This window comes from Dendrobates tinctorius, unplaced genomic scaffold (assembly GCF_039654945.1).
Source record: "Dendrobates tinctorius isolate UK_male_01 unplaced genomic scaffold, ASM3965494v1 ptg000249l, whole genome shotgun sequence".
NCBI lineage: Eukaryota > Metazoa > Chordata > Amphibia > Anura > Dendrobatidae > Dendrobates > Dendrobates tinctorius.
Genome location: NW_027361916.1, coordinates 5,301,155 through 5,445,333, shown reverse-complemented (window position 1 = coordinate 5,445,333; position 144,179 = coordinate 5,301,155). Strand labels below are relative to the sequence as shown.

The 144,179-nt window shown below is 44.0% G+C and overlaps 3 protein-coding genes across 3 annotated transcripts; 2 read left to right on the top strand and 1 right to left on the bottom strand.

Moving 5' to 3' along the window:
- Nucleotides 1–6,949: 6,949 nt before the first annotated feature.
- Nucleotides 6,950–20,097, top strand: LOC141063299 (uncharacterized). The gene is made up of 6 exons (XM_073557356.1): nucleotides 6,950–7,099; nucleotides 7,229–7,408; nucleotides 7,482–7,605; nucleotides 7,689–7,786; nucleotides 7,985–8,075; nucleotides 18,030–20,097. The coding sequence occupies exons 1-6, from the start codon at nucleotides 7,022–7,024 to the stop codon at nucleotides 19,481–19,483; spliced, it is 2,025 nt and encodes a 674-aa protein (XP_073413457.1). The 5' UTR covers nucleotides 6,950–7,021; the 3' UTR covers nucleotides 19,484–20,097.
- A 54,661-nt stretch (nucleotides 20,098–74,758) lies between these two features.
- LOC141063350 (uncharacterized) lies at nucleotides 74,759–143,729 on the bottom strand. Its single transcript, XM_073557394.1, has 4 exons — nucleotides 143,641–143,729; nucleotides 135,317–136,224; nucleotides 132,648–133,376; nucleotides 74,759–76,424 (listed from the first exon to the last, which is right to left on the bottom strand). The coding sequence occupies exons 2-4, from the start codon at nucleotides 136,073–136,075 to the stop codon at nucleotides 75,078–75,080; spliced, it is 2,835 nt and encodes a 944-aa protein (XP_073413495.1). The 5' UTR covers nucleotides 136,076–136,224; nucleotides 143,641–143,729; the 3' UTR covers nucleotides 74,759–75,077.
- LOC141063298 (uncharacterized) lies at nucleotides 114,391–118,481 on the top strand. Its single transcript, XM_073557355.1, has one exon. The coding sequence runs from the start codon at nucleotides 114,674–114,676 to the stop codon at nucleotides 116,594–116,596; it is 1,923 nt and encodes a 640-aa protein (XP_073413456.1). The 5' UTR covers nucleotides 114,391–114,673; the 3' UTR covers nucleotides 116,597–118,481.
- Nucleotides 143,730–144,179: the final 450 nt, after the last annotated feature.

Below are 144,179 nucleotides of genomic sequence, written 5' to 3'. Positions count from 1 at the left end.
GCGAATGTGTGTTTCCCAGGTTTTGTGAGGTGTATCCCATCTCTTGCGAGACGTCCATCGTAGAGGTAATTCACACCATGGTCCAAGAATCCAAATCCTTGCTGCCTGCACCACCGTCGTAGCCAGTTGCTCACCTCTAGTATCCTATTCCATCTCCTGATGCCATGACCATGTAAAAAAGTCTATATACAGTCATATGTTAAAGTTTGGGCACCCCTATTAATGTTAAGCTTTTTTCTTTATAACAATTTTGGTTTTTGCAACAGCTATTTCAGTTTCATATATCTAATAACTGATGGACTCAGTTATATTTCTGGATTCAAATGAGATTTATTGTACTAACAGAAAATGTGCAATCTGCATTTAAACAAAATTTGACTGGTGCAAAAGTATGGGCACCCTTATCATTTTCTTGATTTGAACACTCCTAACTACTTTTTACTGACTTCCTGAAGCACTAAATTGGTTTTGTAACCTCATTGAGCTTTGAACTTCATAGCCAGGTGTATCAAATCATGAGGAAAGGTATTTAAGGTGGCCACTTGCAAGTAGTTCTCCTATTTGATTCTCCTGTGAAGAGTGGCATCATGGGCTCCTCAAAACAACTCTCAAGTGATCTGAAAACAAAGATTATTCAACATAGCTTTTCAGGGGAAGGATACAAAAAGTTGTCTCAGAGATTTAACCTGTCAGTTTCCACTGTGAGGAACATAGTAAGGAAATGGAAGAACACAGGTACAGTTCTTGTTAAGCCCAGAAGTGGCAGGCCAAGAAAAATATCAGAAAGGCAGAGAAGAAGAATGGTGAGAAGAGTCAAGGACAATCCACAGACCACCTCCAAAGACCGGCAGCATCATCTTGCTGCAGATGGTGTCACTGTGCATCGGTCAACAATACAGCGCACTTTGCACAAGGAGAAGCTGTATGGGAGAGTGATGCGAAAGAAGCCGTTTCTGGAAGCACGCCACAAACAGTCGCCTGAGGTATGCCACAGCACATTTGGACAAGCCAGTTACATTTTGGAAGAAGGTCCTGTGGACTGATGAAACAAAGATTGAGTTGTTTGGTCATACAAAAAGGCGTTATGCATGGAGGCTAAAAAACACAGCATTCCAAGAAAAACACTTGCTACCCACAGTAAAATTTGGTGGAGGTACCATCATGCTTTGGGGCTGTGTGGCCAATGCCGGCACCGGCAATCTTGTTAAAGTTGAGGGTCGCATGGATTCAACTCAGTATCAGCAGATTCTTGACAATAATGTGCAAGAATCAGTGACGAAGTTGAAGTTACGGAGGGGATGGATATTTCAGCAAGACAATGATCCAAAACACTGCTCCAAATCTACTCAGGCATTCATGCATAGGAACAATTACAATGTTCTGGAATGGCCATCCCAGTCCCCAGACCTGAATATCATTGAACATCTGTGGGATGATTTGAAGCGGGCTGTCCATGCTCGGCGACCATCAAACTTAACTGAACTGGAATTGTTTTGTAAACAGGAATGGTCACAAATACCTTCATCCAGGATCCAGGAACTCATTAATAGCTACAGAAAGCGACTAGAGGCTGTTATTTTTGCAAAAGGAGGATCTACGAAATATTAATGTCACTTTTATGTTGAGGTGCCCATACTTTTGCACCCGTCAAATTTTGTCTAAATGCAGATTGCACATTTTCTGTTAGTACAATAAACCTCATTTGAATCCAGAAATATAACTGAGTCCATTAGTTATTAGATATATGAAACTGAAATAGCTGTTGCAAAAACCAAAATTGTTATAAAGAAAAAAGGTTAACATTAATAGGGGTGCCCAAACTTTAACATATAACTGTATATATATATATTTTATTATTATTTTTGCCTAAAATACAAAGGCCATGTGTCATCTTAGAGGTTCGGCCTTTTAGAGATCATTTCATCTTCTTCTTACTACTGCTCACAATAACGGTCATTTTGACCAGGGGCGCCCACACTTTTACATGCCGCTGTCAATGCTTCGTCCCGCTGGTGCTCAATATTTAATAGGGTCTCGCTATTAAACTTAATGAAAAGTTCGGTGAATATCTTTGAGCTGTTATTACTAGAGATGAGCGAATATCGTCGGAGAAGTTGTTTTTGGCTAATATCGCTTACCGAATAGCTGCATCGGGACCCCGGATCCCTGGAGCGCTCCCGATAATCAGGTGCATGTGTCGCCCTCCATGCAGCTGCTGTGACTATCACACAGCGCGACACACGCAGCTGATTATCGGGAGAGCTCCAGCACACTGAGTCCTGCACACACTGAGGCCGCTGATCATGTGACCCCTGACTCCTCCCCTCCTGTGACCTCATCACAGGTCCTGTGCACACAGAGCAGTCATATATGTGGCGGACACTCCTGGATCTTCTGCTTTCTGGGCCGGTTCCTCCTGTGAGTCCCATTAACCCTTTCGCTCCCTGTATTCTGCTTTCTGACAGGACAATATCTGAATTCGGATAGTGTGACAGGAATTTAAGCAATGCGGAAGGAAAAAATGACAATTTTACTTTATTTCCTCACAAAAATGTGACTTTAACCCCAAAATCGGCAGCGTAACAAATACTTATTTTCCCCCACTGTAGTTTGTAGACTCCATATACAGATCCCTTAAGTGCAAAAAGAGCTGAATTCCCCACTTAAGTTATTGCATTTTGGAAATTGCCCCCACTGGGAATTTATCTCCAGGTAAAGGCACAATTGTGTCTCCATGGGGGTTGTGCTCACAGCCCAACATCGTGCGGCCTCCAAAGAAATGCCACCCCACACCATTACTGACCACTGCCAAACCGGTCATGCTGAAGGATGTTGCAGGCAGCAGATCGCTCTCCACGGCGTCTCCAGACTCTGTCACGGCTGTCACGTGCTCAGTGTGAACCTGCTTCCATCTGTGAAAAGCACAGGGCGCCAGTGGCAAATTTGCCAATCCCGGTGTTCTGTGGCAAATGCCAAACATCCTGTACGGTGTTGGGCTGTGAGCACAACCCCCATCTGTGGACGTTGGGACCTCAGACCATCCTCATGTAGTCAGTTTCTAACCGTTTGTGCAGAGACATGCACATTTGTGGCCTGCTAAAGATCATTTTGCAGGTCTCTGGCAGTACTCCTCCTGTTCTTCCTTGCATAAAGGTGGAGGTAGCGGTCCTGGTGCTGGGTTAATGCCTTCATACGACCCCCTTCACGTCTCCTTGTGTACTGGCCTGTCTCCTGGTAGCAACTCCAGCCTCTGGACACTACGCTGACAGACACAGTAAACCTTCTTGCTACAGCTCGCATTGATGTGCCATCCTGGATGAGCTGCACTACCTGAGCCACTTGTGTGGGTTTTAGAGGCCGTCTCATGTTACCACGAGTGTGAAAGCACAACCAACATTCGAAAGTGACCAAAACATCAGCCAGAAGCATTGGTACTGAGATGTGGTCTGTGGTCCCCACCTGCAGAACCACTCCTTTATTGAGGGTGTCTTGATAATTGCCAATAATTTCCATCTGTTGTCTATTCCATTTACACAATAGCATGTGAAATTGATTGTCAGTCAGTGTTGCTTCCTAAGTGGACAGTTTGATTTCACAGAAGTTTGATTTACTTGGAGTTATATTCTGTTGTTTAAGTGTTCCCTTTATTTTTTTGAACAGTGTATATAGATAGAGAGATTTTTTTTTTTCTTTACGTTGGAGGGTCCAATTCCAGCTATTGCTGTGGGATCTATGATTTCTATCTACTCCACTGTGTACAGGATAATAGAGTATAATAAAGTAGTTATGGACGTGACGTAACTAACATTGTGCAGTGACTCTGCTTTCCATATAGTGATGGATATTTCTTGTTGGTGAAACTGTGATTTTTTTTTCCACTTTAAACCTTTTTTAAACCCCTCTGATCAGTGCGATCATACAACATACAAGCCTCTGATGGCTCCAGTGATGCCCTGTACTACTGTAGTGCCGTGTATCATCACTGCCTGTCAGTGTAATACTAACGGCCCCATACACATGAGATCAGAGTTGGCTGATCGGTCATTTGGCAGACGGCGATCTCTCCCGACTCCCCCATACACACAAATATTCCAGCTTTCCTGTGGTCTGTATGAGAGAGTCGCCTCCAGACTCCTCTAGAGGAGGATTATCTACAGGAAGAACACACGGATTATCCTCTGAAATTCAGGATGCCAGATCCTTCTCTGCCCTGACATCATCTGTCGGGAGGCCCCCAAATACATTATATGGTCGGCCAATCCCCCGAAATCAGTGCTTTCATGGAACTTTAGTCTGCTGTATATGGGGGCGTTATAAGGTAACTTATTGGACGCTGCCTCTGGCCCGGCCTAATAGACCTTCATACATTGCAGCCCAGACCCCATTATTAGGCATGTAAGTATCAGAGTAACTAGGCCGCCCCATACTATCGAGTACTTGGGGGCGGGGGGCATTCAGCCAAACTCTGTCACACCTTCTTAGATGTCATGTTTGCTTTTCACAGCAGCAAGTGGTTTTGTTGAAGCCTCATCTGTGCCGTCCCTGCGGTGTACATCTATGTTCTGGGGCCCAAAAAGATTCATTTATTTTTAATAAATGTTCAACATATTAAAAATTATACAATTGTGGCCAAAAGTATTGACACCCCTGCAATTCTGTCAGATAATACTCAGTTTCTTCCTGAAAATGATTGAAAACACAAATACTTTGGTATTATTATCTTCATTTAATTTGTCTTAAATGATAAAACACAAAAGAGAATGAAGCAAAAAGCAAAACATTGATCATTTCACACAAAACTCCAAAAATGGGCCAGACAAAAGTATTGGCACCCTCAGACTAATACTTGGTTGCACAACCTTTAGCCAAAATAACTGCGACCAACCGCTTCCGGTAACCATCAATGAGTTTCTTACAATGCTCTGCTGGAATTTTAGACCATTCTTCTTTGGCAAACTGCTCCAGGTCCCTGATATTTGAAGGGTGCCTTCTCCAAACTGCCATTTTTAGATCTCTCCACAGGTGTTCTATGGGATTTAGGTCTGGACTCATTGCTGGCCACCTTAGAAGTCTCCAGTGCTTTCTCGCAAACCATTTTCTAGTGCTTTTTGAAGTGTGTTTTGGGTCATTGTCCTGCTGGAAGACCCATGATCTCTGAGGGAGACCCAGCTTTCTCACACTGGGCCCTACATTATGCTGCAAAATTTGTTGGTAATCTTCAGACTTCATTATGCCATGCACACGGTCAAGCAGTCCAGTGCCAGAGGCAGCAAAGCAACCCCAAAACATCAGGGAACCTCCGCCATGTTTGACTGTAGGGACCGTGTTTTTTTCTTTGAATGCCTCTTTTTTTCTCCTGTAAACTCTATTTTGATGCCTTTGCCCAAAAAGCTCTACTTTTGTCTCATCTGACCAGAGAACATTCTTCCAAAACGTTTTAGGCTTTTTCAGGTAAGTTTTGGCAAACTCCAGCCTGGCTTTTTTATCTCTCGGGGTAAGAAGTGGGGTCTTCCTAGGTCTCCTACCATACAGTCCCTTTTCATTCAGACGCCGACGGATAGTACGGGTTGACACTGTTGTACCCTCAGACTGCTGGGCAGCTTGAACTTGTTTGGATGTTAGTCGAGGTTCTTTATCCAACATCCGCACAATCTTGCGTTGAAATCTCTTGTCAATTTTTCTTTTCCGTCCACATCTAGGGAGGTTAGCCACAATGCCATGGGCTCTTGACACTGTGCACGGTAGACACAGGAACATTCAGGTCTTTGGAGATGGACTTGTAGCCTTGAGATTGCTCATGCTTCCTCACAATTTGGTTTCTCAAGTCCTCAGACAGTTCTTTGGTCTTCTTTCTTTTCTCCATGCTCATTGTGGTACACACAAGGACACAGGACAGAGGTTGAGTCAACTTTAATCCATGTCAACTGGCTGCAAGTGTGATTTAGTTATTGCCAACACCTGTTAGGTGCCACAGATAAGTTACAGGTGCTGTTAATTACACAAATTAGAGAAGCATCACATGATTTTTCGAACAGTGCCAATACTTTTGTCCACCCTCTTTTTTATGTTTGGTGTGGAATTATATCCAATTTGGCTTTAGGACAATTCTTTTTGTGTTTTTTCATTTAAGACAAATTAAATGAAGATAATAATTTGTGTTTGCAATCATTTTCAGGAAGAAACTGAGTATTATCTGACAGAATTGCAGGGGTGTCAATACTTTTGGCCACAACTGTAAAATGTGTCTTCTGCTTTTTACATATTTTTTTCTTCTTACAAGAATTGTTGGAGCCAATTTTCTTTAGAAACATTTTAATATCGGCTTTTTCTGGAGTTTTTCTTGTAATATAGGAAAGCCTAAGGCCAGAAGTAAACTCCATAAAACACTGTACATGGAGACTTTGGGATCAGATCATTTCTGTCCGTTGTGTTTGTGGAAACAAAAAATCTTTTCTAAAAGCCTCAAACTTCTGTGTGTGACTCAGAGCTGAGATCTAACGTGAGAGAAGATTCCAGTGCGGGAAGACGGGAAACCTTCATATAGACGGCCGGTGGGGATGGAGTCAGTGACCGACTCTGGCGAAATCTGTCTCTAGAGCCGCAGTAGAAGATGAAGATGTCGTCCTCATCATGAAGGAGTTATTTCTCATGTCGTGTGTAATGAATATCTCCTGCAGTATTGCTAATGCCGATTCCAGGGTCGGTAATGAGACGAGAATTAGCGTTATGGAAGATGAGTCTATGAGGAACGTGTTCAGCTGACGACTCCGAGGAGGAAACTGCTTGTTGTCTGTGGCCTAAATATATAGGTTTTATTAGTAGATGTCAGGGAAGAAAACTAAACCCTGTAAGATAATAAATCTCCTCATATGTTTCCCTCATTATCTCCAGTAATTGTATTATTACACAGGATTCTTATGATGTTACATCGGATCATCTTCTCATTCAGGTCTCTACAATATCGGATCCTCTCAGTGAAGATCTTCTACAGAAGAGAATTTTCCTGATTTACCCATCAAGGATGGATATGGACAGAGACAAGATGGCGGAGAGGATGTTACACCTCACCCTAGAGATCCTCTTCCGTCTCACTGGAGAGGTGAGAGATTCTGATGACCTCACATTACATCATTCTTATCTATGGGAATAACAGATGGACAGAACTGGAGAGGTGAGGACTCTGGAAATGTCTATAGTGAGATTTATGATTGTGTCTCTCCATAACCAGGATTACACAGTGGTGAAGAAGACCTCTAGTGATCGCTGTCAGGACCCTGTGTCTGAGAGATGGGGAAGATCCCTGAGCCCAATCACGGGGCCTCCACCTCACCCCCTGATCCATGAGGACATCAATGACCAGAAGATCCTAGAACTCATCTACAAGATGCTTGAGCTTCTGACTGGAGAGGTGACACTGCTGGGACATTATACAGTAACAATATGAAGGGATCGGGGGATGACGGTATCATTGTACGTGTCAGGTTCCTATAAGGTGCCAGGATGTTGCTGTCTATTTCTCCATGGAGGAGTGGGAGTATTTAGACGGACACAGAGATCTGTACACGAACGTCATAATGGAGGTTCCCCAGCCCCTCACATCACCAGGTAATAGACAGGACTAATTACACACGGCCTATAATTATCTGTATGTAGAGAATTAATTCAGTCCCTGTATGTGTTTCCTCCAGATCTATCCAGTAAGAGGACAACACCAGAGAGATGTCCCCGTCCTCTTCTTCCACAGGACTGTAACCAAGAAGATCCCAGTGCTCCTCAGGATCATCAGGTAGATGGAGAGAAGGTGTCAGGAGATCTCCCCTATGATGTGTAGACGGCTGTGAAGGTCTTGTGCTCAGTCTTGTTTTATCCACCAGTATTATATGTTTTATACTTGTGTGATGAGAACGGTGGAGATGGCAGGATTAGAGCTGATCATAGATGGGACTTCTCCATCTGTCGGTGACTTTTACAATATTTGTTTCAGGGTGAAGATCTGACTCCTATTAATCCTACAGAGACATATGTGAGGGATGATGAGCGGTGTAAAGAGGAGATTCCCACATATGACTACCCAGGTGAGTAGTAACCACTGAATGCAGAGAAGTCACAGATTCCTCTCAGTCACCGGCTGTGGCTGCTTTATCGGTGGTGTAGTCCGGCCGTATTACCATGATCACCATTTTGCCTCTAGACCACAACATTCTCCTCTACCCAAAACTGTTCAAATGACTTTGGGCATTGAAAGCCCTTTTCTATAGAACTTAACCCTTGGAGGATCCACCTAACCCCTGGGATTAATGTGAGGGTGATCCCTTAAGGCAAGATCTATATGATTGCTTGTACCTGACCCAATATAGGCCGAGTGCGCGCTTAAAGAGTCACACGGAACACAGAGTTAGATGTCTACTCCTTTCTCAGTAAAGGCTTGCACGCAACTGAAGTTTATTCTCAAGACAAAGAGACAGGAAATGGGTGTCACACAATCTTCTGAGTAGCCAGTGTCAGTCTATGATAGGTCCATTTCAGCTTCACTTCCATATATGGTATCCAGTATCTCAGCTTCTGCATTCCAAGGATTCCATCCAGGGTGCTGTCTGAAGACACAGACGCCATCTTGGTACACCATATCTGAACTGACTTATATAAGGTTGACCCAGCCTATTTTGACCTTAATGATCTGGCCATTTTTAGCAATTCTGACCAGTGTCCCTTTATGAGGTAATAACTCAGGAACGCTTCAACGGATCCTAGCGATTCTGAGAATTTTTTCATCACATATTGGGCTTCATGTTAGTGGTAAATTTAGGTCAATAATTTTTGCGTTTATTTGTGAAAAAATTGGAAATTTGGTGAAAATTTTGAATTTTTATTCTATTAAACCAGAGAGTTATGTGACACAAAATAGTTAATAAATAACATTTTCCAAATGTTTACTTTACATCAGCACAATTTTGGGAAAAAAAAATTTTTTTGTTAGGAAGTTATAAGGGTTAAAAGTTGACCAGCGATTTCTCATTTTTACAACACCATTTTTTTTTAGTGATGACCACCTCACAATTGAAGTCACTTTGAGGGATCAATATGACAGAAAACACCCAAAAGTGACACCATTCGAAAAACTGCACACCTCAAGGTGCTCAAAACCACATTCAAGAAGATTATTAACCCTTCAGGTGCTTCACAGGAACTAAAGCAATGTGGAAGGAAAAAATGGACATTTTAATTTTTCCAACAAAAATGTTCTTTTAGCCTCATTTTTTCATTTTCACATGGGCAACAGGATAAAATAGATCCTAAATTTGTTGGTCAATTTCTCCTGAGTACACAGATACCTCATATGTGGTCATAAACCACTGTTTGGGCGCACGGCAGGGCTCGGAAGGGAAGGAGCGCCATTTGACTTTTTGAAGGGAAAATTAGCTCCAATCGTTAGCGGACACCATGTCGTGTATGGAAAGTATGTAGTGTGTGTGGTGTTGTGTATGTCAGGTTGGTGTGTGGTGTAGTGTACATCAGGTCAGTGTGTGTGTGTGGTGCAGTGTACGTCTGGTTGTGGTGTAGTGTATGTCAGGTCGGTGTGTGTGTTGTAGTGTACGTCAGGTCGGTGTGTGTGGTGTAGTGTATGTCAGGTCGGTGTGTGTGTGGTGTAGTGTATGTCAAGTCGGTGTGTGTGGTGTAGTGTATGTCAGGTCGGTGTGTGTGGTGTAGTGTATGTCAGGTCGGTGTGTGGTGTAGTGTATGTCAGGTTGGTGTGTGGTGTAGTGTATGTCAGGTTGGTGTGTGTGGTGTAGTGTATGTCAGGTCGGTGTGTGTGGTGTAGTGTACATCAGGTCGGTGTGTGGTGTAGTGTATGTCAGGTTGGTGTGTGTGGTGTAGTGTATGTCAGGTCAGTGTGTGGTGTAGTGTACGTCAGGTCGGTGTGTGTGTGGTGTAGTGTACGTCAGGTTGTGGTGTGTGATGTAGTGCATGTCAGGTTGGGTGTGTTGTGTTGTGTATGTCAGCCTGGTGTGGGTGAGTTCTGTAGTGGAGTGTCAGGATGTGTTTAGTCCCTGGACGTGTGATGAATTCTGAAGCATTCATTCATACACAGTGCAGGTTTGTCGGGACACGTTTCACATTGGAAACGAGTTTCCCTTCTTATCCCCCTTTTATAGCACACCCGGCACCTTTATTTTTGCTCTCCCCTTAGTGGGAGCATGTTGTCCTGGTACCATACGGGAAACTTGAGTTCCAGGGGTGCTGGGACATGCTCCGTCCTCCTCTCCAAAATTCATGGCCTTTATCACCGCCTCCTGGAACTGAAGGAAGGTGCTGTTGGTCTGGCCTGCACATCGTGATAGCACGCATGCGTTATATAGTGCCATTTGTACGATGTGCACAGCCAGTTTTTTATACCACACTTTCGCCTTCCGCATGGCACGATAGGGCTGGGGGACTTTATCAGATAGATCAACTCCCCCCATGTTTTTGTTGTACCCCAGGGCACAGTCCGGTTTGTGGACCTGGTCTGGGGTACCTCGAACGGTGGTGGCCGTGGTGCCGGGACCATGGATTGTTGTCAAGAGAAAGACGTCTCTTTTGTCTTTGAACTTGACCACAACCATGTTGCCGCTACAATGGGCTCGGCTCTCACCCTTTGGGAGAGGCTGCTCAATTAGCGACAAAGGGAGACCCCTCTGGTTTCTGCGCACGGTACCGCAAGCGACAGTAGCTCTGGAAGAGAGGGATTGAAATAGTGCGATGCTTGTATAAAAGTTATCAACGTACAGATGGTCACCTTTATCAAGCAGAGGGTGGACCAAATCCCACACTGTTTTCCCACTCACCCCCAGAGCAGGTGGACATTCTGGGGGCTGGATCCTGGTGTCCTTCCCTTGGTAAACTCTAAAGCTGAGTGTGTACCCTGAGGTACTCTCACACAGCTTGTAGAGTTTTATCCCATACCTCGCCCTTTTGCTGGGCAGGTACTGACGGAACGGAAGCCTCGCTTTGAAGTGGATGAGGGATTCATCCACACAAATTTCCCTTTGGGGAATGTACACTTCAGAAAACTTGTTGCTGAAGTGTTCGATGACCGACCGAATTTTGAACAGTGTATCAAAATTGGGGTCATCGCGGGGAAGGCTGTCAGTGTTGTCCCTAAAATGGAGAAACTTATGAATCGCCTCAAAACGTCTGCGACTCATAACTATGCCAAATACTGGAGTTTGATATAAAATTACAGTACTCCAGTATTGACGAATTTCTGGTTTCTTCACAATCCCCATGTGAAGGACCAGTCCCCAATATTTCATCATTTCTACAGAGTCAATGGGGCTCCAAGTAGAGCATAATGAATTAGGGTTTTCAGCCAAAAATTGCTGGGCGTACAAGTTTGTTTGCTCCACCATAAGACTGACAATTGACTCCGAGAAATAGACTTTGAAAAAGTCTATTTCCCTGAAGTTGGCAGTCTCAAACTGGATTCCTGATTGGGGAACGAAATCAGGAATCCGTGGAGCAACATTCTCAGGGACAGGGGTCCAGGAGGGGGCACTAGTGCTAGGTTGGGGGTTACTCACATTTGGCTGTGGGTCTTCTTCCCCGGCTTCCGTCTCTTCCTCCCTGGGCTCCAGACTATTTCTCATCCTGCAACATCTTGGTGGTGGTAAGTCTGTGTCGCTGGAGGAGGAAGAGTGGGAGGAATAGAGAAAAGTGGGGTCCTCTCCCTCACTATCCGCTTCAGAGGCAGTAAAGGCATATGCCTCCTCAGCTGAGTACACCCTTTGAGACTGGGATGACTGTGACGAGTGGGACATTGTGTGTGTGGTGTGTATGTGTAAAAAAAGATAAACTTATAGTGTGCGTGTGTATGTGCGAGTGTTTGAAACTTTCTACTACAGGAGGGGGCTGTCAGGTGCCGTGGGTCAGGAGGTAGTAGCAGCAGGGTGGTGATCACTGGGGGCGATCACCGGGGCAGGGGGCGATCACAGGGCCAGGGGGGGCGGAATCAGGCAGCATAAGGGAGATCTGCGGCGGCAGCAGCAGGGCGTGATCACCGGGGCAGAGGGGCAATCACAGGGCCGGGGGGTGGAATCAGGCAGCAGAGGGGAGCGGAGGACCGCACAGAGGAGAGATCAGCGGCAGCAGCAGCAGGGGGCAGGGGGTGATTACAGGGCTGAGGGGTGATCATAGGGGCAGGGGGGTGATCACAGGGCCGGAGGGAGTGGAATTGGGCAGCAGAGGGGAGCGGAGGACAGCACAGAGGGGAGATCAGTGGCGACAGCAGCAGGGGGGTAATTACTGGGCGGGGGGTGCAATCACCTGGGCAGGGGGGCGATAACCTGGGCAGGAAGGGGCAATCACCTCTGCAGTGGGGGTGATCACAGGGGCAGGGGGTGTAATGAGGCAACAGAGGGGAGCGGAGCACAGTACCAGAGGGAAGATCGGCGGCAGTGGCAGCAGGCACGGTGATCGGCGACAGCAGCAGCAGGCAGAGACATGTCAGGTGTCAGGGCAGCAGGCAGCACCTCGCTCTTCACCTACCACGGACAGGATGAGGCTGAAGAGCGAGGGCAGCCATACCTGACACCTGCCCCACATCTGATTGGAGGGATAGCGTCACGTGTACGCTAGCTCCAATCAGATCTGGGGGATGACACAGAGGTCACCTAGCTACAGCCAATGGCTGATGCTATTGCAGCATCAGCCATTGCTGATTTGTAATAGTTCACCAAGTTTCATTAGTGAAATATTACAATCACTCTGTTTGGCTGTTTCACTTTCAAAAGCCAATCAGAGCGATCGTAACCATGAGGGGGGGGCAAAGCCACCCCCCTGGGGTTAACTACAGGTCCTGGTGCTCTGATTACACATTCATCTGTATTGGCCTATGACAGGTCGCTGACCCCTCACTGACCTGCCCCCATTATTACATAATGCATATAATAGCATTGATATTATTGGTGATAATGCCTATAATATTGTGGCTATTTTGAGGCTTAGAAAAAAAATTACATCCAGCAAAATGTCACCGGCGATGGCGGCGCCTGCGCAGCAGCATCTATATCAACTATATCAACTTTCCATCAGCACAATTTTGAAAACAAAATTTTTTTTAGTTAGGAAGTTATAAGGGTTAAAAGTTAAACAGCGATTTTTCATTTTTACAAAAAAATTTAGAAAACCATTTTTTAGGGACCACCTCACATTTGAAGTGAGTTTGGGGGGTCAATATGACAGAAAATACCCAAAAGTGACACCATTCTAAAAACTGCACCCCTCCAGGTGCTCAAAACCACATTCAAGAAGGTTATTAACCCTTCAGGTGCTTCACAGGAATGAATCAAATGTGGAAGGAAAAAATAAACATTTACTTTTCTTTCACAAAAATTTTCCTTTAGACCTAATTTTTTTACTTTCACAAGGGTATCGAGAAGGTGGACTATAAATTTTGTTTTGCAATTTCTCATGAGCGTGCCGATACCCCATATATGGGGAAATCTACTGTTTGGGCTCACGGCAGGGCTCAGAAGGGAAGGAGCGCCATTTGACTTTTTGAATGTAAAATATGCTGGAATAATTAGCGGTTGCCATGTCGCGTTTGGAGAGCCCCTGATCTGCCTTAACAGTGGAAACCCCCAACAAGTGTTACCATTTTGGAAACTAGACCCCTTAGGGAACTTATCCCGATGTGTATTGAGCACCTTGAACCCACAGGTGCTTCACAGAAGTTTATAGCGTAGAGCCGTGAAAATAAAAAAAAATAACATTTTTCACAAATCACTTTAGCTCCATATTTTGCATTTTTATAAGGGTAACAGGAGAAATTGCTCCATACAATTTGTTGTGCAATTTCTCCTGAGCTCGCCGATACCCCATATGTGGGAGAATACTACTGTTTGGGCGCATGGCAGCGCTTGGAAGGGAAGGAGCGCCATATTGGAGAGCAGATTTTGCTGGAAGTGTTTGTGGGTGACATGTCACATTGTCAGAGCCCCTGAGGTGCCAGAACAGCATAAGCCCCAAAAGTGACTGCATTTTACCAAATACTTCCCTGAATGAATTCTTCTAGTGGTGCAGTGAGCATATTGACCCCACAGCTGTTCCATAGAAAATTATACCATTGGGCAGTGAAGAGAAAAATTACTGTATTTTTCGGACTATAAAGTGCACCCCAAATTTTCAAAAGGAAAATAGTGGAAAAAATGTGCCAAATGGGGGTCCGTCTTACAGTCCGAATTCAGCTTACCGGGGGAAATCAGCACAGGTGCAAGAGTGGTCACAGATCTTCGGTGGTGCGGTGGCCTCCGGAAAATCCCATCCCAGGCTGTTGCGGTAGCGATGCTCTGTGCTGGGGCGGCAGGTCTCTGTGCTGGAGTGGCGGCAGCGCTCTGCCCTGGGGTGGCGGCAGCGCTCTGTGCTGAGGTGGTGGCAGCTCCCTGCCCTGGGGAGGTGGCAGCGCTCTGTGCTGGGGCGGCCGCTGTGCTCTCTGCTGAGGTGACGGCAGCGCTCTGTGCTGGGACGGTGGCGCTCTGTGTTGCGTAAGGGGCTCCGCCGCCATTTTGTCAAAGCCGGAGGCCCCTGCAGCTCCATTACTGCGATGCGGTGGCCTCTGGGAAAATGGCAGCTGGGGGCGGCGCATGCTCACATTCAGATCTCGGCAACGAGATCTCTGGATGAGATCTGAATCTGAGCATGCGCCGCCCACAGCGTCCATTTTTCCGGAGACCACCGCATCGCAGCAATGGAACTGTGGGGGTTCCCCGGGCTTTGACAAAATTCCGAAGGAGCCCTCCACACAGCACAGAGCACCGCTGCCCCAGCATTTGTAAGTATATATTCATCTATGGATATAGTGACCATTATCACTACATGGATGATTTCCAGAAACTCGTAGTAGAAGTTTCAGAGCAAACATTGCAAAAATGTCATTGTAGTGCCCAATATATTGTGCCCAGCTTGTGTCTCTGGAGACCTCCCCCCACCTACCCCCGGAAATTATTAAGTCAGCTCTACTCAAATGTGTCTGTCACTAAATAAACCAAATGCTTGAATGTCAAAACAGTTCAAAAACGTGGTTCTGTGTGGAAGATTGTAAAGCCGTCATGGAGGCATAAGGCTGGCAGTGATGGGCATTGTGGGTAATAATAGCGGGGATCATGCCTCATTCCTCTCTAGGAACATACACGACATCTTCTCTGGGGGTTCTTTCTTGTTTCAGTTACTGGGATGAGTGCAATAAAATGTCGCTCAGTGAGTCTTCTGACATCTTCACATTCTAAAGGATTGGCGGGGACAAAATTGTCAAAAACAAGATATTCAGTGACCTTTTCCTGATAATCAAGGAAAGTATCTGCATTTCCGGCTTTTTTGTATAACACAAAAGAATTATATGTGGCCACCTGAAACAAATACATGACTAACTTTTTATACCAGATCTATGATTCTCTTGATACCTGGTATGGCTGTAGAACCTGATCTGCAAGGTCCACACCCCATATATTTGTTGTAGTCAATGACAGACACAGGTTTTGGAGTAGTGGATCCCTGTTGGTCTGCAGTGGCCCTTGTGGCATCTGTGGGGATCGAGCTCAGGATAAAAATATCTTTTTATCCTTAATATTAAGGACAAGCAGCTCTCCATTGTGTAAAGCCCCTGACTGCCTCTTTCAGAACTTTTTGCTGACCAATGATTGTGGAAACCCCTGACGGTTTTTGCGAATGGTCCCACAAGCCCCTATGTTATGTTCAACCAGACTTTTAAATAGGGGTATGCTGGTGTAGTAGTTGTCAATATACAGATTGTAGCCTTATTGTAAAAATGGAGATATCAGCTCCCAAACCATTTTTCCAGATGTCCCCAGATAAGTAGGGCGTCCTGGTGGGTTTAGTTGGCTGTCTTTCCCCTCATAAATGTGAAAAGCTGATGTGTATCCGGTTGAACTCTCACACATTTTATAGAGCTTTATTCCGAACCTTGCCCTCTTAGTAATAAATTGCTTGAGGTGCAGTCTTCCTTTGAATTTTACAAGGGACTCATCAATGGAAATGTTTTCTGTTGGGGTGTAGAGCTTTAAGAACATTTCTGTGAAGTCTTCGATGATCGGTCTGATTTTGAATAATCTGTCATGTTCTGGGGCATTTCTGGGCAGGCATTGACTATTGTCATTAAAATGCCAAAATCTCATGAACATTTCATAACAGGTCCTAGGAAGAACAGCAGAAAACATAGGGGTGGCTTGAACAGGGCAGTTGGACCAATAGGACCGAATGCTCGTTTTTTTTAACAAGTCTCAAAGCAAATGTAAGTCCTAAAAATGTTTTCCATTCTAGGACATTACTTGATTCCATAAATTTGACCTAGCATAATAGGATCGTTGATTCTGGCTGATGAATTGGGACGCATATTATTATTATTTATTTATATAGCACCATTGATTCCATGGTGAGAAGGGGTTACATACAAATTACAGATATCACTTACAGTAAACAAACTAAGAATGACAGACTGATACAGAGGGGAGAGGACCCTGCCCTTTCAAGCTTACATACTACAGGATGGTGGGGAAGGAGACAGTAGGTTGGTGGGTTGCAGCAGTTCAGTTGTTGGTTGAGGCGATATCTCCGGTAGTGGTGAGGAGGTAGCGGGGTCATTGCAGGCTATAAGCTTTCTTGAAGAGGTGGGTTTTCAGGTTCCGTCTGAAGGATCCGAATGTGGTTGATAGTCGGACATGTTGGGGCAAAGAATTCCAGAGGATGGGGGATATTCGGGAGAAGTCTTGGAGGCGGTTGGGTGAGGAGCGACATAAATATATAAATTTGTAGGCTAATATGCTCTAGCAAGCTATCTGTCATAAACAAATTAAAAAAATTGGTCCAAAATTTTCCACCTCCACATTTATACCAGGAATGGCATTAAAATTAGGGATGAATGGAGTAGCCGAATCTGAAGCCTCCCATCTGGGAAATGCTACAGCAAAGCCCCTTGGACATTGGTGTGCGCCAATTCACGAGCACTAGGGACAGCGCTAGTACTGGGCATTGTTCCCTGAGTTGGAGACATTTCTCCAGAAGCGATATTTGTCCTTCTTGTTGTACTGGTCCTTGTGTGTGAGGATGGACCAGAATCACTGCTCATTTCTGAGCTATCACTGTCACTGCTACTAAAGCCCTCGAAATCCACATCGCCATCTGACACTGCACTTTCTTCACTGTCAGAACATAAAAGTGCATAAGCCTCCTCTGCACTATAATACTGACGGGCCATTTTATTTATTTATTTATTTTTTTCCCGGAAATAGAAAACTGACTTGACTGAACTCTGACATGACTGACATGACCAAATTATTGGGGAGACAATTGAGAAAAGCCTAATTCTTTAGCCTAACCCTGACTTTAGCCTAACAGTAACCCTAACTGTAACCCAAACTTTAGCCTAACACTAACCCTAACTATAACATTAACTGTAGCCTGGCTTATCTGGTTTTCTATTGACAGATGATGGACCTGAGTGGGGACTTGTTTTTGTGAGATGAGAATTGGTATTATTTTCGCCTACATAACATTGATTGGTTTCTTTTTATTCAATATTTGGGAGGCAGAATGAACAAACAGTTGAACACCGCACACTACTGGCTCATCCAACAAGGTTTTCTATTAGACTGTGAACTGTCATTGTCTTGGTAAATAATTATTCTATCAATGGGATGAAACTGAATGGGAGGAGACACAGATTAGATATTAGAAAAAACTTTTTGACAGTTAGAGTGATCAATGAGTGGAACAGGCTGCCACGAGAAGTGGTGAGTTCTCCTTCAATGGAAGTCTTCAGAGGCTGGACAGACATCTGACTGGGATGATTTAGCGAATCCTGCTTTGAGCAGGGGGTTGGACCAGATGGCCCAGGAGGTCCCTTCCAACTCTATGATTCTATGATTCTAAAGTTTTTTACATAGCTTGCCATTTTTATGGACAGTTTAAGTTGAAATATTCAAAAATATAAAACTCAAGAATATTTTATTTAAAAAAAATGTTTTTTATTTTAGCAGATGACTGTACCAGGAGATCAGAGGGACAGCTGACATCTTCAATTTTTAAATCTGATGATCTTGAGATCCTACAAGATACAACTGAAGTGATTGCTATTACTCCAGATATATCATCATCCATTCACAGCAAAGATCTGTCTGATCCTATGAAACAGGTCACATCTTCTGATTCATTACTTACTACTAAGGAAAATCAAAGTCACAAAAGAGGCATTAAAAAACAAACTGGTCCTAAAGCAAAGAAGTCATTTTCATGTTCAGAATGTAAGAAATGTTTTAACAAGAAATCTCATTTTGTTACACACCAGAGAACACACACAGGGGAGAAGCCTTTTTCCTGTTCAGAATGTGGGAAAAGTTTTATAAATACATCAAATCTTATTGCACATCAGAGAACTCACACAGGGGAGAAGCCTTTTTCATGTTCAGAATGTGGGAAATGTTTTAGCTGGAAAAAACTATTGGTTAATCACCATAGAATTCACACAGGGGAGAAGCCTTTTTCCTGTTCAGAATGTGGGAAATGTTTTACAGATACATCAAATCTTATTGCACATCAGAGAACTCACAGAGGGAAGAAGCCTTTTTCATGTTCAGAATGTGGTAAATGTTTTAACCGGAAATTAGATTTGGTTAATCACTATAGAACTCACACAGGGGAGAAGCCTTTTTCCTATTCAGAATGTGGGAAATGTTTTAACCAGAAAGGGAATCTTGATGAACACCAAAGAACTCACACAGGAGAGAAGCTTTTTTCATGTTCAGAATGTGGGAAATGTTTTACTCAGAATTCAAGTCTTGTTACACATAAGAAAATTCACACAGCAGAGAAGCCATATTCATGTTCAGAATGTGGGAAATGTTTTAAATGGAAATCACAATTGGTTAATCACCATAGAACTCACACAGGGGAGAAGCCTTTTTCCTGTTCAGAATGTGGGAAATGTTTTAACTGGAAATCACAGTTGATTAATCACCATAGAACTCACACAGGGAAGAAGCCTTTTTCCTGTTCAGAATGTGGGAAATGTTTTAACTGGAAATCACAATTGGTTAATCATCATAGAACTCACACAGGGGAGAAGCCATTTTCCTGTTCAGAATGTGTAAAATGTTTTAACCGGAAATCAGATTTGGTTAATCACCATAGAACTCACACAGGGGAGAAGCCTTTTTCATGTTCAGAATGTGGGAAATGTTTTAACTGGAAATCACAATTGGTTAATCACCATAGAACTCACACAGCAGAAAAGCAATATTCATGTTCAGAATGTGGGAAATGTTTTAACAATAAATCAGATTGTGTTAAGTACCAGAGAACTCACACAGCAGAAAAGCAATATTCATGTTCAGAATGTGGGAAATGTTTTAGCAAGAAATCAAATTGTGTTAAGCATCAGAGAACTCACACAGGGGAGAAACCCTTTTTCCTGTTAATGTGGGAAATATTTTAACCAGAAAGCGCTTCTTGATCACCATCAGAGCAGTCACACAGAGGAGAAGCCATTTTCATTTTCTTAATGTGGGAAATGTTTTACTTGGAAATCAACTGTTAATAAACATCAGAGACGTCACATAGGGGAGAAGCCTTTTTTATGTTCATAGTGTTGGAATAGTTTTAATCAAAATTGAATCTTCTTAAATGGATTGTCTCTTGTCATTCCTCATGTTTTCTGACAAAAGGATAAAACTAAACCTTATTAATTCCAAATGTAAAACTAAACCCATAATTCACCCCCTGAAGGTTAATCAATAGGTGACTAATAGAAAAAACATGTACCCCACATCTCAGTATATAGGGTGAGGTGATGTATTGACACTCTCCAAGCCTCTAATTTCTATGGATTTCCTCGTCCTCACTAAAGGCTTCATCAGGAGACTATTTAATATTGACCTATTTTGTTTTTTAAATTCGTTTATTGAACCATAAACAAGTGTACTGCATACATACTGGTATATAATGTTAAGCATAATATAATTACACATATATTTCACACTGCATTAAAATGTACAGCAAAATGTAAATACCAGTTGCATACAAATAAAGCAAAACATAATATGCATTAAATCACAGTGGCCTTGTGTTATTATTCCAGTGATGAGATCTACCTGACTACTAAATCATACCTACCTCTACGAGAACAAAAAAAAAAAACTATTCCGCAGCCTACTTCCACACACTTAGTTGTTTATTATGTGACATCTACACTCTGCAAAGTAAGGTGAGAGGAATTCCACCTCTCCCATATCTTGTCGAATTTACCTGGGCACCCTTTTTTCTGATATAACGTGCGCTCATATGGAATAATCGAGTTTACCAGGCTGATCCAGGACCCGAGAGAGGGAGATGAACTCCTCATCCACCGCAATGCCAATACCTTTCGTGCCATAAACAGCGTCTCTCTTAGGAATATCCCAACATATTGACCCCATGTCTCCTCATCCCATACTCCAAGTAGACAGACCAGTGGCTCAAGGGGAACAGGAATTTGTACCATAGACGTCCGTAGTGATGTCACTTCCCTCCAATATTGTGCAACAACCGGACAACCCCAGATCATATGAACAAAGTCTGCATCTATTGAGTGACATCTCAAACATTCCGACGATTGGTATCGGTCGAGTTGGAGTCAAATATGATTGATTTACAATATATAACTGTATCATCCTGTTGTTAACAGACGGAGATACCTTGATCGATGACTCTAGGATTTCTTCCCACTCCTCTCCCTGTGTATCTGGGATGAGCCTTTCCCACTTCTTCTTAACGGAGTCTATGGTGGATTCTGTCCCTATTGCCAACAGATATGTATATAGAGAGGAGATGAGACCCTGGGGGCCCTGTGATTTAAGGATCCCTATCAAGGGTAGAGATGAAATAGCATTATCTGTACCTATACATCTCATATGTGATTGAAACGCTGATCTTAGCTGTAAATAATGAAAGAACTGAGACCTCAGGACACTGCGATTAATTTGTAATTGTTCAAAAGAGATCAAAGTTCCACAGTCATACAGATCGCCTATCGTAGAGACACTATATTGAGCCCAAAACTCGGCAGATGGATGTTCAAGTAACGCCGGAAGGTAACCATTATTCCATAGGGGCATCTCAGCTACAATATCCTCAAATCCAACCACCCTCTTGATCTGTTTCCATATTGATCGTGCCAGACGAAGCAGGGGCAGCAGTCGTGAGACATTTGTTTTCCTCATTTCAAAAAATCCCAACGGGCAACTAGTTTGTGTGGCATGAAGTAAATGGTTTTCAGAATTAGGTAGGTGACCGCCGGGCATCCACGTGCTTATGGCTTTGGCCTGCCTAGACAAATAATACAGGAAGAAATCGGGTAACGCTGTCCCCCCTCCCTTCTTGGGCCTCTGCAAAGTGGCTAGCTTAAGTTTGGTCCTAGTTTTCCCCCATATAAAAGATGTGATTTGGGAATTCAAATTAGCGAAAAAGGATCTGGGCACCACTACAGCACTATGTTGAAGAAAGTAGCTAAGTTTGGGGAGTAATATCATTTTAATTAAATTAATACGTCCGGCCACAGACAGTGGAAGTTTACCCCAAATTTGACTTTAACCATCTCCTGTAGCGGATATATATTAAGGTGCAAATCAAGTTTACTGTCTTTAGAAATATGGACACCCAGGTATTTAAAACTGGTTACAATGGGTAGCAAAGAGAGAGTCTCAAGTCGTGGCATCGGAGCATGGGAAAGAGGCATCAGAGCAGATTTCCCCCAATTTATATATAGGCCAGAAAATTTACCAAATTTATTTATAATAGTGATCACTCTTGTCAGGGTTTCCTCCGCTTTGTCCATAAATATCACCATGTCATCAGCATATAGGACCATGGTGTCTGTCCGACCTGCTATTTCTATACCAGCAACATTAGGGGAAGATCTTATACGAATTGCCAGTGCCTCCATAGCAAGAGCAAAAAGGGCCGGGGAAAGGGGACACCCCTGACGAGTTCCCCTATGCAGTGAAAATGGCTCAGATATGGAATTATTTACAATGACCCGGGCCTTAGGCTTCATGTACAAAATACTGACCCATTTTTGAAATCTATCACCGAATCCATACCTCTGCAAACATGCATGGAGAAAAGGCCATTCAAGAGAGTCAAAGGCCTTGGCCGCTACCATCGATGCCAATGCACATTCATTGTCCTGCACCAGGGAGCTATATTGGACCACTGACTGGACTCGTCTAATATTAATGGAGGTGCTCTTACCAGGCATAAAGCCAGTTTGGTCAGAGTGTACAAGATCTAATATGACTAAATTCAACCTCTTGGCCAAAATTTTTGTAAAAATCTTATAATCCACATTTACCAATGATATGGGCCGATAAGATCCACAATCTAAAGGATCTTTCCCCTCCTTTTTAAGAACTATTATATTGGCCTCATAGAAGGATTCCGGCATGCATCCCCCCTCCCAAATCCCCTGAAACACCGTCAACAAAAGAGGCGCCAGTATCTCCTGGTATTTCCTATACAGTTCAACAGGAAAGCCATCCGGGCCAGGGGCCTTCCCAGAGGCCATATCCTTTATGGCATCCTCCACCTCCTCCAGAGTAAATTCAGCATCCATAAAGGCCCGCTGGGAAGGACTCAGCGTAGGAAACTCCATATCTGACAAGTAATTTAGACACTCCCGGCCGTCCATATCAGTTTTAGAATTATACAATGAACTATAAGGCTATGTGCCCACGTTGCGTGTTAAAACGCACACCAAAAACCGGACTCCTTCCCAGAAATTGCGCATTTTTTTCTGCGCGATTTCACCGCGATTATGATCTCGATTTTGCCGCGATTTTCGTGTGCGATATTCAAGCACTTTCCAAGCGATTTGAAACATCGCTTGGAAAGTGATTGACAGGTTGGTCACACTCGTCAAACATAGTGTTTGACAAGTGTGACCAGGTTTTTACTATTGAGGCCACCTATGCGGCATCAATAGTAAAAGATAGAATGTTAAAATGCTAAAAAAAATAAAAAAATCGGTGTATATTTACCTTCCGGCGTCCCGCGCTGCATTCCTGGGCCTCAGTGTTCCCAGCGATGCCTTGCGAGACCTGTGATGACGTAGTCTCGCGTTGCTATAGCGATCTCGCGAGACTGCTAGAGTCACGCGAGACTACGTCTCACAGGACCGTGCCGCAAGGAATTACTGGGAACGCTTAGGCCGGGAATGCAGCGCGGGACGCCGGAAGGTAAATATACCCAGATTTTTTATTTTTTATTCTTTTTTTTACAGGGGTATGGTACCCAGGGCCTGGAGGACAGTCTCCTCTCCTCCACACCGTGGGTACCAACCGCACATGAGACGCTTAACTTCCCGCATGGTGGGCATAGCCACATGCGGGAGGTAAGCGATTCTCATGCATTCCTATGGGTGCGGAATCGCGGCAATTCTTTGCGATTCCGCACAAAAGAATGAGCATGCTGCGATTTTTTTCCGCGATGCGATTCCGCCGCGGAAAAAAGCGCAGCATTAGCACAGCATGTGCAGAATGCCATAGGAATGCATGGGGGGCGTTCTGTACACGATTTTTAAACGTTTTCGTGCCGAAAATCGCGGCAAAAATGCTTAAAAACGCTACGTGGGCACACAGCCTTATAATCAGAAAAACATTTCAGAATTTCCTCCGTTGAAGAAACCAGAGTACCATCCATGTTGTGAATCTGTAGAATTGTGTTAGTTGTATTATGCTGTCGCACCAAATCAGCCAAGAATTTACTCGCCTGATTCCCCATTTCAAAATAAGATTGTCTAGTAAAAAATAGTTTACGTTTAGTTTTAGTATCAATGTATTGAGTATATAGCCTTTGAGCAGTCAACCACTCCACCCTATTGCTGTTAGTTTGATCAGATACAGTGGGGAAAAAAAGTATTTAGTCAGTCAGCAATAGTGCAAGTTCCACCACTTAAAAAGATGAGAGGCGTCTGTAATTTACATCATAGGTAGACCTCAACTATGGGAGACAAACTGAGAAAAAAAAATCCAGAAAATCACATTGTCTGTTTTTTTTTTCATTTTATTTGCATATTATGGTGGAAAATAAGTATTTGGTCAGAAACAAAATTTCATCTCAATACTTTGTGATATATCCTTTGTTGGCAATGACAGAGGTCAAACGTTTTCTGTAAGTCTTCACAAGGTTGCCACGCACTGTTGTTGGTATGTTGGCCCATTCCTCCATGCAGATCTCCTCTAGAGCAGTGATGTTTATGGCTTTTCGCTTGGCAACACGGACTTTCAACTCCCTCCAAAGGTTTTCTATAGGGTTGAGATCTGGAGACTGGCTAGGCCACTCCAGGACCTTGAAATGCTTCTTACGAAGCCACTCCTTCGTTGCCCTGGCGGTGTGCTTTGGATCATTGTCATGTTGAAAGACCCAGCCACGTTTCATCTTCAATGCCCTTGCTGATGGAAGGAGGTTTGCACTCAAAATCTCACGATACATGGCCCCATTCATTCTTTCATGTACCCGGATCAGTCGTCCTGGCCCCTTTGCAGAGTAACAGCCCCAAAGCATGATGTTTCCACCACCATGCTTTACAGTAGGTATGGTGTTTGATGGATGCAACTCAGTATTCTTTTTCCTCCAAACACGACAAGTTGTGTTTCTACCAAACAGTTCCAGTTTGGTTTCATCAGACCATAGGACATTCTCCCAAAACTCCTCTGGATCATCCAAATGCTCTCTAGCAAACTTCAGACGGGCCCGGACATGTACAGGCTTAAGCAGTGGGACACGTCTGGCACTGCAGGATCTGAGTCCATGGTGGCGTAGTGTGTTACTTATGGTAGGCCTTGTTACATTGGTCCCAGCTCTCTGCAGTTCATTCACTAGGTCCCCCCGCGTGGTTCTGGGATTTTTGCTCATTGTTCTTGTGATCATTCTGACCCCACGGGGTGGGATTTTGCGTGGAGCACCAGATCGAGGGAGATTATCAGTGGTCTTGTATGTCTTCCATTTTCTAATTATTGCTCTCACAGTTGATTTCTTCACTCCAAGCTGGTTGGCTATTGCAGATTCAGTCTTCCCAGCCTGGTGCAGGGCTACAATTTTGTTTCTGGTGTCCTTTGACAGCTCTTTGGTCTTCACCATAGTGGAGTTTGGAGTCAGACTGTTTGAGGGTGTGCACAGGTGTCTTTTTATACTGATATCAAGTTTAAACAGGTGCCATTACTACAGGTAATGAGTGGAGGAAAGAGGAGACTCTTAAAGAAGAAGTTACAGGTCTGTGAGAGCCAGAAATCTTGATTGCTTGTTTCTGACCAAATACTTATTTTCCACCATAATATGCAAATAAAATGAAAAAAAAACAGACAATGTGATTTTCTGGATTTTTTTTTCTCAGTTTGTCTCCCATAGTTGAGGTCTACCTATGATGTAAATTACAGATGCATCTCATCATTTTAAGTGGTGGAACTTGCACTATTGCTGACTGACTAAATACTTTTTTTCCCCACTGTATATAGGCTGCCTCCGAATTTTTCAGACGTTGCTCCATCTCGCCATCCTCCTCCGATGTCACCCGTTTAATATAAGAGATCGTAGAGTATAAACAACCCCTCAGATAAGCTTTAAGAGTGTCCCAAAATATATTAACATTTCGGGGTTCAGGGTGGGACGAGACGAAGCAACGTAACTGATCTATCGATCTATCAGGCGATTTTATCAACTTCAGCCAAAAGGGTTCAACTTCCATGTTATCCTGTTGGTCGATGGGCCAAATTTAAGCTTAAGAACAACCGGACAATGGTCTGAAATCCCCCTAGTGCCATGTTCAATATTGTCAACGCATATCGCTAGGCTGCTGGATCCAAAAATGTAGTCTATACGAGATAGGGAGCGTTTAATGGAGGAATGGCAAGTATACTCCCTTGTCTCAGGATGGCGCATTCTCCATAGATCTAGCCACCCGCTTCCCGCCATGAATTGTGACAGCTGGGATGTAACCGGGGGGGATGTCCCGTTCCGCACCCCATCATCCAGCCTCAGCTTATCTAGATGATTATGCATCACTAGTGTTGAGCGATACCATCCGATACCCTAAAATATCGGATCGGATGGTATCGGCCCGATACGAAAAAAGTATCGGGTATCTCCGATACCGGAAGTCCCATTCAAGTCTATGGGACTTCCGGTATCGGAATAAGAAAAACCCTTTTCTGTCCTTGTACAGCCTCTCGGGGGGGGTGTACGGACCTTCCGGGGGTCTGTGCCGACTGCCCGGGGGTCTGTGCGGACTGCCGGGGGTCTGTACCGGCCTGCCGGGGGGGGCTGTGCCGGCCTGCCGGTGGTCTGTACCGACTGTCCGGGGGTCTGTGCGGGCTGCGGGGGTCTGTACCGGCCTGCCGGGGGGCTGTGCCGGCCTGCCGGTGGTCTGTACCGACTGTCCGGGGGTCTGTGCGGGCTGCGGGGGTCTGTACCGGCCTGCCGGGGGGCTGTGCTGGCCTGCCGGTGGTCTGTACCGACTGTCCGGGGGTCTGTGCAGGCTGCGGGGGACTGTACCGGCCTGCCGGGGGGCTGTGCCGACTGTCCGGGGGTCTGTGCAGCCTGCGGAGGTCTGTGCAGGATTGTCCGATAGGACTACAAGTCCCCTCGGGCGATGCCTGCTACCATGACGGTGATTGACACATTAGCCAATGATGGGACAGTAGTAGTCCCATCATCCGGCTAATGTGCTGAATATACAAAAAAAAAAATACATACTACATACATACTACATACATACTACATATATACTACATGCATGCAACATACATACATATATACTACATATATACTACATGCAACATACATACTACATATATACTACATGCATGCAACATACATATATACTACATATATACTACATGCATGCAACATACATATATACTACATATATACTACATGCATGCAACATACTACATATATACTACATGCATGCAACATGCATACTACATATATACTACATGCATGCAACATACATACTACATATATACCACATATATACTGCATGCATGCAACATACATATATAATACATGCATGCAACATACATATATACTACATATATACTACATGCATGCAACATACATACTACATATATACCACATGCATACTACATATATACCACATACAGTGGGGGAAAAAAGTATTTAGTCAGTCAGCAATAGTGCAAGTTCCACCACTTAAAAAGATGAGAGGCGTCTGTAATTTACATCATAGGTAGACCTCAACTATGGGAGACAAACTGAGAAAAAAAAATCCAGAAAATCACATTGTCTGTTTTTTTTCATTTTATTTGCATATTATGGTGGAAAATAAGTATTTGGTCAGAAACAAAATTTCATCTCAATACTTTGTGATATATCCTTTGTTGGCAATGACAGAGGTCAAACGTTTTCTGTAAGTCTTCACAAGGTTGCCACACGCTGTTGTTGGTATGTTGGCCCATTCCTCCATGCAGATCTCCTCTAGAGCAGTGATGTTTTTGGCTTTTCGCTTGGCAACACGGACTTTCAACTCCCTCCAAAGGTTTTCTATAGGGTTGAGATCTGGAGACTGGCTAGGCCACTCCAGGACCTTGAAATGCTTCTTACGAAGCCACTCCTTCGTTGCCCTGGCGGTGTGCTTTGGATCATTGTCTTGTTGAAAGACCCAGCCACGTTTCATCTTCAATGCCCTTGCTGATGGGAGGTTTGCACTCAAAATCTCACGATACATGGCCCCATTCATTCTTTCATGTACCTGGATCAGTCGTCCTGGCCCCTTTGCAGAGTAACAGCCCCAAAGCATGATGTTTCCACCACCATGCTTTACAGTAGGTATGGTGTTTGATGGATGCAACTCAGTATTCTTTTTCCTCCAAACACGACAAGTTGTGTTTCTACCAAACAGTTCCAGTTTGGTTTCATCAGACCATAGGACATTCTCCCAAAACTCCTCTGGATCATCCAAATGCTCTCTAGCAAACTTCAGACGGGCCCGGACATGTACAGGCTTAAGCAGTGGGACACGTCTGGCACTGCAGGATCTGAGTCCATGGTGGCGTAGTGTGTTACTTATGGTAGGCCTTGTTACATTGGTCCCAGCTCTCTGCAGTTCATTCACTAGGTCCCCCCGCGTGGTTCTGGGATTTTTGCTCACCGTTCTTGTGATCATTCTGACCCCACGGGGTGGGATTTTGCGTGGAGCACCAGATCGAGGGAGATTATCAGTGGTCTTGTATGTCTTCCATTTTCTAATTATTGCTCCCACAGTTGATTTCTTCACTCCAAGCTGGTTGGCTATTGCAGATTCAGTCTTCCCAGCCTGGTGCAGGGCTACAATTTTGTTTCTGGTGTCCTTTGACAGCTCTTTGGTCTTCACCATAGTGGAGTTTGGAGTCAGACTGTTTGAGGGTGTGCACAGGTGTCTTTTTATACTGATATCAAGTTTAAACAGGTGCCATTACTACAGGTAATGAGTGGAGGAAAGAGGAGACTCTTAAAGAAGAAGTTACATGTCTGTGAGAGCCAGAAATCTTGATTGCTTGTTTCTGACCAAATACTTATTTTCCACCATAATATGCAAATAAAATGAAAAAAAAACAGACAATGTGATTTTCTGGATTTTTTTTTCTCAGTTTGTCTCCCATAGTTGAGGTCTACCTATGATGTAAATTACAGACGCCTCTCATCTTTTTAAGTGGTGGAACTTGCACTATTGCTGACTGACTAAATACTTTTCTTCCCCACTGTATATACTGCATGCATGCAACATACATATATGCAACATGCATACTACATATATACTACATGCAACATGCATACTACATATATACTACATGCATGCAACATGCATACTACATATATACCACATATATACTACATGCATGCAACATACATATATACTACATATATACTACATGCATGCAACATACATATATACTACATAAATACTACATACATATATACTACATATATACTACATGCATGCAACATACATACTACATAAATACTACATGCATGCAACATACATATATACTACATATATACTACATGCATGCAACATACATACTACATATATACTACATGCATGCAACATACATACTACATATATACCACATATATACTACATGCATGCAACATACATATATACTACATATATACTACATGCATGCAACATGCATACTACATATATACTACATGCATGCAACATACATACTACATATATACTACATATATACTACATGCATGCAACATACATATATACTACATATATACTACATGCATGCAACATGCATACTACATATATACTACATGCATGCAACATACATACTACATATATACCACATATATACTGCATGCATGCAACATACATATATAATACATGCATGCAACATACATATATACAACATATATACTACATGCATGCAACATACATACTACATACATACTACATATATACCACATGCATGCAACATGCATACTACATATATACCACATATATACTGCATGCATGCAACATACATATATGCAACATGCATACTACATATATACTACATGGAACATGCATACTACATATATACTACATGCATGCAACATGCATACTACATATATACCACATATATACTACATGCATGCAACATACATATATACTACATGCATGCAACATACATATATACTACATATATACTACATGCAACATGCATACTACATATATACTACATGCATACTACATATATACCACATGCATGCAACATACATACATACTACTAGTGTTGAGCATTCCGATACTGCAAATATCGGGTATCGGCCGATATTCGCTGTATCGGAATTCCGATACCGAGTACCGATATTTTTTCAATATTGGATATCGGAATCGGAAGTTCCCATAATGCAAAGAGCCACTGCTGTGGCTCTGATTGGCTGCTGAAATGACGTCATCATGATGCGCGGTCTGTGCGCATCATGATGCGCCGTTAGTTCGGGCCTTCCGGGGGGTCTATGCCGACTGCCCGGGGGTCTGTACCGGCCTGCCTGGGGGTCTGTACCGGCCTGCCGGGGGTCTGTGCCAGCCTGCCGGGGGTCTGTGCCGACTGCCCGGGGCTCTGTACCGGCCTGCCGGGAGTCTGTGCCGACTGCCTGGGGCTCTGTACCGGCCTGCCGGGGGTCTGTGCCAACTGCCCGGAGGTCTGTGCTGACTGCCCGGGGGTCTGTGCGGACTGCCAGGGGTCTGTGCCGGTCTGCCGGGGGTCTGTGCCGGCCTGCCGGTGGTCTGTACCGACTGTCCGGGGGTCTGTGCAGGCTGCGGGGGTCTGTACCGGCCTGCCGGGGGGCTGTGCCGGCCTGCCGGTGGTCTGTACCGACTGTCCGGGGGTCTGAGCAGACTGCCGGGGGTCTGTACCGGCCTGCCGGGGGGCTGTGCCGGCCTGCCGGGGGGGCTGTGCCGACTGTCTGGGGGTCTGTGCAGGCTGCGGGGGTCTGTACCGGCCTGCCGAGGGGCTGTGCCGGCCTGCCGGTGGTCTGTACCGACTGTCCGGGGGTCTGAGCGGACTGCCGGGGGTCTGTACCGGCCTGCCGGGGGGCTGTGCCGGCCTGCCGGTGGTCTATACCGACTGTCCGGGGGTCTGAGCAGGATCGTCCGATGGGACTACAAGTCCCATCGGGCGATGCCTGCTACCATGATGGTGATTGACACATTAGCCAATGATGGGACAGTAGTAGTCCCATCATCCGGCTAATGTGTTGAATGTACAAAAAAAAAAAAATACATATTACATACATACTACATGCTACATACATACTACATATATACTACATGCATGCAACATGCATACTACATGCAACATGCATACTACATATATACTACATGCATGCAATATACATACATACAACATATACACTCACTGGCCACTTTATTAGGTACACCTGTCCAACTGTGTGTTAAGACTTAATTTCTAATCAGCCAATCACATGGCGGCAACTCAGTGCATTTAGGCATGTAGACATGGTCAAGACAATCTCCTGCAGTTCAAACCGAGCATCAGTATGGGGAAGAAAGGTGATTTGAGTGCCTTTGAACGTGGCATGATTGTTGGTGCCAGAAGGGCTGGTCTGAGAATTTCAGAAACTGCTGATCTACTGGGATTTTCACGCACAACCATCTCTAGGGTTTACAGAGAATGGTCCGAAAAAGAAAAAAAATCCAGTGAGCGGCAGTTCTGTGGCCGGAAATGCCATGTTGATGCCAGAGGTCAGAGGAGAATGGGCAGACTGGTTCGAGCTGATAGAAAGGCAACAGTGACTCAAATTGCCACCCGTTACAACCAAGGTAGGCAGAAGAGCATCTCTGAACGCACAGTGCGTCGAACTTTGAGGCAGATGGGCTACAGCAGCAGAAGACCACACTGGGTACCACTCCTCTCAGCTAAGAACAGGAAACTGAGGCTACAATTTGCACAAGCTCATCGAAATTGGACAGTAGAAGATTGGAAAAACGTTGCCTGGTCTGATGAGTCTCGATTTCTGCTGCGACATTCGGATGGTAGGGTCAGAATTTGGCGTAAACAACATGAAAGCATGGATCCATCCTGCCTTGTATCAACGGTTCAGGCTGGTGGTGGTGGTGTCATGGTGTGGGGAATTTTTTCTGGGCACTCTTTGGGCCCCTTGGTACCAATTGAGCATCGTTGCAACGCCACAGCCTACCTGAGTATTGTTGCTGACCATGTCCATCCCTTTATGACCACAATGTACCCAACATCTGATGGCTACTTTCAGCAGGATAATGCGCCATGTCATAAAGCTCGAATCATCTCAGATTGGTTTCTTGAACATGACAATGAGTTTACTGTACTCAAATGGCCTCCTCAGTCACCAGATCTCAATCCAATAGAGCATCTTTGGGATGTGGTGGAACGGGAGATTCGCATCAGGGATGTGCAGCCGACAAATCTGCGCCAACTGTGTGATGCCATCATGTCAATATGGTCCAAAATCTCTGAGGAATGCTTCCAGCACCTTGTTGAATCTCTGCCACGAAGAATTGAGGCAGTTCTGAAGGCAAAAGGGGGTCCAACCCCTTACTAGCATGGTGTACCTAATAAAGTGGCCAGTGAGTGTATACTACATGCATGCAACATGCATACTACATATATACCACATATATACCACATGCATGCAACATACATATATACAATATATATACTACATGCAACATGCATACTACATATATACCACATGCATGCAACATACATACATACTACTAGTGTTGAGCATTCCGATACTGCAAATATCGGGTATTGGCCGATATTCGCTGTATCGGAATTCCGATACCGAGTACCGATATTTTTTCAATATCGGATATCGGAATCGGAAGTTCCCATAATGCAAAGAGCCACTGCTGTGGCTCTGATTGGCTGTCGAAATGACGTCATCATGATGCGCGGTCTGTGCGCATCATGATGCGCCGTCAGTTCGGGCCTTCCGGGGGGTCTATGCCGACTGCCCGGGGGTCTGTACCTGCCTGCCGGGGGTCTGTGCCGACTGCCCGGGGATCTGTACCGGCCTGCCGGGGGTCTGTGCCGACTGCCCGGGGGTCTGTGCCGACTGCCCGTGGGTCTGTGCGGACTGCCGGGGGTCTATACCGGCCTGCCGGGGGGCTGTGCCGGCCTGCCGGTGGTCTGTACCGACTGTCCGGGGGTCTGAGTGGACTGCCGGGGGTCTGTACCGGCCGGTACAGACCCCCGCAGCCTGCACAGACCCCCGGACAGTCGGTACAGACCACCGGCAGGCCGGCACAGCCCCCCGGCAGTCTGCTCAGACCCCCGGACAGTCGGTACAGACCACCGGCAGGCCGGCACAGCCCCCCAGCAGGTCGGTACAGACCCCCGCAGCCTGCACAGCCCCCCGGCAGGCCGGCACAGCCCCCCGGCAGGCCGGTACAGACCCCCGGCAGTCCGCACAGACACCTGGGCAGTCGGCACAGACCCCCGGGCAGTCGGCACAGACCACCGGCAGGCCGGCACAGCCCCCCGGGAGGCCAGTACGGACCCCCGGCAGTCAGCACAGACCCCGGGCAGTCGGCACAGACCCCCGGCAGGCCGGTACAGAACCTCGGACAGTCGGCATAGACCCCCCCGGAAGGCCCGAACTGACGGCGCATCATGATGCGCACAGACCGCGCATCATGATGACGTCATTTCGACAGCCAATCAGAGCCACAGCAGTGGCTCTTTGCATTATGGGAACTTCCGATTCCGATATCCGATATTGAAAAAATATTGGTACTCGGTATCGGAATTCCGATACAGCGAATATCGGCCGATACCCGATATTTGCAGTATCGAAATGCTCAACACTATTCATCACCAAATTAAAATCTCCCATACAAATAACATGAGCATCTGGGTAATTCAGGGCGAAACGCAATGCCTTCTGGATAATGGACATATTTGCTGGAGGAGGGTTGTAAATACACAGGATAACATATTTCTGAGTCAATTAGCGCATGTACAAACACAAATCGTCCCTCAGGGTCTTTCCAGGCCTCCCTGGTCTCCCACAGAACATCTTTATGTATTAATAGTGAAACTCCCCTGGAATAGCTGGTGTGAAAGGCATGTATAAACCACTGTACCCATGGTTTTTGCACCCACCGAACCATATCCCTGGTCAGGTGCGTCTCAACCAGAGCCACAATATGAGGGCGATATTGTCTAATCTGTGAGAATACCTTCATTTTCTTTCTGGGGGTTTTATGCTCCTTACATTCCAGGTCATACAAATTAGCTCAGAACCCATTCCCGCCTATCTGGGTATGTTGTGCAGTGGTACCCGAACAGAATGTAGAGACATTACCTAGAGAACAAAGTTGGCATCGGCTGCGGCATTTACCTAAATACCTATAAAAACTAAAACCTTGAAAAGAGAAAGCACAAAACAAGAACTTAGTGATGTAGGAGCACAGTCTCACGCCCCCATCAAAAAATAAGGAAGGGGATACCATCACTGAACACAGCGTCCGGTATTGTTGGTAACTGGATCCTTGCCGAAGAAGCTCCAATTAGACCTGTAACTGAAAGGATTCAAATTAACAGCCGTCACATTAGGATTCCTTCGCAGGGGATCCCCCATGGGACTGCAGCCACTCAGCCGCCTCCGCCGGATCTGTAAAAAACATGGAGGTACCTCCGTGATCAACCCGGAGCCGGGCCGGGTATATCATCGAGTACACAATGTTTCTGTCCCTGAGCCGTTTCTTGACCTCGATGAACTGTGCCCGCTGCTTCTGCAATTCCATGGAGAAGTCCGGAAAGATGGAGACGACAGCATTATTGAAATTGATGGGACTTTTTAGTTGTGCAGACGTAGAGTGGTGTCCCTGTCCTTACAATTGAGCAGGCGTGCCAGGAAAGGCTGAGGTGGGGCCCCCGGAGGCAGGAGTTTTGTAAGGACCCTGTGGGCTCTTTCAATAGCGAACATTGGGGAGAATTCATCCCCCAGGGAGGTCTTAAGCCAGTCCTCCTGAAACTGCTCAGGATGCTGACCTTCCGAGCGCTCAGGCAGGCCAATAATGCGGATATTATTCCGACGCATTCTATTTTCCAAGTCGTCCGCCTTTTGTTTCCAAGCATTCATGGAGCCCGCCACCTTCGTCAATTTGGCCTCCATAGGTGTAATGTTATGCTCCACCCTGGAAACCCTCGTCTCCACCTCCGTAATACGTCCCTTCATGGCCTGCATATCGTGACGAAGCCTCCCCACCTCCGTGTAGACATCCTCGATTTTCTCCATCAGGGATGTCCTGGTCAGCGAGATAGCCTGCATCAACTGCTCCTGCTCCGTCTCCTCCTCATCCGCAGAAGGGCTATTTTTGCGTTGAACTTGAGAGGAGGTATTCCTAAGGAGTCGGGCACTTTCGGAGGGGTTGGGTCTTGCATACTCTTTTAATTTTTCTGCCGCTCCTGGCCCTTTAAATCGACTCATGACTGATTGCAATACGATCTAGTGAGGCAGTCAGAAATATGTACCCCGGACAATTCCCACCGCAGAGGGCAATCACAGCAGGGTTAATAATAGATATTATAGTTTCAGCATAGGCCGCAGATAGGAGGCTATATATAATCGTGAGCACTATTCATAAGAGTCCCTTGCGGCCAGGGGAGGGAGAGGGATCCCCACCCAGACAGCAGTAGTGGGGGGAGGGTGCTCAAAGCCTCCCTCAGTAATGGCACCAGCCAGCGCAGTGAGGGGTTAACGGAGGGGAGAATAACACGCAGGGTCCAATTTTCCAGGGCACTCACCACGTGTCCCCTCTATCGGTCTGCCAGTATCTTCACTGCCTGCGGTGCAGCGGTGTGAATCAGCGCCGCAGCTCTCAGCAGCAGAGCCGCGTGCCCAAGATGGCCACCACCTCGTGGAGGAGCAGGATCAGCCGCCCGCCTGCAGCAACCACCTCACGCTCTCTTGCGGGGCACCAGGGGGTCCCAACGTCCAGGGGGTCCAGATCGCCACCAGTAAGTTATGTAGAAAGGGGTCTAGATGCCAGGATTTCTTCAGGATTCTAAGGAGCTCTTTCAGCAGCGTCCTCTCCTGCACGCTACATAGCCACGCCACCAATATTGACCGATTTTCAAGCGAGACTAAACAAAAAAAACTAAAATCATATTATCCGAAACAGTCAGAAAACTAGCCCCATATTGGCAGATCCCAGACCTCAGACTATATACTGTGTAAGTTTATAAGTCACTCCAGTGTCAGGAATAGATAGTATGTGATAATACAGTATCATTCTTGTGTTTTCTCCTATAGGGACTGCCCTAGTTTGGTAATGTAGCTGCTGATAATTAGTAGTGCAGACAAATTGTCCCAGACTAAACTCAGTCTTCAGTCGGCCCAATATGTACCACTCAGGGAAAACTTACCTGCTCCAAAGATCATTAGCAGCTTCTAACTAATGGCCATGCTGCGGTCTGTCAGGGAATGAGTGCAATATCGTTATACAGACTAGGGATATGTGCAATCATAATGTCTGGGAGATCTGTGCCATTATTTAGTATGAATATGGAAATTATCTCTGACAGGTAAGTGTTCCCTGAGTGGTATATACGGTATTATCACATACTATCTATTCCTGACACTGGAGGGGCTTATAAACTTACACAGTAAATAGTCTGAGGTCTGGGATCTGCCAATATGGGGCTAGTTTTCTGACTGTTTCGGATAACATGATACATGATTTTAGGGTTTTCTTCGTCTAGTCCTGCTTGAATATAGTTCAATATTAAATAGTCTCCTGATGAATGATTGATGAATCCAATGAATATTCATTTCTCTTAAGTAGCGGCACACGTGACCGCCGGCAGCAGCAGGAAGCTGGTGACTGACACTGCGCGCTACCGAAGAGGAATGAATACTCACTGCTCTCTGTGCACACAGTCCCGGTGAGTGCTCCGGCAGCTGTGCTCTGTATATGAGCAGTGCATGACGTCCCTGCCATGTGCTGCTTACAAGCATAAAGCAGTTGCTGGCATCGGAGCAGGATGCTGTGAGGGAGCGCCGGGTAGGTAAGTGTAATTTTTTTAATGTATTTTGATGGGGCCATGTATACCAGGACTGGGATGGGGGCCAATCATACCAGAATAGCGATTGGGCCCTGCATAACAGGACGACATGGGGGCCCTGCATACCAGGATAAGGATGCGGCCATGCATACCAGGACGAGATGGGGGCCCTGCATACCAGGGTAAGGATGGGGGCCATGCATACCAGGATAGGGATGAGGGCAATCATTCCTGCCAGGATAGGGATGAGGGATCCATGCATACCAGGATAGGGATGAGAGATCCATGCACACCAGGATAGGGATGAGGGAACCATATATACCAGGATGAGATGGGGACACTGCATACCAGGACAGGGATGGGGCCATGCATACCAGTATAGGAATGAGGGCCATGCATACCAGAATGGGGATCAGGGGGCCATGCATACCAGGGTAGGGAATATTAAGTACAGAATCGACCACATTTTTTGCTTTAATTTTTTTCCCTAATTTCCTGCTCTGAAACGGGTGCGTTTTATAGTTCACAAAATACAGCATATATATTTTTTTTTTCTCAGTGAACTCATTCCTCATGTTTGGCCTCATTAAAATAAAACCAGTCATACTCCACTGGCGTGCCGGCTCCACTTCAGCGGTGTTGAGACTCACTGTCCCGGGGCTTATGTGAGGTTCTCACATCACACGAGCCCTGCACCCAATCAGCGGCAGCTTCACTGTTCCTTCCTTCGGATGTATTGAACATCGAGAGGAAGCCAGGGCTGCGGCTGCTCTCTGACGGCCTCATGATGCTTGATTTGTCTGAAGGTGGGGACAGTGACGTCAGCGCTGATTGGGCACAGGGCTCACATGACGTAAAAACCTCAAAAGAGCCCCAAGAACACAAGTGCCGACACCACTGAAACGGAGCCAGCATGGGAGGTTTGTGGAGGAATGAGAAGGGGTTGTCCAACTAGTTGTTAACCTTTTCATCAAAAATCCCACACAGGGAAAAGTCATTATTATACCTAGAGGGCGAGAAATGAATGACAGGAAAATTTTGTTGACCTTCAAAATAACTCAGACGGGCAGAACCTATTGTGAGGTAGCACTGTCATTCAAGTAGGGGATACTCGCTCAGCAGCCACAAAATCAGATCCGGCACAGATTTTCCATAAACTCATAACAGTCCATGCGGTTTATTCAGCAGCATAAACCCATAGCAGTAACATAAACTTCATAACATCAGTACAGCGTCCATGGCAGAGTTCAGCTCTGTAATCCTTTAGCATACAGGTTAAGCAAATGTCCATTACACAGGCTCTTCAGCCTCAGTGTTATCTCACCCCGTCAGGGTCACTCATGGTTCCTTCACCATCATGCGGCAGACGTCCATTCCCTCCAGGGATTTACCAGGCACGTGCAGCCATTAACACAGGGTTCACTTACTGTCAGAAGGCAGCCCCATCTCACTCAGACGGGACCTTCCACACTGGACCAACCAGGTCCCACCATTCACCACATGTGACCTACCCTGGCCACGTTATATGGTCCATAGCCGCGCCCACCGGGTCACATGACTATGACCTCATCACAGGTCCTTCAACCACTCACACTCTTTACAACAGTGTTCTTTAAACACACCCCCTGGGTGGGTTTGTAGGTAGCCAGGTCCGCCCATCTCTCTAGTTACCTAGAGACTTCTCCCTGACACATTGAAGCAACACCTCAGCAATGTCCTTGCTGATCAACACACATACATAAGTCTCCATGTCAAGGCCACCCACCTTGAGATACATAACCATCCTTCAGGATTCTGACACTCATCCTCTCTCTTGGGACATCCACACAGCGCCCCCTAGCGGACACAGTGGTTACTACACCACACTATATATATTATTCACAAATTGTACAAAAACATGATGCACGCGGCGTGCGTTCAAGGATGGAATATGATATGGGAGTTTTATAGGATAAATTCAAGGTGAGAATATTATATGGGAGTTTTATAGGATAAATTCAAGGTGAGAATATTATATGGGAGATTTATAGGATAAATTCAAGGTGAGAATATTATATGGGAGTTTTATAGGATAAATTCAAGGTGAGAATATTATATGGGAGTTTTATAGAATAAATTCAAGGTGAGAATATTATATGGGAGTTTTATAGGATAAATTCAAGGTGAGAATATTATATGGGAGTTTTATAGGATAAATTCAAGGTGAGAATATTATATGGGAGATTTATAGGATAAATTCAAGGTGAGAATATTATATGGGAGTTTTATAGGATAAATTCTAGGTGAGAATATTATATGGGAGTTTTATAGGATAAATTCAAGGTGAGAATATTATATGGGAGTTTTATAGAATAAATTCAAGGTGAGAATATTATACGGGAGTTTTATAGGATAAATTCAAGGTGAGAATATTATATGGGAGTTTTATAGGATAAATTCAAGGTGAGAATATTATATGGGAGTTTTATAGAATAAATTCAAGGTGAGAATATTATATGGGAGTTTTATAGGATAAATTCAAGGTGAGAATATTATATGGGAGTTTTATAGGATAAATTCAAGGTGAGAATATTATATGGGAGATTTATAGGATAAATTCAAGGTGAGAATATTATATGGGAGATTTATAGGATAAATTCAAGGTGAGAATATTATATGGGAGTTTTATAGGATAAATTCAAGGTGAGAATATTATATGGGAGTTTTATAGGATAAATTCAAGGTGAGAATATTATATGGGAGTTTTATAGGATAACTTCAAGGTGAGAATATTATATGGGAGTTTTATAGGATAAATACAAGGTGAGAATATTATATGGAAGTTTTATAGGATAAATTCAAGGATGGAATATTATATGTGAGTTTTATAGGATAAATTCAAGGTGAGAATATTATATGGGAGTTTTATAGAATAAATTCAAGGTGAGAATATTATACGGGAGTTTTATAGGATAAATTCAAGGTGAGAATATTATATGGGAGTTTTATAGGATAAATTCAAGGTGAGAATATTATATGGGAGTTTTTTAGGATAAATTCAAGGTGAGAATATTATATGGGAGTTTATAGGATAAATTCAAGGTGAGAATATTATATGGGAGTTTTATAAGATAAATTCAAGGTGAGAATATTATATGGGAGTTTTATAGGATAAATTCAAGGTGAGAATATTATATGGGAGATTTATAGGATAAATTCAAGGTGAGAATATTATATAGGAGTTTTATAGAATAAATTCAAGGTGAGAATATTATATGGGAGTTTTATAGAATAAATTCAAGGTGAGAATATTATATGGGAGTTTTATAGAATAAATTCAAGGTGAGAATATTATATGGGAGTTTTATAGGATAAATTCAAGGTGAGAATATTATATGGGAGTTTTATAGGATAAATTCAAGGTGAGAATATTATATGGGAGTTTTTTAGGATAAATTCAAGGTGAGAATATTATATGGGAGTTTATAGGATAAATTCAAGGTGAGAATATTATATGGGAGTTTTATAAGATAAATTCAAGGTGAGAATATTATATGGGAGTTTTATAGGATAAATTCAAGGTGAGAATATTATATGGGAGATTTATAGGATAAATTCAAGGTGAGAATATTATATAGGAGTTTTATAGAATAAATTCAAGGTGAGAATATTATATGGGAGTTTTATAGGATAGATTCAAGGTGAGAATATTATATGGGAGATTTATAGGATAAATTCAAGGTGAGAATATTATATGGGAGATTTATAGGATAAATTCAAGGTGAGAATATTATATAGGAGTTTTATAGAATAAATTCAAGGTGAGAATATTATATGGGAGTTTTATAGGATAGATTCAAGGTGAGAATATTATACGGGAGATTTATAGGATAAATTCAAGGTGAGAATATTATATGGGAGATTTATAGGATAAATTCAAGGTGAGAATATTATATGGGAGTTTTATAGGATAACTTCAAGGTGAGAATATTATATGGGAGTTTTATAGGATAAATTCAAGGTGAGAATATTATATGGGAGTTTTACAGGATAAACCAAATACCAACAGAAAATAAACGACCAAAACAAACATTTATCAGTAAAAATAACTCCTCTTTATTAGGTAAAGTATGAAAGAATTGCACCATTTTCCGATACCCGTCGCGTGTCCATTTTTCATGATTTTGGGCTGGGTTTGGGATTATTTTTTGTGTGCCAAGCTGATGATTTTAATGGAGACCATTTTGGTGCAGATACGATCTTTTGATCGCCCGTTATTGCATTTTAATGCAATGTTGCGGCGACCAAAAAAACATAATTCTGGTGTTTTGGCTTTTTCTCGTTACGCCATTTAGCGATCGGTTTAAATGTTTTTTTTATATTGATAGATCGGGCGATTCTGAACGCGGTGACACCAAATATGTATATGTTTTAGTTTCTTTCTATTGTTTTATTTTGAATGGGGCGAAAGGGCAGTGATTTAAACTTTTATATATTTTTTATATATTTTTAAAAACTTTTTTTACTTTTGGCATTGTGAAGACATACAGCATTGTATCTTAATTAACCAGATGACTATTTTTTAGCAAACGAAGAATAATAGAATGTTATCTGTATGTTGGCTTTAAAGTTAAGTGTAGATTTCTAGTTGGTCAAGAAAACAGACTTTTGTTTGTGTAAGTCGGTAATACTGACTTTTATTGTGCGCTTATCCTTGATCACTGGTGATGTTTGCTGATATGCTAATTATACATTGTGTTATGGAGCCAGTTTGTTGACTTCTAAAGCAGAGAGAGAAAAACTATGCAAATAGTTTAAATAATCAAGTAATGCTATAATAATCTCATCTCCATTCTTAAGGCCCTTTTACATTTAGCGATGCACCAGCGATCCAACCAGCAATCCGACCCGGTCAGGATCGCTGGTGCATCGCTAAATGATCGCTAGTGAGCTTTCATACAGAAAGATCTCACAGCGATGCAGCAGCGACGCAGCGCACGATACTCACCTTTCACACATAGCGATCCTGCGTCCTCCCGCCCGCCTCCACGCGTCGCTGGACGTCACAGCAGGAAGTCTCAGCAGGAAGCAGGCAACGAGAAATGGAGCCGGACATTCTCGCGCGATCAGCGATGGACAGCGGGGGAGCCGGTCGCTGGTAAGTATCACACATAGCGATATCGCTAGCAATATCGCTATAACGTCACAAAACCAGTGACGATTTAGCGATATTGCTAGCGATATTGCTTAGTGTAAAACCCCCTTTAGGGTCCCGTTACACTAAACAATGCACCAGCGATCCTGACAACGATACGACCTGCTCAGGATCCCTGGTGAGCTGTCAAACAGGCAGATCTCACCAGCGGTCAGGACAAACGAGGACGCTGGTATCCAAGGTAAACAGCGGGTAACTAAGCGCCGCGACACTAATGTGCGCCATCTTGGGTGCTGTGCGGGGACTGTTCTATGTGTTATCTGCCTGTTCTGTGGTAGAATAAAGCATTGCCCACACTGTGTTACCCTCACCCTGTGTTGCCTGAGTAGCGTTTTGCCCATATTAAAAGGAGAGCGGGAGTTCGGCAGGACGATCCCTGGTCCATGCGTTTTCAGCTAGTGGGCAGCGCTCATAGCATTCCAGCAGTGACAACCATAGACTTCTGCTGGAGGCCTCTCGTTGTCATGCCAACCCATTGGTGACCCGCGATCATGTGACGGGGTCACTGATGGGCGGGATTTCCGGCGCACTTGCTGACATGTGCCAGAAAAGATGTGGCCTCAGTGCTGGAGCCGACATCAAATGGGACAGTCCGACATCGGCATACATTTACCCCTGATGTCAGAAAGGGGTTAAAGGGGATTGTTTTCACAGAGACAGAAGTGGTGATCAATCATGTATACATACAGATAATTACAGAAATACACAGCTTCTAATGGTAAATAGTATAGAGTTACCACAAGAAATATAATTTGTGTAAACCAGGTGTAGATATAAAAATTCAGGCAAATGTCAAATGTAGCGCCATCTAGTGGCCATGTGCAAAAGTGCCATCATAGAGTAAAATGTATCCTAAGAGAGCGTCACTATCAAGGTGGAGATGAGATTAAAGGGAAGGTGCCGTGATTTTTGATAATTTATTATAAAAATGAAAATTATGTAAAAAGATGTTTTCATCTAAGCTTGACGCTGTTATGTTTATTTTTTTACTCTTTTAGTGCAGCCACTGGGTGCTGCCATTTTACCTTGCAGGTCTGTAATGGCTGCTGAACGACACTTTCCGTCATCAAATACGGCAGTCCCTGGGCATAGGAGACAGCGGTCGGACACCGAACCTATCTCTCACTCAATTCACAGCTGTAGTTGTGGCCAGGCGCCATTTTATTAGACACCAGCGCTTATCCGCTGAGCTCCATTTACACTATCGCTAGCCCTATTATGCCGGATGCTGTACTGTTCACTTCCAGCATAACAGGTCTCGGATGGTCACACCACACCTACCGGAGGAGGTGCAGGAGATCAGGACAGGATACCGGAGAAGCTCCTGGAGACCTGATGAGCTGCTGCCTGATGGAGAACCGATGAACTGCTGCCTGATGGAGACCCAACGAACTGCTGCCTGCTGGAGACCCAACGAACTGCTGTCTGCTGTAGACTCGATGAGCTGCTGTCTGCTGTAGACCCGACGAACTGCTGTCTGCTGGAGACCCGACGCGCTGCTGCCTGCTGGAGACCCGACGAGCTGCTGTCTGCTGGAGACCCGACGCGCTGCTGCCTGATGGAGACCCGACGAGCTGCTGTCTTCTGGAAACCCAATGAACTGCTGTCTGCTGTAGACCCAATGAACTGCTGCCTGCTGGAGACCCGACGAACTGCTGCCTGCTGGAGACCCGACGCGCTGCTGCCTGCTGGAGACCCGACGCGCTGCTGCCTGCTGGAGACCCGACGAACTGCTGCCTGCTGGAGACCCGACGAGCTGCTGTCTGCTGGAGACCCAATGAACTGCTGTCTGCTGTAGACCCGATGAGCTGCTGTCTGCTGGAGACCCGACGCGCTGCTGCCTGCTGGAGACCCGACGAGCTGCTGTGTGCTGTAGACCCAATGAGCTGCTGAAGACAAGATGACCTGCCACATGCCATCCTGGATAACTTCACCTCTGGACACCTCTGATTGGATGGCGTCACCGAAATGACACTGGATGGACTCGTTGCCATGGAGACCGGATGGGTCCACACCACGCGAGCGTTCAGCATCCCAGTGAAGCAGGATGTTCAGGATGAAAACCTGTTGGTAAGACCAAGATGGATAATGCTGCATAGAGCCATCTGGTAGCGATCAATCAGGTAAAGTGATAGTGAGGGGGGTCCGGAAACAGAACAATGCAGGTGAAAAGAGCCAAATGTGACCCCACCAAGTGACCAGTGAGAGTGCAACTGTGCAACGGGTAAGAAAAGAGAATAAACAGTGATATGGTAAAGATATAAAGAGAAAAGCAGCTTAATAACAGTGATGATAATAAAATATATGGGAAAGTATTTGTGGTGAAGTGTATACACTCATAAAAATATTTTCTTTAACCCCTTAGTGACAGAGCCATTTTGCAGCTTAATGACCAGGCCAATTTTTACAATTCTGGATCGCTTTAACGGATCCTGGTGATTCGGACATTGTTTTTTCGTGACATATTGTACTTTATCTTAGTGGTAAAATTTCTTCGATATGACTTGCGTTTATTTATAAAAAGAATGAAAATATGGCAAAAATTTTGAAAATTTTGCAATTTTCAAAATTTAAATTTTTATGCCCTTAAATCAGAGAGATATGTCACACAAATTTCTTATTAAATTACATTTCCCACATGTCTACTTTACATCAGCACAATTTTGGAAACAATTTTTTTTTATTAGGAAGTTCTAAGGGTTAAAAGTTGACCAGCGATTTCTCATTTTTACAACAAAATTTGCAAAACCCTTTTTTTAAGGACCACCTCACATTTAAAGTCATTTTGAGGGGTGTATATGATAGAAAATACCCAAAAGTGACACCACTCTAAATACTGGACCCCTCAAGATGCTCAAAACCACATTCAAGAAGTTTATTAACCCTTTACGTGCTTCACAGGAACTGAAGCAATGTGGAAGGAAAAAAATAATTTAACTTTTTTTTACAAAAAATTTACTTCAGAACCAATTTTTTTTATTTTCACAAGTGTTAAAAGAGAAAATGAACCACAACGTTTGTTTTGTAATTTCTCATAAATGCGCCGATACCCCATATGTGGGGGTAAACCACTTTTTGGGCAGACGGCAGAGCTCGCAAGGGAATGAGCGCCGTTAGACTTTTTCAAAGCAGAATTTGCTGGAATTGAGATCGGACGCTATGTTGCGTTCGGAGAGCCCCTGATGTGCCTAAACAGTGGAAACCCCCAACAAGTGACCTCATTTTGGAAACTAGACCCCTTAAGGAACTTATCTAGATGTGTGATGAGCACTTTGAACCTCTAAGTGCTTCACAGAAGTTTATAACGTAGAGCCATGAAAATAAAAAATAATTTTTTTTCCACAAAAATTATATTTTCGCCCCCAAATTTTTATTTTTAAAAAGGTAACAGGAGAAATTAGACTCCCAAAGTTGTTGTCCAATTTGTTCTGAGTATGCCCATATCCCATATGTGGGGGTAAACCACTGTTTGGGCACACAGCAGAGCTCATAAGGGAAGGAGCATCGTTTGCCTTTTTCAGTGCAGAATTGGCTGGAATTGAGATTGGACGCTATGTCGCATTTGGAGAGCCTCTGATGTGCCTGAACAGTGGAAACCCCCCACAAGTGACACCATTTTGGAAACTAGACCCCTTAAGGAACTTATCCAGATGTGTGGTGAGCACTTTGAACCCGCATGTACCTCACAGAAGCTTATAACGCAGAGCAGTAAAAATAAAAAATCATTTTTTCCTCAAAAATGTTTTTTTAGCCCAATATTTTTTATTTTCCCAAGGGTAACAAGAGAAATTGGACCCCCAAAGTTTTTGTTCAATTTGTCCTGAGTACACCGATACCCCATATGTGAGGGGACCACTGTTTGGGCGCATGGGAGAGCACGGAAGGGAAGGAGCGCCATTTTGGAATGCAGACTTTGATGGAATGTTCTGCGAGCGTCATATTGCGTTGCAGAGCCCCTGATGTGCCTAAACAGTAGAAACCCCCACATGTGACCCCATTTTGGAAGCTAGATCCCCGAAGGAGCTTATCTAGATATGTGGTGAGCACTTTGAACCCCCAAGTGCTTCACAGAAGTTTATAATGTAGAGTGTTATGATGAGTCACCGAAGGAGGAAAAAACAAAATACCAGCTAAGTCCAGAAAAACCAGAGAGGTTGGCAGCTATCGGATAGCAGACCCCTGACCCTATCAACAACAACTAGCAGTAGCCGTGGGGGGTTCCTACGGTGCCCTAGACCCCTCGATCACAGCCGGAGAACTATATAGCCTAAAGAGAGAAAGGGGAAAAACTAAACTGCCCCAGAGCAGACCCCAAAGCAATAGGCAGCCCCCAACATATAATGACGGTGAAGCAAGATGAAAACACTAACACAGATAGAAAGATAGGTTGAGCAAATGATGGGGCCCAAGCTAACTACATAGGACAGGATAGGAAAGCTGCTGTCTGCTATCCGCAAAAACCCTATCAAAATGAGCCAACCGACTGATAGGAAAAACAGGACCTGAAGTCGCTAGGCTTCAAAAGACTATATCAGCACTCAGGTATATTCTGAAGACAGAGCAAAATATCAACAGATCAGAGACAAAAATGGAATTCAGCTCACCCCCGGCCAGGGATGGCAGAACTCCCAAAAAACAAGGCAAAACAAAAACAAAACTGAAGAGTACAAAGCAGAGCAGAAAAACTTAGCTTTGAGATGCAGGAATCAGACTGGTCTCCAAGAATCCAGCAGGAAAATCACCAGCCAGGAAGAAGGGCGTCGGCAGCCCTATATCCAGTCCTCAATTCCAGCCACCCAGTCATCATCTAGCTGCCCAGGTGTTTGGTAATCAGTCTTACTACCTTCCTTCACTAGAGGAGGGAGTTCATCAGACCTCAATGGTGAAGGGAAAAATGAACTCACAACAGTACCTCCCCCTTGAGGAGGGGTCACCGAACCCTCATCCATGCCACCAGGGCGATCCGGGTGAGCCCGATGAAAGGCACGCACCAATCTTTCGGCATGAATATCAGAGGCAGAGACCCAGGAATTATCCTCCTGACCATAACCCTTCCACTTAACCAAATACTGGAGTCTCCGTCTAGCCAGACGGGAATCCAGTATCTTCTCTACCTCATATTCCATGTTACCTTCAACCAATATAGGGTCAGGAGGTGCCACCACAGGAACTACTGGTTCAACAAATCTCTAAAACAAGGACTTATGAAACACATTATGAATTTTAAATGTGACAGGAAGAGCCAACCGAAAAGAGTCCGGATTAATAATCTCCAAAATCTTGTAAGGTCCAATAAATCTAGACTTAAACTTAGGAGAAGCCACCTTCATAGCGATAATTTTTGATGACAACCAAACCATATCACCCACCTTAAACCGGGGACCAACGGTCCTACGCCGGTTGGAAAACCGCTGGGCCTTTTCCTGGGAGAGAGACAACTTATCCACTACTTGGTCCCAGATCTGGTGCATTCTCTCCACTACAGTTTCAACACCTGGGCAGGCAGAAGGCTCCACCTGCCCTGAAGAAAATCGAGGGTGAAAACCAAAGTTACAAAAAAAAGGTGACATCAAAGTGGCAGAACTAGCTCTATTATTTAAAGCAAATTCGGCCAAGGGCAAAAATGAAACCCAATCATCCTGATCGGCAGAAATAAAACATCTCAAATACGACTCCAAAGTCTGGTTTGTTCTCTCCGTCTGCCCATTGGTCTGAGGGTGAAACGCAGAGGAGAAGGACAACTGAATTCCCAGCTTGGAACAGAAAGTCCTCCAAAATCTAGACACAAACTGAACTCCTCTGTCAGATACAATGTTCTCAGGAATCCCGTGCAAGCGAACCACCTGTTGCAAAAACAAGGGCACCAACTCAGAGGAAGATGGCAACTTAGGGAGTGGTACAAGATGGACCATCTTAGAGAATCTATCACAAATCACCCAAATAACAGTCATTCTCTGAGAGACAGGCATATCAGAGATAAAATCCATTGAAATATGGGTCCATGGCCTCCTGGGCACCGGCAAAGGCATCAACAAGCCACTAGAGCGAGAACAAGGTTTAGACTGGGAGCAAGTCCCACAGGACTGCACAAAATTCCTGACATCACGAGACAAGGCGGGCCACCAAAAAGATCGACTCACCAGATCTCTAGTACCAAAAATACCTGGATGACCAGCCAATGTAGAGCAATGAACTTCAGACATCACTCTCTTCCTCCACTGGTCAGGAACATACAACTTTCCACTGGGACAACGCTCAGGTTTTTCCTCCTGAAACTCTTCCAGAGCACGTCTCAAATCGGGCAAGATGGCAGAAAGAACTACCCCCTCGCCTAAGATGGTAGCAGGCTTAGTCACAACAGGAGAATCAGCAAGGAAACTCCTAGAGAGGGCGTCTGCCTTGACATTCTTAGTGCCCGGAAGAAAAGAGACCACAAAATCAAAACGTGTGAAAAACAAGGCCCACCTAGCCTGTCTAGGATTCAAGCGCTTGGCCGACTCCAGGTAAATCAAATTCTTGTGGTCAGTAAGGACCACGACTTGGTGTTTGGCTCCCTCCAACCAATGTCTCCACTCCTCAAATGCCTATTTCATGGCCAACAGTTCCCGATTCCCCACATCATAGTTACGTTCGGATGGGGAGAACTTTCGGGAAAAGAAAGCACAAGGATTCATTTTAGATGTCACAGGATCTTTTTGGGACAAAACAGCTCCTGCACCAATCTCAGAAGCGTCCACCTCCACCAGAAACAGGAGTGAGACATCAGGTTGCCGCAAAACCGGAGCAGAAGTGAATCTTCGCTTCAGCTCCTGAAAGGAAGAAACAGCCTCCAGAGACCAATTCAGCACATCAGCACCCTTCCTAGTCAAATCCGTCAATGGCTTGGCAATACCAGAAAAATTAGCTATAAATTTCCGATAAAAATTAGCAAAACCCAAAAACTTCTGGAGGGCCTTCAAAGAAGTGGGCTGAACCCAATCATAAATGGCCTGTACCTTGGCTGGGTCCATTTCAATAGTTGACGGAGACAAAATAAATCCCAAAAATGAAATCCTCCGTACCCCAAAAAGGCATTTCGATCCCTTGACATACAGGGAATTCTCCCTCAAAATCCGGAACACAGTCCGAACATGTTCCACATGAGAGTCCCAATTCTTGGAGAAGATCAAAATATCATCCAGTTAGATAATCAAAAATTTATCCAAAATGTCTCGGAATATATTGTTCATCAAGCACTGGAAGACAGAAGGGGCATTAGTGAGCCCAAAAGGCATCACCAGGTACTCAAAATGTCCCTCCGGAGTATTAAACGCCGTCTTCCATTCATCCCCATGCTTAATGCGAATAAGATTATATGCCCCCCTGAGGTCAAGCTTGGTAAACCAGCAAGCACCTTTAACTTTGGAGAATAGATCAGAAATCAGGGGCAACGGATACTGATATTTAACAGTAATTTTGTTGAGGGCACGATAGTCAATACAAGGCCTTAATGAACCATCCTTTTTAGCCACAAAAAAAAACCCCAGCACCTAAGGGTGAAGAGGATGGTCTAATATGACCCTTCTCCAATGCCTCCTTAATATAGGATCGCATAGCCTCGTGCTCGGGTACAGATAAATTGAAAAGTCGACCCTTGGGGAATTTACACCCCGGGTTCAGCTCAATAGCACAGTCATAACTCCTATGAGGAGGCAAAGACGCAGACTCACTCTCACTAAATACATCATAAAAGTCAGCCAAATAGTCAGGAACATCATGTGACTGGGGAGAGGTGGAGAAAACAGGAGCATCACTAAGGGCACACCGACAACCCCAACTCACCACAGACAAAGATTTCCAATCCAGAACTGGATTATGGATTTGCAACCAGGGAAACCCCAGAACAATGGTATCATGCAAATTATGCAACACCAAAAATCTGCAATTTTCTTGATGGTCTGGGGCGACCCGCATTACCACCTGGGTCCAAAACTGAGGTTTATTCTTCGCCAAAGGAGTAGCATCAATACCCCTCAAAGGGATAGGCGTCCGCAGAGGTGTCATAGGAAATCCACAACGTTTAGCAAAATCCAAGTCCATCAGGTTCAGAGCTGCTCTTGAATCCACAAAAGCCTTAGCGGAAAATGTGGATAAGGAGCAGATCAGAGTAATTGCCAGAAGAAACTTAGGTTGTACACCACCCACAGAAAACGTGTGTGCACGTTTCTCTCGTTTAGGGCAGACAGAAATAATATGCGAGGCATCTCCACAAAAAAAAACACAGCTTATTACACCTTCTGAACTCCTGACGTTGCGCCCTAGACAAAACTCTATCACATTGCATAGGTTCAGACATTTGTTCAACAGGGGGTAACATCTCTCGTGTAGTTTTGCGTTCACGTAAACGCCGATCCACCTGAATGGCTAATGACATAGAATCGTCAAGACCAGAGGGAACAGGAAATCCCACCATAGTATCTTTTACAGTTTCTGACAAACCCTTCCAAAAGAGGGCTGCCAAGGCACCATTATTCCAGGTAGTAAGGACCGCCCACTTTCGGAATTTTTGACAGTACAACTCTGCCGAATCCCGACCCTGGCTTAATGCCAACAGGGTCCTTTCAGCCTGATCAATAGCATTAGGTTCATCATACAACAACCCCAAGGCTTGAAAAAATGCGTTCACATTATTCAGAATAGGATCATCAGGTTTCAAAGAAAACGCCCAATCCTGGGGATCACCGCGCAGCAAACAGATGACAATTTTAACCTGCTGCGTGGAGTTCCCTGATGAGTTAGGCTTCAAGGCAAAAAATAATTTACAATTATTCTTGAAATTCAAGAATTTAGACCGATCCCCCAAAAATACATCAGGAGAAGGAATCTTTGGTTCAGCAGCATGTGAATGAGCAAGATAGGCGGAAATTCCCCGCACTTCAGCAGCGAGCTGCTCCACACGATCAGACAATTGCTTCATCTCCATTGAGAGAAAAATTCCCCCTATGGCCTCAGAGATATAGAGGAAAAAATATGCACACAAAAAAAATAAATTCTGACACTTTTTTTTTTTTTTTTTTACAATTCTCTCCTGCTATTGAGTACCCTAGGATCTGCGGTATGGCTGGTGATTCTGTTATGATGAGTCACCGAAGGAGGAAAAAACAAAATACCAGCTAAGTCCAGAAAAACCAGAGAGGTTGGCAGCTATCGGATAGCAGACCCCTGAACCTATCAACAACAACTAGCAGTAGCCGTGGGGGGTTCCTACGGTGCCCTAGACCCCTCGATCACAGCCGGAGAACTATATAGCCTAAAGACAGAATGGGGAAAAACTAAACTGCCCCAGAGCAGACCCCAAAGCAATAGGCAGCCCCCAACATATAATGACGGTGAAGCAAGATGAAAACACTAACACAGATAGAAAGATAGGTTGAGCAAATAATGGGGCCCAAGCTAACTACATAGGACAGGATAGGAAAGCTGCTGTCTGCCATCCGCAAAAACCCTATCAAAATGAGCCAACCGACTGATAGGAAAAACAGGACCTGAAGTCGCTAGGCTTCAAAAGACTATATCAGCACTCAGGTATATTCTGAAGACAGAGCAAAATATCAACAGATCAGAGACAAAAATGGAATTCAGCTCACCCCCGGCCAGGGATGGCAGAACTCCCAAAAAACAAGGCAAAACAAAAACAAAACTGAAGAGTACAAAGCAGAGCAGAAAAACTTAGCTTTGAGATGCAGGAATCAGACTGGTCTCCAAGAATCCAGCAGGAAAATCACCAGCCAGGAAGAAGGGCATCGGCAGCCTTATATCCAGTCCTCAATTCCAGCCACCCAGTCATCATCTAGCTGCCCAGGTGTTTGGTAATCAGTCTCACTACCTTCCTTCACTAGAGGAGGGAGTTCATCAGACCTCAATGGTGAAGGGAAAAATGAACTCACAACAGTAGAGCCATAAAAATAAAAAATCATATTTCTTTTCACAAAAATGATCTTTTCGCCCCCAATTTTTTATTTTCACAAGGGTAACAGGAGAAATTGGATGCCTGAAGTTGTTGTGCAGTTTGTCCTGAGTACACCGATACCCTATAGGTGGGGGTAAATCACTGTTTGGGCACACAGCAGAGCTCGGAAGTGAAGGAGCACTGTTTGACTTTTTAAATGCAGAATTGATTGGTATTGAGATCGGACGCCATGTCGCATTTGGAGAGCCCTGATGTGCTTAAACAGTGGAAACCCCCCCAATTCTAACTCCAACCCTAACCTCAACACACCCCTAACCCTAATCTCAATCCTAACCCTAACTTTAACCCTAATGGGAAAATGGAAATAAATAATTTTTTTTATTTTATTATTTTTCTCTAACTAAGGGGGTGATAACGGGGGGTTTGATTTACTATTTATACTGGGTTTTTATGTTTGGCAGCTGTCGCACGCTAAAAGACGATTTTAGTTTCAAAAGATAGTTTTTGCATCACCACATTGTGAGAGCGATAATTTTTCCATACTTTGGCCCACAGAGTCATGTGAGGTTTTGTTTTTTGCGGGACGAGTTGACGTTTTTATTGGTACCATTTTTGGGCAAATGACTTTTTTATCACTTTTTATTTCGATTTTTATGAGGCAGAATAAACAAAAACCAGCAATTCATGAATTTCTTTGGGGGGAGCGTTTATACCATTCCGCGTGCGGCAAAATTGATAACGCAGCTTTATTCTTCGGGTCAGTATGATTACAGCGATACCTCATTCATATTTTCTTTATGTTTTGGCACTTTCTACAATAAAAACAATTTTATATAAAAATTATTATTTTTGCATTGCTTTATTTTGAGAGCTGTTATGAATCGGTCTGAGGAGGAAATAAAAAACAACACAAGCTAAGTCTCAGAAAACCAAAGAGGTTGGTAACTATACAGACTGCAGACCCCTGATCCTAACACGCAACTAGCAGCAGTCGTGGAGCGTTCCTACGGTGGTCCTAGACGCCTCGTCACAACCGGAGAGCTAAATAAGCCTAAAGCAGGAAAAGAGGAAAACTAACTGCCCCAGAGCAGACCCCAAAGGAAAGACAGCCCCCCACGTGTATTGACGGTGAAACAAGATGAAAACACAAACAAAGGCAGGAAAATAGGCTGAGCAAACGATGGGGCCAAACTAACTAGAAAGGACAGGAAAGGAAAGCCACTGTCTGCAATCTGCCAAAAACCCTACCAAAAATAATGTCCAACACAACTGATAGCAAAATTAACCCTGAAGTCACTAGACTTCTCCCACTATATCAGCACTCAGAAATATTCTGAGACAGAGCAAAAAGAGGCCAATCTAATAAGGGACAAAAAAAAGGCAAATTGGCAAATACAGATAAATAAGAGTGGAAATTCAGCATAGCCCAGCCGGACTGGCTGACCACACAAAAAACTGAATTGACCAACAAGAGCAAGTGTGAACATTAGCAAAAACAAACTTAACTTGAGAAGACTGGAACAGAGCTGAGTCCAAGACCTGAGAAGCAGACTGAATCACCAGCACCAGGATAGGGCGTCGGCTGTCTTATATCCAGTCTGATACTCAAGAGATCCAATCGTTATCTTCCTCACCAGGTGGCAGATCACTACCAATTAAACCAACCTCACTACCTCCTGTCACCACCAGAGGGAGAACGGAAGGAGAACTCTCAACTGGTGGAGCAGAAAATGAGCTCATAGCAGAGAGCTATAACTTATATTTTTTCGCTGATGATGCTGTGTGGCGGCTCGTATTTTGGCGGGGAAAGATGATCTTTTCAGTGGTACTATGTTTATTTATATCCATCTTTTTGATCACGCGTTATTCCACCTTTTGTTCGGCGGTATGATAAAGCATTGTTTTTTTAGCCTTTTTTTAACTTTTTTATGGTGTTCACTAAAGGGGTTAACAAGTGGGATAGTGTTATAGGGCGGGTCGTTACGTACGCGGTGTACTTTTATTGTGTAGATTTTTTATTTAAATATTTATTGATTGATTGAATAAATATTGATTTTTTTATTATCTTTAATTATTTTTTAAAATATTTTTACAATTATTTAAAAAAAAATTTAAGTTAATTCTTACTTTTACACTTTTACGCACTATGGGACACTCATTTTGTGCAGGCTGATCACTTCTATAGCATGCAGATCTGCATATTCTAGAAGCGGTCAGCGCTACACAAAGTTGCACATTGACCTGAGAGACTTCTTGGTCATCACTGCGCATGACAGGAAGTCTCTCAATAGTGGAGACCCAGATGTCATTGTCACGACATCGGGTCTCCATGGCAGCGTTCGGGACCCAGCGTCATGCTGCCAGGTCTCCAATCCATAGGCAGAGGGGCTGTCACAGCTGACAGCTCTTCTGCCTGCTCCTGGAATGCTGTGATCATGTTTGATCGCAGTGTGCAGGGGGTTAAAGTGCCATGAGCGTCCATGACCGCTCCTGGCACTTAGTGCCGGGTGTTGGCTGTGATAATCAGCTGACACCCGGCCGCGATCAGCCCCCCCCGTGAGCGCGGCTGATCGCGTATGACGTACTATTCCGTCCATGGGAATTAAGTCCCAGGGCACATGGACAGAATAGTACGTCATATGGCAGAAAGGGGTTAAGATTAAATGTAATAGTTAGTGTTGAGCATTCCGATACCGCAAGTATCGGGTATCGGCCGATACTTGCTGTATCGGAATTCCGATACAGACTTCCGATATTTTTTCAATATCGGAAGTCGGCATCGGAATCGGAAGTTCAAAGTTGATTGACAGCCTGACGTCATCATGATGCGCGGTGTGTGCGCATCATGATGCGCCGTCATTTCGGGCCTTCCGGGGGTCTCTGCCAGCCTGCCGGGGGGCTGTGTGGACTGCCCGGGGTCTGTACCGGCCTGCCGGGGGGCTGTGCCGGCCTGACGGTGGTCTGTGCACCCTGTGGGGGTCTGTACCGGCCTGCCGGGGGGCTGTGCCGGCCTGCCGGGGGGCTGTGCTAATGTCCGGGGGTCTGTGCAAGCATCGTCCGATGGGACTATAAGTCCCATCTGGCGATGCCTGCTACCATGACAGTGATTGACACATTAGCCAATGATGGGACAGTAGTAGTCCCATCATCCGGCTAATGTGTTAAATGTTAAAAAAAAAAAAAAAAAAATACTACATACATACTACATACATACTACATGCATGCTACATACATACTACATGCTACATACATACTACATATATACTACATGCATGCTACATACATACTGCATGCTACATACATACTACATACATGCTACATACATACTACATACATACTACATATATACTACATGCTACATACATACTACATACATACTACATGCTACATACATACTACATATATACTACATACATACTACATGCATGCTACATACATACTACATGCATGCTACATACATACTACATGCATGCTACATACATACTACATACATACTACATATATACTACATGCATGCTACATACATACTGCATGCTACATACATACTACATACATACCACATATATACTACATACATACTACATGCATACTACATACATACTACATGCATGCTACATACATAACACATATACTACATGCATGCTACATACATACTACATGCTACATACATACCACATACATACTACATACATACTACATGCATGCTACATACATACTACATGCTACATACATACTACATATATACTACATACATACTACATACATACTACATGCATGCTACATACATACTACATGCATGCTACATACATACTACATACATACTACATACATACTACATGCATGCTACATACATACTACATGCTACATACATACTACATATATACTACATGCATGCTACATACATACTACATGCTACATATATACTACATGCTACATACATACTACATGCATGCTACATACATACTACATACATACTACATGCATGCTACATACATACTACATGCTACATACATACCACATACATACTACATATATACTACATGCATGCTACATACATACTGCATGCTACATGCATGCTACATACATACTACATACATACTACATGCTACATACATACCACATATATACTACATACATACTACATACAATACATTCATACAATACATACATAGACATACAGTACATATAACATAGAGTAACATACTTACCAATACTTGTCACATTGTTCCCCGAAGCCATTGTCTTTTAAAGGAATAAATATTAACATAACAAACCACAAAAATACTCACCCACGATCCGAAGCAGTCCACGAGTGTGTCCCACGATGATCTTGGGTAGAGAACTGCAGCATTAGCTGATGCCGCCGTTCTCTACGGGCTGCAGGAATCCAATGACGGAAGGTAGGTATCCTTCCGCACTGTATTCCTCCGCCACTTAAAAAAAAAAAGTCCCTAGTCTCACTTTATGCCATTGCTGTGTGGGAATTTCCCACGCAGCAATGGCATAAAGTGAGACTAGGGACTTTTTTTTTTTTTAAGTGGCGGAGGAATACAGTGCGGAAGGATACCTACCTTCCGTCATTGGATTCCTGCAGCCCGTAGAGAACGGCGGCATCAGCTGATGCTGCAGTTCTCTACCCAAGATCGTCGTGGGACACACTCGTGGACTGCTTCGGATCGTGGGTGAGTATTTTTGTGGTTTGTTATGTTAATATTTATTCCTTTAAAAGACAATGGCTTCGGGGAACAATGTGACAAGTATTGGTAAGTATGTTACTCTATGTTATATGTACTGTATGTCTATGTATGTATTGTATGAATGTATTGTATGTAGTATGTATGTAGTATATATGTGGTATGTATGTAGCATGTAGTATGTATGTAGTATGTATGTAGCATGCATGTAGCATGCAGTATGTATGTAGCATGCATGTAGTATATATGTAGTATGTATGTGGTATGTATGTAGCATGTAGTATGTATGTAGCATGCATGTAGTATATATGTAGTATGTATGTGGTATGTATGTAGCATGTAGTATGTATGTAGCATGCATGTAGTATATATGTAGTATGTATGTAGCATGTAGTATGTATGTAGCATGCAGTATGTATGTAGCATGCATGTAGTATATATGTAGCATATATGTAGTATGTATGTAGCATGTAGTATATATGTAGTATGCATGTTGCATGCATGTAGTATATATGTAGTATGCATGTTGCATGCATGTAGTATATATGTAGTATGTATGTTGCATGTAGTATATATGTAGTATGAATGTAGCATGTATGTAGTATGAATGTAGCATGTATGTAGCATGTAATTTTTTTTTTTTTTTTTTTTTTTACATTCAACACATTAGCCGGATGATGGGACTACTACTGTCCCATCATTGGCTAATGTGTCAATCACTGTCATGGTAGCAGGCATCGCCCGATGGGACTTGTAGTCCCATCGGACGATGCCTGCACAGACCCCCGAAGCCTGCACAGCCCCCCGGCAGGCCGGCACAGCCCCCCGGCAGGCCGGCACAGCCCACCGGAGCCTGCACAGACCACCGGCAGGCCGGCACAGCCCCCCGGCAGGCCGGCACAGCCCACCGGAGCCTGCACAGCCCCCCGGCAGGCCGGAACAGCCCACCGGAGCCTGCACAGCCCCCCCGGCAGGCCGGCACAGCCCCCCGAAAGGCCCGTACAGACCCCAGAGAGGCTGTACAAGGGAAAAACAGGGTTTTTCTTATTCCGATACCGGAAGTCCCATAGACTTGAATGGGACTTCCGGTATCGGAATCGGCGATACCGATACTTTTTTTTAAGATCGGCCGATCCATTCCGATCCGATACTTTGAAGTATCGGACGGTATCGCTCAACTCTAGTAATAGTTTACAATATACATTGATAATTAGGATTAGAGATGAGCGAATATTTCAATGTTCGGATTACTATCGCCTATTTATTCAGTCTATGGGAGGCAAAAGCAAACGCATGCACAACACCTTCTAATGGCCTCAAAATCTGCCAAACAGGAACAGATATCAGGAAAGTGGCCTCAATTCACCCACAGTACACACTGTAGCATGGCACTGCAGCAATCAGCCCTGCATGAGGTATCGTCGTCTGGGCCAGCATTTACAAAAGATTTCCGAGGTCACCAAGGTGTTTGGCTATTCGGTTGGAACATATCTGATTGTATCTGATGGCTTGGCTACAGGCAATAGTTTTTCTTTGTTTTTGAAAACTTGCTGAAATTAATAATCAGGCCTAATACCTTATCTTCTCCCCTTGTAGGCTGTAGAACGACCTCATAGAGTGCCGACATGTCCTCTTCCTCCTGGGATTCCACCAAGACCTGCGCTGGCTAAAATTTTACACTACTGGGACAGAGGTATGATACTGCGACAGGCAACAGATCACTCAGATCTAATGATTAAGGGATCCAAAGTCTCCATCTTTCCAGATTATTCTATAGAAGTTTAGAAATAAAGAGCCACATTCTTTGATATCAAAAACATCTGAGAGATGAAATATGATGTTGAGTTAAGGGTGGTAGCTGGAGCTACTGTGCACGTTTTTCAAGATTCAAAAGAAGCCCTTCACTGCATGGATATTAATGAGTGTTATGACTTGGGTTGGAGTAGTGGTATTGCAACCACTAGGGGCACCACTGGCAGGTTGCGTAGTCAGGAATCACCCAGAGGACGGTACACGGGAGCAGCAGTATAGTTTGGGTGAGGCTCAATAATCACGCAAGGAAGGAAGTGCAATGCCAGATTTAAGTAGGGAGTTCAATTTAAGGGATTACAAAGTGGAAACAATCAGGAACAACACAGGTTCTAGTACCTTGGTTAGCAAGGAACTGTCCAACGAGCTGAATAGCTCAAAAGGAAAAGCTGCCACGTAATGCACAAGAGCTGTTGGGTTCGGATTCTGACAGTAGTCCACCTCCTTCCAAGATGTAGCTGGCTTCTTCAGATGTCTCCAATGAAAGGCTTTTGTAAGCATGGGTGCATAAACATTGTATCCTGGCTCCCATGAATTATCTTATGGTCTGTAACCCCTCCAGTACACCAAATATTGTAATCTTTCTCTAAGTCTTCTAGAGCTCAGAATTGTATCCACAAAGTATTCTTCACCATAAACCTTTTTGTGGTGGAGGAGGTGGTTGAGTTCTTCCAGGAAACAGGTTCTCACTGAATGGTTTGAGCAAAGACACATGGCTAGGAAGTCTAGGAAGACCTCTGGTGGTCGCAAACTTCTTCCATGTAAGGATTATGGAGGCCACTGTGCTCTTAGGAACCTTGAGTACTGAAAAAATTATTTTGTAACCTTGGCCAGATCTGTGCCTTTCCACAATTCTGTCTCTGAGCTCCTTGGATAGTTCATATGACCTCATGATTCTCATTTGGTCTGACATGCACTGTAAGCTGTGAGGTCTTATATAGACAGGTGTGCGCCTGTACAAATCAAGTCCTATCAGTTTAATTACACACAGCTGGACTCTAATGAAGGAGTAGAAACATCTGAAGGAGGATCACAAGGAAATGGACAGCATGGGACTTACATATGAGTGTCTGAGCAAAGGGTCTGAATACTTATTACCATGTGATATTTTGTTTTTTCTTTTTTAATAAATTTGCAAAAATGTCTACTTTTTTTTCAGTCAAGATGGGGTGCAGAGTGCACATTAATGAGAAAAAAATGAACAGATCCACAATACACCATTTCCCTACCTGGCAGCGGAGTTTGGAACCCGAGGGGAAAGCGTTCTGGTGCCTCCGCTCAATGTCCACTGACCCTGTCTGACCCTATAAGGAAATCCCTCACCAAGCCATCACTGTCACCTAAAAAGTGCTTAAGTGCTTTATCCAAGTGTTGAACCTACTGTAGATGTAATGTATTGATAACAAATATGTCTCCAGTGCTTGGGTATAGTATTTTACTCAAATGACCATATATTAATATATATTGTGTATATATTGTATCTTCAATACCTCTAGGGTGAGCACAAAACTATATGTATAGACCACCTCCCAAGAAAATACACTCCAAATGAAATGTTAGAGTAGATCATGTCTCAATGACATAGAAGAGATTTGAATATATCCGGGGTATAATATCCCTTAATAAATCACCTCACAAGAGGATACACTCCCAATCACATGTTAAAGGTAGAGATGTCACAATGACACATAAGAAGTATTTTACATGTATAAGGTTCAGGATGTCTTAACCCTTAATAAATAATGTCTAAAAAAAGGTGCACCCCACATCCAATATTAGGGTGCTTTATGTCTCAATGACACATCAGAGATATTTCTTAGTTCTACCATTGAGTAGCTCTCACTGAGCCTTCAGGCAAGTTCAACAGCATGTATCAACATAGAGGTTATAACTTAGCTTCTAGATGCATGCATCCCATCCAGACGCGTTTCCTCCCTCTCTTGGATGGATACAGGGGTTCATCAGGGGATTTCAAAGGGTGATGGGCTCGAATCAGCTACCAATTACACTGACCTTTTAGAAGAATTTGTGCCAATGTGTGGACTCTATTATAATGGTGGCTCTCATTTTATAGACCCAAGTCTCCGCGAGACCGGATACCATGCACCGGTCACACCTTCTGGACCAGAAATACTGGTTCTTCCACGACCTGGAAGTAATGCACCAGTACATGCGTACTATGAGCCAGATGCGCTCGTACAATGAAACGCACTGAACTCCACTCGGGACCGGAAGGAGCCGCACACCAAATATAGACCCACATATACTTCAGCCTGGACCACTAGTGGTAATATGGTGGAGTGTATAATGCGTTCCACATCTAATGATATGGTGGAACGCATGTCACAAACTGGTCTCGGCCACACAGTATACTCAAATACCACAGCATTCTTGTATTATCACTTACACTACCGTTCAAAATTTTAGGATCACCCAGACAATTTTCTGTTTTCCATGAAAACTCATACTTTTATTAATTAAATGAATTGCCAAATGAATTTAAAATCTAGTCCAGACATTGACAAGGCACAAAAAAAAAGATTTTTATTTGAAATAATATTTTTCTCCTTCAAATTTTGCTTTCGTCAAAGAATGCCCCCTTTGCAGCAATTCCAGCATTGCAGACCTTTGGCATTCTAGCAGTTAATTTGCTGAGGTAATCTGGAGAAATTTCACCCCATGCTTCCAGAAGCCCCTCCCACAAGTTGGTTTGGCTTGATGGACACGTTTTGCGTACCATACGGTCAAGCTGCTCCCACAACAGCTCAATGGGGTTAAGATCTGGTGACTGCGCTGGCCACTCCATTACAGATAGAATACCAGCTGCCTGCTTCTTCCTTAAATAATTCTTGCATAATTTGGAGGTGTGCTTTGGGACATTGTCCTGTTGTAGGATGAAATTAGCTGTTGTGGGAGCAGCTTGACCGTATGGTACGCAAAACGTGCCCATCAAGCCAAACCAACTTGTGGGAGGGGCTTCTGGAAGCATGGGGTGAAATTTCTCCAGATTACCTCAGCAAATTAACTGCTAGAATGCCAAAGGTCTGCAATGCTGGAATTGCTGCAAAGGGAGCATTCTTTGACGAAAGCAAAATTTGAAAGAGAAAATTATTATTTCAAATAAAAATCTTTTTTTTTGTGCCTTGTCAATGTCTGGACTAGATTTTAAATTCATTTGGCAACTCATTTAATTAATAAAAGTATGAGTTTTCATGGAAAACAGAAAATTGTCTGGGTGACCCGAAAATTTTGGTGTGACATGCACTGTGAGCTGTGAGGTCTTATATAGACAGGTATGCGCCTTTACAAATCAAGTCCTATCAGTTTAATTACAAACCAGACGTTTGCAGCTAGAATAGTCAATTATCACATTAATAATGTATAGAGTGTATTTCTGAATCATTTAATGATGGCTTCATTGGAAAAAAACTGTGCTTTTCTTTCAAAAATTAGGACATTTCTACGTGATCCTAAACTTTTGAATAGTAGTATATGTGTTACCATTCTTTAGAGAGCTGAATTATATTGTGTTGTGTTCCTTTAGCATAATATTCTATATAACTTTTGTGATGTGTACTAATGTTCATGTACAGTTTAGGGAGAGGAAGGTCTGTTTCACACTTCCGTTTTTGGCCATCAGTCAAAATCCGCCGTTTTTGCAAAAAAATGGATCCGCCATTTTTTTGGGCGGATCCGTTTTTTTCCCCATTGACTTGCATTACTGGCAGATCTTGATGGATGGCCATCCGTTGGATCCGTTTTTTTGCAGATCCGTCAATTTTTTTGCATCCGCTGAGATGCCTGGACGGACCTTGCAATGTTTTTTTAACTGAAGGATCCGCATTTTTATACAGCGCATGCCTGGAGGAATGAAGTCAGGAGGAAATTTAACCCTGAGATCATTTCTCTCTCTCTCTCTTCTCTCCCCCCCCCCCCCCCCCCCCCGGGCAGCGGTTCCTTTACACTGTGTTCCAAATTATTATGCAAATTATATTTTTCTATGATTTTCTAAATAGTCGGTACAAATGACAGTCATTCTAATAAAAGTCATCACCGGTTAGAGTATACATCAAGTTTTATTGCAGAAACCTCCCAATGATAACAGTATAATCTCCAAAATGAATAAAAACTCAAATTGCACTGTTCCAAATTATTAGGCACAGTAGAATTTCTAAACATTTGATATGTTTTAAAGAACTGAAAATGTTCATTTGTGGAATTTGCAGCATTAGGAGGTCACATTCACTGAACAAAATGGATATTTAACTCCAAAACATCCTAACAGGCCAAGTTACATGGTAACAGAGGAACCCTTCTGTGACATCACCTTCACAATTCTCCATCCATTGAACTTGGGAGTTTTTGGAGAGTTTCTGCTTGTATTTCTTTGCATGAAGTCAGAATAGCCTCCCAGAGCTGCTGTCTTGATGTGACCGGCCTCCCACCCTCATAGATCTTTTGCTTGATGATACTCCAAAGGTTCTCTACAGGGTTGAGGTCAGGGGAAGATGGTGGCCACACCATGAGTTTATCTCCTTTTATGCCTATAGCAGCCAATGACTCAGAGGTCTTCTTTGCAGCATGACATGGTGCAGGGTCATGCATGAAGAGGATTTTGCTCCTGAAGGCACATTTCTGCTTCTTATACCATGGAAGACAGCTGTCAGTCAGAAACTCTATATACTTTGCAGAGGTCATTTTCACACCTTCAGGAACCTTAAAGAGCCCTACCAGCTGTTTCCCCATGATTCCGGCCCAAAACATGACTCCTCCTCCTCCTTGCAGAAGTCGCAGCCTTGTTGGGACATAGTGGCCATCCACCAACAATCCATCTGGACCATCCAGGGTTGCTCGACACTCATCAGTAAACAAGACTGTATGAAAAATAGTCTTCATGTATGTCTGGACCCACTGCTACAATATCTGCTTGTGAACACTTTTTAGGGGTGGCCGAATAGTAGGTTTATGCACCACAGCAAGCCTTTGAAGGATCCTACACCATGAGGATCGAGGGACTCCAGAGGCACCAGCAGCTTTAAATATCTGTTTGCTGGTTTGTAATGGCTTTTTAGCAGCTGCTCTCTTAATCCAATAAACTTGCCTGGCAGAAACCTTCCTCATTCTGCCTTTATCAGCACAAACATGTCTGTGCTCAGAATCAACCACAAATCTCTTAACAGTACGATGGTCACGTTTAAATTTTTGGGAAATATCTAATGTTTTCATCTCTTGACCAAGGCATTGCACTATTTGATGCTTTTCAGCAGCAGAGAGATCCTTTTTCTTTCCTAAATTCCTTGAAACCTGTGCCCTGCTTAATAATGTGGAACATCATTCTTAAGTAGTTTTCCTTTAATTGGGCTCACCTGGTAAACTAATTATCACAGGAATTTGAGATTGATTTCAGTGATCCAAAGAGCCCTGATACACAATACCATCTATGAGTTTATTTGAAAAACAAAAAATTACATCTTTATGACACTTAAATTCAATTTGCATAATAATTTGGAACGCAGTGCAAAATTGGTCATTCGACGGATCCGTCAAAAAAATGGATCCGGTAGCATACGTTCACATCAGTTAGGAACGGATCTGCTTTTCCGCCTTTTTGGCGGATTTTAACTGACACAGAAAACTGAAGTGTGAAACAGGCCTAAGGTGCTTTCTTTTGGGGACATTAGAGAGGACACCTTAGTATACAGTTCTTATATACAAGGGTAAACTAAGGGAAAGGGACAAAGAACCAGCTGAGATTGTAGCAAGGGGACCTCTTGTTTCATGTAGAAGCACCAGATTAAGGGACATCTTGGTAAAAAATCGCATTGGGATGCATAGTGTGAATTGGTTACACACCGGCATAACGAAAGGAAACCATAAGTGTGGCCATTGCCCTTATTGCAAATTCCATTTAACGGATCAAATTATTTGCATGGGAGCTGTAAGCCATTCTGTTGCAGAGTTTATCTCATGTAAAACGAATGATGTTGTTTATGTAGTGCTCTGCCCGTGCAAATACTTTTATATAGGGAAGACCACACGGTCACTATATGTCCGTTTTAGGGAACATTATAAATCTATCATGTCGAATAAGGGTGTACCGAGGTTGATTCATCATGTCAGAGAGGCACATGCAGGGGACCCGAATGTTCTGGCATTTGCGGGTTTGGAGAAAGTGGATTTGCCCCCACAGGGGGGAGACCTACACTAACTTCTACTAAGACGTGAGGCTAGGTGGATTATGCAGACTAATGCAATGGGCCCCACAGGATTTAATGATAGGGTGGACATGTCCATTTTTCTGTAGCAAATTTTCCCTGATAATAGTCACTTATCGTTTGCGGTATCCTTAGTAATATTTTGCTTGTATAGATGGTAGATAATATTATAATCATGTGAAGATTATTTACAGGGAAGATTAAATATAATAATTAATATTAGGGCATGTATCCATAACTAAGAACATATATGATATATCATTGAGTATATTTTAGTCATCACATGTCTGTTCTTTAATTATTATCGCTATATTTAGATCGCATAATTTTTGTATAATTAGGTTACATGTTATTAATGTTTAATTTAATATCTAATTTGATTATCCATTCAGTGTGCAAGACAGTGATAAAGATTTATAGTAAAATAGTTTTGCAGATAAATGTATATATATGGAATCTGATGAACTACATTATAGTGTAAAAGATTTTTCCCTACACATTTATGTGAATTTCTGTGTGTTTTCACGTTCGTGACTTGGTTTTAATTGTTTTTAAATGTCTATGTATTTCATGTCATTATGGCAGCAGCTGCAGAAGGAGGAGCAATAAGGTGGCAAGGTATAATTTCCCACGTCACATTCTTCTACTCACTGACCCGTTGAAGTGCTAGTAGGCACGTCGTCAGATTTTGCTCACTCCTCCCTCCAGCCTCCTGGCCATGAAGTTTTCATGTAGATTGCTAAATAAAGCAGACTTTTTCACCTGGATCGGTGAGTGCTATGGTCTTCTTTTATTCCATGTGGATTTATATACTGTGTCTTCTGTTCCAGCACCCGAGATCACGGGGTTCAGCCTCTATCAGCAATATGGATATAACAGCTTTATATCGGCAGTAGTTTTGGCAGTGTTGTCTGGCTTTTTCCTTACATGTTGATGATATACAAGGGCAAGTGTAGTTCATTTGTGGACCACTAGATGGAGGCATACTAGTGTGCTCTGTTAGGTATAGTTGATAGGATGGTTATAGAGGGTGAAGTGTAGGAGGGGCTGCCGGGTGGTAAGACAGGAGTTTCTAGAAAGTTAGGTCAGACCCGGCCAGGGTGCCCAAGTGTCCACATGGGCTATAGACCCGGACAGCTCAGCAGCCACGTAATGTTAAAGCGCTGCAACCCACGTTATCCACAGCCACTGTGCATCATAGCAGTGGGCCAAAACAGGGAAGAAAAGATGTGGCGACTCATCACCTGGGCAGATGCCTTTTAGGGCAGGAATCGGTGGGTGGAGATAAGGGGAGGGGGAAAAATAGTAAATTAGTGATAGGGGTTTGTTATAAGTCTCCAAAAATGATGGAAGCAACAGAGAATATCCTCATAAAGCAAATAGATGAAGCAGCGACTCAAGGAGAAGTCATTATTATGGGGGACTTCAACTACCCTGAAATACATTGGGGAACAGAAACCTGCAGTTCCAGCAAAGGTGATAGGTGTCTGACAACTATGAGAGACAATTACCTTTCACAACTGGTTCAGGACCCAACAAGAGGGGGGGCACTGCTAGACCTAATATTAACCAACAGGCCAGACCGCAGATCAAATGTAAGGGTTGGGGGTCACTGGGGTAATAGTGATCACAAAATAATAAGTTTTCATGTTTCCTTTAGGCTGTGGGCACACGTAGCGTTTTAAAACGCTCACTAAAAACCGGACTCCTTCCCAGAAATCGCGTTTTTTTCCGCGCGATTTCACCGCGATTATGATCGCGATTTTCGTGTGCGATATTCAAGCACTTTCCAAGCGATTTGAAGCATCGCTTGGAAAGTGATTGACAGGTTGGTCACACTCGTCAAACATAGTGTTTGACAAGTGTGACCAGGTTTTTACTATTGAGGCCGCCTATTCGGCATCAATAGTAAAAGATAGGATGTTAAAATGCTAAAAAAAAATAAAAAAATCGGGGTATATTTACTTTCCGGCGTCCCGCGCTGCATTCCCGGGCCTCAGCGTTCCCAGTAATGCCTTGCGAGACCTGTGATGACGTAGTCTCGCATTGCTATAGCGATCTCACGAGACCGCTAGAGTCACGCGAGACTACATCAGTACAGGGCCTTGCCGCAAGGCATTACTGGGAACGCTGAGGTCGGGAATGCAGCGCGGGACATCGGAAGGTAAATATACCCCGATTTTTTTATTCTTTTTTTTACAGGGGTATGGTACCCAGGGCCTGGAGGACAGTTTCCTCTCCTCCACACCATGGGTACCAACCGCACATGAGATGCTTAACTTCCCGCATGGTGGGCATAGCCACATGCGGGAAGTAAGCGGTTCTCATGCATACCTATGGGTGCGGAATCGTGGCAATTCTTTGCGCTTCCGCACAAAAGAATGAGCATGCTGCGATTTTTTCCGCGATGCGATTCCGCCGCGGAAAAAAGCGCAGCATTAGCACAGCATGTGCGGAATGCCATAGGAATGCATGGGGGGCGTTCTTTACACGATTTTTAAACGTTTTCGCGCCGAAAATCACGGCAAAAACGCTTAAAAATCGCTACGTGGGCACATAGCCTTAATAAGATGTGTAGTAGAGGGGTTACAAGGACACTAAACTTCAGGAAGGCAAATTTCCAACGTATGAGAGATGATCTAAGTGCAATTAACTGGGACGATATCCTGAGACATAAAAATACACAAAGAAAATGGGAGACATTTATTAGCATCCTGAATAGGACCTGTGCACAATATATACCATATTATTATTATTATGCATTTATTCCATGGTGCTTTACATGTAAAAAGAGGAAATATAGACAAGTATAGCAAACATGTGCAAGACAAGGGACACACAAGTACATAAGGAGAGGGGACCCGCGAGGGCTCACAGTCTACAGGGATGGATGAGGATACAGTAGGAGAGGGTAGAGCAGGTCGTGCTGTGGTTCAGTAGACCGAGGATCATTGCAGGCTGTAGGCTTGTTGGAACAGGTAGGTCTTCAGGTTCTTCTTGAAGGTTTCTGTTGATGGTCAGAGTCTGATGTGTTGCGGCAGGGAGTTCCAGAGTATGGGGGAAGCACGGGAGAAGTCTTGTATGCGGTTGTGGGAAGAAGAGATAAGGGGTTAGTAGAGAAGGAGATCTTGAGATGATCGAAGGTTGCGTGCGGGTAGGTACCTAGAGACCATGTCACAGATGTATGGAGGAGACAGGTTGTGGATGGCTTTGTATGTCACGGTTAGGGTTTTGAATTGGAGCCTCTGGGCGATAGGAAGCCAGTGAAGGGCCTGGCATAGGGGGGAGGCTGGGGAATAGCGGGGAGACAGGTGGATTAGTCAGGCAGCAGAGTGTAGGATGGACAGGAGCGGAGACAGAGTGCTAGAGGGGAGGCCAGAGAGTAGGAGGTTGCAGTAGTTGAGGCAGGAGATGATAAGAGCATGCACTAGTGTTTTTGTGGTTGAGGAATGAGCGGATCTGGGAAATATTTTTGAGTTTGAGGCGGCAGGAGGAGGCGAGGGCTGGGATATGTGGCTTGAAAGAGAGTGCAGAGTCGAGGATCACCCCAAGGCACCGAGCGTACGGGACTGGGGAAAGAGAGCAGTCTTTGACATTGATGGATAGGTCTGGTGGAGGGGTTGAGCGAGATGGGGGAAAGATGATGAATTCTGTTTTGTCCATGTTCAGTTTGAGAAAGCGAGCAGAGAAGGCTGAGAGAGCAGACAGACATTGTGGGATTTCATTCAATAAGGAGGCGACGTTGGGTCCAGATAGGTAGATCTGCGTGTCATCGGCATAGAGGTGATACTGCAAACCGTGGGATTCTATGATCTGTCCCAAGCCGAAGGTATACCATATGGGAATAAACATGCAAGAAATAGGAGGAGACCACTATGGCTAAATAGAGCTGTAGGGGGCGCAATAAGAGACAAAAATAAAGCATTTAGAGAATTAAAGCAAGTAGGTAATGATGAGGCATTAACTAAATACAGAAGATTAAATAAATTCTGTAATAAGCAAATCAAGACAGCAAAGATTGAGACAGAGCAACTCATTGCCAGAGAAAGTAAAAATAATCCCAAAATATTCCTTAACTACATAAATAGTAAGAAGCTAAAAAATGATAGTGTTGGTCCCCTTTAAAATAGTCTGGGTGAAATAGTGGATGAGGATGAGGAAAAAGTCAATATGCTAAATAACTTTTTCAACAGTATTTACTCAAGAAAATCCCATGACTGATAGCATGATCAAGGATAAAAATTCTCCATTAAATGTCACCTGCTTAACCCAGCAGGAAGTACGGCGGCGTCTAAAAATCAGTAAAATTGACAAATCCCCGTGCACGGATGGGATACACCCCCGAGTACTGCAGGAATTAAGCACAGTCATAGATAGACCATTATTTTTAATCTTTAAGGATTCCATAATAACAGGGTCTGTATCACAGGACTGGCGTATAGCAAATGTGGTGCCAATATTCAAAAAGGGGACAAAAACTGAACTTGGAAATTATAGGCCAGTGAGTTTAACCTCAACTGTGGGTAAAATCCTGGAGGGTTTTCTAAGAGATACTATACTGGAGTATCTGGAGAAGAATAACCTCATGACCCAATATCAACTTGGCTTTACAAGGGACCGTTCCTGTCAGACTAATCTGATAAGCTTTTATGAAGAGGTAAGTTCCGGACTGGACCAAGGGAATGCAGTGGACGTGGTGTACATGGACTTTTCAAAAGCTTTTGATACGGTGCCATACAAAAGGTTGATACATAAAATGAAAATATGTGTAGGTGGGTTAAGAGCTGGCTCAGGGATAGGAAACAAAGGGTGGTTATTAATGGAGCACACTCGGATTGGGTCACGGTTAGCAGTGGGGTACCACAGGGGTCAGTTTTGGGCCTGCTTCTTTTTAACTTATTTATTAATGACCTTGTAGGGGGCTTAGAGAGTAGAATTTCAATATTTGCAGATGACACTAAACTCTGCAGGGTAATCAATACAGAGGAGGATAATTTTATAGTACAGGAAGATTTATGTAAACTAGAAGCTTGGGCTGATAAATGGCAAATGAGCTTTAATGGGGATAAATGTAAGGTCATGCACTTGGGTAGAACGAATAAGATGTATAATTATGTGCTTAATTGTAAAACACTGGGCAAAACTGTCACTGAAAACGACCTGGGTGTATGGGTGGATGACAAACTCACATTTAGAGGCCAGTGTCAGGCAGCTACTGCAAAGGCTAATAAAATAATGGGATGCATTAAAAGAGGCATAGATGCTCATGAGGAGAACATAATTTTACCTCTATATAAGTCACTAGTGCGACCACACTTAGAATACTGTGTACAGCTCTGGTCTCCGGTGTATAAGAAAGACATAGCTGAACTGGAGCGGGTGCAGAGAAGAACGACCAAGGTTATTAGGGAACTAGGGGGTCTGCAATACCAAGACAGGTTATTACACTTGGGGTTATTTAGTTTGGAGAATCGAAGGCTTAGGGGTGATCTTACTACAATGTATAAATATATGCGGGGACAGTACAAAGACTTTTCTAATGATCTTTTTACTCTTAGACCTGTGACGGGGACAAGGGGGCATCCTGTGCGTCTGGAGGAAAGGTTTAAGCATACTCACAGACGCGGATTCTTTACTGTAAGAGCAGTGAGACTATGGAACTCTCTGCCATATGATGCTGTAATGAGTGATTCCCTACTAAAATTTAAGAAGGGACTGGATGCCTTTCTTGAAAAGTATAATATTACAGGGTATATACACTAATTTCCTTAATATTGTGTTGATCCAGGGATCTAGTCTGATTGCTGTATGTGGAGTCGGGAAGGAATTTTTTTCCCCAATGTGAAGCTTACTGTTTGCCACATGGGTTTTTTTTGCCTTCCTCTGGATCAACATGTTAGGGCAAGTTAGGATAGGATATGGGTTGAACTAGATGGACTTAAAGTCTTCCTTCAACCTTAATAACTATGTTACTATGTTACATGACTCGGTCGGTCAAAATATGGAAAAATTATAGCTCTCAAAATGTGGTGATGCAAAAACTATTTTTACAATAAAAAGCGTCTTTTAGCGTGCGACAGCTGCCAAACATAAAAACCCGGCATATATAGTAAATCAAACCCCCTTTTATCACCCCCTTAGTTAGGGAAAAATAATAAAATTAAAAATTTATTTATTTCTGTAATGTTATGTGAGATATTACTGTAAGATATGATGTTCTGGAACACTAGAATCTTCCCTTGCTCCACACAGATGAAAATCGGCCTGTCACAGCTAAGTGAAAGGAGTGTTAATTAAGCTGGAGTGGAGAGCATTTCTTTGTTTGAGACATGTGGCTGAATAAAATTATGAGAGATATTAAACTAAGCTAGCACGGGCTCCGGTCGCGGCAGAAAAATTATACAGACATTTCTGTGATCTGCGCAGACCCGGCTTCGCTACGGTGGATCTTGCAAAGTTCTAAAACCTCCCGAAACTGAGATATGGATTATTCCCAAATGGAGTATCCATATCATGGCATGCTTGGTGTTGTTTTACTGGATTCGATAAACTGAGAAAAATGAGACCATCAGTGAGTTTATACGAGCTTCCCTCATTAAGATATAGTTATTATAAGTTTTACAGCTGAATTGCAACTTGCAGAAAGGGGGGCTGAACTTCTCCAGACTGCCCCTTTTGTGATGTAACCGACCATAGGCTATAAGATATCCCTCCCTTAAAATTCTTCAGTTAAGCTGGAGTTTTCATGCTGCAAAGACCTGCAGATGTCTGGGGATGTGTGGCTGGCTGGCTGCCCCTCCCCCTAGCACATTGTTTGCCTAATACCAACTAAGCACATGTAAGTGTACTTTCTGCTATCATCCCTGTTATTTTATATTTGCCTTGTACATATTTAATGTCTCACCTTTGTAACAACTTTTTATCTATGTAATCACTGCCCTCTTTGGGGAATAAATCATAAAATTATCAGTCTGCCTTCATGCTTTAAGAAACGAACTATGTGCTTTTTTAGATCATCGCTACTAATTTGGGGTTTTGCTACAGACCCTCTTAATTAACTCTTTGATAATTCCCTTACTGCAGTAGTCTAATTGACTGTGCACACCAAGCAGCCCATCCGACGACTAATTATCCTAGGTGCAGTTCCCTGACTGACCTGAGGGTAAGGGGGCGCTGAAGAGCTGCGAGTTCCAAAGTGGAACTGAGAAAGTGGGATATCCATAAATCCCCACAGTTCTTGGAAGGTTGTTAGCGGTGGTGGGGCATCCAAAATAACCCCCCTGCGATAAATTGCTAGGGCAAGATTAGCTTGCTGTATATTTTTGTCACATGGTGCCAGTGGCGGGATAACTAAGATAAGCCCCCACTGTGCCTGTGATAGCCGTGTGCTGGTAGTGCGTCACATCCCTCCGCCTGCTGACATATTGGTGTCAGCGGTGGGATTGTCACATGTTGGTGGCAGCGGTGGGATCGTGACAATTTCCATTTTCCCGTTAGGGCTAAGGCTGAGATTAGGGTTAGGGGTGTGTTGGGGTTAGGGTTGGAGTTAGAATTGGGGGTTTCAACTGTTTAGGCACATCAGGTGCTCTCCAAACACAACATGGCGTCTGATCTCAATTCCAGCCAAAAAAGTCAAATGGCGCCGCTTACCCCCACATATGGGGTATCAGCGTACTCACGACAAATTGCACAATAACTTTTGGGGTCCTGTTACTTTTGGGAAAATAACAATTGGGGGTGAAAAGATCATTTTTGTGGAAAAAATATTATTTTTTAACTGCACGGCTGTACGTTATAAACTTATGTGAAGCCCTTGGGGGTTCAAAGTGCTCACCACATATCTAGATAAGTTCCTTGGGGGTGTCTAGTTTCCAAAATAGGGTCACTTGTGGGGAGTTTCCACTGTTTAGGCACATAAGGGGCTTTCCAAACTTGATATGGCATCCGATCTGAATTCCAGCCAATTTTGCAAAAAAAAAGTCAAACGGCGCTCCTTCCCTTCCGAGCTCTGCCATGAGCCAAAAGAGTGGTTCCCCCCACATATCAGGTATCGGCGTACTCAGGACAAATTTCAAAATAACTTTTCCAGTTGAATTTCTCCTGTTACCCTTGCTAAAATAAAAAAATTGAACCTGAAGTAATTTTTTTTGTGAAAAAAGTTAAATGTTCATTTTTTTTTAAATATTTAAAAAATTCCTGTGAAGCACCTGAAGGGTTAATAAATTTCTTGAATCTGGTTTTGAGCACCTTGAGGGGTGCAGTTTTTAGAATGGTGTCACTTTTAGGTATTTTCTATCATATAGACCCCTCAAAGTGACTTAAAATGTGATGTGGTCCGTAAAAATAAAATGGTGTTGCAAAAATGAGAAATCGCTGGTCATCTTTTAACCCTTATAACTTCCTAACAAAAAAAAATTTGGTTCCCAAATTGTGTTGATGTAAAGTAGACATGTGGGAAATATTACTTAAGTTTGTTGAGTGCTGTATCTCTGTGATTTAAGAGCATAAAAATTCAAAGTTGGAAAATTGCGAAATTTTCAAAATTTTCGCCAAATTTCTGTTTTTTTCACAAATAAACGCAAGTTATATGAATTAAATTTTACCACTAACATGAAGTACAATATGTCACGAGAAAACATTGTCAGAATCACTGGGATCAATGGAAGCTCCAGAATTATTACCTCATAAAGGGACAGTGGTCAGAATTGTAAAAATTGGCCCGGGCATTAACATGCAAACCACCCTTGGGAGTAAAGGGGTTAAAGCAAAAAATGTGGTCAATTCTGTACTTAGTATCCCTTATCCTGGTATATATGGTTGTCTCATCCCCATCCTGATACACAAGGCCCCCTCATCCCTATCCTGGTATGCATGGATCACTCATCCTTATCCTGGCAGGAATGATCGCCCTCATCCCTATATTAATATGCAGGGCCCCCATCTCGTCCTGGTATGCATGGCCCCATCCCATTTGCCCCCACCCCCATCCTGGTATGCATGGCACCATCAGAAAACTTTAAAAAAAAAAAAAATTAAACTTACCTACCCGGCGCTCACACGCTGCGTCCTGCTCCAGTGTCAGCAACTGCTTTATGCTTGTAAGCAGCACATGGCAGGGACGCCATGCGTTGCTCACAAGCAGAGCACAACTGCTGGAGTACTTACCGGGACTGTTCATTGGAGACCGGGGTGACTATTCATTGCTCTTCAGTAGCGCGCAGTGTCAGCCATTGGCTTCCTGCTGCTGCTGGCGGTCACGTGTGCCGCTACTTAAGAGAAATATATATTCATTGGATTCATCATTCATTCATTCATTCATCAGGAGACTATTTAATACTGAAGTATATTCAAGCGGGACTAGACGAAGAAAACCCTAAAATCATGTTAACCAAAACAGTCAGAAAACTAGCCACATATTGGGCGACCCCAAACCTCAAACTATATACTGTGTAAGTTTATAAGCCCCTCCAGTGTCAGGAATAGATAGTATATGAAAATACCGTATATACCGCTCAGGGAACACGTAACTTTCAGAGATAATTTCCATCTTCATACTAAATAATGGCACAGATCTCCCAGACATTATGACTGCACATATCCCTAGTCTTTATACTGATATTGCACTCATTCCCTGACAGACCGCAGCATGGCCATTAGTTAGAAGCTGCTAATGATCTTTGGAGCAGGTAAGTTTTCCCTGAGTGGTACATATTGGGCCGTCTGAAGACTGAGTTTAGTCTAGGACAATTTGTCTGCACTACTAATTATCAGCTGTTACATTACCAAACTAGGGCAGTCCCTATAGGAGAAAACCCAAGAATTATACTGTATTGTCACATACTATCTATTCCTGACACTGGAGGGGCTTATAAACTTACACAGTATATAGTTTGAGGTCTGGGATCTGCCAATATGTGGCTAGTTTTCTGACTGTTTCGGATAACATGATACATTATTTTAATTTTTTTGTCTAGTCTCGCTTGAATATACTGTAGGTCAATATTAAATAGTCTTCTGATGAGTCGCCTTTGGTGAGGACGATGAAACCAGTAGAAATGAGAGGCTTGGACAGTGAGTCACCTCACTCTATGTATTCAACTGTGGGGTGCATGTTTTTTCTATTAGTCCCCTATTAACTAATCTTCAGGGGGTGAATTATGGGTATAGTTTTACATTTGGAATTAATAAAGTTAAGTTTTATCCTTTTGTCAGCAAACATGAAAAATGACAAGAGACAACCCATTTAAGAAGATTCAATTTTGGTTAAAACTATTCCAACACTATGAACGTAAAAAAGGCTTCTCCCCTATGTGACGTCTCTGATGTTTATTAACAGCTGATTTCCAAGTAAAATATTTCCCACATTAAGAAAATGAAAATGGCTTCTCCTTTGTGTGACTGCTCTGATGTCTAACAAGAATCGCTTTCCGGTTAAAACATTTCTCACATTCTGAACAGGAAAAAAGGCTTCTGCCCTGTGTGCGTTCTTTGATGGCGATCAAGATCTATTTTCCATTTAAAACATTTCCCACATTCTTAAGATGAATATGGCTTCTCTGCTGTGTGAATTCTCTCATGTGTAACAAGACTTGAATTCTGAGTAAAATATTTCCCACATTCTGAACATCAAACAGGCTTCTCTCCTGTGTGAGTTCTTTGGTGCCTAACAAGATTCCCTTTATGGTTAAAACATTTCCCACATTCTGAACAGGAAAAAGGCTTCTCCCCTGTGTGAGTTCTTTGGTGCTTAACAAGATTGACTTTCAGTCTAAAATATTTTCCACATTCTGAACAGGAAAAAGGCTTCTCTCCTGTGTGAGTTCTTTGGTGCTGAACAAGATTGACTTTCAGTCTAAAATATTTTCCACATTCTGAACAGGAAAAAGGCTTCTCCCCTGTGTGAGTTCTCTGATGAGTAACAAGCAGTGATTTATGTGCAAAACATTTCCCACATTCTGAACATGAAAAAGGCTTCTCCCCTGTGTGAGTTCTCTGGTGATCAAGCAAATGTGATTTCTGGTTAAAACATTTCCCACAATCTGAACACGAAAAAGGCTTCTCCCCTGTGTGAGTTCTATGGTGATCAACCAAATATGATTTCCGGTTAAAACATTTCCCACATTCTGAACAGGAAAAAGGCTTCTCCCCTGTGTGAGTTCTCTGGTGACTAAAAAGATGACATTTCTGGTTAAAAGTTTTCCCACATTCTGAACACGAAAAAGGCTTCTCCCCTGTATGAGTTCTCTGGTGATTAACAAATTGTGATTTCCAGTTAAAACATTTCCCACATTCTGAACAGGAAAAAGGCTTCTCTCCTGTGTGGAATCTCTGGTGCTTAACACAATCTGATTTATTGTTAAAACATTTCCCACATTCTGAACAGGAAAAAGGCTTCTCCCCCGTGTGAATGCTCTGATGTCTAACAAGAATCGCTTTCTGGTTAAAACATTTCCCACATTCAGAGCATGAAAAAGGTTTCTCCCCTGTGTGAATTCTCTGGTGATTAACCAAATCTGATTTCCAGTTAAAACATTTCCCACATTCTGAACAGGAAAAAGGCTTCTCCCCCGTGTGAATGCTCTGATGTCTAACAAGAATCGCTTTCCGGCTAAAACATTTCCCACATTCCGAACATGAAAAAGGCTTCTCCCCTGTGTGAATTCTCTGGTGAGTAACAAAAAGAGATTTCTTGTTAAAACATTTCCCACATTCTGAACATGAAAATGACTTCTTTGCTTTAGGAGCAGTTTGTTTTTTAATGCCTCTTTTGTGACTTTGATTTTCCTTAGTAGTTGGTAATGAATCAAAAGATGGGACCTGTTTCATAGGACCAGATGACAGATCTTTGCTGTGAATGGATGATAATATATCTGGAGTAATATCAATCACTTCAGTTGAATCTTGTAGGATCTCAAGATTATCAGATTTAAAAATTGAAGATGTCAGCTGTCCCTCTGATCTCCTGGTACAGTCATCTGCTAAGGTAAAAAACAATTTTTTTAATAAAATATCCTTGAGTTTTATATTTTTGAACATTGCTACTTAAACTGTCCATAAAAATGGCAAGCTATGTAAAAAACCTTAATTATTTACCAAGACTATGACAGTCCACAGTCTAATAGAAAACCTTGTTGGATGAAACAGTAGTGTGTGGTATTCAACTGTTCATTCTGCCTCCCAAATATTGAATATAAAGAAGCCAATCAATGTTATGTAGGCGAAAGTAATACCAGTTCTCACTTCACAAAAACAAGTCCCCACTCAGGTCCATCATTTGTCAATGGAAAAACAGATAAGGCAGGTTAGGGTTAGTGCTATAGTTAGGGTTCATTTTAAAGATAGGGTTAGGTTTTTCTCAATTTTCTCCCCAATAATTTGGTCACGTCAGTTTTCTATTTCCAGAAAAAAAATAAAAATGAATAAAATGGCCGGTCAGTATTATAGAGCAGAGGAGGCTTATGCACTTTTATGCTCTGACAGTGAAGAAAGTGCAGTGTCAGATGGCGATGTGGATTTTGAGGGCTTTAGTAGCAGTGACAGTGATAGCTCAGAAATGAGCAGTGATTCTGGTCCATCCTCACACACAAGGACCAGTACAACAAGAAGGACAAATAGCGCTTCTGGAGAAATGTCTCCAACTCAGGGAACAATGCCCAGTACTAGCGCTGTCCCTAGTGCTCGTGAATTGGCGCACACCAATGTCCAAGGGGCTTCGCCTCTTGATGTAGCATTTCCCAGATGGGAGGCTTCGGATTCGGCTACTCCATTCATCCCTAATTTTAATGCCATTCCTGGTATAAATATGGAGGTGGAAAATTTTGCACCAATTAATTTTTTTTTTAATTTATGACAGATAGCTTGCTAGAGCATACTGTCCTACAAATTTATATGCATCCCAATTCATCAGCCAGAATCCACGATCCTATTATGCTAGGTCAAATTTATGGGACCAACTAATATCCTAGAAATGAAAACATTTTCAGGACTTACAGTACATTAGCTATGGGGCTTGTTAAAAAATGAGCATTCAGTCCTATTGGTCCAACCGCCCTGTTCAAGCCACCCCTATGTTTTCTGCCGTTCTTCCTAGGACCCATTATGAAAGCTTTTCGCATGTATGAGAGGAAAGATGGCCAACTAAACCCACGAAGACGCCCTACTTATCTGGGGACATCTGGAAAAATCGTTTGGGAGCTGATAACTCCATTTTTACAAAAAGGCTACAATGTATATGTTGACAACTACTACACCAGCATACCTCTATTTAAAAGTCTGGTTGAACATAACATAGGGGCTTGTGAGAGCATTCGCAAAAACCATCAGGGGTCTCCACAATCATTGGTCAGCAAAAAGTACCGAAAGGGGCAGTCAGGGGCTTTACACAATGGAGAGCTGCTTGTCCTTAAGTATAAGGATAAAAAAGATATTTTTATCCTGAGCTCGATCCACACAGATGCCACAAGGGCCACTGCAGACCAACAGGGATCCACTACTCCAAAACCTGTTTTTAGTCATTGACTACAACAAATATATGGGGTGTGGACGACCTTGCAGATCAGGTTCTACAGCCATACCAGGTATCAAGAGAATCATAGATCTGGTATAAAAAGTTAGTCATGTATTTGTTTCAGGTGGCCACATATAATTCTTTTGTGTTATACAAAAAAGCCGGAAATGCAGATACTTTCCTTGATTATTAAGAAAAGGTCACTGAAAATCTTGTTTTTGAAAATTTTGTCCCCGCCAATCCTTTAGAATGTGAAGATGTCAGAAGACTCACTGAGCGACATTTTATTGCACTCATCCCAGTAACTGAAACAAGAAAGAACCCCCAGAGAAGATGTCGTGTATGTTCCTAGAGAGGAATGAGGCATGATCCCCGCTATTATTACCCACAATGCCCATCACTGCCAGCCTTATGCCTCCATGACGGCTTTACAATCTTCCACACAGAACCACGTTTTTGAACTGTTTTGACATTCAAGCATTTGGTTTATTTAGTGATAGACACATTTGAGTAGAGCTGACTTAACAATTTCCGGGGGTAGGTGGGGGAAGGTCTCCAGAGACACAAGCTGGGCACAATATATTGGGCACTACAATGACATTTTTGCAATTTTTCTGTTGTTCTGGCACTTAGCGGCTCTCCAAAGTGCCACAACAGCAGAATCCCCCCTGAAGTGACTCCATTTTGGAAATGACACCCCTCTGCGAATTCATCTATGGGTGTAGTGACCATTTATCTATCTACCTATTTTCCAATGTAAAATCTGGGGTTAAAACAACATTTTAGTGGTAAAAATATAATTATTTTTTCTTCACTGCCCAATGGTATAATTTTTTATGGAACAGCTGTGATGTCAGTATGCTCACTGCACCATTAGAAGAATTCATTCAGGGAAGTATTTGGTAAAATGCAGTCACTTTTGGGGGCTTATGATGTTCTGGCACCTCAGGAGCTCTGACGATGTGACATGTCACCCACAAACAATTCCAGCAAAATATGCTCTCTAATATGGCGCTCCTTCCCTTGCGAGCTCTGCCATGCACCCAAACAGTGGTTTACCCCCACATATGGGGTGTCTGCATAGTCAGTACAAACTAAAATATATATTGAGCTAAAAAGATTTGGATAATTTTTTTTTTTTATTTCCACGGCTCTACGCTATAAACGTCTGTGAAGCACCTGTGGGTTCAAGGTGCTCAATACACATCTGGATAAGTTCCCTAAAGGGTCTAGTTTCGAAAATGGGGTCACTTGTTGGGGGTTTCCACTGTCTAGGTACATCAGGGGCTCTCCAAACACAAAATAGCAACCACTAATTATTCCAGCAAATTTTACATTCAAAAAGTCAAATGGCGCGCCTTCCCTTTCGAGCCCTGCCGTGTGCCCAAACAGTAGATTTCCCCAAATATGGGGTATTGGCATGCTCAGGAGAAGTTGCAAAACAAAATGTATCGTCCATTTTCTCCTGTTACACTTGCAAATGTAAAAAAAAAAACAGGTCTTAAGGAAAAATTTTGTGAAAGAAAAGTAAATGGTTATTTTTTCCTTCCACATTCCATTAATTCCTGTGAAGCACCGGAAGGGTTAATAAACTTCTTGAATGTGGTTTTGAGCCCCTTGAGGGGTGCAGTTTTTAGAATGGTGTCACTTTTGGGTATTTTCTGTCATATTGACCCCCAACCTCACTTCAAATGTGAGGTGGTCCCTAAAAAAAAGTGGTTTTGTAAATTTTGTTGTAAAAATGAGAAATCGCTGGTCAACTTTTAACCCTTATAACTTCCTAATGAAAAAAAAATTTGATATAGTTGATATAGAGGCTACTGCGCAGGCGCCGCCATCGCCGGTGACATTTTACTGGATGCAATTTTTCTTTTCTAAGCCTCACAATAGCCACAATATTATAGGCATTATCACCAATAATATCAATGCTATTATATGCATTATGTAATAATGGGGGGCAGGTCAGTGAGGGGTCAGCGACCTGTCATAAGCCAATACAGATGACTATGTAATCAGAGCACCACATAAAGCCCCGCCCACAGCCCCGCCCCAGAGCACGAGAATCTCATTAACTGGAAACTACAAATACAAATTACACAACAGTAAACCAGAGTTGCCCTCATTTATGGTGGACCATTGGAGCTACTATGGATCTTGAGCAGAAGATTAGAGAAAATAATATTGCTCCCCATTTCAGGAGAGATTGTGCAGTAATCTGAATTCCTTAGGACCAAAAACAATGTAATTGGTTGTAAGTTCTATAGAAAAGGGCTTTCACTGCCCAACGTCATTTGAACAGTTTTGGGTGGAGCAGAATGTTGTGGTCTAGAGGCAAAATGGTGATCATGGTAATACGGCCGGACTACATCACCGATAAAGCAGCCACAGCCGGTGACTGAGAGGAATCTGTGACTTCTCTGCATTCAGTGGTTACTACTCACCTGGGTAGTCATATGTGGGAATTTCCTCTTTACACCACTCATCATCTCTCACATATGTCTCTGTAGTATTAATATGGGTCAGATCTTCACCCTGAAACAAATATTGTAAAAGTCACCGACAGATGGAGAAGTCCCATCTATGATCAGCTCTAATCCTGCCATCTCCACCGTTCTCATTACACAAGTATAAAACATATAATACTGGTGGATAAAACAAGACTGAGCACAAGACCTTCACAGCCGTCTACACATCATAGGGGAGATCTCCTGACACCTTCTCTCCATCTACCTGATGATCCTGAGGAGCACTGGGATCTTCTTGGTTACAGTCCTGTGGAAGAAGAGGACGGGGACATCTCTCTGGTGTTGTCCTCTTACTGGATAGATCTGGAGGAAACACATACAGGGACTGAAATCATTCTCTACATACAGATAATTATAGGCCGTGTGTATTTAGTCCTGTCTATTACCTGGTGATGTGAGGGGCTGGGGAACCTCCATTATGACGTTCTTGTACAAATCTCTGTGTCCTTCTAAATACTCCCACTCCTCCATGGAGAAATAGACAGCGACATCCTGACACCTTATAGGAACCTGACACATACAATGATACCGTCATCCCCCCGATCCCTTCATAGTGTTACTGTATAATGTCCCAGCATTCCCAGCAGTGTCACCTCTCCAGTCAGCAGCTCAATCATCTTGTAGATGAGGTCTAGGATCTTCTGGTCATTGATGTCCTCATGGATCAGGGGGTGAGGTGGGGGCCCCGTGATTGGGCTCAGGGGTCTTCCCCATCCCTCAGACACAGGGTCCTGACAGCGATCACTAGAGGTCTTCTTCACCACTGTGTAATCCTGGTTATGGAGAGACACATTAATAAATCTCACTACAGACATTTCCAGAGTCCTCACCTCTCCAGTTCTGTCCATCTGTTATTCCCATAGATAAGAATGATGTAATGTGACGACATCAGAATCTCTCACCTCTCCAGTGAGATGGAAGAGGATCTCTTGGGTGAGGTGTAACATCCTCTCCGCCATCTTGTCTCTGTCCATATCCATCCTTGATGGGTAAATCAGGAAAATTCTCTTCTGTAGAAGATCTTCACTGAGAGGATCCGATATTGTAGAGACCTGAATGAGAAGAAGATGATCCGCTGTAACATCATAAGAATCCTGTGTAATAATACAATTACTGGAGATAATAAGGGAAACATATGAGGAGATTTATTATCTTACAGGGTTTAGTTTTCTTCCCTGACATCTACTAATAAAACCTATATATTTAGGCCACAGACAACAAGCAGTTTCCTCCTCGGAGTCGGCAGCTGAACACGTTCCTCATAGACTCATCTTCCATAACGCTAATTCTCGTCTCATTACCGACACTGGAATCGGCATTAGCAATACTGCAGGAGATATTCATTACACGCGACATGAGAAATAACTCCTTCATGATGGGGACGACATCTTCATCTTCTACTGCGGCTCTAGAGACAGGTTTGACCAGAGTCGGTCACTGCCTCCATCCCCACCGGCCGTCTATATGAAGGTTTCGCGTCTTCCCCGCACTGGAATCTTCTCTCACGTTAGATCTCAGCTCTGAGTCACACACAGAAGTTTGAGGCTTTTAGAAAAGATTTTTTGTTTCCACAAACACAACGGACAAAAATGATCTGATCCCAAAGTCTCCATGTACAGTGATTTATGGGGATTATTTCTGGACTTAGGCTTTCCTATATTACATGAAAAACTCCAGAAAAAGCCGATATTAAAATGTTTCTAAAGAAAATTGGCTCCAACAATTCTTGTAAGAAGAAAAAAAGAGCAAAAAGCAGAAGACACATTGTATAATTTTTAACATGTTAAACATTTATTAAAAAGAAATGATTCTTTTTGGGCCCCAGAACATAGATGTACACCGCAGGGACGGCACAGATGAGGCTTCAACAAAAACCCTGAAAAGCAAACATGACATCTAAGAAGGTGTGACAGAGTTTGGCTGAATGCCCCCCGCCTTCAAGTACTCGATAGTATGGGGCGGCCTAGTTACTGCGATACTTACAAGCCTAATAATGGTGTCTGGGCTGCAATGTATGAAGGTCTATTAGGCCGGGCCAGAGGCAGCATCCAATAAGTTACCTTATAACGCCCCCATACACAGTAGACTAAAGTTCCATGAAAGCTCTGATTTCGGGGGGTTTGGCCGACCATATAATGTATTTGGGGGCCTCCCGACAGATGATGTCAGGGCAGAGAAGGATCCGGCATCCTGAATTTCAGAGGATAATCCGTTTGCTCTTCCTGTAGATAATCCTCCTCTAGAGGAGTCTGGAGGCGACTCTCTCATACAGACCAGAGGAAAGCTGGAATATTTGTGTGTATGGGGGAGTCGGGAGAGATCGCCGTCTGCCAAATGACCGTTCAGCCAACTCTGATCTCATGTGTATGGGGCCGTTAGTATTACACTGACAGGCAGTGATGATACACGGCACTACAGTAGTACAGGGCATCACCGGAGCCATCAGAGGCTTGTATGTTGTATGATCGCACTGATCAGAGGGGTTTAAAAAAGGTTTAAAGTGAAAAAAAATATCACAGTTTCAGCAACAAGAAATATCCATCACTATATGGAAAGCAGAGTCACTGCACAATGTTAGTTACGTCACGTCCATAACTACTTTATTATACTCTATTATCCTGTACACAGTGGAGTAGATAGAAATCACAGATCCCACAGCAATAGCTGGAATTGGACCCTCCAATGTAAAGAAAAAAAAATCTCTCTATCTATATACACTGTTCAAAAAAATAAAGGGAACACTTAAACAACAGAATATAACTCCAAGTAAATCAAACTTCTGTGAAATCAAACTGTCCACTTAGGAAGCAACACTGATTGACAATCAATTTCACATGCTATTGTGTAAATGGAATAGACAACAGATGGAAATTATTGGCAATTATCAAGACACCCTCAATAAAGGAGTGGTTCTGCAGGTGGGGACCACAGACCACATCTCAGTACCAATGCTTTCTGGCTGATGTTTTGGTCACTTTTGAATGTTGGTTGTGCTTTCATACTCGTAGTAAAATGAGACGGACTCTAAAACCGACACAAGTGGCTGAGGTAGTGCAGCTCATCCAGGATGGCACATCAATGCGAGCTGTGGCAAGAAGGTTTGCTGTGTCTGTCAGCGCAGTGTCCAGAGGCTGGAGGCGCTACCAGGAGACAGGCCAGTACACCAGGAGATGTGGAGAGGGCCGTATGAGGGCAACAACCCAGCAGCAGGACCACTACCTCCACCTTTGTGCAAGGAGGAACAGGAGGAGCACTGTCAGAGCCCTGCAAAATGATCTTCAGCAGGCCACAAATGTTCATGTGTCTGACTCTGCACAAACGGTTAGAAACTGACTCCATTAGGATGGTGTGAGTGCCCAACATCCACAGATGGGGGTTGTGCTCACAGCCCAACACCGTACAGGGCACTTGGCATTTGCCAGAGAACACCAGGATTGGCAAATTTGCCACTGGTGCCCTGTGCTCTTCACAGATAAAAGCAGGTTCACACTGAGCACATGTGACAGATGTGACAGAGTCTGGAGACGCCGTGGAGAGCGATCTGCTGCTTGCAACATCCTTTAGCATGACCGGTTTGGCAGTGGTCAGTAATGGTGTGGGGTGGCATTTCTTTGGAGGATCACACGATGTTGGGCTTTGAGCACAACCCCCATGCAGACAAAATTGTGCCTGTTATGATTGGGTAACCAAGGAGGAAAACAAAACCAAGCTAAGTCACAGAAAACCAGAGAGGTTGGTATCTAAGTGGATTGCAGACCCCTGATCCTAACCACACAACTAGAAGTAGCCGCGGAACGTACCTACGATGATTCTAGATGCCTCGTCACAGCCGGAGGACTAATTAAGCCTAAAGCAAGACAAGGGGAAATCTAAACTGCCCCAGAGCAGACCCCAAAGGAATAGACAGCCCCCACACATGTATTGATGGTGAGACAAGATGAAAGCACAAACACAGGTAGGAAAATAGACTGAGCAAACGATGGGGCCAAAACTAACTAGACAGGACAGGAAAGGAAAGATACTGTCTGCAATCACGCCAAAAAAAACATGCAAAAATGTCCAACACTTCTGATAGCAAAAAACCTTGAAGTCATTAGACTTCTCCCACTATATCAGCATATTCTGAGAACAGAGCAAAAAAAAGGCCAATCTAATAAGGTACAAAAAGCAAACTGGCACATGCAGTGACATAGGAATGGAAATTCAGCACAGCCCCAGCCGGGGCTGGCTAACCACACAAAAACTGAATAGATCAAACCAAATCAAGTGTGAACAATAGCAGAGAACACTTAGCTTGAGAAAGCAGGAACTGAACTGGAAACCAGAACCTCAGGAGGCAGGAAAAAATCACCAGCATGGGAAGAGGGAATCGGCTGTCTTAAATCCAGTCTGAGACTCCAGATGTCCAATCCTCATCCTCATTATCAGGTGGCAGGTCTCTGTTAATTAGATCAGCTTCATTACCTCCTGCCACTAGCAGAGGGAGCCCAGAAAGAGAACTCACGACTCCTCTGTCAACACAACCAGCTCCTTCACCAGAAACCAGAGGCAGACCAGAAAATAAGTTCACAACATGTGCCTTTACCAGTAGATAAATTCCCAGTGGGGTGCAATTTCCAAAATGCAATAATTTAAGTGGGGAATTCAGCTCTTTTTGCACTTAAGGGATCTGTACATGGAGTCTACAAACTACAGTGGGGAAAATAAGGATTTGTTACGCTGCCAATTTTGGGGTAAAGTCACATTTTTGTGAGGAAAAAAGTAAAATTGTCATTTTTTCCTTCCACATTGCTTAAATTCCTCTCACACTGTCCGAATTCAGATATTGTCCTGTCAGAAAGGAGAATACAGGGAGAGAAAGGGTTAATAGGACTCACAGGAGGAACCGGCCCAGAAAGCAGAAGGTCCAGGAGTGTCTGCCACATATATGACTGCTCTATGCGCACAGGACCTGTGATGAGGTCACAGGAGGGGAGGAGTCAGGGGTCACATGATCAGGGGCCTCAGTGTGTGCAGGACTCAGTGTGCTGGAGCGCTCCCGATAATCAGCTGCATGTGTCGCGCTGTGTGATAGTCACAGCACCTGCATGGAGGGCGACACATGCAGCTGATTATCGGGAGCGCTCCAGGGATCCGGGGTCCCGATGCAGCTATTCGGTAAGTGATATTAGCCAATAACAACTTCTCCGACGATATTCGCTCATCTCTAGTAATAACAGCTCAAAGGAATTCACCAAACTTTTCATTAAGTTTAATAGAAAGACCCTATTAAATATTGAGCACCAGCGGGATGAAGCATTGACAGCGGCATGTAAAAGTGTGAGCGCCCCTGGTCAAAATGACTGTTATTGTGAGCAGTAGTAAGATGAAGATGAAATGATCTCTAAAAGGCCGAACCTCTAAGATGACACATGGCCTTTGCATTTTAGGCAAAAATACTAATAAAAAATACATATATAGACTATTTTACACTTTCATAATTGCTAAAAAGGAAAAAGGGGCGATGCAAAACTTTGGGCACCCTTGGAGATTTGTGTACTGAGATAATTTTGACCAAGATTTCACACCTTAATTAGCTTGTTAGGGTTATGGTGAGATCACATGGTGACCAGGAGCTACAGTCTGAGGAAAGGGCTAAAAAGCCTTCACTAGACCCCTATACAGCTGTATAATGAGGCCCAGGCTTTATAGTGGAGGGACAGGAGTGAGGGCCTGTTCCCAGGAGCTACAGACTGAGGAAAGGGCTAAAAAGCCTTCACTAGACCCCTGTACAGCTGTATAATGAGGCCCAGGCTTTATAGTGAAGGGACAGAAGTGAGGGTCTGTGCCCAGGAGCTACAGTCTGAGGAAAGGGCTAAAAAGCCTTCACTAGACTCCTGTACAGCTGTATAATGAGGCCCAGGCTGTATAGTGAAGGGACAGGAGTGAGGGCCTGTTCCCAGGAGCTACAGTCTGAGGAAAGGGCTAAAAAGCCTTCACTAGACTCCTGTACAGCTGTATAATGAGGCCCAGGCTTTATAGTGAAGGGACAGGAGTGAGGTCCTGTGCCCAGGAGCTACAGTCTGAGGAAAGGGCTAAAAAGCCTTCACTAGACCCCTGTACAGCTGTATAATGAGGCCCAGGCTTTATAGTGAAGGGACAGGAGTGAGGGTCTGTTCCCAGGAGCTACAGTCTGAGGAAAGGGCTAAAAAGCCTTCACTAGACCCCTGTACAGCTGTATAATGAGGGCCAGGCTTTATAGTGAAGGGACAGGAGTGAGGGCCTGTTCCCAGGAGCTACAGTCTGAGGAAAGGGCTAAAAAGTCTTCACTAGACCCCTGTACAGCTGTGTAATGAGGCCCAGGCTTTATAGTGAAGGGACAGGAGTGAGGGTCTGTTCCCAGGAGCTACAGTCTGAGGAAAGGGCTAAAAAGCCTTCACTAGACCCCTGTACAGCTGTATAATGAGGCCCAGGCTTTATAGTGAAGGGACAGGAGTGAGGGCCTGTTCCCAGGAGCTACAGTCTGAGGAAAGGGCTAAAAAGTCTTCACTAGACCCCTGTACAGCTATATAATGAGGCCCAGGCGTTATAGTGGAGGGACAGGAGTGAGGGCCTGATCTCAGGAGCTACAGTCTGAGGAAAGGGCTAAAAAGCCTTCACTAGACCCATGTACAGCTGTATAATGAGGCCCAGGCTTTATAGTGAAGGGACAGGAGTGAGGGCCTGTTCCCAGGAGCTACAGTCTGAGGAAAGGGCTAAAAAGCCTTCACTAGACCCCTGTACAGCTGTATAATGAGGCCCAGGCTTTATAGTGAAGGGACAGGAGTGAGGGCCTGTTCCCAGGAGCTACAGACTGAGGAAAGGGCTAAAAAGTCTTCACTAGACCCCTGTACAGCTGTATAATGAGGCCCAGGCGTTATAGTGGAGGGACAGGAGTGAGGGCCTGATCCCAGGAGCTACAGTCTGAGGAAAGGGCTAAAAAGCCTTCACTAGACCCCTGTACAGCTGTATAATGAGGCCCAGGCTTTATAGTGAAGGGACAGGAGTGAGGGCCTGTTCCCAGGAGCTACAGTCTGAGGAAAGGGCTAAAAAGCCTTCACTAGACCCCTGTACAGCTGTATAATGAGGCCCAGGCTTTATAGTGAAGGGACAGGAGTGAGGGCCTGTTCCCAGGAGCTACAGTCTGAGGAAAGGGCTAAAAAGCCTTCACTAGACCCCTGTACAGCAGTATAATGAGGCCCAGGCTTTATAGTGAAGGGACAGGAGTGAGGGCCTGTTCCCAGGAGCTACAGTCTGAGGAAAGGGCTAAAAAGTCTTCACTAGACCCCTGTACAGCTGTGTAATGAGGCCCAGGCTTTATAGTGAAGGGACAGGAGTGAGGGTCTGTTCCCAGGAGCTACAGTCTGAGGAAAGGGCTAAAAAGCCTTCACTAGACCCCTGTACAGCTGTATAATGAGGCCCAGGCTTTATAGTGAAGGGACAGGAGTGAGGGCCTGTTCCCAGGAGCTACAGACTGAGGAAAGGGCTAAAAAGTCTTCACTAGACCCCTGTACAGCTGTATAATGAGGCCCAGGCGTTATAGTGGAGGGACAGGAGTGAGGGCCTGATCCCAGGAGCTACAGTCTGAGGAAAGGGCTAAAAAGCCTTCACTAGACCCCTGTACAGCTGTATAATGAGGCCCAGGCTTTATAGTGAAGGGACAGGAGTGAGGGCCTGTTCCCAGGAGCTACAGTCTGAGGAAAGGGCTAAAAAGCCTTCACTAGACCCCTGTACAGCTGTATAATGAGGCCCATGCTTTATAGTGAAGGGACAGAAGTGAGGGCCTGTTCTCAGGAGCTACAGTCTGAGGATAGGGCTAAAAAGCCTTCACTAGACCCCTGTACAGCTGTATAATGATGCCCAGGCTTTATAGTGAAGGGACAGGAGTGAGGGCCTGTTCCCAGGAGCTACAGTCTGAGGAAAGGGCTAAAAAGCCTTCACTAGACCCCTGCACAGCTGTATAATGAGGCCCAGGCTTTATAGTGAAGGGACAGGAGTGAGGGCCTGTTCCCAGGAGCTACAGTCTGAGGAAAGGGCTAAAAAGCCTTCACTAGACCCCTGTACAGCTGTATAATGAGGCCCAGGCTTTATAGTGAAGGGACAGGAGTGAGGGCCTGTTCCCAGGAGTTACAGTCTGAGGAAAGGGCTAAAAAGCCTTCACTAGACCCCTGTACAGCTGTATAATGAGGCCCAGGCTTTATAGTGAAGGGACAGGAGTGAGGGCCTGTTCCCAGGAGCTACAGTCTGAGGAAAGGGCTAAAAAGCCTTCACTAGACCCCTGTACAGCTGTATAATGAGGCCCAGGCTTTATAGTGAAGGGACAGGAGTGAGGGCCTGTTCCCAGGAGCTACAGTCTGAGGAAAGGGCTAAAAAGCCTTCACTAGACCCCTGTACAGCTGTATAATGAGGCCCAGGCTTTATAGTGAAGGGACAGGAGTGAGGGTCTGTTCCCAGGAGCTACAGTCTGAGGAAAGGGCTAAAAAGCCTTCACTAGACCCCTGTACAGCTGTATAATGAGGCCCAGGCTTTATAGTGAAGGGACAGGAGTGAGGGTCTGTTCCCAGGAGCTACAGTCTGAGGAAAGGGCGAAAAAGCCTTCACTAGACCCCTGTACAGCTGTATAATGAGGCCCAGGCTTTATAGTGAAGGGACAGGAGGGAGAAAAGTGGGGAAAGGAGCCAGAAGAGCCGGACTGCCCATCACTAACCTGCAGAGCCGCACTCCACATATATGGCTGCTCTGTGCACAGGACCTGTGATGAGGTCACAGGAGGGGAGGAGTCAGGGGTCACATGATCTCCAGAGTGAAGACCTCCATGGAGCCTTCTCCTCAGTCAGTGACATTCCCGCCATTATTCCCCCTCACTACTGGCACAATTACCCCGCGCCGCCTTCTCTACACAGTGTTATGTGTGGAATATAACGTGTGATTTCTCTGGAGGGAAATAGACCCCACACATGAGGGAATTCTCACCGGTTACCGGCCGTCTACTATATGGCGGCATATGATTGTGCTATCGACTCCACACCAGGAGCTAAAATGCCCAAATCTCGGTTATTTCCCCCCTTCCAGAGTCCGGCTGAGGCCGGGGTCACACTTGGGAGAATCTCGCCCGAGTCTCGCTCCTCAGTGTCCTTGTGGATTAGCCTCTGTAGGGGAAACGACACCGGCTGTCAGGGACAGGGGGCCCCAACATAAATCCAATATTCGCTGTAAGAAAACCCAACCTGATGCCGCCATTCGGGGTAACCAATGCTCCGGCAGTCTGTGACAATGTCAGTAATTATATTTTTCTCACTGATTGGTAGATTTGTGGTAATTTTCCTGGATGATATAGTGAGTTACTCCCGTCCTCTGGAGGAGCATGCTGAGCATGTCAGACAGGGTCTCCAGGTTCTACGTGACAACTATTTATTTGGTAACCTGGAGAAATGACAATTTGTGGTCCAGCAGGTCCAATTCTCAGGACATTTGGCTTCTGCATTGGGGTCTCAGATGGACCCCATTACGGTCCCAGCAGTCCCTTCATTGGTTTTTCCAAGTAACCTGAAAGTGTTACAGAGATTTCTTGTAGTCGAGATACTGAGGAACAAACAAGTGAAAAATAGGGTCTTACCTGATAACCAGATCTAATGAGAGTAGGGGAGTATTACACTCACCTGATGGAGTGGCGCCTTTACACCATGCTCAATGCATAAATCAGCTGCTGCAGGACCCGGGGCCAAAGACCGAGCAGAAGAGCTGATCCGGGTATAATGTGTCTGTACCTGCGTTGCTGATGGAGACGATCGGAGATGGAGATTTTCACTAAAAACGTTTATTTAAACAAGTTTTCAAAGTCAACGCGTTTCACAGTCACGCAGGACGTCTTCCTCAGGACGAAACCTGAGAGCGGATAAACATGTCAAGCCTGGAACGTTTTATATGCAGTCTTTATAATAATAATAATAATCTTTTTATTTATATAGCGCCAACATATTCCGCAGCGCTTTACAGTTTGCACACATTATCATCGCTGTCCCCGATGGGGCTCACAATCTAAATTCCCTATCAGTATGTCTTTGGAATAAAAAACGCCAACAAAGCACAAAATGTCAAAGTTCATGAGAAAGTCCGTCACACACAGATAAATTATAGATCATGAGAAAACAGAACACACTTACATACAATAATTACATTATAAAGTGCCTATGAATGAAGTGCGGTCACCTAAAAAAATGAATAAAGATATACTGTATCTTCTGACTATAAGCCGCACCGGACCATAAGACGCACCCCAAATATTCAGAAGGAAAATAGGGAAAAAGGTAATGTGTGAAATGGGGGTCTGTCCCACAGTCTGAATTCAGTAAACCCGGGGGGGATCGGCAGCGCTGGTGGAGCCGGGTCACAGGAGGTGTTCGGGGATCCGGCGATGATCTGACCTATCCCAGGCTGGTGCAGCAGGAGCCTCTGTAACATCTGTAATCTCACTGAGGCCATTTGGAGTAATGGGGTTTAGTTTATAAATCCAGAAGATTTCTTTCCGATGTAGTTGTCCAATGCGATTCTGTTCCTGTGGGGGAATCTCCTCTGTGGGGAATATTCTCAGTTGTGTGGAATCTTTCTTGTGTTTGATGGTGCAGTGACGTGAAAGCCCATGTTGGAGAAAACCCTATGGAGTATTGGGACGGTGTGAGTTCAGCCTTTTGTGGAGGGGTTGGGTCGTCCTTCCCACATATAATTTCTGGTATGAGCATATAATCACGTGTGTAACACAACTGGTGGAACATGACATGGGAGTTTTGATCGGGAAAACTTCACCAGTAGAAATAAAGGTGAATTCAGAGAGACCATGGCAGATCGAGTCACAACAGAGGCAAGTTTTCAGATTGCATGTAATGAGTTTATTCGGGAGACAGGCGATTTTTTAGCAAATCTTCCGTCTTCTCTTTTATGTTTCTTGGTGCTAGGACATTTTTCAATGATGGAGGTCTTCAAAATGTCAAAAAGGGATTGCTGGGTAATGTTTTTCCCACTCCAGCTGTCTGACATGCTCATGATGCTCCTGCAGAGGACGTGAGTAACTCAATATATCATCAGGTAAACTACCGCAAATCTACCCATCGGGGAGAAAAAAAATGAGATTTTCAAAGACTGCCGGAGCATTGTTTAATCTGAATGGCATCACCAAATTTTCAATATGCCCCTCCGGTGTATTGAATGCGACCTTCCATTCATCACCATTGTGTATACGTATAAGAGTAATCATAAGGAATTGAAAGAATTGTCACCCAGATCCTTCTTACAATTTTATTCCATGGTGAAACGAGACATCAAACCATATTAGAGTGCGGCGTGCAGGTAGCAGGGAGCTATACAGATGGGAGAGCCTGACGGACTACGGCCGTTTCGCACTTGCTTAGCGCTTCTACCGGTCCATGCTTGTCAGGGGGTTACACCACTTCCTCTTAACAAGGGTTAGGGAATGGTTAACTGAGAATTGCAAAACATTTACAGTGAGAACAGTGAAATGATTAATATAAAAAATGTAAAGAAATATATCATAGATCACAGCCACACAGACATATTCAATGTATCACTGAGGCCAAGGGGAACTTGTGCACCGCAATCCACAATCCATGCTGCTTCTCTTGTTAGTAGTAATCTATTCTGGTCACCGCCTTGTACAGGATAATCAGCGGGCTCAATTCCTGCAGATCTCAGCACATTGGGGTCCGCATTATGGACCTCTCTTATATCATTAATGTCACAGATGCTTTTCCTGTGTAACTGAATGGAAATGTTCTCTGAGCCTGATGTGCCGCGGTCTAATAGTCTGGGCAATATAATAATTGTCCTGGGCAGTATATGACATAAAGCACTTGCTCTGTGCGGCCCGTGATTAGTTTATCTACCGTCATCGCCCCGATCCTCAGATTTCTCCTGTAAGATGGAGATGACAGAAGGAGCGATCCCCACAATGGAAATGGCCTCTTGGACGTCTTCCATTTGATCAGGTGACTTTATTGTTCTTCTCCTGGAATCTTTCCTGTAGCGATAAGTCATCTAAGTCACCGCTTCTTCTAGAAGCAATCGAGGGTTGTTCTTTGCTGCTACGGCTAAATCTTCATCTCCTCACAAATGCCAATTCCTGTTTATCGCTGAGGTTATTACATTCATATTGGGATTAGGTGTAAAAGTAACAATAAACCTTTTATTATCTCGTCCTTCTTTCTGCTCTTCCTCCTGGATCTTGTAACTAGACCCACATGGGTTCCTCCATCGCTCTAGCACAGTGTAATAATGTTGGCGGATAACCTCTATGTAATAAGTCGTCTGTCAGGTCATTCGCTTGTTGTAGGAAACCTTCTTCTCTACTATTCATTGTTCTCAGCCTCAGATACCGGCTGTATGGTCGGCCTCTGTTAGTATGTTCCAGGTGCGCATTATTAGAATGGAGGGACATATTGGTGGCTGCAGGTTTTTATAGGTGCTGGTTATTATTCTACCATCCTCTATTTTATTATTCACATCTAAGAAATCTAAGTTATTCTGTCCAAATTGTGAATAAATCTCATATTAACCTTATTCTCCTCGATCAAAGGGAAGAGTTTCTCTGCTACTTTTAAACAATCGTCTCTTTTCTATCTGAAATCTCAAAAAAGTTCTTAGTTGTTCTGGAACACCCTCTCAGGGCTGTGCGGTTACTCGGTGCCGGGCCAGCGTCTACCCGGTCAATGGCCCTGAGTGTCCATGTAAGGCCCTGTGCACACAGTGCAGATTCGGTGCAGTTCTGCAGCAGATTTGGCCCTGCAGAACTGCACGTGATGTACAGTACCATTTAAGGCTATGTAAAGCCAAAAACGCTCTGCACATGCTGCAGGTTTTTCCGTGCAGATTTGGTGCGGAATAAGGCTAAGTGCAATGAGTGTAACAAGCTGCCACGAGAGGTGGTGAGTTCTCCTTCAATGGAAGTCTTCAGAGGCTGGACAGACATCTGACTGGGATGATTTAGTGAATCCTGCTTTGAGCAGGGGGTTGGACCAGATGGCCCAGGAGGTCCCTTCCAACTCTACGATTCTATGATTCTATGCACACGTACTTTTTTGCCCTGCAGATTTTTCCGCGCAGAATTGAAGAAATCCGCAGGTCAAATGACCTGCACTTTTCCTGCGGATTTCTTCCTTTTTTATTGTGGTTTTTGTGCGGTTTTCCTCTGCGGATTTGGAGAATGGAGCAGGTGGAAAACCGCACAAAAGAAGTGACATGCTGCATATTTTGAACCACAAGAAAACCGCGCGGAAAAATCCACAGCGTCTGCACAGTGTTTTTTTCAATTGATTTACATTGTACTGTACATCACACTGCGGATCCGCTGGATATCTGCATCGTGTGCACAGGGCCTAAAAGAAGCAGCATGTCGCTTCTTTTGTGCGGTTTTACTGCAGTTTTTCACCTGCTCCATTATAGAAATCTGCACTAAAGCTGCAGGTAAAACGCAGGTCATTTTACCTGCAGATTTAGCAAAATCTGCGCAGAAAATTCTACAGCAGAATCTGCACCGTGTGCACATAGCCTAAAAATAAGAAGTGACAACCAGCACAGCAGAGTCCTGCACACACTGAGGCCCCTGATCATGTGACTCCTGACTCCTCCCCTCCTGTGACCTCATCACAGGTCCTGTGCGCACAGAGCAGCTGTAGAAATCTCCGGCCTCGGGGGTCTCACCAGACTTCGCTCTTTTCTTGCAGGGGCCGCAGTGGATTTCATCCTGGATCCATAGAGCTGAATAGAGGAGCGATGTTCCTTCACTCTGATGGGAATTGATGGTGACGTTTGTCCAACGTCCACGTTACCGAGTAAATCCCCCCAGTACTGCAGCCGGTAAAGACCCCGATATCCACAGGTGTCCCCTCTAATTGGGGGAAAGGGATAGAAAAGCCTCTTATCCCGAGGGGAAACCCTGTACATGGAGACATCGGCCTCAGATCTCTCCTGTCCTGTTCTTCCCGAAAAGCCTCAAACTTCTGTGTGTGACTCAGAGCTGAGATCTAACGGGAGAGAAGATTCCAGTGCGGGGAAGACGGGAAACCTTCATATAGACGGCCGGTGGGGATGGAGGCAGTGACCGACTCTGGCCACATCTGTCTCTAGAGCCGCAGTAGAAGATGAAGATGTCGTCCTCATCATGAAGGAGTTATTTCTCATGTCGCGTGTAATGAATCTCTCCTGCAGTATTGCTAATGCCGATTCCAGTGTCGGTAATGAGACGAGAATTAGCGTTATGGAAGATGAGTCTATGAGGAACGTGTTCAGCTGCCGACTCCGAGGAGGAAACTGCTTGTTGTCTGTGGCCTAAATATATAGGTTTTATTAGTAGATGTCAGGGAAGAAAACTAAACCCTGTAAGATAATAAATCTCCTCCTATGTTTCCCTTATTATCTCCAGTAATTGTATTATTACACAGGATTCTTATGATGTTACATCGGATCATCTTCTTCTCATTCAGGTCTCTACAATATCGGATCCTCTCAGTGAAGATCTTCTGCAAAAGAGAATTTTCCTGATTTACCCATCAAGGATGGATATGGACAGAGACAAGATGGCGGAGAGGATGTTACACCTCACCCTAGAGATCCTCTTCCGTCTCACTGGAGAGGTGAGAGATTCTGATGACGTCACATTACATCATTCTTATCTATGGGAATAACAGATGGACAGAACTGGAGAGGTGAGGACTCTGGAAATGTCTGTAGTGAGATTTATTAATGTGTCTCTCCATAACCAGGATTACACAGTGGTGAAGAAGACCTCTAGTGATCGCTGTCAGGACCCTGTGTCTGAGGGATGGGGAAGACCCCTGAGCCCAATCACGGGGCCTCCACCTCACCCCCTGATCCATGAGGACATCAATGACCAGAAGATCCTAGAACTCATCTACAAGATGATTGAGCTGCTGACTGGAGAGGTGACACTGCTGGGAATGCTGGGACATTATACATTAACACTATGAAGGGATCGGGGGATGACGGTATCATTGTATGTGTCAGGTTCCTATAAGGTGTCAGGGTGTCGCTGTTTATCTCTCTATGGAGGAGTGGGAGTATTTAGAAGCACACAGAGATCTGTACAAGAACGTCATAATGGAGGTTCCCCAGCCCCTCACATCACCAGGTAATAGACAGGACTAAATACACACGGCCTATAATTATCTGTATGTAGAGAATGAATTCAGTCCCTGTATGTGTTTCCTCCAGATCTATCCAGTAAGAGGACAACACCAGAGAGATGTCCCCGTCCTCTTCTTCCACAGGACTGTAACCAAGAAGATCCCAATGTTCCTCAGGATCATCAGGTAGATGGAGAGAAGGTGTCAGGAGATCTCCCCTATGATGTGTAGACGGCTGTGAAGGTCTTGTGCTCAGTCTTTTATCCACCAGTATTACTGTATATACTCATGGCTATCTGCCACGTCCTCTGTCTGTGACGTTCAGGCAGAAGAGGGCACGACGCACACTAACCACGTCACCGCGCCCTCTGCTATCTGAATGTCACTGACAGAGGACACATCAGACAGCAGCGATGGAGTGAGGGGACAGTTGAATATAGCCTATACTTTACCCGTCCTGGCGCCGTCTCTGCAGCCCCCTGCTTGTCCCACAGACTCCCTTCCTGCCTTCAGCGGTCACATGGTACCGCTCATTACACTCATGAATATGCGCATATTCATGAGTTTAATGAGCGGTACTATGTGACCGCCGAAGGAAGGAAGGGAGTCTGTGGGACAAGCAGGGGGCTGCAGAGACGGCGCCAGGACGGGTAAGTATGACCTGGCACCCCTCCGACCCCCTGGCGTATATGACTCGAATATAAGCCGAGAGGGGACTTTCAGTCCCAAAAAATGGGCTGAAAATCTCGGCTTATATTCGAGTATATACGGTATATGTTTTATACTTGTGTGATGAGAACGGTGGAGATGGCAGGATTAGAGCTGATCATAGATGGGACTTCTCCATCTGTCGGTGACTTTTACAATATTTGTTTCAGGGTGAAGATCTGACCCATATTAATACTACAGAGACATATGTGAGAGATGATGAGTGGTGTAAAGAGGAGATTCCCACGTATGACTACCCAGGTGAGTAGTAACCACTGAATGCAGAGAAGTCACAGATTCCTCTCAGTCACCGGCTGTGGCTGCTTTATCGGTGGTGTAGTCCGGCCGTATTACCATGATCACCATTTTGCCTCTAGACCACAACATTCTCCTCCACCCAAAACTGTTCAAATGACTTTGGGCATTGAAAGCCCTTTTCTATAGAACTTATAACCTGGAGGATCCACCTACCCCCTGGGATCAGGAGACGCTGACCGTTACCTGCCCAGATCTGTAGTCTACAAAGCCAAATGACAGCGTATGTAGAATGTGCTGACAAGATAGAAAATCACTTGAAGAAAAATCTTATGCTGGGCCTGTAAGAGAAAGCGGAGGGTAATGATGCTGTTGGCTTCCTAGATCCCTGAGATCTTATCGGATGAATCTTCTCTCCCTTCTGTGCTGCTGAATGTCTCATGGTCCCTAAAAGACCAGGTCCTTACAAGTCTTTCTGGTCAAACTTTGCTTTTATGAGCGACAACTCCAAGGGTATGTGCACACGTTGCAGATTTACCTGCAGAATTTTTTGCACAGAATCTGCATCTGTTGCCAGAAAACGCAGGTAAAAATCCGCACGTTTTTTATGTGGATTTGTATGCGTTTTTGTAAGCTAAATAAAGATATGTTAATTAACAAAAAAAAAAAAAAAGATTTGTGATGTCATTTCTGGTCCAACCTCCTCTTTTACATTTGTCCAACCCACACTCCATTACACACACAGATAAATATGGGATAGATGGATATATCTATAGATAGACTGATATATCCATATCTATGGATGGATCCAACTATGGATGGATCCATCTATGGATCCATGGATGGATTTATGATGGATAGATGGATGTATCTATGATGGATAGATGGATGGATCCATCCATGGATGGATATATGATGGATAGATGGATCCATCCAATAAGACGCCTATCCATTATAGATAGATCCATCCATCCAATAAAATGCCTAACCATTATTGATCTTATAGTAAGAAAGGGTTAAAAAACACACATAAGATTAAAGTATTTTAATGAAATAAAACATGACAGTTTTTCATAATTTTTATTGTACGCCTAAATCCATTCAAAGCCATCGATCACCTGCAAAAAAATAAAAAAACAAACCAACAATATACTCCCTGTCCCATGTAATCCCATTAATAACGAATATCCCACGACGATCTCCCCTATAGAGCTGTCACATCAGCAGATATGACCGCTCTATAGGCCTCCGATGACACACTGACAGGCGAAAGCCCTCCAGCAGTGTGTCATTGGAGATAAGCCTCGCATTTTACGGCACTACAGCGTGAGAAAATTCTCACGCTGTAGTGCCGCAAATTGACAGGTGAACTCCAGTGACCTGTCGGCGGCGAAGTGATACAATACAGAGGATTATCTCTGTCATTGTATCACTGGATCCCCTGGAGAGCAGTCGCATCAGCTGATGTGGCAGCTCTCCATGGGAGATCGTCGTGGGATAATCATATTAATTGGATTACGTTGCACACAGGGAGTATAGTGTTTATTATTTTAATATTTTTTCAGGTGAGCGAGGGCTTCGGGGATTAGGTGTAGATGGGGAGTATGAACTGTATATGTGTGTTTTTTTTGTTTTTTTTTTTACATTCAACACATTAGCCGGATGATGGGACTACTACTGTCCCATCATTGGCTAATGTTTCACTCACTGTCACTGTTGCAGGCATCGACCGATGGGACTTGTAGTCCCATCGGACGATGCCTGCATGCACACACACATGCAGACCCCCCGCACACCCCCGGCAGACACGCACACAGTCACCGCCCACACACTTCCCTGTTCCCGATCAGCAGCGTTTCATCCGCAGCAATACTGCAGATCTTTTTTAGACCTGCGGTTTTGCTGCGGAAATGCCTGACTCAATGCAAGTCAATGGGTGCAGAAACACTGCAGATCTGCATAAAGAATTGACATGCTGCAGAAAATAAAACGCTGCAAATCCGTGCGTTTTTTTCGCAGCATGTGCACAGTGTTTTTGGATTTGATGCAATTCTGCGCGTTCAAAAACGCTGCAGAAATGCATCAAAAACTGCAACGTCTGCACGTACCCTAAATGTGCAGTGAGGCCAAGTGTGAATTTCTGTACAATAACAGCAGAGTTTCCCTTTATCCTGACTTTTCAGTTTGTATTAAAACTACTGTATTTTTTTGGACTATAAGACGCACTGTTTTCCTTCAAAAATATGGAGTAAAATGGGGGGGTGTCTTATAGTCCGGATGTACCGGCTCCGGTTGTAGAGGGGAGGTGGGCGAACGGCATCGGCGGAGCAGCGGGTCACATGAGGCTGGAGCCGGTGGCTGCGGCTAACTCCTGTTCCCGTTGCTAAAGAGAAATTAATATTCACTGCATTCTACGCCTATGGGTTTGGAGGGCAATGAATATTCATTTCTCTTTAATAATAGTATCTTGATATGATTAGCCCCCAACTCCGGTCCTGGTATGCAGGGCCCCATCCTTATAATTGGCCCACACCCCCATCCACATCCCTATCCTGGTATGCATGGCCCCTTCAGAAAACATTAAAAAAACAAACCATTACACTTACTTACCCCGTGCTCCCTCGCAGCGTCCTGCTCCGGTGCCAGCAACTGCTATATGCTTGTAAGCAGCACATGGCAGGGACATCATGTGCTGCTCACAAGCAGAGCACAGCTGCCAGGCCTGTGCACGCAAAAGGCACTGAGTATTCTTTGCTCTTCAGTAGCGCACAGTGTCAGCCACCGGCTTCCTGCTGCTACCGGTGGTCATGTGTGCCGCTACTTAAGAGAAATGAATATTCATGAATACTCACTGTTCTCAGCGATGCTTACAAGCATAAAGCATATAGCTATTGTTTTCTGATGGAGTCATGTATACCAGGATAGGAATGGGGGTGGGGGCCACTTATAAGGATGAGTCCCTGTATACCATAATGAGTTGGGGCCCTGCGTACCAGGACGAGATGGGGCCCTGCATACCAGGACGAGATGGGGGCCCTACATACCAGGATGAGATGGTGCCCTGCATACCAGGATGAGACGGTGCCCTGCATACCAGGACGAAATGGGGACCCTGCATACCAGGACGAAATGGGGACCATGCATACCCGGATAGGGATGGGGCCATACATAAGAGGATAGGAATGAGGTGCCATGCATACTAGGATAGGGATGGGACCATGCTTACTAGGTGCCATGTGTATCAGGTTGGGGATGAGGGGGCCATATATACCAGGATAGGGGATATTAAATACAGAATTGGCCACATTTTTTGCTTCAATTTTTTTTCCTAATTTCCAATAAAACCTTAGGTGTGTGTTTTAGTCCAAAAAATATAGTAATTTCAAGGAGGATTGTAATAAACTACAGGAAAAACATAATAATGATAATATTAAAATAATTGTTATTGAATTATAATAACTGGATTAATGTGCAGCTGGATCAAACTGGAGCACGTGTGGAAAATATATGAAAAATGTATTACAGTAAATAAAGCCACAATATTCACAATAGAATAGAAAAATCCTAATACACACTGTCAGCATAAAAGCAGATTATATAAACGGCCCCTAGTTCGGTTTTTGTCCCCTTTTTGAATATTGGCCCCACATTTGCTATACGCCAGTCCTGTGGTACAGACCCTGTCATTATGGAATCTTTAAAGATTAGGAATAGTGGTCTATCTATGACTGTGCTTAATTCCTGCAGTACTCGGGGGTGTATTCCATCCGGGCCCGGGGACTTGTACATTTTAGTGATGTTTAGACGCCGCCGTACTTCCTGCTGGGTTAAGCAGGTGACATTTAATGGAGAATCTGTATCACCTAGATAACCAGCCAGGGTCCCATGTACCGGACACTTATTACAGGTCCATTGTAGTCAGCGTCGGACTGGCCCACCGGGGAGCCGGAGGATTCTCCGGTGGGCCCTGGCATCTGGTGGGCCCTGGCACCTGCTGGCATACAGGGCCAGCAGTTGCCTAGGGCCCCCGCTGCTCCAGGGGCCCCCAGCCAGTGGTGTGTCGCACACCATGCAGCTGCTATGGGGGCCCCTGCCAGCGGAGCAGCAGCGGGTGTCAGGAGGCAGGAGCCCCTGTCCCCGCTGCTAAAGAGAAATGAATATTCACTGCGGAGCATATCATTTCAGGTCTCCACCCCCAGAGGCCCCGCCCCCAGCCCAGTAAGCCGCTCTGCATCAGGGCCGGCGCCGCCCTCAGTCCTCTCTGCTCCTGACTCACAGCCAGTGCGCGATGACGTCACTACATCGCGCACCCGCTGTGTGTCTGGCAGAGGGGGCAGCTCCTGACACTGAAGCCGGGATCAGCGTGGGAGCAGGAGGAGAGGTGAGTATTGTGGTTTGTTTGTTTTTTATATCTCTCTCACTCTCTCTATCTGTCTCTCTCTATCTATCTATCTATCTATATATCTCTCTCTCTATCTCTCTTATATCTATCTTTCTATCTCTATCTATTATCTATATCTATCTATCTCTATCTATTATCTATATCTATCTATCTCTATCTATTATCTATATCTATCTCTATCTATTATCTATATCTATCTCTATCTTTCGCTCTATCTTTATATCTATCTTTCTATCTCTACATCTATCTCTATATCTATCTATCTATCTATCTTACTCTATCTATCTCTATATCTATTATCTCTATATTTATTATCTATCTAGCTACCATCTATATCTATCTATCTTTATCTATATATATCTCTATCTAATATCTATATCTATCTATCTATCTCTATACCTATCTATCTATTTATTTATCCGTTATCTATCTCTATATCTTTTCTCTGTATCTATCTATCTCTATATCTATATCTCTCGCTCTATCTCTATATCTCTCTATAGCTATCTATCTATATATCTATCTATCTCTATATCTATCTCTCTGTATATCTATCTATCGCTCTATCTCTATACCTTTCTATCTCTATATCTATATATCTATCTATCTTTATCTATTTATCTCTATATCTTTTCTCTGTATCTATCTCTCTCTATATCTATATCTATCTATCTCTGTATATATCTATTATCTCTATATCTATATCTATTTCTCTCTCTATATCTATCTATCTATTTATCTCTATCTCTATATCTATCTCTCTGTATATCTATCTTTCTATCTCTATATCTATCTCTATCTATCTATCTTTCTCTATCTATCTATCTATTTATCTCTATCTATTATCTCTATCTATCTATCGCTCTATCTCTATATCTATCTCTATCTATCTATCTATCTCTATCTATATCTATCTATCGCTCTATCTCTATATCTATCTTTCTATCTCTACATCTATCTCTATATCTATCTTGCTATCTATCTCTATATCTATCTATATTTATCTATTATGTCTATCTATCTAGCTATCTCTATTATCTATATCTACCTATCTCTATATCTTTCTATCTTACTCTATCTCTATATCTATCTGTTATCTCTATATTTATTATCTATCTTTATCTATCTCTATCTATTATTATCTGTATCTATATCTATCTCTCTATCTATTTATCGATCTCTGTATCTATCTCTCTCTATATCTATCTCTCTGTCTATCTACCGCTCTCTCTATCTCTATCTATCTTTATATCTATATTTATCTATCTCTATATCTATCTATTATCTCTATATCTATCTACCTATCTATCTCTATATCTATCTCTATATCTCTCTCTCTATAGCTATCTATATATTATCTCTATATCTATCTATCTATCTATCTATATAGTATCTCTATATCTATCTATCTCTATATCTATCTATCTCTATATCTATCTATCTATCTATCTATATAGTATCTCTATATCTATCTATCTCTATATCCATATCTATCTCTATATCTATCTCTATATCTATCTTTCTATCTAACACTATATCTCTGTATCTATCTCTATATCTCATTATCTATCTATCTCTATCTCTCTCTCTTTATCTATCTATCTATTGATCTATCCATCTATCTCTATATCTATCTCTATATCTATCTATTATCTCTATTATCTATATCTATCTATCCATCTATCTATCTAGCTATCTCTATCTATCTCTATATCTCTCTCTATATCTGTCTATCTTTCTAACTCTATATCTATCTGTCTCTATACATATCTCTATATCTAGCTATTATCTCTATATCTATCTCTATATCTATCTCTATATCTATCTATCTATCTATCTATCTCTTATCTCTATATCTATCTATCTCTATATATATCTCTATATCTATTTTTATTTATAGCCATCTATCTATATATATTTATCTCTATATCTATCTATATATGTCTATATTATTATTATTATTATTATTATTATTATTATTATTATTATTATTATATCTGTATATCTCTATCTATTATCTATCTCTATCTATTATGTATCTCTATCTATATATCTATCTCTATATCTATCTATCTATCCATTATCTATTTTCTATCTATCTCTATATCTATCTACCTATCGATCTATCTATCTATATTTCTTTCTATATCTATCTTTATATCTATCTCTATCTATCTCTATGAATCTTTCTATCTATATCTATCCATTATCTACTTTCTATCCATTATCTACTATCTATCTCTATATCTATCTATTTCTACATCTATCTTTCTATCTATATCTATCTAACTCTATATCTATATATCTATATAGCATTATACCCTATGAGGGGCAGCGTTATACCCTATGAGGGGGGCAGTATTATACCCTATGAGGAGGCAGCATTATACCCTATGAGGAGGCAGCATTATACCCTATGAGGAGGGCAGCATTATACCCTATGAGGGGGTGCATTATACCCTATGAGGGGGTGCATTATTCCCTATGAGGGGGGCAGTATTATACCCTATGAGGAGGGCAGCATTATACCCTATGAGGAGGCAGTATTATACCCTATGAGGGGGGCAGTATTATACCCTATGAGGAGGGCAGTATTATACCCTATGAGGAGGCAGTATTATACCCTATGAGGAGGCAGTATTATACCCTATGAGGGGGGCAGTATTATACCCTATGAGGGGGCAGCATTATACCCTATGAGGAGGCAGCATTATACCCTATGAGGGGGGCAGTATTATACCCTATGAGGGGGCAGCATTATACCCTATGAGGGGGTGCATTATACCCTATGAGGGGGTGCATTATTCCCTATGAGGGGGGCAGTATTATACCCTATGAGGGGGGCAGTATTATATTCTATGAGGGGGTGCATTATACCCTATGAGGGGGGCAGTATTATATTCTATGAGATGGCTGCATTATATTCTATTAGATGGCTTCATTATACTATGTGAGGGGGCTGCTTTATATTCTATGAGGGGGCTACCCCAACTCCTGCTACATAATTAAGACATGTACAACCTTATATTATACCCGGATATTAGCGTGTTTTACCGCATAATTGGTGGTCTGGTATTTAACTCTATGCAGCTACATAGTGGGCCCCAAGAATGATTTTCTCTGGTGGGCCCAAGGTGTTCCAGTCCGACGCTGATTGTAGTTAAGGCCTTGTCTCACATAACAAGATCGTTAGCGAGATCGCTGGAACATCACAGATTTTGTGACGCCCCAGCGATCTCGCTACGTGTGACACATAGCGGCGACCGCCCCCCCGCCTGATATTGCTGATCGTGCTCAAACATCCTGGACCATTTTTCGTTGTCGGCGTCCCACTGGCCAGCATACATCGCTGTGTTTGACGCCGACGAGCGACCTTGTTGGCGACGCAGAACTCGGACGCAGGCTGGAATCGTTTAGAATAGTTGGTGTGTGACAAGGGCCCAACGACCGCCAAGGTCGCTATACGGATCGCCGGATCGTTGCTGCGTCGCTGAATAGATCTGCCTCTTTGACAGCTTACTAACGACCATGTAGCGACGCACCAGTGATCCTTACCAGGTCGTATCGTTCTCGGGATCGCTGGAGCGTCGCTAACTGTAACAGTACCCTTACAGTGCCTTGCGAAAGTATTTGGCCCCCTGGAACTTTTCAAGCTTTCCCCACATACTGTACACGCACAATATAATATAATATATATACATATATTATATACATACACACACATATGTATACATATATACATACATATATATACTTATATCTACATGCACGCACAATATATACACACACACTTTTGGTCTGTACTGTATCATGCTTCAAACATAAAGATACCAAATGTAAATTTCTGGTGAAGAATCAACAAGTGGGACACAATTGTGAAGTTGAACGAAATTTATTGGTTTATTTTTAATTCCTACTGAATAGACTGTCAGCTGCTTTTTTCTTGCCATAATACAAATTCTAACAGTCTATTCAGTAGGACTATCAGCTGTGCATCCACCAGACTTCTGCACAACACAACTGATGGTCCCAACCCCATTTATAAGGCAAGAAATCCCACTTATTAAACCTGACAGGGCACACCTGTGAAGTGAAAACCATTTCCGGTGACTACCTCTTGAAGCTCATCAAGAGAATGTCAAGAGTGTGCAAAGCAGAAATCAAAGCAAAAGGTGGCTACTGGGAAGAACCTAGAACATAAGACATACAGTATTTTCAGTTGTTTCACACTTTTTTGTTACTTATAAAATTCCACATGTTAATTCATAGTTTTGATAGTTTTGATGCCTTCAGAGTGAATCTACAATTTTCATAGTCATGAAAATAAAGAAAACTCTTTGAATGAGAAGGTGTGTCCAAACTTTTGGTCTGTACTGTGTGTGTATGTATATATATATATTATGCATAATCTGAGTGTATAGCCCTGCCCACTCCTCATAGCCACATTCACTATAATATCCCACATCGTCCCATCAGTCAGAGCCACCGGACTACTACCCCTAATATCCCATATCATCCCGTCAGCCAGAGCCACCGGACTACTACCACTAATATCCCACATCATCCCATAATCCCGAGCCACCGGACTACTACCCCTAATATCCCATATCATCCCGTCAGCCAGAACCACCGGACTACTACCCCTAATATCCCACATCATCTCGTCAGCCAGAGCCACCGGACTACTACCCCTAATATCCCACATCATCCCGTCAGCCAGAGCCACCGGACTACTACCACTAATATCCCACATCATCCCATCAGCCAGAGCCACTGGACTACTACCCCTAATTTCCCACATCATCCCATCAGCCAGAGCCACCGGACTACTACCCCTAATATCCCACATCATCCCGTCAGCCAGAGCCACCGGACTACTACCCCTAATATCTCACATCATCCCGTCACCCAGAGCCACCGGACTACTACCCCTAATATCCCACATCATCCCGTCAGCCAGAGCCACCGGACTACTACCCCTAATATCCCACATCATCCCGTCAGCCAGAGCCACCGGACTACTACCCCTAATATCCCACATCATCCCGTCAGCCAGAGCCACCGGACTACTACCCCTAATATCCCACATCATCCCGTCAGCCAGAGCCACCGGACTACTACCCCTAATATCCCACATCATCCCATCAGCCAGAGCCACCGGACTACTACCCCTAATATCCCACATCATCCCGTCAGCCAGAGCCACCGGACAACTACCCCTAATATCCCACATCATCCCGTCAGCCAGAGCCACCGGACTACTACCCCTAATATCCCACATCATCCCATCAGCCAGAGCCACCGGACTACTACCCCTAATATCCCACATTATCCCATCAGCCAGAGCCACCGGACTACTACCACTAATATCCCACATCATCCCATCAGCCAGAGCCACCGGACTACTACCACTAATATCCCACATCATCCCGTCAGCCAGAGCCACCGGACTACTCCCCCTAATATCCCACATCATCCCATCAGCCAGAGCCACCGGACTACTCCCCCTAATATCCCACATCATCCCGTCAGCCAGAGCCACCGGACTACTACCCCTAATATCCCACATCATCCCATCAGTCAGAGCCACCGGACTACTACCCCTAATATCCCACATCATCCCATAATCCCGAGCCACCGGACTACTACCCCTAATATCCCACATCATCCCATCAGCCAGAGCCACCGGACTACTACCACTAATATCACACATCATCCAGTCAGCCAGAGCCACCGGACTACTACCACTAATATCCCACATCATCCCGTCAGCCAGAGCCACCGGACTACTACCCCTAATATCCCACATCATCCCATCAGCCAGAGCCACCGCACTACTACCCCTAATATCCCACATCATCCCGTCAGCCAGAGCCACCGGACTACTCCCCCTAATATCCCACATCATCCCATCAGCCAGAGCCACCGGACTACTACCCCTAATATCCCACATCATCCCATCAGTCAGAGCCACCAGACTACTACCCCTGATATCCCACATCATCCAGTCAGCCAGAGCCACCGGACTACTACCCCTAATATCCCACATCATCCCATCAGCCAGAGCCACCGGACTACTACCCCTAATATCCCACATCATCCCATCAGTCAGAGCCACCAGACTACTACCCCTGATATCCCACATCATCCAGTCAGCCAGAGCCACCGGACTACTACCCCTAATATCCCATATCATCCAGTCAGCCAGAGCCACCGGACTACTACCCCTAATTTTACCCTTCGCCATGACAGCACCCACTGGAGAGAGGGATCCACCCCATAGGAACAGGAAACCTACAGAAAATAAAAGGGGAGGTCTGCCTCTCCTCCTCAGTTGGTTTCCTGTTCCTACGGCATCCACAGGAAGAATCTCCTACAAGAACACATACCTGGGCCAATGCATGCCGCCTGTGCGAGGTCTGTGGGAAAGGCAGGGGCTGTGGTCCAGATGCAGTGTTGGAGGAGTTTCCATTTGACGGCTCCCTCCTCATCTAGTGGATGGCACGATGGCTGGGTCTGGGGAGGGCCGCCCGGTCTCACTCGGGAGACGCGCCGTCGGCTGCATGAAGCCGGGGATGGAGCTGGGCTTCACGGGCCCCGACCAGCATAGCAGTTGCGTGGGGGGCAGCATTCCGGTAAGGCCTGCATCCTGGATGCAGCCCGGTGCATGAAGCCGAGCTGGCACATACGCCGACTGACACAGATTCTTCTGCCCCGGAAGTGAAAGTTGGACTTCCGGGGCACACAGGCTGAGGTACAGGTGGTAGGGGAAGTGCTGGTGGCGCATGCGCGATACACCGCAGCCGCTGACCCGGAACTGGATGGGGGGACTTCTGGGTCATGGAAAAGAAAGGAAAAAATAAAAGGGATGTGTATTATGTTCTATAAAAGCCCCCATGCCGACTACCCCCGCCACCGCATTGAACTATACCGGCATCATAGATGCCGGTACAGTTCATAGCAATGATGGATGATCATTCCCTGCTGTGCCTCTGACACTTCATTGCGCACTCACTGTGTGCCAGGCAGAGCAGGATACCGGAGCAGTGCGGGCACGAGGAGTTGAGTGTTTTGGTTTTTTTAAATGTAACAGTGACTGTGGGGCCATTCTCGGGGGGGAGGGAGAGCTGGTGCATACCATGGGGCAGTGCTGTATACCATTTGATGCTGTGTACCATTTGGTGCTGTATACCATGGTGTTGTGCTGTATACCATATGGGACTGTGCTGTATACCAGTGGGGGGCTGTGCTGTATACCAATGTGGGGCTGTGCTATATACCATGGTGCTGTGCTGTATACCATCTGGGGCTGTGCTGTATACCATGTGGTGCAGTGCTGTATACCATGTGGGGCTGTACTATATACCATGTGGGGTTGTGCCATATACCATGTGGTGCTGTGCTATATACCACTTGGGGCTGTGTTATATACTTTGTGGGGCTGTGTTATATACTTTGTGGCTGTGCTATATATTATGTGACTGTGTTATATACCATGATGGGTACATTATACATTATATCCTATGGGGGAGGCTGTGTTATATAATATAGGGGGATACATTATATTCTATGGGGAGGTGGGCTGTATTCTATTCTATTCGGGGATACATTATATTCTATGGGGGGCTGTATTATATTATATTCTATTGGGGTGATCGCATCATACTCTGAGTGGGCTACATTATACTATATGAGGAGGCTACATTGTATTCTATGGGGGGCTGCATTATAGTCTATGTGGGGCTAGATTATATTGTATGGGGGCTCTATTATATTTTTTGAGGGGCTACATTATATTCTATTGGGGCTGTATTATACTATATGAGGAGGGCTACATTGTATTCTATGGAGGGGCTACATTATACTATATTAGGGGCTGCCATATATTCTATGGAGCGGCTGCATTATACTATATTAGGGGGCTATATTATATTCTATGGGGAGTTACATTATATTCTTTGGGGTGGCTACATTATGCTCTAAGGGGTGGCTGCATTAAACTGTAAGAGTGGGGCTGCATTTTATTCTATGGGGGTTACATTATATTGTATGGCGGGGCTGCATTATACTCTTTGGGGTGGCTGCATTATGCTCTATGGGGTGGCTGCATTATGCTCTATGGTGTGGCTGCATTATACTGTATCAAGGACTATGGGGAATACATTATACTATATGAAGAACTATGGGGTGCATTATACTATGGGAAGTGAATTGTACTACATGGATGACTATGGCGGTGTATTATACTATATGGAGGACTATGGGGAGTATATTATACTATATGGAGGACTGTAGGGGGTGTATTATACTATATGGAGGACTATGGGGTACATTATATTATATGGAGGACTATGGGGTGTAAACTGTAGATGTGCTGCTGATAACATGATACTGTATGGGGACAGATTGATCCATTAGGGATTGTTCTGTCCCCATCATTCTTTCTCAGACGGTGGAAAGAGGCCGGGAAACAAGTGTTGAACAACTTCAATATTGTCGATCACACTCATTTAGCAGCCTTAACTCAGCACATGTAAATACAATCGAACTACTTCTGTGTGATGTGCAATATGTTAGCATTTGGGGCCCCATTTTAAACTTTGCCTAGGGTCCCACTTTGCCTAAAACCGGCCCTGCTCAAACACATGACATGATGCAGCATTACCGATCACAATCTCTGCCAGTGCCTCCAATATAAGATACACACACACCGCGCTCTTATATGGCCTAATATGTCGTATGAGGCCTGTATACCGACCGTACAGACCACACTATCATCCTCCTGTATGCCGTATATAGGCAGAGAGTGCAGTCTGTACAATATCTAAGATGGCGACAGTCTGTATGTCTTATAGGGGGCCTAATAGGAGACGACAGTCTGTATGTCTCATAGGAGGCCGATAGTCTGTATGTCTTATAAGGGGCCTAATAGGAGGCCGACAGTCTCTATGTCTTATAGGAGTCCGACAGTCTGTATGTCTCCTAGGAGGCCTAATAAGAGGCCAACAGCCTGTATGTCATATACGAGGTCAATATTCCGTACATACCGCAATATCGGCATCCTATTTACTGTACATACCACACTTATGGAAAGTATCTATTATAGGAGACTGAGTCTGTATGTGATATAGGATGCCAAGAGTACAGTCTGTATGATATATAGGAGGCTGAGAGTGCGTTCTGTATGATATATAGGAGGCTGAGAGTGCGGTCTGTACAATAGAAAGGAGGCTGAGTGCGGTCTGTACGATATATAGGAGGCTGAGAGTGCAGTCTGTTCGATATATAGGAGGCTGAGAGTGCGGTCTGTTCGATATATAGGAGGCTGAGAGTGCAGTCTGTATGATATATTGGAGGCTGAGAGTGCGGTCTGTATGATATATTGGAGGCTGAGAGTGCGGTCTGTTCGATATATAGGAAGCTGAGAGTGCGGTCTGTACGATATATAGGAGGCTGAGAGTGCGGTCTGTACGATAGAAAGGAGGCTGAGTGCGGTCTGTACGATATATAGGAGGCTGAGAGTGCGGTCTGTACGATATATAGGAGGCTGAGAGTGCGGTCTGTACGATATATAGGAGGCTGAGAGTGCGGTCTGTACGATATATAGGAGGCTGAGAGTGCGGTCTGTACGATATATAGGAGGCTGAGAGTGCGGTCTGTACGATATATAGGAGGCTGAGAGTGCGGTCTGTACGATATATGGGAGGCTGAGAGTGCGGTCTGTACGATATATGGGAGGCTGAGAGTGCGGTCTGTATGATATATAGGAGGCTGAGAGTGCGGTCTGTACAATAGAAAGGAGGCTGAGTGCGGTCTGTACGATATATTGGAGGCTGAGAGTGCGGTCTGTACGATATATAGGAGGCTGAGAGTGCGGTCTGTACGATATATTGGAGGCTGAGAGTGCGGTCTGTACAATATATAGGAGGCTGAGAGTGCGGCCTGTACGATATATTGGAGGCTGAGAGTGCGGTCTGTACGATATATTGGAGGCTGAGAGTGCGGTCTTTACGATATATTGGAGGCTGAGAGTGCGGTCTGTATGATATATTGGAGGCTGAGAGTGCGGTCTGTACGATATATTGGAGGCTGAGAGTGCGGTCTGTACGATATATTGGAGGCTGAGAGTGCGGTCTGTACGATATATTGGAGGCTGAGAGTGCGGTCTGTATGATATATTGGAGGCTGAGAGTGCGGTCTGTATGATATATTGGAGGCTGAGGGTGCGGTCTTTACGATATATAGGAGGCTGAGAGTGCGGTCTGTATGATATATTGGAGGCTGAGAGTGCGGTCTGTACGATATATTGGAGGCTGAGAGTGTGGTCTGTACGATATATTGGAGGCTGAGAGTGCGGTCTGTACGATATATTGGAGGCTGAGAGTGCGGTCTGTACGATATATTGGAGGCTGAGAGTGCGGTCTGTACGATATATTGGAGGCTGAGAGTGCGGTCTGTATGATATATTGGAGGCTGAGAGTGCGGTCTGTACGATATATTGGAGGCTGAGAGTGCGGTCTGTACGATATATTGGAGGCTGAGAGTGCGGTCTGTACGATATATTGGAGGCTGAGAGTGCGGTCTGTACGATATATAGGAGGCTGAGAGTGCGGTCTGTACGATATATAGGAGGCTGAGAGTGCGGTCTGTACGATATATTGGAGGCTGAGAGTGCGGTCTGTATGATATATTGGAGGCTGAGGGTGCGGTCTTTACGATATATAGGAGGCTGAGAGTGCGGTCTGTATGATATATTGGAGGCTGAGAGTGCGGTCTGTACGATATATTGGAGGCTGAGAGTGCGGTCTGTACGATATATTGGAGGCTGAGAGTGCGGTCTGTACGATATATTGGAGGCTGAGAGTGCGGTCTGTATGATATATTGGAGGCTGAGAGTGCGGTCTGTATGATATATTGGAGGCTGAGGGTGCGGTCTTTACGATATATAGGAGGCTGAGAGTGCGGTCTGTATGATATATTGGAGGCTGAGAGTGCGGTCTGTACGATATATTGGAGGCTGAGAGTGCGGTCTGTACGATATATTGGAGGCTGAGAGTGCGGTCTGTACGATATATTGGAGGCTGAGAGTGCGGTCTGTATGATATATTGGAGGCTGAGAGTGCGGTCTGTACGATATATAGGAGGCTGAGAGTGCGGTCTGTATGATATATTGGAGGCTGAGGGTGCGGTCTTTACGATATATAGGAGGCTGAGAGTGCGGTCTGTATGATATATTGGAGGCTGAGAGAGCGGTCTGTTCGATATATAGGAGGCTGAGAGTGCGGTCTGTATGATATATAGGAGGCTGAGAGTGCGGTCTGTACGATATATTGGAGGCTGAGGGTGCGGTCTTTACGATATATAGGAGGCTGAGAGTGCGGTCTGTATGATATATTGGAGGCTGAGAGTGCGGTCTGTACGATATATTGGAGGCTGAGAGTGCGGTCTGTACGATATATTGGAGGCTGAGAGTGCGGTCTGTACGATATATTGGAGGCTGAGAGTGCGGTCTGTATGATATATTGGAGGCTGAGAGTGCGGTCTGTATGATATATTGGAGGCTGAGGGTGCGGTCTTTACGATATATAGGAGGCTGAGAGTGCGGTCTGTATGATATATTGGAGGCTGAGAGTGCGGTCTGTACGATATATTGGAGGCTGAGAGTGCGGTCTGTACGATATATTGGAGGCTGAGAGTGCGGTCTGTACGATATATTGGAGGCTGAGAGTGCGGTCTGTACGATATATTGGAGGCTGAGAGTGCGGTCTGTACGATATATAGGAGGCTGAGAGTGCGGTCTGTATGATATATTGGAGGCTGAGGGTGCGGTCTTTACGATATATAGGAGGCTGAGAGTGCGGTCTGTATGATATATTGGAGGCTGAGAGTGCGGTCTGTTCGATATATAGGAGGCTGAGAGTGTGGTCTGTATGATATATTGGAGGCTGAGGGTGCGGTCTTTACGATATATAGGAGGCTGAGAGTGTGGTCTGTACGATATATAGGAGGCTGAGAGTGTGGTCTGTATGATATATTGGAGGCTGAGGGTGCGGTCTTTACGATATATAGGAGGCTGAGAGTGCGGTCTGTACGATATATTGGAGGCTGAGAGTGCGGTCTGTACGATATATTGGAGGCTGAGAGTGCGGTCTGTACGATATATAGGAGGCTGAGAGTGCGGTCTGTATGATATATTGGAGGCTGAGGGTGCGGTCTTTACGATATATAGGAGGCTGAGAGTGCGGTCTGTACGATATATTGGAGGCTGAGGGTGCGGTCTTTACGATATATAGGAGGCTGAGAGTGCGGTCTGTATGATATATTGGAGGCTGAGAGTGCGGTCTGTACGATATATTGGAGGCTGAGAGTGCGGTCTGTACGATATATTGGAGGCTGAGAGTGCGGTCTGTACGATATATTGGAGGCTGAGAGTGCGGTCTGTATGATATATTGGAGGCTGAGAGTGCGGTCTGTATGATATATTGGAGGCTGAGGGTGCGGTCTTTACGATATATAGGAGGCTGAGAGTGCGGTCTGTATGATATATTGGAGGCTGAGAGTGCGGTCTGTACGATATATTGGAGGCTGAGAGTGCGGTCTGTACGATATATTGGAGGCTGAGAGTGCGGTCTGTACGATATATTGGAGGCTGAGAGTGCGGTCTGTACGATATATTGGAGGCTGAGAGTGCGGTCTGTACGATATATAGGAGGCTGAGAGTGCGGTCTGTATGATATATTGGAGGCTGAGGGTGCGGTCTTTACGATATATAGGAGGCTGAGAGTGCGGTCTGTATGATATATTGGAGGCTGAGAGTGCGGTCTGTTCGATATATAGGAGGCTGAGAGTGTGGTCTGTATGATATATTGGAGGCTGAGGGTGCGGTCTTTACGATATATAGGAGGCTGAGAGTGCGGTCTGTACGATATATAGGAGGCTGAGAGTGTGGTCTGTATGATATATTGGAGGCTGAGGGTGCGGTCTTTACGATATATTGGAGGCTGAGAGTGCGGTCTGTACGATATATTGGAGGCTGAGAGTGCGGTCTGTACGATATATTGGAGGCTGAGAGTGCGGTCTGTACGATATATAGGAGGCTGAGAGTGCGGTCTGTATGATATATTGGAGGCTGAGGGTGCGGTCTTTACGATATATAGGAGGCTGAGAGTGCGGTCTGTATGATATATAGGAGGCTGAGAGTGCGGTCTGTTCGATATATAGGAGGCTGAGAGTGTGGTCTGTATGATATATTGGAGGCTGAGGGTGCGGTCTTTACGATATATAGGAGGCTGAGAGTGCGGTCTGTACGATATATAGGAGGCTGAGAGTGTGGTCTGTATGATATATTGGAGGCTGAGGGTGCGGTCTTTACGATATATAGGAGGCTGAGAGTGCGGTCTGTACGATATATTGGAGGCTGAGAGCGTTCTCTTTTGCACACTGTACAGCTTGCAAAAAGGCACACGTTTTAGTGGGAGAGGCCAAAAAATGAACACGTAATAAAACTGTTTATGGTAGCCATAGGGTGGGCCCTAGGCATCCCAGTCCGACCCTGTTCATCCAACAAGATTTTCTATTAGACTGTGAACTGTCCTTGTCTTGGTAAATAAAGTTTATTACAAAGCTTGCCATTTTTATGGACAGTTTAAGTAGAAATGTTCAAATATATAAAACTCAAGGATATTTTATTAAAAAATAATTGTTTTTTTATCTTAGCAGATGACTATAACAGGAGATCAGAGGGACAGCTGACATCTTCAACTTTTAAATCTGATGATCTTGAGATCATACGAGATAGAACTGAAGTGATTGCTGTTACTCCAGATATATCATTATCCATTCACAGCAAAGATTTCTCATCTGATCCTTTGAAACAGGTCCCATATTCTGATTCATTAATGACTACTAAGGAAAATCAAAGTCACAAAAGAGGCAATAAAAAGCCAACTGCTCCTAAAGCAAAGAAGTCATATTCATGTTCAGAATGTGGGAAGTATTTTACATGGAAATCACATTTTGTTACTCACCAGAGAACTCACGCAGGAGCGAAACCTTTTTCCTGTTCAGAAGCTGGGAAATATTTTGCACAGAAATCAAATTTAATTAACTACCAGAGAGCTCGTCCAGGGGAGAAGCCTTTTTCATGTTCAGAATGTGGGAAATGTTTTACAAAGAAATCAACATTTGTTACCTACCAGAGAACTCACACAGGGGAGAAGCCTTTTTCCTGTTCAGAATGTGGGAAATGTTTTGCAAAGAAATCAACTTTTGTTACCCACCAGAGAACTCATACAGGGGAGAAGCCTTTTCCCTGTTCAGAATGTGGGAAATATTTTGCACAGAAATCAACTTTTGTTACCCACCAGAGAACTCACACAGGGGAGAAACCTTTTTCATGTTCAGAATGTGGAAAATGTTTTGCACATAAATCACAGTTTGTTACCCACCAAAGAAATCACACAGGGGAGAAGCCTTTTTCCTGTTCAGAATGTGGGAAATGTTTTGCACAGAAATCACAATTTGTTACCCACAGGAGAACTCACACAGGGGAGAAGCCTTTTTCATGTTCAGAATGTGGGAAATGTTTTAACAATAAATCAGATTGTGTTAATCACCAGAGAATCCACACAGGGGAGAAGCCTTTTTCTTGTTCAGAATGTGGGAAATGTTTTGCACGTAAATCACATTTTGTTATCCACCAAAGAACTCACACAGGGGAGAAGCCTTTTTCATGTTCAGAATGTGGGAAATGTTTTAACAATAAATCAGGCTGTGTTAAGCACCAGAGAACTCACACAGGGGAGAAGCCTTTTTTATGTTCAGAATGTGGGAAATGTTTTAAATGGAAAATAGATTTTGATCGCCATCAGAGAACTCACACAGAGGAGAAGCCTTTTTCCTGTTCAGAATGTGGGAAATATTTTAACCGGAAATCAGATTTGGTTAATCACCAAAGAACTCACACAGGGGAGAAGCCTTTTTCCTGTTCAGAATGTGGCAAATCTTTTAACTACAAAGGGAATCTTGATGAACACCAAAGAACCCACACAGGAGAGAAGCCTTTTTCATGTTCAGAATGTGGGAAACGTTTTACTCAGAAACCAAATCTTGTTAAACATCAGAGAATTCACACAGCAGAGAAGCCATATTCATGTTCAGAATGTGGGAAATATTATAAATGGAAAATAAGTCTTGATAGCCATCAAAGAACCCACACGGGGGAGGAGCCTTTTTCCTGTTCAGAATGTGGGAAATGTTTTACTCATAATTCAAGTCTTGTTAAACATCAGATAATTCACACAGCAGAGAAGCCATATTCATGTTCAGTATGTGGGAAAGACTTTAAATGGAAAATAAGTCTTGATCGCCATCAGAGAATTCACACAGGGGAGAAGCCTTTTTCCTGTTCAGAATGTGGGAAATATTTTAACAATAAATCAGATTGTGTTAAGCACCAGAGAATTCACACAGGGGAGAAGCCTTTTTCATGTTCAGAATGTGGCAAATGTTTTAACAATAAATCAAATTGTGTTAAGCACCAGAGAACTCACACAGAGGAGAAGCCTTTTTCCTGTTAATGTGGGAAATATTTTAACCACAAAGCGCTCCTTGATCGCCATCAGAGCAGGCACACAGAAGTGAAGCCTTTTTCATTTTCTTAATGTTGGAAATATTTTACTTGGAAATCATCTGTTAATAAACATCAGAGTCGTCACATAGGGGAGAAGACTTTTTTATATTCATAGTGTCGGAGTAGTTTTAACCCAAACTGAATCTTCTTAAATGGGTTGTCTCTTGTCATTCCTCATGTTTGCTGACATAAAACTAAACTTTATTAATTCCAAATGTAAAACTATACCCATAATTCACCCTCTGAAGGTTAGTCAGAAGGTGACTAATAGAAAAACATATACCCCACAGTTCAATATATCGGGTGAGGTGACGTATAAACACTCACTCTCCAAGCCTCTCATTTCTATGGGCTTCATCGTCCTCACCAAAGGCGACTCATCAGGAGACTATTTAATATTGACCTATATTCAAGCGAGACTAGACAAAAAAAACTAAAATCATGTATCATGTTATCCGAAACAGTCAGAAAACTAGCCCCATATTGGCAGATCCCAGACCTCAAACTATTTACTTCGGAAGCTTATAAGCCACTCCAGTGTCAGGAATAGATAGTATGATTTTGAATTTACCAAATGGCGGCAATGAAACAAAGAGTGAAAAATTTAAAGGGGTCTGAATACTTTCCATAGCCACTGTAAAAATAACTCCTCTTTATTAGGTAAAGTATAAAAGAATTGCAACATTTTCCGATACCCGTCGCGTCTCCATTTTTTATGATCTCGCATTGGGTGAGGGCTTATTTTTTACTTGCCGAGCTGATGTTTTTAATGGAGACCATTTTGATGCAGATACGATCTTGTGATCGGCCGTTATTGCATTTTAATGCAACGTTGCGGCAACCAAAAAAAGTAATTCTGGCGTTTTGACCTTTTTTCTCGTTATGCCATTTAGCGATCGGGTTAATTCTTTTTTATAGTGATAGATCGGGCGATTCTGAACGCGGCTATAACAAGTATGTGTATGTTTGATTTTTTTATTGCTGTATTTTGAAAGAGGGGTGATTTGAACTTTTATATTTTTTTAACATTTTTAAAAACTTTTTTTTACTTTTGGCATTGTGAAGACTTACAGCATTGTATCTTAATTAACCAGATGAATATTTTTTAGCAAACGAAGAATAATAGAATGTTATCTGTATGTTGGCTTTAAATGTAAGTGTTGATTTCTGGTTGGTCAAGAAAACAGATTTTTGTTTGTGTCAGCCGGTAATATTGACATCTATACATCCAAAGGACAAGAGACAGGACAGCAGCCACAACATCATCACAAGGGACACGGATCTATCATTCTATAGGAAACAACCTAGGGGTTTTCAGCCTCGGTTGGAAGAATACAGATCTGCTCCATTGACCATTGCTGAACCATGGATACGTTTGGAGACAGGTTGTGATCCTCGGATCAACTGGCCTTGTACCTTGTATGGACTGTCAATTTCCTATGCTTGTCATTACCCCCTGTGTGTGTGCGCCACAGGTGGAGTTGCGACCCTGGAAGATCTGTAGTCACAGCAGCTATTATCCTGGCGGGTCAGTGGAAGGGTGAGACTCTGTAATGTGCCCCATCTTGGGTATTTTTCTGGGACTGTTCTATGTGTTAGCATACAAAGAGATAAACTGCACGGCAGGGAAATCACGGCCGCCACATGTGCTCGGTGCGATACTGCTCAGTGAGCCATGATGAGCTCATGTAACCGGACACTTCGGGTGCACACCAAGTAAAGAAAGTGTGGACCCGCAGAAGCGCAAAATGGCCGTCATCACTCGCATACTCCATCTCCCTGAGGACATGCTGTGAACTGCTTGATCAATAAAGAACAGACTTTTTACACTGGTGAGTGCCACCTCATCTTTTCTTCATGTTCTATGTGTTATGTGCCTGTTCTGTGGTAGAGTAAAGCATGGCCACACTGTGTTACCCTCACCCTGTGTTGTCTGAGTAGCGTTTTGCCCATGTTAAAAGGAGAGCGGGAGATCGGCGGGATGATCCCTGGTCCGTGCGGTTTTGGCTAGTGGGCGGCGCTCATAGCATTCCGGCAGTGACAAGCATAGAGGTCTGCTGGAGATCTCTGGTTATCATGCCAACCCATCGGTGACCCATGATCATGTGACGGGGTCACCGATGGGCGGGATTTCCGGTGCACTTGCTGGAAGTGCGCATTAAATGCCGCTGTCAGAGGTTGTTCGGGGCAAATGGCAGCTGTTCAAAATAGCTGACGTGCCGGAAAAGATGTCGGCTCACCGCCGGAGCCCACATCAAAGGGAGGAAGTATATTTACACCCGGTGTCGGAAAGGGGTTAAAGGGGATTGTTTTTACAGAGCCAGAAGTGGTAATCAATCATGTATACATACAGATAATTACAGAAATACACAGCTTCTAATGGTAAATAGTATAGAGTTACCACAAGAAAATATAATTTGTGTAAATCATGTGTAGATATAAAAATTCAGGCAAATGTCAGATGTTGTAGCGCCATCTAGTGGCCATGTGCAAAAGTGCCATCAGAGTAAAATGTTGGCGTGACACCTAATAGTGGTTGGGACATACCCCTGATGGCTTATTGGTGCAAACCGAGCGACCTGGGGCAAATGCCAATCAGAGGTCACAGGGAGCGAGTATACCCCACGTGGGTACATGAATCTGTGACGCCCCCGGGTGGTGTGTCACGTGCGGGATCCAGGAAACAGCGTCACACGCCATCCCGGGTAACTCCGCCTCCAGGCACCTCTGATTGGATGGTGTCACACCGAAGAGGAGTGACCGGAATGACACTGGATGGACTCGTCGCCATGGAGACCGGACTAGGCCACACCACGCGAGAGTTCAGCATCCCCAGTGAAGCAGGAGGTTCAGGATGAAAACCTGTTGGTAAGACCAAGATGAATAATGCTGCATAGAGCCATCTGGTAGTGATCAATCAGGTGAAGTGATAGTGAGGGGGGTCTGGAAACAAAACTGCATGTGAAAAGAGCCAAATGTGACCCCACCAAGTGACCAGTGAGAGTGCAACTGTGCAACGGGTAAGAAAAGAGAATAAACAGTGATATGGTAAAGATATAAAGAGAAAAGCAGCTTAATAACAGTGATGATAATAAAATCTATGGGAAGTGTTTGTGGTGAAGTGTATACACTCCTAGAAATGTTTCCTCTACAATATAGAGATATAAATGATCAGTATTAGGACGTGTAACAAAGAGGAATCTGTTATTATATAGAGAGAATGTAATGTGCAATAAATGACGGGAATAATCGGGAATGAAATTGTTATTAATAATATAATGAGATCCCAGCACCTGACACTTCCCGGGATATATGGGCTTATATTAGAATCCCAATTACCAACTGGAAAGATAACAACAAAGGGAAAAGGGCGGAACAAAAAACAAGCCCCAAACACCTCATAACCCACAATGTAAGGGCAGAAAAATACCGGAAAATATAAGTTTCTATTCACACTGCAATATTAGTCACATGTGATCTGTGTCTCTTCCAGAAGAAAAGTCATCACAGTGTCATTCCCCATAATAACCGTATAGAGGAGGAAATGATCGCGGAGAGAGCGTCCATTGTTAGAATAGTGGGGAGACACAGATGGGATCCTGTTGTGAGTTCATTTTTCCCTTCACCAGTGAGGTCTGATGAACTCCCTCTTCTGGCGAAGGAAGATAGTGAGGCTGATTACCAAACAGCTGAGCAGGTAGATGATGACTGGGTCACAGGAACTGATGACTGGATATAAGGCAGCCGACGCCCTGCTGCCTTGCCGGTGATTTTCCTGCTGGATTCTTGGAGACCAGTCTGATTTCTGCTTCTCAAAGTGAAGTTTTGCTCTGCCTTTTGTACACTTTAGTTCTGGTTTTGTTTGCCTTGTTTTTTTTTGGAGTTCAGCCATCCCCGGCCGGGGGTGAGCTGAATTCCATTTTTTCTCTGATCTGTTGATCTCTGGCTCTGTCTTCAGAATATACCTGAGTGCTGATATAGTCTTTTGAAGCCTAGCGACTTCAGGGCCTGTTTCTCCTATCAGACGGTTGGGACATTTTTTGGATAGGGTTTTTTGCGGATTGCAGACAGCAGCTTTTCTATCCTGTCCTATTTAGTTAGCTTGGGCCCCATCATTTGCTCATCCTATCTTTCTATCTGTGTTAGTGTTTTTCATCTTGCTTCACCGTCATTATATGTTGGGGGCTGCCTATTGCTTTGGGGTCTGCTCTGGGGCAGTTTAGATTTCCCCTTTCTTTCTTTAGGCCTATTTAGTTCTCCGGCTGTGATCGAGGGGTCTAGGGCACCGTAGGAACCCCCCACGGCTACTGCTAGTTGTTGTGGATAGGATCAGGGGTCTGCAATCTGATAGCTGCCAACTTCTCTGGTTTTCTGGACTTAGCTATTATTTTTGTTTTTTCCTCCTTCGGTGACTCATCCATAACAGAATCACCGGCCATACCGCAGATCCTAGGGTACTCAATAGCAGGAAAGAATTGTAAAAAAAAAAAAAAAAGAAGGTGTCAGAATTTCTTTGTGTATATTTTTTCCTCTATATCTCTGAGGCCGTAGGGGGAATTTTTTTTCTCTCAATGGAGAGGAAGCAATTGTCTGATCATGTGGAGCAGCTTGCTGCGGAAGTGCGGGGAATTTCCGCCTATCTTACTCATTCACATGCTGCTGAACCAAAGATCCCTACTCCTGATGTGTTTTTTGGGGATCGGTCTACATTTTTGAATTTCAAGAATAATTGCAAATTATTTTTTTGCCTTGAAGCCTAACTCGTCGGGGAGCTCCGCGCAGCGGGTTAAAATTGTCATCTCTTTGCTGTGCGGCAATCCCCAGGATTGGGCGTTTTCTTTGAAACCTGATGATCCTATTCTAAATAATGTGGATGCATTTTTTCAAGCCTTGGGGTTGTTGTATGATGAACCTAATGCTATTGATCAAGCTGAGAAAGCCCTGTTGGCAGTGAGCCAGGGTCAGGATTCTGCAGAGTTATACTGTCAAAAATTCCGAAAGTGGGCAGTCCTTACTACCTGGAATGATGGTGCCTTGGCAGCTCTCTTTCGGAAGGGTTTGTCAGAAACCGTAAAAGATACTATGGTGGGATTTCCTGTTCCCTCTGGTCTTGACGATTCTATGTCATTAGCCATTCAGGTTGATCGGCGTTTGCGTGAACGCAAGACCGCACGAGAGGTTTTGCCACATGTTGAACAAATGTCTGAACCTATGCAATGTGATAGAGTTTTGTCCAGGGCGCAACGTCAGGAGTTCAGAAGGCATAATAAGCTGTGTTTTTTTTGTGGAGATGCCTCGCATATTATTTCTGTCTGCCCTAAACGAGAGAAACGTTGTGCTCACACGTTTTCTGTGGGTGGTGTTCAACCTAAGTTTCTTCTAGCAATTACTCTGATCTGCTCCCTGTCCACATTTTCCGCCAAGGCTTTTGTGGATTCGGGAGCAGCTCTGAACCTGATGGACTTGGATTTTACTAAACGTTGTGGATTTCCTATGATGCCTTTGCGGACGCCTATCCCTTTGAGGGGTATTGATGCGACTCCTTTGGCGAAAAATAAACCTCAGTTTTGGACCCAGGTGGTAATGCGGGTCGCCCCAGACCATCAAGAAAATTGCAGATTTTTGGTGTTGCATAATTTGCATGATACCATTGTTCTGGGGTTTCCCTGATTGCAAATCCATAATCCAGTTTTGGATTGGAAATCTGTGTCTGTGGTGAGTTGGGGTTGTCGGTGTGCCCTTAGCGATGCTCCTGTTTTCTCCACCTCTCCCCAGTCGCATGATGTTCCTGACTATTTGGCTGACTTTTATGATGAATTTAGTGAGAATGAGTCTGCGTCTTTGCCTCCTCATAGGAGTTATGACTGTGCAATTGAGCTGAGCCCGGGGTGTAAATTTCCCAAGGGTCGTCTTTTCAATTTATCTGTACCCGAGCACGAGGCTATGCGATCCTATATTAAGGAGTCGTTGGAGAAGGGTCATATTAGACTATCCTCTTCACCTTTAGGTGCTGATTTTTTTTTCGTGGCTAAAAAAGATGGTTCATTAAGGCCTTGTATTGACTATCGTGCCCTCAACAAAATTTGTTAAATATCAGTATCCGTTACCCCTGATTTCTGATCTATTCTCCAGAGGTAAAGGTGCTTGCTGGTTTACCAAGCTTGACCTCTGGGGGGCGTATAATCTTATTCGCATTAAGCATGGGGATGAATGGAAGACGGCGTGTAATACTCCGGAGGGACATTTTGAGTACCTGGTGATGCCTTTTGGGCTCACTAATGCCCCTTCTGTCTTCCAATCCTTCATGAACGATATTTTCCGAGACTTTGTGGATAAATTTTTGATTATCTATTTGGATGATATTTTGATCTTTTCCAAGGATTGGGACTCCCATGTGGAACATGTTCGGACTGTGTTCCGGATTTTGAGGGAGAATTCCCTGTACTTCAAGGGATCGAAATGCCTTTTTGGGGTACAGAGGATTTCATTTTTGGGATTCATTTTGTCTCCGTCAACTATTGAAATGGACCCGGCCAAGGTACAGGCCATTTATGATTGGGTTCAGCCCACTTCTTTGAAGGCCCTTCAGAAGTTTTTGGGTTTTGCTAATTTTTATCGGAAATTTATAGCTAATTTTTCTAGTATTGCCAGGCCATTGACTGATTTGACTAAGAAGGGAGCTGATGTGCTGAATTGGTCTCCGGAGGCTGTTTCTTCCTTTCAGGAGCTGAAGCGAAGATTCACTTCTGCTCCGGTTCTGCGGCAACCTGATGTCTCACTCCCGTTTCAGGTAGAGGTGGGCGCCTCTGAGATTGGTGCAGGAGCTGTTTTGTCCCAAAAAGATCCTGTGACATCTAAAATGAATCCCTGTGCTTTCTTTTCCCGAAAGTTCTCCCCATCCGAACGTAACTATGATGTGGGGAATCGGGAACTGTTGGCCATGAAATGGGCATTTGAGGAGTGGAGACATTGGTTGGAGGGAGCTAAACACCAGGTCGTGGTCCTTACTGACCACAAGAATTTGATTTACCTAGAGTCGGCCAAACGCTTGAATCCTAGACAGGCTAGGTGGGCCTTGTTTTTCACACGTTTTGATTTTGTGGTCTCTTTTCTTCCTGGCACTAAGAATGTCAAGGCAGACGCCCTCTCTAGGAGTTTCTTTGCTGATTCTCCTGTTGTGACCAAGCCTGCTACCATCTTAGGTGAGGGGGTAGTTCTTTCTGCCATCTTGCCCGATTTGAGACGTGCTCTGGAAGAGTTTCAGGAGGACAAACCTGAGCATTGTCCCAGTGGAAAGCTGTATGTTCCTGACCAGTGGAGGAAGAGAGTGATGTCTGAAGTTCATTGCTCTGCATTGGCTGGTCATCCAGGTATTTTTGGTACTAGAGATCTGGTGAGTCGGTCTTTTTGGTGGCCCGCCTTGTCTCGTGATGTCAGGAATTTTGTGCAGTCCTGTGGGACTTGCTCCCGGTCTAAACCTTGTTCTCGCTCTAGTGGGTTGTTGATGCCTTTGCCGGTGCCCAAGAGGCCATGGACCCATATTTCAATGGATTTTATCTCTGATATGCCTGTCTCTCAGAGAATGACCGTTATTTGGGTGATTTGTGATAGATTCTCTAAGATGGTCCATCTTGTACCACTCCCTAAGTTGCCATCTTCCTCTGAGTTGGTGCCCTTGTTTTTGCAACAGGTAGTTCGCTTGCACTGGATTCCTGAGAACATTGTGTCTGACAGAGGAGTTCAGTTTGTGTCTAGATTTTGGAGGACTTTCTGTTCCAAGCTGGGAATTCAGTTGTCCTTCTCCTCTACGTTTCACCCTCAGACCAACGGGCAGACGGAGAGAACAAACCAGACTTTGGAGTCGTATTTGAGATGTTTTATTTCCGCTGATCAGGATGATTGGGTTTCATTTTTGCCCTTGGCCAAATTTGCTTTAAATAATAGAGCTAGTTCTGCCACTTTGTTGTCACCTTTTTTTTGTAACTTTGGGTTTCATCCTCGATTTTCTTCAGGGCAGGTGGAGCCTTCTGCCTGCCCAGGTGTTGAGACTGTGGTGGAGAGAATGCACCAGATCTAGGACCAAGTGGTAGATAAATTGTCTCTCTCCCAGGAAAAGGCCCAGCGGTTTTCCAACCGACATAGGACCATTGGTCCCCAGTTTAAGGTGGGTGATATGGTTTGGTTGTCATCAAAAAATATCGCTATGAAGGTGGCTTCTCCTAAGTTTAAGCTTAGATTTATTGGACCTTACAAGATTTTGGAGATTATTAATCCGGTCTCTTTTCGGTTGGCTCTTCCTGTCACGTTTAAGATTCATAATGTGTTCCATAAGTCCTTGTTGAAGAGGTTTGTTGGTTTGGGGTGGCACCTCCTGACCCTGTATTGGTTGAAGGTAACATGGAGTATGAGGTAGAGAAGATACTGGATTCCTGTCTGGCTAGACGGAGACTCCAGTATTTGGTTAAGTGGAAGGGTTATGGTCAGGAGGATAATTACTGGGTCTCTGGCTCTGATATTCATGCCGAAAGATTGGTGCGTGCCTTTCATCGGGCTCACCCGGATCACCCTGGTGGCATGGATGAGGGTTCGGTGACCCTTCCACAAGGGGGAGGTACTTTTGTGAGTTCATTTTTCCCTTCACCATTGAGGTCTGATGAACTCCCTCCTCTGGTGAAGGAAGGTAGTGAGACTGATTACCAAACACCTGGGCAGCTAGATGATAACTGGGTGGCTGGAATTGAGGACTGGATATAAGGCTGCCGACGCCCTTCTTCCTGGCTGGTGATTTTCCTGCTGGATTCTTGGAGACCAGTCTGATTTCTGCGTCTTAAAGCTAAGTTTTTCTGCTCTGCTTTGTACTCTTCAGTTTTGTTTTTGTTTTGCCTTGTTTTTTGGGAGTTCTGCCATCCCCGGCTGGGGGTGAGGTGAATTCCATTTTTGTCTCTGATCTTTTGATCTTTTGCTTTGTCTTCAGAATATACCTGAGTACTGGTAGAGTCTTTTGAAGCCTAGCGACTTCATGGCCTGTTTTTCCTATCAGTCGGTTGGCTCATTTTGATAGGGTTTTTGCGGATGGCAGACAGCAGCTTTCCTATCCTGTCCTATGTAGTTAGCTTGGGCCCCATCATTTGCTCAACCTATCTTTCTATCTGTGTTAGTGTTTTCATCTTGCTTCACCGTCATTATATGTTGGGGGCTGCCTATTGCTTTGGGGGCTGCTCTGGGGCAGTTTAGTTTTTCCCCTTTCTGTCTTTAGGCTATGTAGCTCTCCGGCTGTGATCGAGGGGTCTAGGGCACCGTAGGAACCCCCCACGGCTACTGCTAGTTGTTGTGGATAGGTTCAGGGGTCTGCAATCCGATAGCTGCCAACCTCTCTGGTTTTTCTGGACTTAGCTGGTATTTTGTTTTTTCCTCCTTCGGTGACTCATCATAACACCCACCTCCACCTTGCTGGCGTCTGAGTCGGAGAGGAGCTCTCTGGCTTTACTGATCCAGCCTCGGGCCCATCCATCTGGCCCATCAAGATTCACTCTCATTTTATCAGTCCATAAAACCTTAGAAAAATCAGTCTTTACATATTCCTTGGCCTAGTCTTGACGTTTTATCTTATGTTTCTTGTTCAAAGGTGGTTGTTTTTCAGCCTTCCTTACCTTGGCCATGTCCCTGAGTATGGCACACCTTGAGCTTTTTGATACTCCAGCAACGTTGCAGCTCTGAAATATGGCAAAACTGGTGGCAAATGGCAACTTGGCAGCTTTACGCTTGATTTTCCTCAATTCATGGGCAGTTATTTTGAGCCTTTTTTTATCAACACGTTTCTTGCGACCCTGTTGGCTATTTGCCATGAAACGCTTGATTGTTCGGTGATCACGCTTCAAAAGTTTGGCAATTTCAAGACTGCTGCATCCCTCTGCAAGACATCTTACAATTTTTGACTTTCATAGTCCGTCAAATCTCTCTTCTGACCCATTTTGCCAAAGGAAAGGAAGTTGCCTAATAATTAAGCACACCTTATCTAGGGTGTTGATGTCATTAGATCACACCCCTCATTACAGAGATGCAATCACCTGATTTACATAATTGACAGTTGGCTTTCAAGCCTATACAGCTTGGTGTAGGACAACATGTATAAAAAGGATGATGTAATCAAAATACTCATTTGCCTAATAATTCTGCACACAGTGTATATGGGGCCCATCATATACTAGAGCATCATATGGGGTTCATTATTTATGGGGAATCACATGGAGCCCATTATATGAAGCATTACATATGGGGACCAGTATATTTGGAGCATTATATGGGGCTCATCATACACTGGAGCATTATAAATGGGGCCCAATATACACTGGAGCATCATATGGGGCCCATTATATATGGAGCATTATATAGGCCCATCATACACTGGAGCATCATCCATGGGGACCATCATACACTGGAGCATTATAAATGGGGCCTATCATACACTGGAGCATCATATAGGGGGCCCATTATACACGGGAGCATTGTAAATGGGGCCCATCATACACTGGAGCATCATATACGGGGCCCATTATACACTGGAGCATCATATGGGGCCCATTTTATATGGAGCATTATACAGTATAGGCCCATCATACACTGGAGCATCATCCATGGGGGTCCAGCATATACTGAAGCATTATGTGGAGCTCATCATATACTGTATGGAACATTATATGGGATAAATTATTTATGGAGCAATATATGGGGATCATTATTCTGTATAGTGCACTATGTGGTGGCAATAATACTGTATGGTGGAATATACTGTCCAGTTTTTGAGATATTGTAGAATTTAAAATAGATACCACTCATGTAATGTAAGAAGTGAACTATTTGTCATTGTACTATACCTATATTTCTCTGCCGTATCGGAGCATCATGAATTGTGGTATGTGTTAAAGGGGCCCACTGGGACTTTTTGGCCTGGGGCCCACGAAAACCTGGAGCCAGCCCTGCCCCCCCACAACTTTAGCCAAATAACCCCCAGTTTTTTTTTAAACACAAACTTTATTTCAAATTTTCATAAACAATGCACCGTTTCATATATTAAAACGTATTTCCAATAAACAGACAATAACTTAGCCTATCCTCCTCCCATCCAACCCTCCCTTAAGCTAACCCTAGTCATCGTACATTTTCGGTAACCCCCCCTCGCAACTTCGCACACACTATATGCCTAGACCACTTGGAAAACACAGATTACAATCACCACCTCTGTGATATAGCACCACGTGTTTTATCCCCCCGTCCCAACCCGGACCTTACACCTCACCTTCATTAATCACCTTCAATTTCCCCAAAGTGCCATGGATATCTTCCAATATATACCATTCTGTATACTTAAAGGGAGTTACTATTTTCCTTATTTCCTCTTCACCGCACTGTTGTACTATGAAATTCCTCCATTTTTTGAAAAATTTACCCGTCAGGCCCTCCTTATTCCTTTCCGCCTCCAGCTGTTCGATTCTGAGTAATGATTTAATCTGCCTCAACGCCTCTTCCTCTGACGGCACACTTCCTTCAAGCCATTTGGACAATAAAGCCCTTTTGCCTATCATAGCCACTCCATGGAACAATTTTGGTAATTTGGGCCTCTGGTCCCCCCCTCCTGCTATTATTTGCCCCTTGTTCCTATAATGGAAGATCCACAGCAATGGATCCAGTTCGACTTCCACACTCCCCACTTTTTGTATAAATGTTTGCAATCTTTTCCAGAATTTCTGGCTCTCTGGGCATTGCCAGATCCCATGAAACAGGTCCGTTTTTGACCATTTACATTTGGGACATTGGATCACTCTGTTTATCTGTTGTGTATTTGGGATGTTAAAACCATAGATTGCTCTATGCATCAACCGAAATTGTGTATCCCTCCACCCTTCATTAATCACCTCCTTCCTCATCGTCATCCACCCCTGCAAGATCTTGTCCCCTACTTCGACGTCCTCTAATTGTCTTGCCCATGCTCTCCAGATTTGTTCTGGGCATATTGGAATCAAAACCTCCCTCATAGCTTTATATAAAGCTGAAATAGTGTTCTCATGTCGATCTTTCATAATAATTCGGTCCATGTCATTCGTCACCTGTTCCATACTAACATCCCTCAATTGTAACATTAACCCTTTTACTATCTGTTTGTATTGAAGGATTTGGAATGTGGATAGCCCATATTTTGTCACGATTTCCTGGTATGTCAGCCATCTATTTTCCGTTTCATGTAATAGATCCGTCACCCCTTCTATCCCCTTATTCCTCCATTCTGAAAATAATTTATTGTCCCTTCCCGCTGGGAAATCTGGGAATTTCCATATATTGAGATGTTTGGAGATTCTCCAGGACAAACCGAATTTTTTCCTCACTGCTTTCCAAGCCATCACCGTATCTCTACATACCAGTGAGTGTTTGATTTTCTTCGGTATGTTAGCCAATGACGTGTGAAGTAATGCCCCTAAATTCCAGGGTTTACAAAACTCACTCTCTAAACGTATGTCTGAGTGCCCGTTTGTCTTCCTTAACCAGTCTATGGCGTGTCTCATCAGGCATGCCAAGTTATACCCTCTAATATTTGGCATTTTGATGCCTCCTTTTTCCAAAGATTGCATTAATTTTTCCGTTTTGATTCTTGGTCTTTTCCCCCTCCACAAGAATGTCGAGAATGCTTTATTCAGTCTATTTATGTCTGTATGCTTCAATAACATGGGGATTGTCTGCATTGGGTAGAGTAACTTTGGAAAACTCATCATCTTCAAAAGATGATTTCTACCTAGCAATGATAGCTGTAGCCCTTCCCACATCCTTAGTTCCCGTTCTATTTTCTTTATCAAAGGTTTGTAGTTCAATTCGTATATCGACGCTGTTGTACGTCCCATCTGTATTCCCAAATATTTAAGGTGAGACCGTGCTATCGGTATCCCAGAGATGCCATCTCTTGTTCCATCGGCAACCATCAATTGCATCTTTTGCTCACACAGAAACAAAATTTCACACTTTGCTCTGTTCAATTTAAAGCCTGATAAGCCCCCAAACTCCTCTATCTGTTTTATCACTTTTGGGAGATCCCTCTGAGGGTTGTTCATAAATAGTATGATATCATCCGCAAATAGGGCTGAACACAATTGTTCCTTCCCGACCCTAATACCTTCGAAACAATCTCCTTCATTTAACAGTCTAGACAATGTCTCAATGGCCAGATTAAACAGGAGGGGTGACAGTGGACATCCCTGTCTAGTCCCCTTGCTCAATGGGAAAGATCTTGACAGGAACCCAGGCGTCGCCACCCTCGCCTGAGGATTCGCATACAATACCCCTATGAATGTACGAAAGGCTCCCCTTATCCCCATGTTATCTAGTACCGTCTCCAGCCATGTCCACCCCACGCTATCAAACGCTTTTTCAGCATCAAGTGTGACCATGGCTGGACACTCCTCCTTTCAAAGATCCCTATGTCTAATGGCATCCATTACCAGCATAGCCCTCCGCACATTCGTCACCGCTGCCCTCCCCTTAACGAACCCCGATTGTGCCGGTGATATTAAATTTGGTAGTATCTCCGCCAATCTATTGGCCATCAATTTGGCCAAGATTTTGAGATCTTGGTTTATTAATGAGATTGGCCTATAGTTTGCTGGGTTGTCTAGATTTCTGTCCCCCTTGGGTATCAATTTTATGTACGCAGTGTTAAGGTGTCCCGAAATTCCACCTCCTCTCATTATTTTGTTATACATTCTAGTCAGGATCGGTGCTACCTGCTCTCTCATTACTTTATAAAATTCCCCATTAAACCCGTCAGGTCCCGGTGCCTTGTGTACGTTCAGATCTCCTATTGCCGTCTGTACTTCTTCTAATGTTATTTCTGCGTTCAATCTAGACAGCTCTTCCGTATTAATTTGCGTGAGTTTTATGTTTTTCAACCAGTCATTTTCCCTGCCAACCGTCTCTTCCCCCTTACTATATAATTTTGCATAGTAATCCCCCAGAATCTCAGTAATCTCTTGTGGGCTTGTCGATTTGCTCCAGTCAGGTCTAGTCATGTTAGTTATCAAAGTCATTGGTCGTCGACCTTTTGCCAGATTGGCCAATAGTCTCCCTGCCTTATTGCCAAATTTGTGTAAATCAACTTCCTGTTGTGATCGTATCAGATCCTCCCTTTTCCCCGCCCAAGATTGAAATTCCTGTCTTGCTGCTTTCCACTCCTCTTTTGCCTCTTGTGTCTTGTTTTCTAGATACCATGTGTACTTCTCTCTGAGGGCCTCACTTGCAGCCTGGTATTGTTTGTGGGTATGTTTCCTAAGTTTAGCTACATGTCCCATCAATCTTCCCCTTAATACTGTTTTTGCTGCTTCCCAAAACAACATTATATCCGCCTCATGTTCACTATTGGTTCTGCTATAGTCTTCCCACCATTCGTTCAGTGTTTTGGCAAATTCCTTGTCTCTAAGTAGAAACGACGGAAACCTCCACAAGTAGTCCGTCCCCCTCAGTGTTGTATCAGTGATTTCTAGAAGCACAGGGCTGTGATCCGATATCACCATATCTCCAATAGCCACATCCCTTACCTTATGCATCAGAAATTGGTCTACCAAAATGTAATCAATCCTGGACCACGCTTCGTGTGGATGCGAGTAGTGAGAATATTCCCGGTCATTTGGGTGAAGCATTCTCCAACTATCTTTTAAATTTGTGTCCTCCAAAAGCTTGACCATTAATCCTTTTACCTCCCTGATCAGTCTGCCGTCGTCTCTACTATATCTCTTATCTTCCCCCCTTGAAACCACTGCATTAAAGTCCCCTCCGACTATCCGTTTGAGTTCTGTGTCTTTTCCCAATTCAGTAGTGATAAAGTTAAAAAATGAAGTTTGTTCATTGTTAGGGGCGTATATGTTATATATATATCAAACTCTCCCTGTGGACTGGTAAGCTTAATGTGAATATACCTCCCTTCTTCATCATTGATCTGAGACACTATCGTGTGATTAAAATTTTTGTTAATTAGAATCATCACCCCTGCCTTTCGTCCCAGGGAGCCTGACCCAACTACTTTTCCCACCCATAGTTTCTGCATACGGAAGAAATCCCCCTGGGGTAGGTGTGTCTCCTGTAGTAATGCTATATCGACTTTCAGTCTTTTGAGTTGCCTCAATATCATCATGCGTTTATGTGGTGACTTCAGTCCTTTCACATTCCATGTCACTATTCTAACCATTGTCCCAATTTCTCAAGTATTTCACGTCGACATGTGGTCTTTCATATGTGTGGTGTTGTGACCCCTCCAAGCGTTCGGTGCGCCTATAACGTTGCTTTCCCTGAACCCATCTGTTCATCCTAAATCTATTATCAACTAACAACCCCTCAACTGTCCCCCCCTTTACAGTCAATCGTCTCTTCACTTCCATTTTTTCTGTGATGCTCCTGGCTCCGCAACTCCCTCTCAGCTCACTGATTAGTAATTACCCATAGCCTATCCCCCATTCTTCTGCTCCCCACTATATCAAGGCAAGGCCTTCTTGGTCAATAATCTTGTCAACATACAATACCCCTTCCCTCCTTTCCTATACACCTTGTTTGGTGCCTCTGAACCCAATCTCCCTCTCCTTCCTAACGATATGGTCCTCCCAGCACCCAATAGAGAGATTTGGAAGAGAATCCCGGACCCCCATGAACGCCAAAGCTCCTCTACCCCCCAGAGTATGCAGGATCCCAGGATCCATAGAGACCAAAGAGGAGGGGAGAATCAAAGAGAAGATGTAAGAAAAGGAAAAAAAAAATGTCCACCTCTACTTTCCGTCATTCCCCCCCCATAGGTCCCCCAGTTCGGTCCAAAATGATATATCTTCTCCTTAGAGTCTCTCTCAAGGCGCTCCCCTGCCCCGGTCTCCAGATTTGCGTGGCGGCGATCTTCTTTCCTTGGGATTCCTCATATGGAGCTCCTTCCCCTCCTCTCTCCTCTCCCTCCATTCGTTCCGGCCCTCTTCTCGAACCTCCTCCTCACTTTCCCCGCATCGACCACCCCTCCTCCCCGAAGATTCTCTTGTCTGGTCACTTTCCTCCGCCTCCTCCATCCATCTCTCCGCCTCTTTCAAGTCCTTTGTCACAAAAAAGGATCCATCTTGTCTTGTCACTCTCAGTAGGGCAGGGTAGAGCAACTGGAACTTTATACCTTTGCGGTACAGTGTAGTGCAGATCTTGCTGAAGGTCTTCCTTTTCCGGGTGACCTCTGCCGAATAGTCTCCAAATATCAATACTTTATGTCCTTGTAAAAACAATGGGATCCTCCTTCCTCTAAATGCTGGCAGCAACTCTTCTTTGTCCTTATATTCCAGGTATTTTATTATGACTTGGTGCGGTCTGGCTGTTCCAGTCGCCCCCGCATTGTCTTCCTTCCCGCTCGTTCTCCACATGCCTGGATTCTCTCTTACAGGTCCCACTCTGTGCACTCTTTCCACTCTGCAATTATGTGTCAGACCCAGCACCTTGGGGAGCTCTATTTCACAAATGTTATCCAATTGTCGCATGCTTATAGATTCCGGCAGCCCCACCAGCCTTAAATTGCTTCTCCTGGATCGGTTTTCCAAATCCTCCAGTTTGTCTTTTATAGCCTGGGAGCCCTCCGACATCTCCTTCAACTGCTCCTTTAATGTTATCACCTCGTCCTCTGCAGCTGATATTCTTTGTTCCGCCTCTGCCATCCTGGTTCCCTGCTGTGTGACCTGTTCTTTAATGGAGGATAGCGCAGCCCCCACCATAGCCTCCAGGGACTCTTTTATCCTGTCTGCCAGGTGCGTTGCCACTGCCCCAGCCAAACGGTCATAGTCTATCTGCATGTGTTATCTGGCTGCGCTGCTGGGCTGCCGACTTTTCGTTCTGCCTCTCCCCTTCCTCCTCCACCAGGCTCTGCTCACCTTCCTGCAGACCGCTGTATCCCGCGTCTGCCGCCATTTTATGGTCCCATGCTGTGTGGTCTCCCTCTGCAGCTCCTTGCTTTAAGTGCTTGCCGCCACTCCGGAGAAGGTACCGCTCCATATACCGATATCTCCTGCTCCCTGCCTCTCGCTTTCCACTGTCTCTCGCGGCCGTGGGGTGTTCTGTGTCGGTCTTTGTAGCTGAGGATTGCACGGAGCTCTGTCTCCTGCGTCCTCACATCAGAGCGCCGGAACCGGAAGTCCAACCCCCAGTTTTTAATGGGTAACTATTATTATAAAGTAAATTAAAGTTGACAAGCTTAAGTAATAAGAATTGATGGCGTTGGTATTGCAATGGGCATTTTAGTTGTGTTTACAGTCCTCCACTCCCAGCCGACTTTTCTTCCCCATTGACTTGCACTGGGTTTCGTGTTTCAGTCGGACCTTCGACTTTTCCCGATATTCGGCCGATTTCGTTCGACTCGACTTTTGAGAAAGTCGGGTGACCCGAAAAAAGGTTATGTCGCTCATCTCTACTCCCAAGACCTCCTTCTCTCCTCCACACTTATTCGCTCCTCACCCAACCGCCTCCAAAACTTCTCCCGAATTGTCCCCATCCTCTGGAATTCTTTGCCCCAACACGTCCAGCTATCAACCACACTCGGATCCTTCAGACGGAACCTGAAAACCCATCTCTTCAGGAAAGCCTACAGCCTGCAATGATCCCCGCTGCCCCCTCACCACTACTGAAGCTACCACCTCACCATCACTGGAGCTGCTGCAACCCCCCCAACCTACTGTCGCCTTCCCCATCCTGTAGAATGTAAGCCCGAAAGGGCAGGGTCCTCTCCCCTCTATATCAGTCTGTGATTGTTTGTTTACTGTAAGTGATATCTGTAATTTGTATGTAACCTCTTCTCATGTACAGCACCATGGAATCAATGGTGCTATATAAATAAATACTAATAATAAAAATAATAATATTGCACTCATTTCTTGACAGACCGCAGCATGGCCATTAGTTAGAAGCTGCTAATGATCTTTGGAGCAGGTAAGTTTTCCCTGAGTGGTACATATTGGGCCGTCTGAAGACTGAGTTTAGTCTAGGACAATTTGTCTGCACTACTAATTAACAGCAGCTACATTACCAAACTAGGGCAGTCCCTATAGGAGAAAAACACAAGAATTATACTGTATTGTCACATACTATCTATTCCTGACACTGGAGGGGCTTATAAACTTACCAAGTATATAGTTTGAGGTCTGGGATCTGCCAATATGTGGCTAGTTTTCTGGCTGTTTCGGATAACATGATACGTGATTTTAGGGTTTTCTTCATCTAGTCCCGCTTGAATATAAGTCAATATTAAATAGTCTCCTGATGAGTCGCCTTTGGTGAGGATGAAACCCGTAGAAAAGAGAGGCTTGGAGAGTGAGTGTGCATATGTCACCTCACCCTATATACTGAGATGTGGGATATTTGTTTTTTCTATTAGTAACCTTCTGACTAACCTTCAGGGGGTGAATTATGGGTATAGATTTACATTTGGAAGTAATAAAGTTTAATTTTATCCTTTTGTCAGCAAACATGAGGAATAACAAGAGATAATCCCTTTAAGAAGATCCAGGTTTGGTTAAAGCGATTCCAACATTCTGAACAAAAAAGGGTTCTCCCATATGTGACATCGCTGATGTTTATTAACAGTTGATTTCCAAGTAAAATATTTACCACATTAAGAAAATAAAAAAGGCTTCTCCCCTGTGTGACTGCTCTGATGGCGATCAAGAAGCGCTTTCTGGCTAAAACATTTCCCACATTCTGAACATGAAAAAGGCTTCTCCCCTGTGTGAGTTCTCTGGTGTCTAACAAGATTCCCTTTATGGATAAAACATTTCCCACATTCTGAACATGAAAAAGGCTTCTCCCCTGTGTGAGTCCTCTGGTGCCTAACCAATGTTGAGTTACGATTAAAACATTTCAAACATTCTAAACATGAAAAAGGCTTCTCCCCTGTGTGAATTCTCTGGTGAACAACAAGGTCTGATTTCTGTTTAAAACATTTCCTACATTCTGAACATGAAAAAGGCTTCTCCCCTGTGTGAATTCTCTGGTGACTATCAAGCTCTGATTTCTGTTTAAAACATTTCCTACATTGCTTTTCCCCTGTGTGAATTCTCTGGTGAACAACAAGGTCTGATTTCTGATTAAAATATTTCTCACACTCTGAACAGGAAAAAGGCTTCTCCCCTGTGTGAGTCCCCTGGTGCCTAACCAATTTTGAGTTACGATTAAAACATTTCCCACATTCTGAACAGGAAAAAGGCTTCTCCCCTGTGTGAATTCTCTGGTGGTATACAAAATGTGATTTAGATGTAAAATATTTCCCACATTCTGAACAGGAAAATGACTGATTTGCGTTAGGAGCAGTTTGTTTTTTAATGCCTCTTTTGTGACTTTGGTTTTCCTTAGTAGTCAGTAATGAATCAGAAGATGGGACCTGTTTCATAGGATCAGATGACAGATCTTTGCTGTGAATGGATGATGATATATCTGGAGTAATAGCAATCACTTCATTTGTATCTTGTAGGATATTAAGATCATCAGATTTAAAAACTGAAGATGTCAGCTGTCCCTCTGATCTCCTGGTACAGTCATCTGCTAAGATAAAAAACAATTATTTATTAATAAAATATCCTTGAGTTTTATATTTTTGAACATTTCTACTTCACTTGATATTTTTATGGACAGTTTATGTAACAAAAACTTAAATTTACAAAACAATGACAGTTCACAGTCTAATAGAAAACCTTGTTGGATGAGCCAGTAGTGTGTGGTGTTCAACTGTTGGTTCATTCTGCCTCCCAAATATCGAATAAAAAGAAACCAATCAATGTTATGTAGGCGAAAATAATACCAATTCTCATCTCACAAAAAACAAGTCCCCACTCAGGTCCATCATCTGTCAATGGAAAAACAGAGGTTCCCACACTATTAGTGGCTCAAAGGCTGTTGAAAAGCAACAAGGTTTCCATAAACCAATCCAGTGAAATCCGCTCTCACTTCGGAGTCTTGCAGTGTGCGCAAACAACATTTAGGATCCCTGTATTTAGCAATATTATAGTGAGGAGAATCCACTTAATTTGCGGTGTCTCCTGGAGCACAATCTGGGCACTATGTGCTGGGTAATAAAATGGCAAATGTGTAATTTTCACTCTCCAACATCCACTGCGTGTTAATTTCCAGAAAGTGGCTGTGGAGTCAAAATATTCACTCCTCCTAAGGATTATAACCCTCAGTGAATTAATTTATAAAATGGAATCACTTTATGGGGATTTCTACTATTCTGGTTTTCTGTCATTTAGTTATATTAGGGCTTCTGCATATGGTGTGTCCAATCTCATCTGGGATCTGTTCCTGCTGTCCAGCTGGAGTAATCTGCTCCCTACTTCAGCCAATTGGAAAGTACCACACCCTACTAAAGCGCAAAGCACATGGCCGGAATCTGCCAGATACAGCGCTGTTCTCCTCTGGTTCAGTCCTCTGTGCTCAGCTTGCGGCTTGTGTATTTGTCTCCTGCTGTGACCGTGGCCCGTTTACTGACTACTCTTGTGTCTTCTGATTCTGTATTCTGTCCTTCTGGTTCTGACCCAGCTACCTGACTATTCTTCTTGCCATCTAACACCACAGAATAGCAGGTAACACCATGGTCCAAGCCTAGGGGTCCCAGTGTAAGTCCAGATCCTTGTAATTGTGTTAAAGGGCGATGAGCAAGGCAATCCTTGGGATATGGAGAGTAGAGAAGATAGAGCCAAGCATGTTCATGGTGGACATCTTTTGAGCTGCCAGGTGACCATGAACAGTGCTCCCAATACATTGTGTCTGTAAACTATTCCAGCTAGATCTGCATTCAAATAGCTAAATATATATAACAAAAATGGGGCGCACCAACTGTACCAATCACAAATATATAAATGAAGGTTTAGGTGCAGCAACAGTGGAATAATAAACATGAGAAGAGAAGAAAAAGAACCACTGCAAATAGCGCACACTGAACCAGTACAAAAACAATGTTTTATTGATGCAGCAATACAATTAAAAACATAATAAAAACATATGAAGCATCCCACAATATATAACAGTGAAGTATGGCATATCACAATTATAGATTATGCTGTAATAACCTGTATATCAACCATGTGGTCCAACCTCACTGCAATAAATCACAACAACCACCCCATAAACCTGCTCATGGAGACCAAGGGCCCTAATATTGTACAATCACTGCATGAAATAATTCCATGCATGTGTCCCTAAATATTCACTGGTTAGGGCACACAGGCCATAATAAGCCAACAGCAATATGGCCAATGCCCACAATCCAATATTCAATTGTACCACACAAAAATTACTCCAGAGCAACCAATGATAAGGTCGCAGTGAAAATACAGCTATAACCGAGTGGGTGCTACACCCAGGATCATACCCCACGCGTATCGCCGCAACCCATGCGGCTTCATCAGGGGAGCTAAATAGCTAAATGGCGCTCCTTCCCTTCTGAAGACTTCCATGTGCCCAGACATTAGTGTACAATTGTATGTAGGGTATAGTGCGAAGCTGGAAAATAATTTGTAAGATTCATTTGTTTTCTATTATCCTTTGTGAAGAATTCCAAACTTATCACCACATAAAGTGACACACGTCAGATATTAATAATGGGGCCTGATTAGGAACTACTGAAATGATCAACCTCAACAGTCTTCATCAGTAATAAATGAGCAGCTAGTGGTGAAACCTCTCTGGGGTAATTAGAGTATGGGGCTCGGTGACGTCACAATCTATACTATCATAAGGTCCAATATTTCTGTCAGATGAGTTTCAAGAAGAAATATTCGGCATTTAAAGAGAACTGTGTATAAGGCCGGGTTCACACGTCCTGATATTTCCGGTACCGGAGATGTCCATGTGTGTAATACTTGTGGTACATGTGTGACAACTGTGTGCAGCATCAGTACCACATGGACGGTCGGAAGGGAAGAAGCGCTACAGTAAGCGCTGTTCACCGGCGGCAGGTGCTGAAGACGCTCTCATCATTCTCCTCTGCTCTGTCGGCAGGGAGAATGATGAGAGTTATATTAAAGTCAGAATGATGACAGCAGGTGGCGGCTTTTGGGACTATTACTCCCATCAACCTACACCTGCTGCTAAGAACAGTGACAGCAGGAGCGGATGATGGGAGTATTCCTCACATTTAAAAAACTGCATGGGGTCCCCCCATTTTTGACAACAAACCTTGCTAAAGCTGACAACTGGGGGATGGTATTCTCAGGCTTGTAAGGGGCCAGCCTAAAAATAACAGCCCGCAGCTGCCCAGAAAAGGCACATCTATTGGAAGAATGTCTCAAGTGGGGTACCACAGGGCTCTGTCCTGGGCCCTGTATTGTTCAACATCTTTATCAACGATTTAGATGAAGGAATTGAGGGTAAACTGATTAAATTTGCTGATGACACAAAGCTAGGAGGGATAGCTAATACTAGAGAAGAGAGAGAGAGGATTCAAAAAGATTTAAATAAACTGGAGAAGTGGGCAGTAACTAACAGAATGGTTTTTAACAGGGAGAAATGCAAAGTACTACATCTGGGCAATAAAAATGAAAAAAGCATATAAAGAATGGGAGGAATAGGGCTAAGTGACAGCACATGTGAAAAAGACTTGGGTATACTAATAGATCACAGACTGAATATGAGTCAACAGTGTGATGCAGCAGCAAAAAAGGCAAATGCAGTTCTAGGATGTATTAACAGAAGCATACAGTCTAGATCACGTGAAGTCATTATTTCCCTCTACTCCTCTTTGGTCAGACCTCATCTGGAATATTGTGTCCAGTTTTGGGCACCACATTTTAAAAAAGACATCAACAAACTGGAGCAAGTTCAGAAAAGAGCGACCAGAATGGTGACAGGTCTGCAAACCCTGTCTTATGAGGAAAGGTTGCAGGATTTGGGAATGTTTAGTTTGCAAAAGAGAAGACTGAGAGGAGACTTAATTGCTGTCTACAAATATCTAAAGGGCTATCACATTGTAGAAGGATCAACTTTATTCTCATTTGCACAAGGAAAGACTAGAAGCAATGGGATGAAACTGAATGGGAGGAGACACAGATTAGATATTAGAAAAAACTTTTTGACAGTTAGAGTGATCAATGAGTGGAACAGGCTGCCACGAGAAGTGGTGAGTTCTCCTTCAATGGAAGTCTTCAAACAGAGGCTGGACAGACATCTGACTGGGATGATTTAGCGAATCCTGCTTTGAGCAGGGGGTTGGACCAGATGGCCCAGGAGGTCCCTTCCAACTCTACGATTCTATGATTAGATGCGCCAAATCTGGTGCTTTGCTCGGCTCTTCCCACTTTCCCTGTAGTGGTGGCAAGTGGAGTTCATATTTGTGGGGTTGATGTCACCCTTGTATTGTCTGGTGACATCAAGTCCACGGCTTAGTAATGGAGAGGTGTCTATAAGACACCTATCCATTATTAATACTATAGTTATATGGTAAAGACACAGCCAGAATAAAGTCTTATATTAGAAATAAAACAAAACACAGTTTTCATTTTTTATTTAACAATAACACAGAGAATTAGCTTGAACTGTGGTGACCTCATCACTGGCTATTTCCCACAGTCCTGAGGTCACTGCAGTTCAGCCTGGCTGGAAACCTCGATGATGTCACTTCTGGTCAATGATGTTGCGCTTGCAGCAGCTCATTCACCAGTGGTTCTCTGCCTGCATGGTCGCATCGTGGCACCGTCCAGGTTGAAAACGAATTATCCCCCAGACATAGATTACGGCGTGGGACAGAGCGACAGACAGATATGGTATAGTGTTGTTTTATTTTATTATTATTACAGGAGTACGAGGTCTTCGGTGGAAATAGGCGTTAGGTGAGTATAACTGTGTTTGTTATTTTTAAATAGAAAAGGAAAACTGTTTAGTTTTATTTCTAATAAAAGGCTTTATTCTGGCTGTGTCTTTATTTTCCGTGTAACCAGGGCCGGACTGGGAGTGAAATTCAGCCCTGGCATTTGTAAGACCACAGGCCCACGTCTTGTACCCTCTGTAATCCTCCTCTCTAGATCGTCTAATACAGGTCAGCGGCCTACAATCACAACGTTTAGTGTTGTGACCTGCAGAGCTGACAGCCACTGAATTATGGCCACTTTAGATGGGCCAATAATCATGAAATGTGGGATTGTAAGAGCGCGGCTTCCTGATTATCGGCTCATTTCAATAGGTCAGTAATCACCTGATGGAAGGAAAAATGATTATTAGTCACGGCTTAACAATCCAGGTTCTTGGTGGCACATTGCTCGGGGTAAACAGGACATGCGCTCCTGAGAACAGGACTTTCTACGTGCACAGAACATATTACCAGTCGCTGTGTGCACAGAGAAGTGCGTCCTCCTGTGTGAACAGGCCGTAGAGGACACTGACTGACGTGTCTATGGCTGGTCGGTGGTCGTGGACATGCTGGAGCACAGTAATGACAGGAAAGTCTCAGTCAGACGGCCGTTTCTCACGTCCATGTTCTGTCTGTGGTTTTCATTAGTTCTCATTCATTATAGTCTATGGTGCTGCTCACAGGCTCATGTTTTTGCAGACTGTGTCTCCCCAAATAAAAATCAGAGACATTTTCGTTTTTTATCGTTGTCACAGACACAATCCCCTCCACAAGTCTCTGAACCTGCGCCGATCACAGGCCCCACATAGATCGCCCCAGTGCACACTCTGCGCGGATTAACACTATAATGTATAGGAGAAGATTTTCATTCATTTAGTTTTTCATACGTGAAAATCACTAAAGTTCCCGTCTGGGGGCCGCACCCATCACCGGCCCATGTGTAGTGACTCATTAACCAGTTTATCGCTGCCTTGCCTTCCTTATAGAAGCAGCAGAGACTGGACAGATGGTTTTCATGCTGGGATGCCTGTATTTTGTGGCTGCAGAACCAAGGTAAGGGGATGTGCACACATCTTTGTCAGGCGGATTGAAGAAGCGCCACAAACCTGCTGCTAAACATGAACGTAGTGCACGGCAATGGAAAACCACATTGCTGTACCCGCTCCGTCTGTTACGTCTTTTATCTGCTTCAGTGCTTGGAAACTGAGGCAATTAATAGAAGTAGCACATTCTGTCACCTGCAACTATAATAGAAACTATCGAGAAAAGACGCCGGTGGCACAAAAGACATGGCGCCTTCAGGTAAAAGACCGGAGACACTTTCCTGAAGCAGCTCTGCCCCCTGAAACAAAGCTGTGTGCACATACCCTAGATACAAACACAAGGCTACAGCACCCTGCAAACACTGAGTACAAGAATCATTCTAAGGCCGGGGTCACACTAGGGTGTGTGATGCGAGAAACAACACCCGGCACTGCCACCGGCACTCGGACCGGAGCGTGCGGCTACATGGATTTCTAAGGGCCAATGCAGACGGCCATATATATCCTCTGATCTGAGAGAATCGGCCAATTATACTGTACAGCTGACACTTGGATCAGGATCTGACCCGAGTGTCAGCACAGTGTGGTCCGATTGTCTAGGATGAGAGATTCAGAGAACACTGAGGAAAAGATGGAGAACAAACTCTTCTCCATTGTGTCATCGGAGTGCAGTCCAGTGTTTTCCACGCACTCATTGTATTGCATTACTGAGCGTGATCGGAATATCATACGTTAACAATATATAACATATAACGCATGTTCCAACCCCATGGATAGAGACAAACACCTCGGTCGCCTCAGAAAGTCCTTTTTGAGTCAGGGCTACCATCCAAGAACAATTGAAAACCAAATTACAAGAGCCACCAGAATGTCAAGGAATCACCTGCCACATTACAAAGCTAGAGAAGAAAATAACCGGGTGCCTCTAGTGGTCACCTACAACCCAAATCTGGAGGTGCTAAAGGGAGCGGCACGGAAATTACAACCTTTACTACAAAAAGATGCCCGATTACAATCCATGTTTCCAGACCCCCCACTACTGTGTTTTAGGCAGCCCCCTAATCTAAGAAGCATCATTGTCAGAAGCTCCCTGTCCTCTCCAACAGCTGCAGGGACCTTTCCTTGCAACCAGAAAAAATGTAAAACCTGTCCATTTATAATGACCACGGACAAGCTAAAGATCCCAACTCACATCAGGACTACAAGATCCCAGGTACTCTCAGCTGCATCACATCTAATGGGGTGTACTTAATTATTTGTACTAAATGTCCATCTGGGGGGTCTGTATGTGGGGAGACTGGGCAAACACTGAGAACAAGGATGAATTCTCATTGCCACACAATAAGAGAAAAAAGAAGGGATCTACCTGTGGCAAAACATTTTTGTATCCCCGGTCATAGCATGATGGACCTTAAATTACTTGTATTAAAAGGTAACTTCAACTCTCAGAGAGACAGGAGGGTCTGGGAGTATAAATTTATGACAACTTTTGACACACTCAGTGCAGGAATGAATGTGTCGCTTGGATTTATGTCTTTTTACATCAATTAAGGAATTTGCTCTTCAGACCTTCTGTGGTCATCACACAACACAGAACCAGACCCCAATCAGAGGGCAATAAAACCTTCACACTCCTAATCTATAAACTGTTCCAATATTTATGACAATTCTGCTAAATGTTACTTGTCTTATCTGTTGCGTTATTTTTGTGCTGTTTTGTGTATAAATATGTGATTTTTCAGATGTTGCATTAGTCTAGCCTGATGAAGAGACCTGAGGAGTCTCGAAAGCTTGCAATGTGCTACCACCTTTTCAGTTAGCCATTAAAAGGTATCAACCACTGAGGACTCTCAATTCTAAATATTCTTTTATCTACTGGCTAACACGGTACAAAGATATATATCATTCCTGTATCAAAGTCATTTGAACAGTTTTGGGTGGAGGAGAATGTTGTGATCTAGAGGCAAAATGGTGATCATGGTAATACGGCCGGACTACACCACCGATAAAGCAGCCACAGCCGGTGACTGAGAGGAATCTGTGACTTCTCTGCATTCAGTGGTCACTACTCACCTGGGTAGTCATATGTGGGAATCTCCTCTTTACACCGCTCATCACCCCTCACATATGTCTCTGTAGTATTAATATGGGTCAGATCTTCACCCTGAAACAAATATTGTAAAAGTCACCGACAGATGGAGAAGTCCCATCTATGATCAGCTCTAATCCTGCCATCTCCAACGTTCTCATTACACAAGTATAAAACATATAATACTGGTGGATAAAACAAGACTGAGCACAAGACCTTCACAGCCGTCTACACATCATAGGGGAGATCTCCTGACACCTTCTCTCCATCTACCTGATGATCCTGAGGAGCACTGGGATCTTCTTGGTTACAGTCCTGTGGAGGAAGAGGACGGGGACATCTCTCTGGTGTTGTCCTCTTACTGGATAGATCTGGAGGAAACACATACAGGGACTGAATTCATTCTCTACATACAGATAATTATAGGCCGTGTGTATTTAGTCCTGTCTATTACCTGGTGATGTGAGGGGCTGGGGAACCTCCATTATGACGTTCTTGTACAGATCTCTGTGTCCTTCTAAAT

Coding starts and splice junctions, on each gene's coding strand:
- LOC141063299 (XM_073557356.1), top strand. CDS start 7,022: ATGGATATGGACAGAGACAAGATGGCGGAGAGGATGTTACACCTCACC. Junction 7,606..7,688: donor CCAGCCCCTCACATCACCAG/GTAATAGACAGG, acceptor TGTTTCCTCCAG/ATCTATCCAGTAAGAGGACA. Junction 8,076..18,029: donor TCCCACATATGACTACCCAG/GTGAGTAGTAAC, acceptor TTATTTTAGCAG/ATGACTGTACCAGGAGATCA.
- LOC141063298 (XM_073557355.1), top strand. CDS start 114,674: ATGTTCAAATATATAAAACTCAAGGATATTTTATTAAAAAATAATTGT.
- LOC141063350 (XM_073557394.1), bottom strand. CDS start 136,075: ATGAAACAGGTCCCATCTTCTGATTCATTACTGACTACTAAGGAAAAC. Junction 133,377..135,316: donor GTCACACAGGGGAGAAGCCT/TTTTTATTTTCT, acceptor ATTAAAGAACAG/GTCACACAGCAGGGAACCAG. Junction 76,425..132,647: donor GCGGGGAAAGTGAGGAGGAG/GTTCGAGAAGAG, acceptor ACCTTAGCAGAT/GACTGTACCAGGAGATCAGA.